Source organism: Ursus americanus, chromosome 36 (assembly GCF_024610735.1).
Source record: "Ursus americanus isolate L20-20 chromosome 36, mUrsAme1.1.p, whole genome shotgun sequence".
Classification (NCBI taxonomy): domain Eukaryota; kingdom Metazoa; phylum Chordata; class Mammalia; order Carnivora; family Ursidae; genus Ursus; species Ursus americanus.
Window position 1 is genome coordinate 24,925,511 of NC_142162.1, and position 143,450 is coordinate 25,068,960.

The 143,450-nt window shown below is 42.6% G+C and overlaps 4 protein-coding genes and 1 long non-coding RNA gene across 8 annotated transcripts in view; 3 read left to right on the forward strand and 2 right to left on the reverse strand.

The window, feature by feature from the left end:
• The first annotated feature begins 1,369 nt into the window (after nt 1-1,369).
• LOC123775658 (uncharacterized) lies at nt 1,370-20,770 on the forward strand. The gene is made up of 3 exons (XR_006775130.2): nt 1,370-1,525; nt 3,235-3,315; nt 13,134-20,770. It is a non-coding gene; the product is annotated as an uncharacterized LOC123775658 (long non-coding RNA).
• Nucleotides 20,771-22,867: 2,097 nt separating this feature from the next.
• On the reverse strand, nt 22,868-38,061 carry OIP5 (Opa interacting protein 5). Of its 4 annotated transcripts, XM_045771091.2 has the most exons (5): nt 37,590-37,935; nt 37,277-37,343; nt 33,367-33,489; nt 30,196-30,277; nt 22,871-25,444 (listed from the first exon to the last, which is right to left on the reverse strand). In XM_045771091.2, the coding sequence occupies exons 1-5, from the start codon at nt 37,909-37,911 to the stop codon at nt 25,349-25,351; spliced, it is 690 nt and encodes a 229-aa protein (XP_045627047.2). In that variant the 5' UTR covers nt 37,912-37,935; the 3' UTR covers nt 22,871-25,348. The 4 variants fall into 4 exon arrangements, with proteins under 4 accessions (XP_087715303.1, XP_045627057.1, XP_045627047.2 ...); XM_087859177.1 differs by lacking the exon at nt 30,196-30,277 and having other exon boundaries at nt 22,868-25,444; nt 37,590-38,061; XM_045771101.2 differs by lacking the exon at nt 33,367-33,489 and having other exon boundaries at nt 22,870-25,444; nt 37,590-38,059.
• A 108-nt stretch (nt 38,062-38,169) lies between these two features.
• Nucleotides 38,170-71,776, forward strand: NUSAP1 (nucleolar and spindle associated protein 1). Its single transcript, XM_045771066.2, has 11 exons — nt 38,170-38,379; nt 44,436-44,504; nt 49,551-49,694; nt 50,433-50,595; nt 54,917-55,018; nt 58,715-58,824; nt 62,991-63,178; nt 65,215-65,372; nt 67,879-67,995; nt 69,068-69,176; nt 70,925-71,776. Exons 1-11 carry the CDS (start codon nt 38,275-38,277, stop codon nt 71,016-71,018), a joined length of 1,359 nt encoding a protein of 452 aa, XP_045627022.1. The 5' UTR covers nt 38,170-38,274; the 3' UTR covers nt 71,019-71,776.
• A 1,265-nt stretch (nt 71,777-73,041) lies between these two features.
• Nucleotides 73,042-87,958, reverse strand: NDUFAF1 (NADH:ubiquinone oxidoreductase complex assembly factor 1). The gene is made up of 5 exons (XM_045771080.2): nt 87,821-87,958; nt 83,973-84,621; nt 80,088-80,273; nt 73,807-73,881; nt 73,042-73,277 (listed from the first exon to the last, which is right to left on the reverse strand). The coding sequence occupies exons 2-5, from the start codon at nt 84,543-84,545 to the stop codon at nt 73,128-73,130; spliced, it is 984 nt and encodes a 327-aa protein (XP_045627036.1). The 5' UTR covers nt 84,546-84,621; nt 87,821-87,958; the 3' UTR covers nt 73,042-73,127.
• Nucleotides 87,959-105,925: 17,967 nt separating this feature from the next.
• Nucleotides 105,926-143,450, forward strand: part of RTF1 (RTF1 homolog, Paf1/RNA polymerase II complex component) — a 52,045-nt gene continuing 14,520 nt past the window's right edge. Inside the window, exons 1-6 of the mRNA XM_045771116.2 lie at nt 105,926-106,138; nt 120,346-120,456; nt 133,109-133,256; nt 134,228-134,432; nt 141,009-141,123; nt 141,830-141,941. Of these exons, the coding sequence (XP_045627072.1) occupies nt 105,941-106,138; nt 120,346-120,456; nt 133,109-133,256; nt 134,228-134,432; nt 141,009-141,123; nt 141,830-141,941 (889 nt within the window). The 5' untranslated portion in view covers nt 105,926-105,940. The remainder of the gene's footprint in view (nt 106,139-120,345; nt 120,457-133,108; nt 133,257-134,227; nt 134,433-141,008; nt 141,124-141,829; nt 141,942-143,450) is intronic.

A 143,450-nucleotide genomic window follows, 5' to 3' on the forward strand; every position in this document is an offset into this window, starting at 1 on the left:
GAATTGCCATCTTACTATTGAGTCTAACAAACCATGAACGTGGAAATTCTCTTTACTTTAGATCTTCATTTCTTTCAGTATGTTTTATATTTTTGGTGTATAAATCTTGGATTTGTTTCATTAATTTTTTTCCTAAGTATTTTATTCTTTTTGATGCTATTATGAATGCAGTTGTTAATTTCATTTTTGTTATTAGTGTAGAGAAATAGTTGATTTTTATATGCTTATCTTGTATCCCGCAACGTCACTACACAAAGAAATTCCAGTACTTTTGTTTTTGCTCTGTGCTCGCTCCTTATGATTTTCAACAGAGAATCACGTCACCTGCAAATAAAGGCAGTTTTGTTTTCTTCCAATCTGGATGCCTTTTGTTTGTTTGCCTTTTTGCACTGGCTACACCCTCCAGTACACTGTTGAATAGAGGTGAAGGGAAACTGTCCTTGCTTGGTTTCTGATCTTGAAGGGAAAGTATGAAGGCTCACCATTAAGTACGACTTTTTTTTTTTTTTTTTTTTTTAAGTAGGCTCCATGCCCAAGGTGGCTCAGTCAGGCGCCCCCATTTTAAGTGAAGGTTATCTCTTAGTTGTCCTTTATCATTAGCTTCTGTAAAAATTAATACTCCTTAGCTTCATCCAAGGACTTTGGAAATTGGATCTCAGGGAGGTGCAGCCTTCGGAATCCATGCTTCTAGGAAGCAGCCCATTTGACAGCCTTAGTGGTGTTTGAGGACCTACATCTCTTACCTGGGAGCCGCCAGGGGCACCGTTTAATACCAACTTCTAATTATCCTACCTGCCTCTCCTGGAGCAATCCCTTTAGAAAGGATCTCAAGAGCCCTACAACTGAGCATAGAAAGCAACAAAACTGTCAGTTGTAACTGACATTTGGCAGAAGGATCCTCAAAGGAAAGAAACTAATTTGTTCTGTACTGACCAGAGCTGCAAACAGCGGTCTGACGTTTGGACCTTTTACGAATGGAAACGAGTCAGACAGAATCAGATACAAACTGGAGCTATTAAATTGTCTGCCTAGGTGTGGTGTTATGTCCGGGGTTAAAAGCTCCCAGTCCGAGAATGAAATTTTTAGCAGTATAGTTGAACCTAATGGCGGCTTAAAATTGTCATGCGGCCTATCCAGACTACCTTTCCACGAAGCGACACAGCTTCTACGCGGAAATAATTTTACATTCCTAACAAGTGAAGTACAATAACATTTTCCCCCGTTACCTCAACCCTGGTACCCAATCTGACCAAAAAAAGGATCGAAAAGAGTGGGGTCGGCGCTATTGACAGACATACATTCCAACCAGCCCACAACGGGAAGAGAGTGCGCTTGCGCAAGTCGTTATCCAGTCAGGACTCAGCGGCAGAAGCGGAGGCGGGGCTTGTGGAAACGGCTGCCGCAGGGTTGGCGGACTTAGGAAGGAGCGAAGATGGCGGAGTGAGACGTGCTGGTGAGAGCCGGCCGTTGGGCCGGGGGCGGAAAGGCCCCCGGTGTGTCCAGTGCTTCTGCTGGTCGGTGCGAGGTAAGCCGAGAAGACGGGTGACGGGGAACTAGCAGGAGGTGGTGCGGCCCGGCCCAGCCCGGCCGGGGGACCGGGGCGCGCGGAGCCTGCCTGCAGCGGGCGCGGGCCTCGGCCTGGCGCGGGTTTCCTTCCGAGCTGCCCAGGGCGGCAGTACAAACCTTCCGGGGTGTGTCGCACCAACACTTCGTCCTTTACCCGCCGCTGTCCTTCTCAGTGCCTTTTTGGCTGCCTTCATGCTTTCGGCTTGTTCCTGGGTGATTGCATCCACGCGGGTGTGTATCTGCCAACCGCTGCGTCGTCCAGCGGTTTATTTTTTAAAGAATACCCTTATTTTATTGATTTATTCATATTCCTCACCTCACGGCTTCGTGTCCACTGTTTTGCCTGAGTCTCCGGTATCAGTCGAGGCCCCTTGTGGCCCTGAGTAATTTGTGTCCCTGGTCCTTTGACCTTGAGATTTGGTTTAACAGGTTCTCCCCCGAGATTTTAATTTGTGTGTATCATTCACGTTCTCTTGCTACCTATCCATTCATTCCCACTCCCACCCCTCAAACTTTTAAAAGCCGAGTAAGCATCTTTGTCCTTGTATGACCTGGTAACTGCTTAATGGCGCATTAATCTCGACTGACTCGAGGTCTCGGGAGAATTCACCGTTGTTTTCCAGAATTAAAGGAGTCAGTGTACATTTTTTATTTATCATCTTAGAGATCATGAGAAAGAGTTTGGGGGAAATATTATTAGAACGTAATTTGTGTAATGTGGTGGGGTTGCCAAGTATAATACTGTCAAGTCATTTGTATTCGGTTCTTGTTTATGGGGTTTCTTTTTATAATTTGGATTTTTGTAACCCCTCATTCGGTCTTTCAGTTAAATTCTTGTAAAGTTTCCTGTTACTAAGTTTCTGAATTGGTGAAGCCTATTTAGAACTGGCATGTTAGTTGGGTCCAATTCGACTGATATGTCATAATAGGAATGAATGTTTCTGGTGTGCTCTTTGCTGGTCCTTGATTTAGCAAAGCTGGAAATACCGGGTAAAGAAATATCTTCCTTATAAAGAGGACCTTTCTCTTGCTTTTGTCAGGAGTATTTTTTTCGATTTCATCTAGAAGAAAGAAGAAGATACACAGGGCAGAGGAAAGGAACAGAACATTCCTTCCTACCTTACAACAGAGGGGTGTGGTCATCTGTATTAAAGCAAAGGTCTTTTGTGAGAAGAGGGAGGATAGCATCGTGAGATTCTTAGTGGGAACAGTGTACCATAAAACCCTGAGAACCACTGATTCAAGAGTTTTGACATCTTCATAAAATTAGTGCCAGTGCAGGTAGAGAGTAACTTCTTTCTGACTATTCCTTTTAAATAGTTTTTGATAATGATTTTTTTTAAAGATTGATTTATTTTAGAGAGGGAGAAAGGCAGAGAGCACGGGTGAGGGGTGGCAGAGGGGGAGAATCTTTCAAGCAGACAGAGAGGAAACACCCCCCCCCCCCCAGTTGGAGCCCTACGTGGGGCTAGATCCCATGAAGCAGGAGATCATGCCTGAGCGGAAACCAAGACTGGGACATTTAAATGACGGAGCCACCCAGATGCCCCATAGTGATTTTTTAAAAAAGGTCTTGGTTCATTTGAATAGTTTTGCACAAAGAAGCATATAGCACAAGTGAGGGCTGTATCCTTACTGTAATGTTGTTTTTATTTTTCCTTCTCACAGGAAGAACATTTTCTTTGCTTTCCAGGTGCTTTTGTATTCATCTTGAGAAGAAAGCAAAAATCTGAACTCAGGATTTGGCAAGTGAGTAATACTGGCTAGTGCTTCCAGATACTGTTTAAGCAGCTTGAAAAATAGCTAGATAGAAGTAGAACAGTAAGCTTCAACATAAAATGAACATCAAAAATGACTAGAATTTTTTTTTTAAGATTTTATTTATTTGAGGGGGCGCCTGGGTGGCGCAGTCGTTGAGCGTCTGCCTTCGGCTCAGGGTGTGATCCCAGCATTCTGGGATCGAGCCCCACATCGGGCTCCCTGCTCAGTGGGAAGCCTGCTTCTCCCTCTCCCACTCCCCCTGCTTGTGTTCCCTCTCTCGCTGCCTTTCTCTCTGTCAAATAAATAAATGAAATCTTAAAAAAAAAAAAAAAAAAAAGAACCAACAGAAATATATTGTCTCACAGCTTTGGAGATCAAACGTCCAAAATCATATTAGCAGGGCCATACTCCTCTTGAAGGTGCTAGGAAAGGATGTGTTTCAGGTCTTTCTTCTAACTTTTGGTAGTTCCTTGGCTTGTGGCAGCATGACTCCAGTCTTTACATGGCATTTTCCCTGTGTGTGTGTCTGTGTCCTAAGTTCTCTTTTATGAGGACACTAGTCATGTTAGATTAGGGGCCCACTCTGCTCCAGTATGACCTCGTTTTAACTAATTATATCTGCAGCGACTCCTTTTTTTTTTTTTTTTTTTTTTTTAAGATTTTTGTTTATTTAACAGAGAGAGAGACAGCCAGCAAGAGAGGGAACACAATCAGGGGGAGTGGGAGAGGAAGAAGTAGGCTCCCAGCGGAGCAGGGAGCCCGATGCGGGTCTTGACCCCAGAACTCTGGGATCACGCCCTGAGCCGAAGGCAGACGCTTAACACCTGAGCCACCCAGGCACCCCTGCAATGACTCTTTGACTCTGTTTTCAAATAAGGTCACATTTTGAGGTACTAGGGATTAGGACTTCAATTTATGAATTTGGGGAGGACACAGTTCAACTCATAACATCTACTTAGTCATATACATTGATTGTATTACATGGAAATCATTCACTGTACAACTGCTTTAAGGATTAAAATATTGTATGCCACTTATAAAGGTACTTAAGAATAGTCATAATCATAGAAACAGAAAGTAGGATGGTGGTTGCCAGGGGCTTCCGGAAAGGGAAATTGGGAGTTATTATTTAATGGGGGCAGAGTTTCAGTTTTGCAAATGAAAAAAGTTCAGGAGATGAAAGGTCGTGATGCCTACACAATATGAATGTACTCAGTACCACTGAACTGAACACTTAAAAAGGGTATAGATGATAAATTTTATATTATGTGTATTTTACCACAATAAAAACAAATTTTAAAAAAAGGTAAATAAAAAATTCCAACTATACAGACTGTCCCTGACTTGATGGTTCACCTTAACGATTTTTTGCCTTTTCAATGGTGTGAAAGTGGTACACATTCAGTAGAAACCATTCTTCGGGTTTTAAATTTTGATCTTTTCCCTGGATAGCAGTATGTGGTGTGATGCTTTTATGGTGCTGGACACTGGGAGCAAGCCACAGCTGTTAAGTCAGCCACATGATCCACGAGGGTAAACAGTCAATACACGTAACAACTGTTTTTCAGTACAGTATTCAATAAATTATATGAGATATTCAATAATTTATTATAAAATAGGCTTGGGTTAGATGATTTTGCTCAACTGTAGGCTAATGTAAGTGTTCTAAACACATTTAAGGTGGGCTAGGCTAAGCGATGAGGGTTAGTAGGTTAGGTGTATTAAATGCATTTTTGACAGGATATTTTCAACTTAGGATGGGTTTAGCAGATCATAAGGAAGATCTATATTACCACATACAAAAGAAAAGGAATAACGGGGGGCGCCTGGGTAGTGCAGTCGTTAAGCGTCTGCCTCTGGCTCAGGGCATGATCCCGGCGTTCCGGGATCGAGTCCCACATTGGGCTCCTCCGCTGGGAGCCTGCTTCTTCCTCTCCCACTCCCCTGCTGTGTTCCCTCTCTCGCTGGCTGTCTCTCTGTCATATAAATAAATAAAATCTTAAAAAAAAAAAAAGAGAAAAGGAATAAAGGAATAAAAACTGCTGGGACAAATTTAGGTGATAGAGTCTTTATCATATGCTTATAGAACAGAGGCTTTGTTGCTTGAATTTATAACCTTAATTAAATCCAGGTAGATGGAGGGCGCCTGGGTGGCTCAGTTGGTTAAGTTTCTACCTCTTGGTTTTAGGGTCCTGAGGTTCAGCCCCACGTTGGGCACTGTGCTGATTGGGATTCTCTCTCTCCATCTCTCCCACTGCTTGTGCGTACCTTGTCTGCACTCTCTCTCTCTCTCTCTCTCTCTCTCTCAAATAAATAAGTCTTTTTAAAAATAAATAAATCCAGGTAGATAGTAATAGAAACTTGACATTGGCATAGCACAATATCGGTAACAATTTAAATATCTACCTGCAGGGAACTGATGTAAATAAATGTAGGTGCTTCTGTACTTAAAGGGTAGCTTTGGGATGCCCAGGTGGCTCAGTCGGTTAAGCGTCTGTCTTTGGCTCCGGTCATGATCTCCGGGGTCCTGGGATTGAGCCCTGAGTTGGGCTCCCTGCTCAGTGGGGAGTCTGCTTCTCCCTCTCCATTTTCCCCTCCCCCTACTTTCTCACTTGCTCTCTCTCAAATCTTTTTTTTTTTTTTTAAGGTAGCTTTAATTCTGATACAGAATGATCACTAATACACATTAAAAGGAAAAGCAAGATGCAGAACATGGTGTATAGTATACTTTTATTTGTAGGGAGAAATTAAATCTACTTACACAGATGTTATGTAGCTATAGAATTACTAAAAGGATATGGAATTGGGTGATGGGCATTAAGGAGGGCAGGTGATGTGATGAGCACTGGGTGTTATATGCAACTGATGAATTATTGAACTCTGCATCTGAACTGTCATGAAAATACATCTGTACATCTGTTAATGATGTACTATATGTTGGCTAATTTAATTTAAATAAAAATAAAAGGATATGGGAGAAACGTTGTATATCCTATTGTACCTTTTCCTGTTACGTGCTTTTGTTACCTATTCAAGTAAATAATTAAAATTTTCAAAGAAAGGAAGCACTCAGTAAATGTTGAATGACGAAGCAGTTAAAAGTTTTGCTCAGGCAGTGATTTTACATTAGTAGAGCCTATCCATATCTGGGGGCAGAAACTGTCCAATAGGCCCAGCACTATTTTAATGAGACACTTAAAAACTTAACTGGAATGATAAGGATATCCATTGTGTTTTGTAAAATGTGTTCTGAATTTACATAGCAAAGTAAGAAAGGAGAATTTTTATTTTTTAAGAAGAGTAATTAACTCCCATGATATATCATTCTTTCTGTCCTTAGAGGAAGCAAAGTGCATTAGTTATTTAATGATGTGTAACAGATTACCCAAAATTTTAGTGGATTAAAACAACAGTAAACAGGTATTATCTCTTACAGTTTATGTGGGTCACGAGTTAACAGAGCTGTTTCACACTGGGGCTTTCTGGCTTAGGTTCTCTTCTAAGGTTGCAGTCAGGATATTGGCTGGGGTGGCAGTTACCTAATTCCACGGTGGCTCCTTCACGTGGCTGGTAAATTCATGCTGGTGGTGGAAAGCCTCTGTTCCTTCCAGTGTCAGCCTCTTCCAAGGCTGCTTGAATGTCCTCATGATAGAGCATCTGGCTTCTCCCAGAATAAGCAGTTCAAGAGAACAGTGCAGAAGTCATAGCCGCATCTATGACCTTGTCTCAGAGTCCCTCATCATTACTTCTTGCTCACTCAGTTGGTCCCTCTCTTGACACCAGCTAGTGTACTGTAAGACAGCTCTGACACTAACCATCCAGAGTTAATGCAGACCCCACAAGTCAGAGGCCCCGTTCCCAACAAGACTGCCCTCACTTTAGTCTTTGTGGGTTTTGTGGTGGTGGTGGTGGTTTTTTGGTTTTTGTTTTTTTAATTATGTAGGCTCCATGCCCAACGTAATGCTTGAACTTACGACCCTGAGATGAAGAATCACATGCCCCGTGGACTGAGCCAGCCAGGTGCCCCAAGACCGCCCTCACTTTAGAAGACAGCCACACTTAGGAGGATTCCCAGGCCACCTGCACTTCTGATCAACTGGCTGCAAATTCAAGGGTTCTCACAACCCTGTCAGAACTGAATTTTGGTTTCATTGGTTTTCTCTGTTCTTGTAATCTTTTATTTATTTCTGCTCTGATACTTATTTTTTCCTTCATTCTTGCTAGCTTTGGGTTTAGTTTATTCTTTCTCTAGTTCCTTAAGGTGTAAAGTTAGGTTGCTGATTTGAGATCTTTCTTTTTTTTTTAATGTAAGCATTTATAGCTCTAAAATTCCCTCTTAGCACTGCTTTACTGCAGCCTGTAAGTTTTGGTTTGTCGTGTTGTTTTCGTTTATCTCGAGGTATTTTCTAATTTCCCTTGTCATTTTCTGTTTGACCCCTTAATTATTTAGGACTCTGTTGTTTAATTTCTACTGGCTCATTTACTGTGAATTCCAAGGATTTAGAGTTTCCCTCCCACGACAAAGGCCAGCCAAAATCTTTATCATACCCTGATTCATTGTTAGAGGAGACTGTAGGAGGGTGTGAATACCAGGAGGCAGCAGTAACTGGGGCGCATCTTGGAAGCTGACTACACCCAGAGTTATTTGAGACAGGTATGGCTAGCCCAAGTACTACATTAAAAATTCTGATTTCCCTTTCTGTCCTCCCAGTTAGTCAGATTTTCTTTCTTTTTTTTTTTTTTAAGATTTTATTTATTCATTTGACAGAGAGAGACAGCCAGCAAGAGAGGGAACCACAAGCAGGGGGAGTGGGAGAGGAAGAAGCAGGCTCCCAGCGGAAGAGCCTGACGTGGGGCTCGATCCCAGAACTGCAGGATCACGCCCTGAGCCGAAGGCAGACACTCAATGACTGAGCCACCCCCGCGCCCCAGTCAGATTTTCTAATACAAAGTTATTTTATTTATATAATCAGTAGCACTAAACGAGTGACCTCAGAGACCTAGAAGTGCCTAGTAAGTCATCAGCTTTATGGGGATATATTTGAAATTTTGTAGGTCAGTGTGTATAGTTTTGGTTTCCTCACTTAACTGTAGAACCTGTTTATTTACAATTGAACTCATGTTGGCTAAATGTATTTAACAGCCCTGCTCTTCACTCATTTATTCAACAAATTTTTATCAAGTGGTTACCTGGGTCACATGCTAGTCTGGGTGCTTGGGATTCGTTTTTGAACAAAACAGTTTCCTTCCTGATGGAGCTTACATGTTATGTTATGTTATTTATTAAATATTTTATTTTTAAGTAATCTCTACACTCAATGTGGTGCTCAGACTCAGCCCTCAGATCAAGAGTCGCATGCTCCACCGACTGAGCCAGCCAGGCGCCCCAGGAGCTTACATTTTAGACAAGACAGTAAATGAGAAACATAATAAATACCTTATTAGATACTGTTACATGCTATGGATAAAAGGAAAAGTAGATCGGGTAAAGGGAAATGGTAGAAGTGTGTCTGTAGATGGTGGGGCGCCTGGTTGGCACAGCGGTTAAGCGTCTGCCTTCGGCTCAGGGCGTGATCCCGGCGTTGTGGGATCGAGCCCCACGTCAGGCTCCTCTGCTGGGAGCCTGCTTCTTCCTCTCCCACTCCCCCTGCTTGTGTTCCCTCTCTCGCTGGCTGTCTCTATCTCTGTCGAATAAATAAATAAAATCTTTAAAAAAAAAAAAGTGTGTCTGTAGATGGGATGCAGGGACAGTATAATCTTAAAGGGGCTCAAAGCAGGCCTCACTGAGAAAATGACATTTAAGTAAAGACTTGAGGTGAGGGGCCTAGTTGTGTGGATACTTGGGGAAGGGTCCTCTCACAAAGGGAACAACCAGTACAAAAGCTATAAGGTTGGAGTATGCCTGACATTCCAGGAAGAGCAAGGAGTCCAGTGTGCTTGGAGCACATGATGGAGGAGGAGATAGAAATAGAGTTGGGGTCAGAAGAGATCTGGTGGAAGATCTTAAGGGGAATTGTACGTCATGGTCAGGAACTATGGCTTTCCTACTAAGCAGCTACTATTCATTCACTTTTCAATAGGTCTACAGTTTGTGATCCAAATTTGTGTTTAGAGTGAATAAAATTGAATGGTGACTGAGTGAAAGGGAAATTGGGTATTTTGGGTTTTTTGTTTGTTTGTTTGCTTTTTGAAGATTTTATTTGAGAGAGAGTGAGAGAGGACGAGTGGGGGAGTGGCAGAGGGAGAGGGAGAAGCAATCTCCCCACTGAGTAGGGAGCCCAATGTGGGACTTGATCCCAGGACCCTGGGATCATGAGCTGAGCCATGGCAGAGACTTACCCGACTGAGTCACCCAGGCCTGAAATTGGGTGTTTTGAAGAGAAAATAAGCTTATGATATTCTAGCATTTTTGCCTCATATAAAGATATAGATTTGGGGTGGTGGGAGGTGAGGTTTATATATGATGAATGTATACATTTTTATTAGTAGGTTCCCTGTTAGGAACAGGTGCTCGTCTTGGTGCTTATTTGGTTTACATAGAATTGTTTTAGCATATTTCCTCCTGGAAGGAACTAGCTTGTATTTTCTTTCCCCCTCAACGTTACTGCTAGTTATCTTGCCATTAGAATTGAACTGCAGGGGATGCCTGAGTGGCTCAGTTGGTTAAGCATCTGCCTTCACCTCAGGTCATGATCCCAGGGTCCTGGGGTCAAGTTCTGCATCTGGCTCCTTGCTCAGCGGGGAGCCTGCTTCTCCCCCTTTCTCTGCTGCTTGCTCTCTCTCTCTCTCAAATAAATAAATAAAATCATAAAAAAATATATTAATAATTGAACTGCAGAACAGTCTAATGGCTGGTGCAAGCTTTGAATTGGCCTGTGTAAGCTTACATAACGAAACAGCTCTGTTGCCCATGGTGTTCTAAAGGGCCTTCTGTGGATCTTCTCTTTTTTTTTACCCTTACTTCTGCTGCTTTTGCAACAAAATGCAAATTCTGTAATTCTCTTCCTCCTGATTTGATTCTGAATTAATTTACATTTGCCTTTATTTTAATTCCAGTATAGTTAACATACAGTGTTGCATTAGTTTCAGATGTACAGTACAGTGATTTAGCAATTCCATACATCACCCAGTGCTCATTACGACACATGTTCTCCTTAATCCCCATCACCTATTTCACCCATCCTGCCACCCACCTCCCCTCTGGTAAGCATCAGTTTGTTCTCTATAGTAAAGAGTCTGTTTCTTGGTTTCTCTCACTCTCTCTCTGTTCTTTGCTCATTTGTTTTGTTTCTTAAATTCCACATATGAGTGAAATCATAGGTATTTTGTCTTTCTCTGATTTATTTCACTTAGCATTATACTTTTTTTTTTTTTAAGATTTTTATTTATTTATTCGACAGAGAGAGACAGCCAGTGAGAGAGGGAACACAAGCAGGGGGAGTGGGAGAGGAAGAAGCAGGCTTCCAGCAGAGGAGCCTGGTGTGGGGCTCGATCCCATAACGCTGGGATCACGCCCTGAGCCGAAGGCAGATGCTTAAGGACTGAGCCACCCAGGCGCCCCTATTTCACTTAGCATTATTCTCTTTAGCTCCATCCATGTTGTTGCAAGTGGCAAGATTTCATTCTTTTTGGCTTATTCAGCTTTTTGGCCTTTTGACTTTCATTCAGCTTATGGCTGAATAATATTTTATTGTGTATGTATATATACCTTATCTTCTTTATTCATCTATCAATGGACACCTAGGCTGCTTCCTAATTTGGCTATTGTATATAATGTTGTTGTAAACATAGGGGTATATGTGTCCCTTTGAATTAGTGTTTTTGCATTTTTGGGGTAGATACCCAGTAGTGCAATTACTGGATTGTAGGGTAGTTTCATTTTTAACTTTTGAGGAACCTCCATACTGTTTTGCACAGTGGCTGCACCAGTTTGCAGTCCTACCAACAGTGCAAGAGGGCTCCTTTTTCTCCACATCCTCGCCAACACTTGTTTCTTATGTTTTTTATTTTGGCCATTCTGACTGGTGTGAGGTGATACCTCATCGTAGTTTCGATTTGCATTTCCCTGATAACAAGTGATGTTGAGCATCTTTTCATGTGTCTTTTGGCCATCTGTATGTGGTCTTTGGAGAAATGTCTGTTCCTGTCTTCTGCCCATTTTTTAATTGGATTTTGGGGGGTTTGGTGTTGAGTTTTATCAGTTCTTTATATTTTGGATACTAACCCTTTATTGGGTATGTCATTTGTAAATATATTCTCCCATTCAGTAGGTTGCCTTTTAGTTTTGTTGATTGTTTCCTTTGCTGTACAGAAGCTTTTTATTTGGATGCAGTCCCAATAATCTATTTTTCTTTTATTTCCCTTGCTGTAAACCTATCTAGAAAAATACTGCAATGGCTGATGTTAGAGACATTACTGCCTGTGTTCTCTTCTAGGATTTTTATGGTTTCAATTCTCACATTTAGGTCTTTAATCCATTTTGAGTTTATTTTTGTTTATAGTGTAAGAAAGTGGTCCAGTTCCATTCTTTTGCATGTAGCTTTCCAGTTTTTCCAACACCACTTATTGAAGAGATTGTCTTTTTCCCATTGAACATTCTTTCCGGCCTTGTTGAAGATTAATTGACTGTATAATTGTGGGTTTATTTCTGGATTTTCTATTCTCTTCTATTGATCTATGTGTCTGTTCTTGTGCCAGTACCATACTCTTCTGATTACTACAGCTTTGTAATTAAAAAAAATTATATATTTGAGAGAGAGAGCACGTGTGTGAACCGGTGAGGGGCAGAGGGAGAGGGAGAGAGAGAATCTCAAGTATACTCTGAGCCCGACACGTTCTGTCTCACGACCCTGAGATCATGACCAGAGCTGAAATCAAGAGTCGGATGCCCTATCCGACTGAGCCACCCAGGAAACCTTGGACATGTGTATCTCTTATTCTAGGATACAAGTTTTTACATAAATCTAACTTTTTTGTATTGTGTTTATGTATTTTTTCTGACTATTGCTGCTTTTCTGATGACAATACTGAATTTGGTGTTATGGTTGAACATTTTCTTTTAGTGTATAATCTAAAATATATTTTCTATGTGTTTTTATTTTTTATTTTTATTTTTTTTAAAGATTTTATTGATTGATATGACAGAGAGAAAGACAGCCAGTGAGAGAGGGAACACAAGCAGGGGGAGTGGGAGAGGAAGAAGCAGGCTCTCAGGGGAGGAGCCAGATGTGGGGCTCGATCCCAGAACGCCGGGATCACGCCCTGAGCCGAAGGCAGATGCTTAACGACTGAGCCACCCAGGTGCCCCTTAAAGATTATATCTATTTGAGAGAGAGAGAGAAGCAGCGGGAGGAGAGGCAGAGGGAGAGGGAGAAGCAGGCTCTCCACTGAGCAGGGAGCCAGACGCGGGACTCAATCTCAGGATCCTGAGATCATGACCTGAGCCAAAGGCAGATGCTTAACTGACTGAGCCACCCAGGCACCCCTCTATGTGTTTTGTTGTTTTTTTTTTTTTTTTTAAGATTTATTTATTTATTTATTTGACAGAGATAGAGACAGCCAGCGAGAGAGGGAACACAAGCAGGGGGAGTGGGAGAGGAAGAAGCAGGCTCATAGCGGAGGAGCCTGATGTGGGGCTCGATCCCATAACGCCGGGATCACGCCCTGAGCCGAAGGCAGACGCTTAACCGCTGTGCCACCCAGGCGCCCCAACCCTCTATGTGTTTTTAAATATCATTCTTAAAAGTGAGCTCATGCAGAAGTACCTGCCTTAACCTCCCCATTTTTAATTTATTTTGTATTTCCAGGTATTCTGTGTTGTCTCCTGGAGTGGGTGGTCCTGCTATCCAGCCCCTTTCCCTACTCTTGAAATGTGGGATCTCTTCTCTACACGTTTTACCTCCATGATTTGGATTGGAAAAGGCTGCGTTTGTGTTCCACTTCTCTGATTCAACATTGAGGAGCTCTTAGGATGCAGTTGGCTTGCTGAGTTCTCCAGGAAGAAAGAAGCAACTGACATGCTTGTTCTGCTTTTTGCTTCATTATAAAGAAATTATTTTGGAAGCTGAGGCTGATGTTTAATTTGAAACAGGTGCTTAGATGTTGGTGTTTATGAATTCTTTACCTTTTCTTCCAAACAAGAAGACTAAATAAATAGCAAGTATGGATGACATCAGGTTGTTTTTTTTTTAGTGTCTTCCAGTTTCAGCCACTGTCATAAGCACAATTGAATCTGCAAGGAGTAAATTCCAAATATGTGTTCTAATATGAAATGAAAGAGATGCTTAAAAACTACAGATATTAAATATCTAAATCCTAACTCATCCTTTGAAGTACATTTGCTGGAAAAGAACAAAGGTTCAATTTTGCAATAAAACATTTGATGTTATAAAGAAGCATAAAGACAAGATAATGCAAGGTTAACAGAGTCCCTGTAAAATACATATGTTTACGTGTGTAAATCTATGTTTTGGATGAGAAGAGGGATTTTTCTCCTAGAGAAGGAAGCTGTTGTTGGCTTCCTTCTCAGAAGTCTTTGGACATTTCATATTTTTAAATGATTTTTCATTTTTCTAAGGAAGGACCACATTGTACATTTGCTTACCCTATGAATGCATGCTTGGGTTTACTGAAAGGTTGGAAAAGGAAACAAAACAGCTTCAAGTCCAGTGATGGAACCCTGTTCACCTCCCTCAGATGAGAAGCTCCTATATTGCAAATTACTTCATTCTTTTTTGTGGACTCTTACGTAGCACTTGAGACTTGATTTTCCATGCTGCTAAGGCAGGAACAAGTGTGGCTTAAGTGGTTTTTCTGTTTAGAAAATATGGTGGATCCTCTAGTCTGACCTGCATTCAACTTTGGGCGTGGAGGAATGGGGGGAGAAAAGAAAAATTTCAAGAGAATTCCTTTCTCCTGAGAAAAAGAAGCAAAAATGCCTTATGCAGCTCCATCTGACTTTATGGCATTTTACATTCTGTAGCTCCAGTTTTCTAAAAACATAAATAACTCTGTTCCTTTGACCCAAGATGGGTACTCAGATGTTACACTCAGGTGTAATGTTAGGCTGTAAAGTCTGGGACTCAGGTAACTTTCCCCAGTTGGAACTGAACTTTTTCATCAGAGAATGGACTTCAGTGGCAGTGTTCCCAAATTTGTGGTTGATTTAGAAGAAATTCGGGGCTGGATAAAACCTCAGACAAGAAAAGTAATTCAATAAAAATACGGATCTTCCTTCTCCTTAAAACTTATACCATGTGATGAACAGACTATGGTGTGAAGCTATTCTTTCTTCCAAATCAACAGAGGACCACTGTATGAATTGTCAGGTCTTTAAGAAGAAGGAAACTATGAGTCTTTGTGAGAAAGAATTTGAAACTTCTTAGATGCACTTAAGAACAAATTGTCTTAGATCATATCTGTGATTTAGGGAATTTGCCTACGGTCACACATGCTGTGATGCTAAAAACGTAGTGTAGATTTACCAAATTTAGAAGTAATAGAAACGGCCAAAAATGGGAATTGTTGAGCACTCTTAATGATTAGTTAAGTTGGTCAACCTATTTGAATTGGCATAAGAAAGCTTTTTAGTAAAATAATTACATAATACAGGTAAAATATAATTTCCTTTGAGGGCACATACTGAGTGGTAAAGCATAGAAGTAACTTTGGGTAAAGGTAACTTAAATGTTTCTCTAAGTAACTTCTCAGCCAACTTCCTGGTACTTTCTTTTACTGTGTTGGAATTGTTAAAGACAGAAAGGAACCTACGTACATGAGTCCCCATCGGTGTGTTGAGAATTTATATCTTTAGTTGTCTGTTATCCTTCTTCCCCATGTCCTTTTTGCAGTGTGTTGGGTAGGACCATTGGCAGGGGATAGGGACTTAATACTGTCAGCACCAGTGAAACCATCTCTGGCCCATTTGTTTGAGTATGTATCAGACTCCTCTTCTCCAGTTGCTTTGTATTTTTTATTTCACAGCTAAAAGGACCACTGTTGAATGCTCTCGTTCAGATTGTTCTTTGCATCTTTAATGGTTGTCACCAGATAGCATCTAACAAAATGGGTCTGTGCCAGGTGTACTAGCCCAGTGTTTACCTAATACACCTACATTTTTCCCCCTGACTGTTTTGTCCCCTTCTTGATGGGAAAAGCTGTAATTTTAGGCAGGACTACACCTCAATCAGTAGCTGTGCCTACTTCTTCCCTTAGCTTATCCATGTCAGCTGGCAGTTTTTCTTTTGAAAAGTTAAACAAAAACGGGATATGTGCAATAGAAATATATATATATGTATATTTTAATACTTGTGGACAAATGTTACAAGTTGTTTAAGAACAACAAAATCACCAATGTCTTCCATTTTGAGATGTGTATAGTTTTGTAAGCATTAGTGCTTGGTAGCATATTGTAGTGTCATGTTAGGAGTTAGTGCATGAGCCTAGTAATAATTTAAACTTCAGGATGATAACCAATAGTGTAAAATGAGTGGAAAATTTTTTCATAAATATCGGAATCATGATATTCTCCCTGGGGAAAGGAGATTAAGGCCAAAAAGACTCATTTATGAATAGGACTGTGGGATCACAGTGTAAAATACTGTGTTTGAGGATATTTAAGCTTTCTCTGAGGTAGCTGGAAACCAGCTGCCTTCGTGTCTTATGAAACCTCAAATCAAAATGAGGCCCCATTTCATGATTCTACTTTTGTTCTCTTAGTTTGAGATGAGATTGTTCTTATGCTGTTTTCACACGGCGTGTCTTATAGGTTTATTATTTAATCCACTCCTTTTGCATCAAGAAATTATTTTTTATTTTGCATGTCTTACTGAGATGCTGTGTTAGTTGAGTGCTTTTCTAATCTGCAGACCATTACCATTTCCTGTCTGCGGCATGCTGATTGTTATCGAAGGACACTGGTCAGAGGTTCAGTGTCCTACATTAATTTGTCACGGGCTTTTCCTATTTCACCATCTGAATTGTGTGTTGATGGGATCCCAGACCTTTTCACAAGAATTGGAATGTAGCTAGATGGAGCCTAAGCAGGTTGCCATGTAATAACTATGTATTTTGCTTGGTTAGAGTGAGCCACCTCAGACAACTTTTACCTTTCTGCTTGTAAAAATAAAAGTTGTTTGTTCTGAAAGCGTAAGGTAGCTTTCCGTGGAAAAGAAATTCCTACCTCTAAAAGCTGCCTTGAGAACTTGGAAAGGGCAGTTTTCTGAGGTGATTTTTAAATCTCAGTATTAGGAGAGTTCAGGATTTATTGACACCGATTCTACAGTTCCCATGATAGGAAATGCAAAAACTAGTGTGGTGTGTCTCAGGACACAAGCCAACTTAAACAAATAGACTCTGCAGCGGCAGATATCCAGGGACCCAGGTTTAGATTCTCATAGTGTACTTCAAGTATTTGTACTCTTGGCTCTAGTAGTTTAGTGCCTGGGAGAATCCATTTCCAAAAAGCATTTAAATATTTTTAAAAATACCTCTGAAAAGGTAATGAATGCAAAATAGCACAGTATATAGGAAAGGATCTTTCCTTTTGCAAAAAAAAATAAATAAAAGCCATAAAACGAATAATAATTTTCAAGAGGTAGAATTTTAGTAGCAATAACAGTTTTGCATGTATAGTAAATTGTATTAGCAAAGTTGTACAATAGAGTAAATATTACTACTTGAGTTGGCGAAGCTCTGTGATCAACAGAGTTGCACAAAAGGAAGATGTTTTAGGCAAAGAACATATAAAAGGTACTTTAAAAACTGAATGTATATGAATATATCATTGTGTGAGAAATAGCAACTTTTGTGTAAGTTAGAGACTCTGTTTGTTTCCTAAAGCAGAGGGTTAGAGCCATTGAATGAAATTTTTCTAGTGGTTAACCTGGAAGCAAATGTACTCCTACTGATGTAGCCCCACTGAGTCCGTCGTGTGGGGATTGTGCTTGCGATATTTTTTTCAGCAACAGGCATTTATGGACTAGCATACTTTGTGCTCTGTCACCTTTTCTTTTCTCCTTTAGTTCTCTGGGTGCATTTTAAAAATGGAAAAGTTTGTTGTGTATGTGTGTTTGGGTTAAAAACAAACCAAGAACTTGGATAGCTGGCTTTTCCTTATGCCTGTGGTTAGTTTAGGGGTGTTAGAATTTAAAGATGTAAAGCAAAGGATCGAAGGGAATAGCCAAAGACAGCATGTTGGTTTTATAAACCTTGTCTGCTATACATGTGCTGAGGACTTTGGTCTTACTTTAAATAAGAGCCCAGCAAACTAGTTTCTTGATCCGAGGAATCTCACACCTCACATCAGGTTATAATAGTGGAATGGAAGGTGATTTCTTAACTCCCTTTTACCTTGTGTTCATTTTGGCCATTTAGCACCTTGAAGGTCCCTGAACAGATTGTGTCTGTGTTCCCGTTTTCCCAAGGAAAAAACTAAAAGTGGAGTGGATTTAAGAAAATAGTGCCTCTTGAATATTAATTCTTATATGGCAACTCCAGAGGATAGGGAGAAGTCTCTTATATTAAATTGATTATAGCTCCTCTTTAAATGTCCTACGCCATCAGTTGGTGTTAGAGACATTGGAATAACCAAGCAATATTCAGTCATCTGCACGATCATGAGGACACCGCTGTGTATTATAGTGACAACAATTTAGTTACTTACTTAAAGACTACCCTTAACAGCCACGTTAATAGTTTTAAATGCTAAAATGTGCTACAAGTTTTTGTAGTCTCTAAGTATGCGGTTATTACTTTTCAATGTTGTTGTGGTCTCATGTTTACTTTTTGTGTACCTGTGATATGCAAAATACGAAGAGACCCTTGGCCTCCAGGAGTTTACATTCTCATGGTGCTGCTGGTGCAAGCAAATTACTTCTAGTTTATTCAGAACATTGCTTGGCTATTAACCATACCCTATTTGGAAGAATCCCTTGGCCGATAGTTTTCAAAAAGAAGTCTGTGCTAAATTTCAGGGCATTGATTTTGAGTTTACATTATATCAGCTCTGCTGTTCATAAACTCCTTTTCCGCAGGGGGCTGTGCAGATAAAATTCATTAATGTGAATCAGAAACTATTCTGCCTAAGAGCATCTTCACCATCGCTCTGCCGCCTATGCTCTTCTGTGCTGTAGCTGTCAGTAAATGGCCAAGAAAACTTAATGCTCCAAAAGACTGTACATCTTTGAATTCTCTTTCTTTTCCCAGAGTTTTTACATCATTCTGTATCCAAAAGGGACAGGATTCGCAGTTAAGCCTTTTGTAACTAAGTAGTGGTCCTGATTTTAGCCTTTTTGTGTGTGACTTTGTACCTCTGTTCTGAAGCAGCGTTGTGATGTGGAGCACCTGCCCTGCCTGCATTTCTAAGCAATCACTTTATTAACCCACATCTTCAGTTGAAACTTTGCATGTATCTTTGTCGTTTCCCCTAATTCCTCTGAATCAGGGGGTCTTTTCTGCATGTTTATTAAAACTGGGTCTGCATGAAAGTGCAAGCAATAGTGGCAGGCCCAGAGCTCTGATTTTAGAGGACTAATATTCTAATGCATGATTGAAAATGTGCAGTGTTACGTGGTGACTAGTAGATATATATACATATGCATTTATTAATGAAGCAATAGAAACTTGAACCAATAGCCTGAATTTACTGTTTGGATTATTAGGTTTCATTTTCTAATTAAAGATTATCTTAACTTCCATTGAAAATGGGAGCTAGAAGATAAACAGGGGCAACCACAAGACATTCAAACTGTCAGGAATAGAGAGCATGACATTGCTCACCCTCTAACCTCTTGCCTGGTTCCCTTAGTCCCCAAGCATGTTTAAAAACCAAACAAAGGCACAGACTAAGCATGTTGAATAAATAAGCTGCTATGGCTATAATAATCAGAAAGGTGCAGAGTTTCAGAAAGGCTACGAAATTACCGGTGTAGAGTATATAAAATAACTAAGTATGGGGTTTATCTGATAAAATTTATGTGGCTGAAGTTTGGATCTCTTAAAACTAGTATCTTGGAAGTGAATGGAAGCAATATGCATACAGTTCAGACGTTCCAGGATTTTCAGATAACCAGCCAACTCTTCTGGATGGTACTGGTACTGATCAGCCATATGGTTCCCTGCAGCAAAGGAGACCGCTGCATTTTGTGGAAACAGTGCTAAAAATACTGACAAATCTGTGGTTTGGGTTCTCTTTTGTTATTGTATTATATAAATGTTTTGTTTTTAAATTCTTATAGCCAGGGCTTTATCCATGATATTTTGCTCAGGCTGCATAATTTGTTGCCTAAAGCCTTCGATGCCAGGTAAACAAGAGCAGGTTTTCCCACTTTTGGAAAAAAGAAAAACCTTGCCATTTATTTCCGTACTTGTTGAAGAAAATAGATCAGTTTATTGTGGTAGCTTAAAATTTTTGAGATGTCCTGACTTTGAAATAACCCTATTAAGTGCAAATGATCGTGACAAATAATATACAAATGGAATTCATAGGTGAGTAGTGTAAACAGAAGAGAATTCAGAGTTAGACTAGATGATTCTCACTAGGCCCCTCCCAGGTTTCCTGTTCTATGATTGAAAAGTAATTTTTCTTAAGTCATCTTAACCTGTTTTCTTTGGAGTGGGATTTCACTCCATATGCCTTTGGGAAGGTTTAAGTGTAAGTGGTAGCTTTCCAGTAGTTCAGAACTGAATTAGACTTAACAGTCATTGCAATGTTTAGTCTCCACTTAAGTACAGGAAGTGAGATATCATTTCCCATTTGCAAATTTTCTCCTTGTCACTTAACTGACTTCCTCTGCCAACCAGTGAAACCAGTAAAGATATAAGGAAGGAGTTTCTCTCAACTCTGTCCCTTTATTCCACAAAAGTGTGTAGTTAAAAAACTAAACCTCACAGATTTCTCTAGGAACTTTTACTCCTAAATCTTTAAAATCAAAATAGATATCGTAAGGTTACAATTTTCAAAAGGTTTTGTCTCCCTTAGTGATAGTAAGCCATGCCATCAATTTTCCTCCCAGGGGTAAAAACTGTATTCTGGCAATACGTTATCGTCAGTCCTTAAATAACAGTAGTAGTCTTGGCACTTACCTGAAAACCACCCATCACTTACAGAGTCATATTAGAGTATCATTCACGGATTTTTATTTACTGTCCTATAAGTACAGTTGTTGCTCTTATGTTTTTACTAGCTGTTCTGTATTTTCTTCATTGCATCATTGGTATATAATGTAAAAAAAGAATTTCATTGAATGTTTATAAAGTATTACAAAAGGCAGCTTTTTAATCTATGCATCCTTGGAATTTCAGAAATTTTATTCTTTGATGTAAAAGGGAACTGCTATACGAGTTGGAAACTCTGCACCTGTGTGTGTGTGTGTGTGTGTGTGTGTGTGTGTGTGTGTGTTCATGTGCATATTTTGGCAATAAAGCAGCATGGGCTGAGAATGCACTGAAACTTCACTGTGTTACTCATTACTTGGAATGGGTAATTTTTTTAAAAACTTTTTTTTTTTATGATTTTATTTATTGTCAGAGAGAGGCAGGGAGAGAGCATAAGCAGGGGCAGCAGCAGGCAGAGAGAGAAGCAGGCTCCCCGCTGAGCAAGGATTCCCGATGCGGGACTCGATACCAGGACCCTGGGATCATGACCTGAGCCAAAGGCAGATGCTTAACTGAGCCACCCAGGTGCCCCAAAATAGGTAATTTCTAATAATGCAGTAGATTACTGAGATGGGAGGAGCCAAGCCAGAGACCTGGGCTGAGGTAGGCTCTAGATGTCAGAAAAGGCCAAAGATCTGGGCGTTGATACCAAGTTGCAGCAGTCTCTGCTGTAGTCCGAGGGAAGTGGCAGCCATGTGAACAGAGGCACTCCATTTAAACTTAACGTCATTCCCACCTTCAGGGCCAACCTTATGCTAGGTAAGAGCAAATCTTTAGTTGGTTTTTTTGTTTTTATTTTTTAAGATTTTATTAGCACAAGCGGGTGGAGAAGCTGAAGGAGAGACTCCTGGTTGAGCAGGGAGCCTGACATGGGGCTCAATCCCAGGACCCTGAGGTGATGACCTGAGCCAAAGGCAGACACTTAACTGAGCCACCCAGGCACCCCAAATGTTTAGTTTCTGATAAGGGAACAGTGAGCTAAGTACAATAGTGTTTATAGCAGGGAATCCTTCCTATATGAAATATATAAAGCATTTTAAATGCTTTTACATTGAATATTTATTAGCTTAACTAAAGAGGCTTAACACTAGAAGAGAGGGACACCTGGGTGGCTCAGTCGGTTAAGTCTTCCTCTGCCTGCTGCTCCCCTTGCTTGTGCTCGCTTGCTCTCCGATAAATAAAATCAAAAGAAAAAAAAAAAGGAAGAGATCTTTCTTGGGGAGCCTGGGTGGCTCAGTGAGTTAACTGACACTTGATTTCAGCTCAGGTCTTGATCCCAGGGTCCTGAGTTGAAGCTTCACGCTGGGCATGGAGCCTATCTTTAAAAAAAAAAAAAAAAAAAAAAAAGATCCTTCTTGATTCAGGGGAAAGTTTTTTTAAGTTTAAAGTAAGAAAGTAGATGTTACAAACTTCCTTAGGATTGGCTATTGTCAAGTGGAGAGGAACAAAAGCTACCTGGTTTTTGTGGTATGATTCCTAATGTAATATTTCCTTCCTGTGATTTATGCCTAATCATTTAGCACACACTGATACACTCCACTCCCAGGTACTGTGCTAGATAGTAGGGTTACAAAAACGGAGATAGTTTCTGCTGTTAACTTAGGAGCTTAAAAGTTTACGACTCAGGAGGAACTTCAGTATGCAGTTTTATCATTCTTGTGATTATGGAATTTTGAAAATACTTGTATTCAACATATATAGAGTGCTAAATGATGTCAAACTGTAGCAAAGCAGACTTAATATCTGTTAATATCAGTCGATCATTGATGTTTGTTAGACTTTCGTAGGAACTCCTAACCACCTAAAGGTATCCTTTAAAAGGGTTGTTTAAAAAGTCAACCATCTGTGAGACTATCAGTGTAACATTTATGGAAGGCATAATATCAAAATTGTACATGGACATGCCCTTTGACTTTCCCACTTTAAGAATCACTCCTACAGAAATACCAGTACAGATCTGCAAAGATAGGTGCAAGGATCCAATATAAGAATGCTTAGATTCTGATATATTCACATCACTGAATCATGTAGGTGTTAAAATAAATGAGGTAGTTTGCATATGGGCTGGTATGGAAAGTTGTGGCATTTATTGTGTGAAAAGCAGGTTGCAGAATGTGGAAGATAAAACTGCCTTTGTTTTGTCTGTACGTGTACATCCACATGCATAAAGGTTATTATATTTATTGAGCACCTAGTATGTGCTAAGCACTGCTGTAATTACATTAGATGTATTCATTAATTCATTTAATCTTCACTATAGCCCTGGATTGTTTGGGTTTTTTTTTTTTTTTACTATTTATTTATTTCTCTCTACACCCAATGTGGGGCTCGAACTCACAACCCTAAAATCAAGAGTCGCATGTTCTTTTTTTTTTTTTTTTTTTTAAGATTTTATTTATTTGACAGAGATAGAGACAGCCAGTGAGAGAGGGAACACAAGCAGGGGGAGTGGGAGAGGAAGAAGCAGCCTCATAGCGGAGGAGCCTGATGTGGGGCTCGATCCCGGAACGCCGGGATCATGCCCTGAGCCAAAGGCAGACGCTTAACCGCTGTGCCACCCAGGCGCCCCAAGAGTCGCATGTTCTGACTGAGCCAGCCAGGCACCCCTAGCTTTTTTTTTTTTTTTTTTTAAACAGAACAAGCCTTTGAATTTTTTTTACTCCAAAAAGCTTCATGTTTTAATTTAGCTTTCTGACCCTGTTCTTGTGCCTTCAACACTTTCACAATGATTTTCTGCTCCTCAATAAGGAAAGCACGCTTGATCCTGTCAAGAACACACGTAGCACACATGGAACCACCGTAGGCCCTGCTGACGCATTCTCTCGTTTTAGACCACCTCAGTAAGAACTGCAGGTCTCAGCATGGACTCCCTGAAGTCAGCCTGGGCACATGCCGCATGTGGATGTTGGGGCGTTCCCCATCTGCTTGGTATCAAGGTAAATGATTCTATTACCAGGGATTTGGGACAGCCTGGTTTTGTTAAGAGGCCGTATTGTAGGACAGCCTTCAATGGTATGTCAAACGCTGGATCGTTCTGAATGCCTATGGATGCTGTCCCCAGGAAAGGAAAACACCAACCCTAGTTGTTAATCCCTATTTTACAAGAAGAGTTGAAATAAATTCTTCATGTTCGTGGCTCGTAACTGTCCAAACCCCAATGTGAATCCAGACAGTTTGGCTGCAGGGCCTGCTCGCTTCCCAGCCTGCTATCCTAGGCCTCTCGGAGATGGAAAGGGAAAGCGTACTTTGCAGCCTCCATTTTGTCTTACCTCTATGCATGAATTGTTTTTCTAGAGTAAGCATGTAATTTGTATTTGGGGGGAAAAACTACTTAAAACCAGCCAGCTTAATTTGATGTTAAGTACAAGTTAAACTTTCCATTTAACTTTCTTCCACATCAGCAGTTCCAGAGGTTAAGGAAATTAGCTACATAAGAACATACCCACAGATAATAAAAACCCCAGGATGATTCAATACAGTATTAAATTTATTAGGTCCATTCTTTAGGAGTAGAAAGTAAGAGCTTTTCTGGTACTGTTTGTTGACAGAGGCTCCACCCTTATTTATGGAATCAAATTTTGCAACTCAAAAGTATAAAGCAAATCAGAATTTTCTTGTTTCACATATTTCTTAAGGGAAATGGCCTTTACTCAGTATAAAGTGCAAAGGATGGAAAGAGTAAGAAAATGGCTGCTAGCGACATTTGAACCAGGTCCACTTTTCTATGCATCACCACTTGGCTACATCATATTTGGCTTGTGCTCTTGCCAGCCCCTCAGCGGTCTGCCCGCTGCCCCTGTAAACCCATTCTCCACAAGGCGACCATAACGAAGTTCTACAAAAGTGAAACCAATCCTGCCATACGCTGCCTCCTCTAAAATTCTTCAAGGGCTTCCATTGTTCTTGGGATAAAAACAAACATGCTTCAGGAGGCCAGTAAGTCCTTGCACCCTCTGGCTTCTGGCCACTGGTGCACCTCCTGCACGTCTTCTTTTAAGGGCCTCTACACAGGTATCCCCCTCCGTTCCCTAATTAACTCCTCTTTCAGACCAAGGCTGAAATGTCACTTCCTCAGAGCGGCCTTCCCTGACCCCCACACCAGGTCTGTTACCTGCTGTATGTGCTGGTAGCTCTCTGTCTCTGTTCTTCAAGACGGAGTAGTAATTCACATGTATTCATGTGGTTATTTGAATGTCCACCTCTAATGAGATTATAAACTCTGTGCAGGTAGCGAGTACCAGTATACTTTTATTAAATGAATATGATAAGGTACTGAGCCTACGTGGTACATAAAGCAAAACATGAAAAAACACCATTTTGGTGAATGCTTGATATTTATCATTCCTCTCATTATTACCCAGTTTAGAAATGAAAAGATAAATTGTATATTATCCAGTTAAGTTACTGAATATTACCTACAGAATACATATGTACCTATACTTTACATAAGAAAAAAATGGTTTCTCAATCTTTACCATAACAACTGCTCCATGTAGAAATAACAGTAGTCAACATTAAATACAATTTTATTTTCATAACAACCATGCATCTTTATATCAGACCATTCACAGGACATTGCTTCCTAATCAACCTAAATTTGCAGGAAAATATGTTTTTAGAAGTAAGTATTTATGAAACTGATAAGCTAAAATAAGTTCTTAAGGCAAATAGCTATAAAACCGGACAGAAGCTTCCTTAGTTTCTCATCTTAGCTTCACAAATCACTTGGAAAATCAGCCTACAGCTAAGCATAATAAACCACTGTTCCCTTCTTGAAGCTGATCGTTCTGGAGAATTGATCAAATAGCACCTGTTGATAGAAGACATCAGTAAGGGCTGAACCTGATAATTCAGCTTTAATTCTGGATCAGTTTTCTGGCTTGGGCTGGTCGGGAGTTACTTCCTTCAGAATCTTCATCAGTGAATGTAAGTGAGTATGTGTTAACATTATCTTCTCTTTCAGCTGGGAAGAAAAATGAATAGGTATCAGGGCATCTATTTTTTTTTTTAAGATTTTATTATTTATTCATTTAACGGAGAAAAAGAGAGCAATCACAAGTAGGCAGAGCCGCAGGCAGAGGGAGAGGGAGAAGCAGGCTCCCCGCTGAGCAGGGAGCCGATGTGGGACTTGATCCCAGTCCTGGGGTCATGACCTGAGCCGAAGGCAGAGGCTTTAACTGACTGAGCCACCCAGGTGCCCTGGTATCAGAGCATCTTAACACTCAATTTGATGATTCTAGAAGCCACTTCAAATTTAAACTAGTGACTGAGAACTGGCAATGTCTCAACACATTACATAAATATGCCTGTTCTATTTCTGAAAGAACTTTATGCAATAAACCCAGAGCACAGTAAGATCCTCAGATACAAAGTTTCATATGAAAAAAGACAGCCTCACTGCTGCTCTGTCTCCCTCCTTCCTACCCCTTTTCACCAGGTTTAAACGCCAAGTATTGGGAAGGAAGACAAGAATAAGGCGGGGTAAGAAAGTCTGTGGAGAGCAGCATCCATTTAGTCTTCCCCTCCTTTTCTAGTGGCAAGAATCTAACTTTTTCCCCCTCTTTGTTCACAGTAACAGATGCCTTTCTTCAATATTCTGCTAATGGCCTTCAAAAGTAGCCCTGGTTGTTGGGTTAAGAACCCATGTTTGTGGTAATTAGGTAATTTTCAATAGTTCTTTTACCTAAGAATAGCTAAAGCAAGAACCAAACTTAATGGCATTATTTAGCATACAACATGTGCTTAGTAGCTAAAGTTACCATTGAATACAGAATTATGGATGACAATCTTCTGTTGAAATCAGGTTAGTAACAACAACAACAAAATCTTATTTCTGATAATTTGTACCATACACTAAATCTTTTTATTATCGTCCAAAATACAAGAATAATCAAAATTCCTCAGGAAATCCTGCTTAAATTAAATAGGTAACTCTAGAGCCTCTTAGTCTTATTGGAGGACCCCTGGATGTGGTGAATCATTTCTCTGTTGCCTTCAAGATTTTGTTTCCTCCTCACTTTTACTATGATGTGCTGGGGTATGGATCTCTTCTGTGTTTATCCTACGTGGGCTTGTTGAGGTTTTGGGTGTGTAAATTAATGTTTTTCATCAAATTTGGGAATTTTTCTACTATTTTTTCTTTGAATATGTTTTCTACTTCACTCTACTCCTTTGGTATGTATTCCTTTTACCAAAGAATATTCGGGTATGCTTGATGGTGCCCAAGAGATGTCTTAGCTCAGTTCACCTTCCTTCATTCTTTTTTCTTCGGATTCCATAATCTCATCCGTCTATCTCCAATTTGCTGACTCTTTCTTTGGGCAGCTCACATCTGCTGCTGAGCCCCTCTAGGGAATTTGTCGTTTTAGTTATTGTACTTTTCAACTCCAGGATTTCCAGCTGGTTCTTTTTTGTAATTTTTAACTCTTTAAGGATAGCCTCTATTTGATGAGATATTGACATCATACCTTCCTTGACTTAAGCAGTCTCCTTTAGTTTTTTGGACCTTATTTATAACAGCTGCTTTGAAGACTTTCTCTGAGAAGTCCAACATCTGGGCCCTTTCATAGGCAGTTTTACATGCCTGCTTTTTATCCCATGTATGGGTCATACTTTCCTCTTTGAGTGTTTTCTAATTTTTGAGTGTTTTCTAATTTTTAAGTGTTTTCTAATTTTTGATGCAAACCGGACATTTGCAAAAAAAAAAAAAAATTTTTTTTTAAACTATTTTGAGTAACCAACATGGGGCTCGAGCCCACAAGCCCAAAATCAAGAGTCACACATCCACCCACTGAGCCAGACAGGCACCCTGCAAACGACATGTTAAATAATATATTATAGCAACTCTGGATACTAAACACCCATTCCTCAGCTTATTGTTGTCTACTTATCGGCTTCAGTGAGCTGACTAGACTATTTCACTGATACCTCTTTTCCCCACCCGTATGAGACTCTGCTGTCAGTCCTCAGAGAACACAGGCGTGAGCATGTGCAGTCAGTCACCTGGAAGGACAGCGGTTCAGTGTTTCCTTGATTTTCGTGTCAAGCAGCTCGCCTTCACTATTGGGCTGACTGCTCTACGGTTTCTGACAATGCCCTGGGACGTAAATTGCTCAAGAGTCTAATCCAATTAAATTCAGGACCCCTCCCCCCATTGGTAGGGGTAGTCTTTGAAAGACTGGTAGCCAGTCTTTTTGTTGTTGTTCTGACCACAGGAGGGGCTCTTCTTAGCTATCTATTCACCGGTTCTGTCTGATAACCTTCTAAACTAATCTATGGCTTAGCTTGTTGCTCTCATGGAACTACCAGCTTCCTCTTAATTGCTTACTCAAAATCTCCACTGTTTTGGGCAGCAGTTCCCTTGTGTGGCAGGGGGAGGGGGGCAGTTTTTACAATCTGCCTCTTACCCTGGCTCCTCCTAACCTGGGGGCCAGCGTCTCCTGGAATGACACCCTCGCTTCATAAGCACAGTGCTGGGTATAGGCGCCCACTTCTCTTCCTGGCTTACCTCTGCCGTTGTGACACCTCTGCCCCACCTGCAAGCTGGGGGAAGGGTGAATGGGCTCCTGGTACTTAGTCTGCTGTGCCAGTGGTAGAACTTGCACGACAAGGGGCCCTTTGTGAATGGAATGGAGCTTCTGATGAGAATTACTGATAGCCCGCCCCTCCTGGGAAGATACCACAGCCCTCAACTGGGAGCTAGGGCAAAAATGATCCGGGGGCTCTTGGCTACAGCTGCCCACCCAGATAGAGCCTCCCTTCTCCGAGGTACAGGCATGAGAGGGAGGGAACCGGCTCAAATGCCACAGGCTTTCACTGTTCTCGGAGGTTTTGTAGGTTTTCTTAAATAAATGTCTCTTCATTTGCCTTATGCCTTGAGGAAAATTTCTTACAGACTTAAAATGTTTGTTTCCTCTGCAATTTTATTCAGTTATGGCAGTTTTGCTGTGGAATTCCTCAGGCTGCCATTCCAGAAGTTATCTCCCATGCCAATGAAAATAGTTACTGAGCCCTCTCATCAACTTGGTTGCTTAGAGCGAAGGTTGACTGTGACTGCTGGATACCCTGCTGCCCATTTATGCAACACACCTCATGCATCTGTTTATATATTGCCTATGGCTGCCTTTGTGCTACAATGGCAGAGTTGAGTACTTGAGGTGAATGGTCACAAAGCTTAAAATATTTGTCATCTGGTCCTTTATAGAAGAAGTTCGCAACACCTGGCTTAGAACATGGTTTCATGAGTTAGCTCATGAATGGTTCATTAGTTAGCTATGCAAAACAACACCCCCAAAAATCATTCTTCCCCTGTCCTAAAAGATACTTAAACTTTGGAAAATAAATGCCATTGGTTACAAAATGTATAATGTGCAAGGAATAAACTATTAACAATACGAAAAACAAAATGAACAATGAATTCTAAGGTTGTTCTGAGACTAGTAAAGTTACAGCCAAATTTCCACTCAGAGAGTAAGCTACCAAAACAAAGTTGCTTTCTTCAACTTCAAAACTATCGACCACTAGGAAAATCCATTTAAATAAGAATTCTTAAAGATTGTTTCACCACTCTTTCCTGAGACATCTAAACATGAAGTGCTTAACGGAAAGGACAGATCTGGAGCACCTGGCTGGCTCATTCAGAGAAGCCTATGACTCTTGATTCGGGATTGTAGGTTCAAGCCCCACGTTGGGTGTAGAGATTAAAAATAAAATCTTTTAAAAAGAGAGTAAAAGAAAGAAAGAAAGGACAGATCTAAGACAGATGATGGTGTCCATTCCCAGCACAGAGGGGAGAGTATAGGACTTGCAGGAGCTAAGCAGCTTTCTTCCTTCTCTTGAACTGGATGTTACAATATTCAGCTTTGTGTCCCAAGTTCAATAAGGAATGCCAAACCAGGTATAAAGGATTACTGGATTATTACACCATTTCATCACCACCAAATTCATTGGAATAAAGTGCCAGGAATTGTCTATACAGGCATACTTCATTTTATTGTGCTTTGCTTCATTGTACTTCAAAGATACCGTGTTTTCTACAAACTGAAGGTTTGTGGCAACCCTGTGTAGCAAAGTCTATTGGCATCACTTTTCCAACAGCATTTGCTCACTTCATGGCTCTGTCACGTTTTGGTAACTCTCAGAATATTTCAAACTTTTCATTATTATTATATTCATTAGGGTGATCTGTAACAACAATTACAACTCCCTGAAAGCTCAAATGATGGTTAGCATTTTTAGCAATAAAGTATTTTTTTTTTAAATGCAGCTGTTTTTTTTTTTTTTTAAAGATTTTATTTATTTATTTGACAGAGATAAAGACAGCCAGAGAGAGAGGGAACACAAGCAGGGGGAGCGGGAGAGGAAGAAGCAGGCTCACAGCGGAAGAGCCTGATGTGGGGCTCGATCCCACAACGCTGGGATCACGCCCTGAGCCGAAGGGAGGCGCTTAACCGCTGTGCCACCCAGGCGCCCCAGCAATAAAGTATTTTTTAATTAAGTTATGTACATTGTTTTTTTAGACATAATGCTCTTGCACACTTAGTAGCCTACATATAGCGTAAACATAACTTTTATGTGCACTGGGAAACCAAAATAATAATCTGACTTGCTTTGTATTATGATATTTGTTTTACTGTGGTGGTCTGGAACTGAATCCACAATATCTCTGAGGTATGCCTGTATTATAGGAAACATACAACCATCATGAAATTTTACCTCTGCAACTTTTTCTGGTAGAGACAAGTTGTGAATATCCATCTCAGATGCACTTACTATGGCTTTTGTTTTTAACAAATAGCTGGATAGAAAATGTAGAGAGAAAATATTAGTATCATACTACAGATAAGATTATCAATGAACCAAACTTGTCCTCTAAAGCAATGTCAGGCAAAGACAGCCTCCTTACAGATTTTCATTTCAACATTCATATTGTATTTTGTAAGAAAAACAAATTCTCAATTAAGAAATCATCAGAGACTCTGTGTCTCAGCTCACCCCTTGCCAGCCAGGAATACGTAAGACAAAATTATCCCATGACAAACTAAATACACAAACCAGGTCGTACGAATAACTAAATAGTATAGCAGTTAGAAGAAAAGTAATCATATGGTGACAAACGCTGTTGGTTGCCTACACAGTAGCCATTCCTAACTTCTTCCTTGTTAACAGAACCCAGACTTTGTTTTGTTTTAGAAGATTTTATTTATTTTTTCATGAGAGACAGAGAAAGAGAGGCAGAGGCAGAGGGAGAAGCAGGCTCCCCAAAGAGCAAGGAGCCCGATCTGGGACTTGATCCCAGCATTCTGGGTCATGACCTAAGCTGAAGGCTTATGCTTAACCAACTGAGCCACCCAGGCACCAAGAACCCAGATTCTGTTTAGGACAAGAGTATGCTCAATCCTAGGAGATGAATCAGAAGTGTTCTAAGCCAAGTGTGGCAATCTTATTCCCTTCTCTCACGTATTTGCTTTCCCACCTTAAGGCAATCACGTAACATAGTTCTGGTCAATAATAAGGACATTTTGCGGGCGCCTGGGTGGCACAGCAGTTAAGCGTCTGCCTTCGGCTCAGGGCGTGATCCTGGCATTATGGGATTGAGCCCCACATCAGGCTCTTCCGCTATGAGCCTGCTTCTTCCTCTCCCACTCCCCCTGCTTGTGTTCCCTCTCTCGCTGGCTGTCTCTATCTCTGTCGAATAAATAAATAAAATCTTAAAAAAATAATAATAATAATAAGGACATTTTTGATGATAAAATGAGACCATTCCCTGTGTTCCCACTTCCCATATCTTTTTCCTTCTGGTTGGGGATGCCACTGTCTATGGATGTAATGCTTATAATCGCAGTAGCATCTAAGAGGAAAAGGCCAAGAGAACCAGAGATGTTGATCCAGAGCCCTGTTGTGGCTAAGCCACTGGAGGACTCCTGGAGTGGCCAATCACTCCACTTCTTACTTGTTAAAGCCACTGTCAGTCTGGTTTTCTTTCACACACAACCAAATTCATTCTGACAGAGATAGATTTATTATCTTCCCAGACTCATGCTACCTATACATGCCTGATTTCTACTTAATCAAAAGGAATACTCTGACCTTTCCCAACTCCTTATTTTAAAGATTAAAAATTACTTAAAATCTACTATACTTTAAAATTTTATATTAAAAAATTTTTGTTACAAAAAGCTTAACTTCCCTAAGCAATATTCAATTACAGCTCAGCTGGAACAACTACTTATAACTGTTTTTAAAGAAAATTTGGGTTACTAATAGCACACATTTATAAACACTTTTTGCCCCTCTTTAAACTTAATTCTAGATAGAAATTATTTGAGACGAGGGGCACCTGGGTGGCTCAGTCAGTTAAGTGTCTGCCTTTGGCTTAGGTCATGATCCCAGGGCCCTGGGATCAAGCCCCACATCGGGCTCTCTGCTCAGCTGAGACTCTGCTTCTCCCTCTCCCTCTGCTGCTGCCCTGCCTACTTGTACTCTCTCTCTAACAAATAATTAAATAAAATCTTTTTAAAAATTATTTAAGAATTAGAAATTGAAAGTAAATTATCAATCCATCTCAAGTATTTATTTCCTGTTGAAAATCTGCAGTGAAGGAAAAAAAATTTGCGGTGAAGAACAAATAGTATACCTAATACATTTTGAACAACCTCATGCATGAAGGACGAGCTTTACTTATGAGTTTAGAAACACCGATCTAAGCACATTAAATGAGAGAAAGGAAACTTTACGTCTAATGACACAAAAATGAGTTTTGGAGTTAAGACACAGATTAAAATCTCAGCTCCTCCACCTCTGAGTTCCAGTTGTCTTCTTTTAAGAACTCAGTGAGGTAAGGATAATGTCTGGCACAAACTAGCTCATCAATGGCTGTTTTTGTTTTTTTTGTTTTTAATGGTCAACAAAAGACTCTGATAGATGTTTCAGTTTGCTATAATAAACAAAAAAGCTTAACAGTAGTATTAGGAAGATAAATATTCAAAGTACTACATAAGAAGGAACAAGAAGTATGGTACTTTATCTGATTCTATGAGGCCACATCATTATTTTTTTAACTTTTCTTCGGGTATCTATCTGCTTCATTCTTTTTTGCAGACAAGATTTTGCTGCATCTACATGCATACATGTAGAAAATAGCTACCTTAAACCTAGAGTTTTCATTTCCCAAGCTCTGCACCCGTACCATCTACAATGACCAGTGTCTCTGGGTCTCAAGGTCCTTATTTCAAATTCCTAGAGTAGAAAGCCTGATTGGCTTAGCTTAGGTCAGGTATTCATTCTTTTTTTTTTTTTTTTTTAAGATTTTATTTATTTATTTAACACAGATAGAGACAGCCAGCGAGAGAGGGAACACAAGCAGGGGGAGTGGGAGAGGAAGAAGCAGGCTCATAGCGGAGGAGCCTAATGTGGGGCTCGATCCCATAATGCCGGGATCACGCCCTGAGCCGAAGGCAGACGCTCAACCGCTGTGCCACCCAGGCGCCCCCAGGTATTCATTCTTGATCCTATCACCCGGGAGTGGTATCACACATGATAAAAACATGGCCACAAGGTCCCACTCTATAGGGAAAGAAAACAGGGACGGGTACAAACCCAGTAAATGTCTATTACACATTATTTTGCAATAAGCTTACCTTCCAGAAGTTTCTGTAACAAAAGAATATCCTCTCATTTATTCCATCATAAGCTTATTAAGACATGGTATGATTATAAGACATCTAAAATAAGCATAGTGTTATGAAAGTATATTTTGATCCCACTGCCCATCTTTTTGTTGAAGAGACAGTGCCTGGCTTTAGCATTTTCTTTGGTACAAACGTTCTGCCTTTTCTGGAAGGTCTTTTAAAATGTATTTGATAAAGAATATCTAAGTCTACTCACCATACCATCTTGTCACTGGAAAGGCAAAAGTGACCTCTCAAGGCAGCCAGAGCAGCATGGGTAGAATACAAATGGAAACCAATGGAAATCCCACAGGAAGTACAGAATAAAAGGTTGTAAGTGCTAGAGTGAAAAAGAGGATATAGGTAAGGAAATCAGAGAAGAAATATAAAATAACCAGTCTCAGGAACCAGTGCTCCTAAAAACTGTGCTGTAATAGGACTGAGACTGAAGAAATGTCATATTCGAGAAAGGTTGACTCAGCTTTTCATATAATTACATCCTAGATTATTATGGATGTACAACTGTCACTTATAGAATAATTCACATTTGAAAAGCAGAAAAAGAGCTAACTAATCAGATTAACACTTAAACATATAAAACTACACATGACTATATAAATTAGCTACCATTAAACCAATCTCTAGCTTAAGAAAAATAATCAAGTTGAATGGGGTTTACTAAACAATTTATTAATAGAACTCAAATCAGGATTTTTCTTTTGCAGATGTAACAAAAAAGTAACTTAAGAAAATACCCAGACAAAATGCCAAAAGAGAAAAAAGAAAAGAAATCTTATTACCCTAGCAAGCCATCTATTTTCTTTTCTTTTATCCTCTGAAAGATTACTGGATGAGGAAACAGGTAATGATTCTAGTTAAACCACTTGGGTAAGTCACTCACCATATCTGCTGGTACATAAGACATACCCAAATACTACAAAGAAATGTTTTTGTTTTAAGATTTTATTTATTTATTTGTGAGAGAGCACAAACAGGGGGAGCAGCAGGCTCCCCACTGAGCAGGAAGCCTGACACGGAATTCAATCCCAGGATTCTAAGATCATGACCTGAGCCAAAGGCAGCCACTTAACCGACTGAGCCACCCAGGCATCCCAAATACTACAGAGAAATGTTTTAAGAAAACATCGGGCATGTACTGAAAACTATTTATTTATTTATTTAAGAACTCTCTACACTCAACATGGGGCTCAAACTCACAACCCTGAGATCAAGAGTTGTATGAGCCAGGCACCCCCTGAAAACAATTTTAAAGTGGTTGGGTAAGGAAAAAAAGTATTTGTATAAACATAATATACTATGCAGTAAAACTGCATCAATAGAGTATAAAAATCATATGACGACCAAGAAGAGGATTCATGTCAATGGATACTAAAAAAGACCAAGCAACACAGTATCCCAATGCATTGGTAAATTAAGTACCACAGCACACATGTACTGTATTTTTGTGAATACAGTAACCAAAAAGCAAGCCATGAAATAAAGTTGCATTAATTTGATTTAATTCCTATGTAGGAATTAATGGTATCAGAGAAAGCACAGTATGTACAGAAAAATGTCTGGGGGATACTGATTTATGGCACAGGGCAAAAATGTGAAAAAAATCCCCAAATTATGCTTATGCGTGCAATATAAAATATTTCATTGACTATTAGTCTGCTAATGGGTCAAGTCCTTCAAAAATGAAGGTTTGCATTACCACACTGGTAAAGAACTATGACCAGCTGAGTACTTGCTAAAGGCAAAAGGGGATACAGATGGGTAGTGGAAGAAGGTGGTTACAAAATACAGCTATGAGTGACCAGTTACAGAAATGAGGACTGTAATTATCATAAGTATTTCCTCCTTACCTTGTTATGAGTAGGTTTTTGTGTCTGAGTGTTTATCTCTGTTCTTCTCTTATTCCCTTATTATATAACATAAAATCATATTTTGTATCATACTATTATGTCAAACTATATCATTCTATTTATGTATTATTAATTTTATATCACAGTATTTAAGTTAATGAGAGATCAAAGAGAAATGTAAATGTTATTTAAGGACTTGACTTCCTTTTTCAGAGAAGGGATTAATGTATTTTCAGTTGTATGCAGGACAGTTGTAACATGTTAGAATTATGACCTTGTTATTGTCTTTCTTTGGAGGTTAAGTATGGTTTTAGGAGATGCATGTGGGTGCCAAGTTAACAAGTAATGGTTAAATTTTATGTTCCACTTGACTAGGCCACATGGTACCCAATTATTAGGTCAAACATTATTCTGAATGTGTTTTTAAGTGTTTTTGAATGAGATTAACATTTGAATCAGTAGACTAAGTAAAGCAGATTGTCCTCCCCATTTGGGTGACCCTCATCTAACAAGATGAAGGTCTGAATAGAACAGAAAGGCTGACCCTGTCAGGAGTAAAGGGAAACTCCTCTTGCCTGACTGCCTTAAGATGAGACATTATATTTTACCCTCTGCCTTTAAACTTGAACTGAAATGTAGGCTCTTCTTCGGTCTAAAGCCTTCTGGCTTTTGGACTGGCACTTACACCTTTGGCTCTCCTGGTTCTCAGGCTTGGGGACTTAGACTAAATCTAATCCACTGGCTCTGCTGTGTCTCCAGCTTGCCAACTACAGCTCTTGGGACTTCTCACCCTCTGTAATCACACGAACCATTTCCTGATAATAAATCTCTTCCTGCCCATGCCTCTCCTAATTCTAAAAGTACACAAATACTTGGGAATTTCCCTCCAGTGTTTTACAAACCATCTAGATCAGTACTGTCCAGTAGAGACATAATGTGAGCCATATAAGTAATTTAAAGTTTTCTATTAGTCTTGTTAAAAACAAATTCAAAAGGAACAGGTGAAATTAGTTTTAATACATTTTATACTACCCAATATATCAAAAAATATCACTGCAACATATAATCAATATTTTTAAACTATTAATTTTTTTGAATCAAGTCTTCAAAATCCAGGGCACCTGGGTGGCTCAGTCAGTTAAGTGTCTGCCTTCAGCTCAGGTCATGATCCCGGGGTCCTGGGATCGAGCCCCACATCCGGCTCCCTGCTCAGCGGAGAGCCTGCTTCTCTGTCTGCCTGCCACTCCCCCTGCTTGTACTAAATATCAAATAAATAAAATCTTTTTAAAAATGTCTTCAAACTCCAGTGTGTATTGTGCACTCACAGTATTTCTCAATTCAGGATGGCCACATTTTAAGTGCTCAACAGCTACATGCGGCTAATAGTTACAGTGTTGGACAGCATGTGTCTAGACGCATTATCCTAATCTAAGAAAGATATTTGGAGAGCTTCTGCTTCTGGTCGCAAATAACCCAATTCCAAGCAAGCCAGCACTCCTTTTCTCCCTGTTCCCTTTGGGTGGAAAGAGGACACTCTGGTAAGGAGCGCTAGTGTATTTCAGTTGGGAAAGAGGAACTGCAAGACTCTGGTTACTGAGTAAAGCAACTCAGAATTCCTATACCTTATACCTTATACCCTAAAACTGTGGTCGGAATGAATTGTTTTGCTATAAAAGCCAATGCTCAAAATTACGGAGCCTTGTAATACTAAATTCACTGAGCACTTCATTGTCACTTGTAGATCACCGCACAGACTGGATGCAAAGTTTACTGGCAATATTCAAGTACTTAACATTCAACTTGTGTTCTTCCCCAGATTCCCTGGATTACAGAAGAAATAGTCCTACCATGGCTTATTACAAACACCAAGTAAAATGGAAATTTTAAAGTCCTCGTTATCTCAAAGGACTGTAGTTCATAGATTCTCACTATACACCAAAAGGAACTTTTCTCCCTTTTCCCATACCAGACATAACTTTCTTAGCCTAAGTTCCCTTGCACAAGCCACTAGAGAGAGATGGCCCTCAGAAAGATCTTAAAACCTATACACAAATACAACCTTTCCATTTCATTAACACATCAAGTTCCCACAAGTCTCAAACAGGTAAAAGAAACATCCTTCAAATACACTGTAAGGACTGAATAAACTTTTCTTCTAGCGCAAAAAAGAACAAATAATTTTCCCCTTGTGCATGTCGGTTCTACACTCGTCTTACTGAGTGAGGGACTAGAAACCAATAGAGAACTCCCAGTACATACCTGCCTTTGAGCGAACCTTCAATGCCAACTAGGAAGGGAGCTTCCAAAACCACGTTATTTGTGACTCCTAAGAAGACAAACACGGGTCAGAAGGAGTACCTGTGAAGCCCTGAAAAGGAAAACCTACCCCTTACAGATAAACTCATTATTGCCACAAAAATCACGAAAAGTTGCCCCCACCCCTGGCAAAGGCGTTAATTTCCTTCCAAATCTTCACCCATCTTTTTCTCCACCCGCTCTGGACCATCCCGTGAGAAAGCAGAACCCACTCTCTGGCCCTCCTCCGCCTTCCTCAGACTCCGCCCCCACTCACTGGAGAAGACGACGGCTCCGAGGGACCGCGCCAGGTCCCAGGCGAGGTGCACGGAGTCAGCGAGCACGGCGTAGCACTGTGCGCAGTGGAACACGGCGCACCTCTCGGGCTGTAGCCACGAAGGCAGCCGCGGGCCGGAGAGCAGCTCCTCCGTCCCCGAGCCTGCGGGGCCAAGTGGCGAGGACCCGTTCACTACCTGCGTGTCCCACTCCATAGAAGTCGTACAAGAGTGTTTGTCTGTTTTCTTCTTTGCGCCATCACAAAAGTCACCCGGCGGAAGCTTTGCATACCGCGAACGATGCCGCCGGGGCCGAGCCGCCATCTTCCTGCAGCCCGCGCCTCCGTCGAACAAGCACCTGGCCCCGCCCAAGCACGGTTCCTTAATCCTCATTGGACTTCGTGAGCCGGGGGCTCCGCCCCACACACGCTGCCTGGACACGCCCTTCGGCGCCAAAGTGTAGTTGAGGGTTGGGGCGGAAAACGTGCGTCTGATGGGTGGAGAATCATCGTTTCTATTGGTCAATGCCAGGAAACCCCGCCTTCAGGGCATTTTTAACCAATAGAAGTGCAGCATTTTCAATTTAAACTCTCTATAAAATTCGGTTTAGCCAACGCTTACAGTGGCGCCAGAGTTTTGAACTGTGCTGCCGAGGGTGGAGTACGCGTCCTCTGCGTGGTCGCCTGGATGCAGCTCGCCATGGCCGTACCCTCCCTTGAGGAGCTGGACTCCCTCAAATACAGCGACCTGCAGAGCTTGGCAAAGAATCTGGGCCTCCGGGCTAACCTGAGGGTACGGAGCTGGTAGCGGGCGGGGCAGGGTGAGCGGCCTCCGGTAGACGTGGTGGGAAGGACCGAACGTGTACCCCGGGGACTGAGCCAGCTCTCCTTCCAACTACGCAAAACGGAAAGGGGGCCATAGTATTCACCTTATTTTGAAAAATCACCTGATTTTTCTGGAGGCTCTCATAGGCCTTGACTTCAAAAGGGTTTGTTTGGTTTGGTGTTCTTGGAAGTACTCTGGAATTAATTTAGGAAATGCAGGCCCAGAAAGCTCAGGGATGCTGTGTCTAATTCAGGTTGTTAGGCAGTCGCGGAAATAATTGCCTTGGCTTCTGGAAAATTCGAAACAGTAACAATTTGGTGAATTGTAAATGAGGCCCAAATCTCTTAATACTTTATTGGAGGACCTGGAAGAAAGGATGACTTTTAGAGGATCATCCCGTGGGTAAATTTTTATAACTCAGCCCTGACCTAGCATGATCGTTCGTTTATGATTACTATTGTGGTAGTGTTCTGTTTCAAAACCGGTAAGGTCTTTGACTCCGATGCTGCAAAACGTTGAGGGGAAAATGTGGAGATTCAGTTTGGGATTGGGGGTTATATATTCTTCAGTGGAGTTTTCCCGCAAAATACTTACGGGCACTCTGTAGGTGTGTTCTGCAGGGCGTGGTATTTACACAGTGAATGCCTAAATCAGGCATTACAAATGTTTTGAAGTGAGTTAAAATTATCAGTGCCCAGGTACCTGTTAGGGCTTAATAGTAAAGGAGTGTCTTTGGAGATACTTCTGAGCTGTAGTTTTTAAGGGCATCCCCAATACTACTTTATAAACAAAGCCTTAATTCCTTATCTTAAATTCCTTAAGCTTTTTGCAGTCTGGCTGGACTCTTCTCCAGGACAGTATAGCATCCAGCCTGTGCTGGTCCCTGGACACCTGGCACGTTAGTCCATCTCTCTGCCTTTGCTAATTTTGACCCTTTGGCCTCAGATTCCCTCTCTCTCCCTCTTCTTTATTTGCATTAATAATTTCCAACTGCTCTTCAGTGTCCAACAGAAGTATCACTTCATCTCCTTCTCTTCGGTCTCTTGGCCACAGTTCCACCACCCCAGTAATCCCAGGAACCCTATGTGCTTTTAAAAGCAGTTTAATTTCAGGTTCTCTCTTTGAGCGCTTACAGGCTTTCACCTTGCACTCCGGTTTTTTTGTGTATTACGTTATCCTCTCCACTAAAAGTAAACTTCCTTGAACAAGAACCTCATCCATGCTCCTTGGAAGGTCTTCACAACACTAAGTGCAGTACATTTTATGTGGGAGATGCTGAATCATTATTTTCAATCACTTGTTGGCAGTGCTAGAATAATGCTCCAGTCGGTGGCAGGAGAGTTGCAGTGGAGGCCTCCTTAGTTCAGAGCTCTGGATAACGTTAAGGCCCTACAACCATTTGGGCCTCTGAAGAGCTATTGCAAGTGAGATCTTTTTCTAAAAGCCCCACCTGTAGTTCTCTTGAGGCACCTGATCTGGGTTAGCCGATTTATTCCGTTTTCGTTGAGTGGAATAGTAAAGTATTTCTGGTCGATACTGACCCCATTACCTCTCTAGCACCCAGTATCTGGCACACAGTAGGTGTCAATAAATACTTATTGAGAGGTACTATTTTCCAGACAAAGTTGACCATATAAGGCTTTATTAGAAGCAACTACAGAAAGACACTTTTGAGACAATTGAAGAAAATTAAACTTGGACTAGTTATTAAATTAAGGTATTGTTACTTTTGTCGGGTATAATACTGGTGTTGTGATTATGCACCCCGCCCCCTTTCTCTGTACCTAACCAGCTGACCCTTGCCTGGAGAAAATCACCTAACCTTGTTGACTGAACTTATATTTATGACCATAAATTGTAAAATGAGCGTTTGATTCTCAAATGCTTCCTTGGTAGTCGTTAACTTTCCCATTTTTGAGGACAATTATTTCCTATCTTCTCACCTCAAATAGGCTCCCTTCCTTCACTTGATGACTTTTCCTCACAGGTCATGGAAAAATAGATTCAGTCGGCTGAACATTACCTCCTCTTTCCACCATCAAACCCTCGGGCCATCCCACCTCTGTCCCGTGGTACTCTGCCTTTGCCTAAGGGCAGCCTTGCCGTTTGTGCTGGGGATCCTTGTGCCCCCCTCCAGGGCTACACACCTGCAATGAGCTCCTCCTACATCAGTTTCTCCCACTCAGCTGGCTTATTTCCATAGTGGATGCAGTCAAGTCTTAACATCCTCCATCTTAAAAAAACAAAACAAACAAAAAACACCTCTCCTGACCACTTGTCCTTCATTCTGCTCAATTTCTCTGTTCTTTTCCACTGAAATTGCTCTTACCAAGGCCACTAGGCTCTGCATCTTCCAGAGCTTGTAGTACATCTGTGTCCAGCCCTGCTGTTCAGCAGGATCGAATACTCCTTTTTGCTCGAACCACTTGCACCACTTTTCACTCCTGAAATCTGACCTCTCTTTACCATCGCCAGCACTGCGGACCTGGCCACAGCCTGTCTGCTGGTCTCCCGCCTCTACTCTTGCCTCACGGTAGTGATTCTCTTGTAATCAAGGCAATATTTGAAACTTTTTCTGCTCAGTGCCCTCCATTGACTTGCCTCACACCTAAAATAATATCCAGACTCTTGCAAATGTAAAGTGAGAAACTTGGTTTGGTCCTGATTTGGAGGGAAATGTGTTTAAAAAGAAAACAGCTGAAAATCGAGGCAATTGAGGAAATTTGATTGTGGGCTACATATCAGAGGATATTAGGAAATTAGTATTTTTCCTAGGTATGATAATGCATTAGAGGTTATGTAGGAGAATAGCCCCTTATTTTTAGGAGATGGGGCTGATGTATTTAGTGGGAAAGTATCGTGTTGGCTAGAACTTATTTTTAAGTAGGGTGGCAAGAAACACATTACTATAGAGCAAATATGAGACTGTATTAATGATTGCTGAATCTAGGTGGGGAAGATAAGAGTGTTTATTATATTTCAACTTTTCTATGGACTCGACTTTTGTTTTTTAAGATTTTTTTTTTTTTTTTTTAATTTGGGGCGCCTGGGTGGCTCAGTCAGGTAAGCGTCTGCCTTCTCCTAGAGTCCTGGGATCAAGCCCTGAGTTGGGCTCCCTGCTCAGTGGGGAGTCTGCTTCTCCCTCTCCCTCTGCTGCTGCTCATGTGCGCTCTCTCTCTCAAATAAAATCTTTAAAAAAAATTTTTTTTTAATTATTAATTTGAGAGAGCGACAGAGCATGAATAGGGGAGAGGGGCAGAGGAGGAGGGAGAAGCAGGCTCCCCGCTGAGCAGGGAGCCCGATGCAGGTCTCAATCCCAGGACCTTGGGATCATGACCTGAGCCACCTAGGCACCCCTGGACTTGACATATTTTTAATAAAAAGTTATAAGCAGGGGCGCCAGGGTGGCTCAGTCAGTTAAGCATGTGACTCTCGGTTTTGGCACAGGTCATGGTCTCAGGGTCATGAGCTCGAGCCCCATGTCAAGCTCCAAGCTCAGCAGAGAGTCTGCTTAAGTTTTTCCCTCCCTCTCCCTCTTGCCACCACCGCCCCGGTCCCACCCCCACCCCAGGCTCTGTTCCTCTTTCTCTAAGATAAATAAATAAATCTTTAAAAAATCAAAAGTTATGAGGAAGAAATCCACACCTTGCTGTGGCCTATACCCTTCTACTTGACCCAGCCTCTGGCTCCCTCTCTGACCTCCCGGCCCCCGTTCACCCCATGTTCACCATGCTCCACGACACTGGTTCCGTTCTGTCCTTCCCATTCACTAACCCACCTGAGGGCTTGGTGTACCCTCTACTTGGAATGCTCTCCCCCACATTTTCACCTGCTACCTCTTCTCACATCTCCACTTCAACGTCCCCACACTGAGAGGCCTTTCCTGACCCTCCTAACTCAGGTAGCACCCTACCCCGGTCCCCAGTTTAATTTTCTCGTAGCCCCTGATGTCGTATCATTTATTTTGAGCTTCATTAATAGACCGTTGCCCTAGAGGAACCCCTGGAGGTTCCTACAGACTGGAGACCTTGTTTCTTTGGTTCATCACTGTCTCTGCAGTGCCTGGAACGGTGTGCAGCATGGTAAATGCTAGTTGGGCGATGAGGGAATACCTGCTGGTGCTAACAGTTGTACCCCCTGTTTGGCTCTCTCGAGCGTCACCCCATAGCCTTCAACCTGCTAGACGCCCTGACTTGGCTCTGCCACAGGTACCTCGTGTCATCATTGTCACATGTTTGATGAGGTTTTTGTGGTATTTTAAGTCTGGAAACCTGTACAATATAGAGCCTATGATTAACGTTACAGTATGTGCTTAAAAATGTGCTAAGGTCTTAGGTGAAGTGTTCCTAAAACCAAAAGAAAAACAAAAAAAGACAAAACCCAAAGGGGGCTGTAGGAAACTATTGGTGACAGAGAGGTTTATGACCGTGATGATGGTTTCACAGGTATATCTTTATCTCCAAACACATGAAATTGTGTATATTACATATCTATACCTTGTGTGTCAATCATACCTCTGTGAAGTGGTTGGGGAAAAAATGATTGGAGAACCAAGAATGCCTGAGTTCTGTCCTGCCAATCACCCCCTTCACAGAGAAGACCCCAAGAGAGATTCAAGGAACAATAGCAGTAGAAAATACGCGCCACTTTATTACTAGCTGTATGGTGCCTGAGAACTCAATGCGGGGCATACTGGTAAACCGGCCGGGGGATGTGCTTCACACGCTGAGCACAGCCTCTCCTGTCCCCCAAAGCCCAAACCAAATCCAGATCTCCGCCGTTCTCTCCTGGACACACGGCCAGGGATAAATGGTATGAGATGTGGGGGCTGGGCCCACATTTAGAAGGAAATCTCTGGGTCTCAGCTGTCTGGCTGAGTGGAAGGGGAGGAAAAGACAACCCAAACAATATGCTTGACCTTTTAAAAGCACAAGAAAATAGATTATATTATATATCTATATATAGATTATATATAATATTTTTTATTATATTTTCCTTTCAGGAAGGGAAGGTTTCTCGGGGTGGGAAGAGAAACTAGGAGCCCCTTTCTCCCAGGGACCTGTAACCCTTCTCCTTCCGAAGCCTGCCTGTGTTTGGCATTCCCTATCCGAGAGACCCCTACCATGTCCCATCAGCTGCCCACGCCAGAAACCTGGGCGTAATAACGCTCCTCTGTTTCTCAAGCCCTGAGTTCATACTGATTTTACTTCCTAAAAAGGTTCTGAATCTCCACCCTACCTTGGTCCTGCTCTGGCTCAGGCCTCAGTCCTTCCTGGTTTCCCGTAAGAGCCCCCAGCTGCTTTGCTGGCTTCCGTCTTTCCGCGATCAAACGCGTCCTGCACATTGTCCTGCTAGATCATTCTGAGTAATGCGGAATTGGTCACCCTGCTGCACTGCTGCGGACTCTTCAGACGCTGCCCTTCGCTCTAAGGGTAGAGCTCCTGCTCTTAACAGGCTTACAAGGCCTGGCAGGATTGGCCCCTGCCCACTTTCCCAGTGTCTTCCCTCCCCTTCCCTGACCAGCTCCATGCTCCAGCCACACTGAACTTGAGTTCCCCAAACTCCACCCTCATTCCTGCCTTCCCATGCAATTTCTTTACCCCTTCTCTGTGGCCACCACTGTCCGGTTCATCCTTCAGACCTCAGCAGCTACAGACCTCATGTCCTCATCTTGGACCTGCTGTGGCCAGTTGCCTGCTCGAGTCTATTCCGGCAGTCCAGACCTTGGCGGCCGAGCCTACCTGTGTTCCTGCACAACAGCCTGGGTGTCCTCATGCTGGCACTTCGCCCAGTGTGTCTGTTGTCATTGCCTCTTTCCCTGTCTGACTTCCCCACTCTCCTGTGAAATCTGGGTGGGGCCAATTCTGTCTTGGTCATCCTTCTGTTCCAGAGCCTGCCCAGAGGATATTTGAGGAGTATAAGAACAGGAGAATAATTATCCTCAAAAATGGGAAAGTTAATAACCTATCTTTTTGCTTACTTGATTTTTGGCCCTACTGATAAAGTCTTTAACTCTCCTGCAGGCAGACAAGTTGTTAAAAGCATTGAAAGCCCACCTTAAACACGAAGCAAAAAAAGAAAATGAGAATCAGGTAAGTAATATATATATATATATTTTTTTTTTTTTACCACCTATTAAATACGAAAACAATTATATTTAATGAATGAGTGGTAAACACAACTAGTGATGACTTAAGACTTCCTTTTTATCCCTAAAGAGATCATTATTGATAATAATAAATCCTTTGATAATAACTATTTGCTATAAAGAAACTACCTAGTAGTGAGTAACCTACTCACTGATGATGTTCTCATAAAAATGCCACGTTAATGAATTACTAGTTGCCAAACATTACAAGAGTTAGCTTGGTATGAGCAAGGAAGGAACAAGATTTGAAGCCCCCCAAAATCCAGGTTAAGTAGCAGTTCTGTCATTTCTTTTTATGTGATCTTGGAAAACTCAAATGCCTTAATTCTTAGTTTCCTATTCTTTAAAATGGAAACATCTGCTCTGCCGAATTGAATGTCATGAAAATCAGATGAAATAGGGCCTGTAAGAGTGGCTCGTGGTGAACTGGACACCAGAGTGGTAGGGGAGGGGGTGTCATGGCTGCCTCAGACCGAAGGTTTTGACAGGGCCTGACAGTCAGTGGATGCTGTGTTAGGGCCAGGATTCTAAACTTGACATAGAGGAAAATCCAGAAAGGCCTTAAGGCCTTAGGCTTTGAAGAGCATCTGTTATCTATCTGGAAATGAAGGTAAATATAAATATGAATGGAAAATCTAGCTGCCAGCCCCTCATCTTTATCATCTCTGTATTCCAGGTTATAAACACTTAAAACTATTAATTCTCAAAATTCTTTTGGGGAGCCTGGGTGGCTCAGTCAAACATCCAACTCTTGATCTCAGCTCAGGTCTTGATTTCAGGGTCCTGTTTTCAAGCCCCTCATTGGGCTTCATGCTGGTTATGGAGCTTACTTAAAAAATAAACATAAATAAAAATTTAAAATGTAAGGTAAAATTTTTGATTCTAGGTTTAATTAACTTAAAATAGACAAAAAAAAGGATTAATTTTGACTTCTAGCTTTAAGATTTTACATCAACTAAATCTCAATCTCTATATATAATTCTTTTAATGGTTAAGGATATGTGATTAGTGCCACTTGAAATCAAGATTTTAGTTTGGATGGTAGTTAATAGAGTAAAAATCATCTATCATATTTCAGATTCAACATCTCCGGGGCCGTTCCATTTTGGGAAAACTTCACAAAAGCACGGTGATAGTCCAAATTCATTCAGATAAAGAATTCCTAAGTGTCGAATCTGTAAATAGTGAACTTAGGGCGCCTGGGTGGCTCAGCCGGTTAAGTGTCTGCCTTTGGCACAGATCATGATCCCAGGGTCCTGGAATCAAGCCCCCACGTCGGGCTCCCCCCTCAGTGGGGAGTCTGCTTATCTCTCTCCTTCTGGCCCCCCTCCCCGGCTTGTGCTCTCGCTCATGCTCTCTTTCAAATAAAATTAAAAAAAAAAAAAGTAAACTTAAAGATTTATTTATTTTTACGGAGAAGGTGTGCATAACCACGTGTGGGGGGAGGGGCAGAGAGAGAGAGAGAGAGAGGGAGAGAGAATCCTCAAGGAGACTCCCCGATAAGCAGGTTGCCCATGGCAGCGCTCAATCCCAGGACCCCGAGATCATGACCTGAGCTGAAATCAAGAGCTGGCTGCTCAGACGACTGAGCCACCCAGGCGCCCTCAATAGTGAGCATAGATTGCTGGGAAGACCTGATACAAAGAGTCGATTTATCTAAGGTTATAGGAGGAGTGAACACAGTCCAAGTGCGTAGCAAAGAGATCATTGATGTTACCAAGAATTGACAGATATGCAAACTTCCTGACCCCCAAATTATCCCATAGGGAATGCACAGGTGTTGGTCACATCTGAGTGAGGGGACATCACACCTTACGGAAGCCTTAACCTTGTGCTGTAGGTCGGCCTTAACTGTAATAAGAGTTGAGCAGCTTGGTATGTGGGCTAGTGTGGCTGTGTGCCAAGGACTCCCTTGTCTGAACCGGGGGTGCCTCGGCAGTCTTGGAGTTAGACAGACCTCTTACAGGTACATCACTGTGCATTCGGGAATGAACACCTCCTCCCTGATCACTGTCCGCCTCCCAGACTAACCTGTGTGGAAGGTGCATGGGATTAACACAAGGGATCCGCAGTGGTGCTAACAGCCATCTGAACAGGACAGTTGCCGACCGCTCCTGCACGCTGCTGCCACGGAGTCCCTGCAGGAGGGCTAAATAAGCGCTTTCAAAGTGTCTCTGTAGTCCCGCGATATGCAGCCTAAGGGTGTTACTTGTTTAGTGGACATGGTTTCTTTTCCTTCCGCATGACTCTCCGGGGACTTGGGAAGTGGGATCCGGATAGCATCTTTCTACTCACGCATCTTCACCTTTGAATTTGCGTTTACCTGTCCCACCTGTCGTTTGCTGACCTTCTTTGGGGAGCGTTCACAGGTGTGTCTGGATGTCCTTCTCCACCCTGTCCCCTTGCTCCTCTCAGCTCCTGTATCTCCTTGCCACTCTTCATCCTGGACCTTCCAGCACTTGGAACTGCATCACTTCTGTAATATTTTACCTCTGTCTAAAACCTGCCGTTCTCTAGACCTCCTTAGTCTTTGACTTCCAACACGTTTACTTGATATCGTGGTTCTCATTGCAGGGTGCATGGGAGAATCATTTGAGGAGCTTTTTACACATGGTGGTATATAGGCCTCACCAAACCCCAGGCCCACTAAATCAGTTCTCAGGGGGTGGGGGCCAGGCAGCACCGTGAAATGGAATGAAAATCAGGATACAAAGCACTCGAGCTACCACTCCCACACGCAGAGCCCCGGGAGGCAGGACCGGGTAAAATATTGGAAGGCTTCTCTGTAAGGAAATTCAGTGGCATTGCGCTAAGGCCTCTGGCTTCTAGCGTTCAAGGATTCCCTTGCATAACAGCCTCCTCCCCACCTAAGGACCACAGAAGATCAGATCCTGCCAGATCAGCCCCTGCCACACACCCAAGCCCCTGATGAGATCTTTCTTATTTTTTAAAACCAAGTAGCCAGCCAACAGACACCAGACAGTTGAGGGGAAGCCTGCAGTGTGAGAGAGCGGAAGATAAATAACAAGGTGACCCCTAAAGGAGACCCAGATGACCCAGAAGACAGACAAAAGCTTTAAGAAAAAAAAAAACCGCCTTACAGAAACTTAATGATTTATCAGCTAGAATCAAGCCCCACAGACACAGCACAGACGATTCAATGAAGGTTACATAACAAGCTGTAAATGTTACCGTAGAGAATAGATGGCAGACATGGAGCGAGAAAAGGAGGACAAGAGGTGAAGGGAAGTATAAGGGTTCTGTGCTTGGATTTTACAGCAGGTGTTGTGTAGGTGTGGGACAGGATGTGAAGGTTTGAGAATCCTTAAAGCAGCTAATAGAGCGAAGAGGTACAGCGCCCTCAGGAAGAAGGTGGGAGAGGAGAGTGGGCCCAGCGAGCTCCGCCGCAGCCCGTGACGGGCGCTCGGAACAGCCACTGCCAATACAAAGGGGGAGCCCGCAGCGAGCTGCGCGGGACGTGGGTGTCAGCCGCGGAGGTGAAGCACCTGCTTTCCGGTAGACTCTCTCTAGGACTTGGTTTTAGCCACAGGTGTGTAATATCAGTTTATTTCAGCTTGGATCCTCATTAGAATTTAGGTATAAAAACAAAAGCCCCACGAAGCAAATCAAGCCTCTCCTTTCTGGTGTGGATGTAGGTAAGAACGTGCTGCAGACAGGCCTTCCTCATAGTCACGATCGGTTCTCACTGATTTTTTTTTTTTTTCCTAGTGTTTCCATACTTTTGTTTTTACATTTAAATCTTCGACCCATCCAGATTGCATTTTGGTGTGGGGGGGAAAAAATTAAGCTTCATTTCCCTTCCCCCACCAAAAAGATAAAAAGCGTGGTTAGTTTTCTCCGCATCACGTGTTGAATCATGAGTCTGGTCTTCCCCCATGAAAACGAAGGGCAACTCTTATCAAACAATGAGTTCTTACACAAAAGCAAGTCTCTTTGGGATATTCTGATACTTGTACCTTGCTGTTCGGATAACGGAGCTCTTTACTTTTAGATTATGGTAGTAGAGGTGTCATTCTTACCTTACTCCCTTTTGTTTGCCTTGGACAAGTTACTTTAGACTTGCTAAGCCTCAGTTTTCCCCTCTGTGAACTGGGGATAGTGTTAGTGCCTATCTCATAGGCTTTGAGGAATAAGTGAGGTAACCCATGTAAATAGTTAGCCCAATGAAGTTGTGATATTAGCTGTAATTATTAGAGCGTACTGCCTGGTACTTTGCTTTATGTACATTCAAAAAATTAAGGCTAACTTACTTATTCACATTAAGAAAACTTTGCTTTCCTAGCCTAGTTTTTAAGCAGGGGTTGTTAAATGTGATTGTTTCTTTTCTTTTCTTTTTTTTTTTTCCTTAAGATTTTATTTATTTGTCAGAGAGAGCGAGAGAGCACAAGCAGGGGGAGCGGCAGGCAGAGCAAGGAGCCTGATGTGGGACTCGATCTCGGGACCCTGGGATCATGACCTGAGCCGAAGGCAGATGCTTAACTGACTGAGCCACCCAGGCATCCCTGATTATTTCTTATTGTGTGCTCCAAAATTCTTGTCCTGGCCTATACCTGAGTACAAGAGAGTTATAAAATTACCTTTTGAAAATATGTTTGTTTTGTTTTTTTAAGATTTTTTTTATTCATTCGACAGAGATAGAGACAGCCAGCGAGAGAGGGAACACAAACAGGGGGAGTGGGAGAGGAAGAAGCAGGCTCATAGCAGAGGAGCCTGATGTGGGGCTCGATCCCATAACGCCGGGATCACGCCCTGAGCCGAAGGCAGATGCTTAACTGACTGAGCCACCCAGGCATCCCTGATTATTTCTTTTTGTGTGCTCCAAAATTCTTGTCCTGGCCTATACCTGAGTACAAGAGAGTTATAAAATTACCTTTTGAAAATATGTTTTTTATTCAGTTTAAATTCTGATTTTTCCTGAACATTATAACTCTAAAAATAGGACATGGCAGACGAATGTCTTTCTTTTCAGGATGGCAGTCAAACTTCTGCATCGTCTTGTGATGAGGCTGAGATTCAGAGCAGCGGCCAGGAACAAGCAGTGAGGGAGGCGGTTGGCCAAGGCACCAAAACCAGGAGAAGGTGCCGGACAGTCTACAGGAATCCTGACTCACAGGTGAGTGGAAGTGTGCAAGTTTTGACCACCACGTGTGCCAAAACTGGTATATTCTTAGGAGACTTTCTCTTTGAACTTCCTTATGACAGCAAAGGGTTGTAAACTCTGTGTGCTCATAAGCTCCACGAAAGCACAGCCCCGAGCCTAGACTGGTCACCGCACCCTGGGTGCTGGCACGTGGGAAGCACTCACTGAGGATTAAGCACAAATTAAATATTGGCTGAGTAAATATAAAAGTTGATTAAGTGCTGACTTAAGTGAGGGCCAGTAGGAAGGATAGACACACCAACATTAGTAAGATTTTTGTTTTCCTTTTCAACTGGCCGCGAAGTAGTGATCACTCTTCAGTTGGTCGTTCAGCAGAACAGTCACGTGATCAGCCAGGCGCTTCCCTCAGTTACGTCAAGAGGACTCTGATTTTATTCCTTTTTTATTCTCTCATTCAAGTGTAACTTTACAAGACACAGTCCTAATTTTTATTTTCTAGCTCCATATAGTCCCTTGGCCTTTAGACGGTCCATTTAGACTGTTAATTTCTCATCCCTAGGAGAGCTAATCTTGCTATTTAAGCTTTTCAGCGGCCCCCAGTATGTCCTGTTCCCAAATCTGCCACTCAGAAATCTCATTCTCCTACCTTTTCTTCCTTTAGCCCCTTTTCAATTCGCCATGCCTATCTTTGGAAGACAGTGGTGACTTTTTACCATTTAAATCCTTTATTCCCTTTGAACGTTGGTACAGGATCGCTCAGAGATAAAAGTAAGTGAAATTCTGGATTCTGAAATCCAGAACCAAGAGAAGCAGGAAAACCAGGATCTCAGAACAGTTGCAGAAGTTCCTTCACCACCAGATGAGAGCCAAGGAGAGGAGAATGCCACTTCCTCAGGAAAAAGAAGAATAAATGGTATGTCAAATAAGTAAAAACAAAACGGAAGCCTGACATTCCTAGGGGCACCGCTGTGGTTCACGTCCTAGGACTGGCAGAACGAAGTACCACTAGACGGTTTTTCCTCCGGTCCTATCCCGGCTACTAGAGGATAAGACTCCCACATACCTCTTGGGGGAACACAGTTCAGCCAGAACACCATGCCGTAGGACGCCTGGGTGTTCTACAATGAGAGTGGAAGTTAACACCAAATACAGTGGACCATCGAGTCCTCCTCAGTACCGTTGTGGGAACCAGGGTGAGAGTGATAGCTGGAAAGTTGAGGGGCGCTGATCTCCACGTGGTTTACAAAACGTGGGCTCTCCCCCTCCCTGGCTGCTCCAGACACCGGTGTACAGAGCCGCGTGCCTGCGCCACTGCGAGCACTGAAAGGGAGCCGCAGAGTCTCCCTTCCTGGTGGGCCGGCCGCTTTTATTATGGTAAATGTATCCTTAGTCTGGAACCTTCTAAAAATCTCTTCCCTAAACTTCGTCAACTAAAAGTTGGTTTCGGTGAGACCAGAAAACTTCAGTTCCCCAGACCTAACGGGACTGGGTGCTTTATGATTTCATTCCCCGGGAAGCCTGCCAGGGCTGCCGTGTCTCATGGTCGCTTCCCCACAGCCCCTCTGTCTGCACACCCGAGGCAGGGCCTGACCGGCGGAGAGAGGAGGCGACCCGCTCCCGTGGCCGCCATGCAGTTACGTGCAGAATTGCTAATGCTGAGCCTGCCCTCCTTCCCCAGAATTTGCAATGTCTTAGCAAATGGAGGTTACTGAAGGTAGAATTGCAGGTTCTCACTGAGCCTGCGGGCCTGCAATTTCGGATCAGCACCCCGGGATTAAGCTGCATATGCCTCATAAACCCGTTATAAAGTCATGATTTAGAGCAAGATATAAGGAACTGTGACCGAGTCAGACGTGGGGCTGGAATTGCCAGTGTCTGCTGTTGTACCCATCGTTTTGTCAGGGAGACTTAGCGGCGGGACCCAGTTTCAAGGGCATGGAGAAACCAGGGTGGACGCATGAAGTTCGCTTAATGAAACACAGGCTACTGGAAGAACAGAAATAGGATCGTGTAGTTTCTGGTGAGAGGGTTTTTTAACTTTTTTTTTTTTTTTTTTTAAGATTTTGTTTATTTATTTGACAGAGAGAGAGACAGCCAGCGAGAGAGGGAACACAGGCAGGGGGAGCAGGAGAGGAAGAAGCAGGCTCCCAGCGGAGCAGGGAGCCTGATGCGGGGCTCGATCCCAGGACCCTGGGATTACGCCCTGGGCTGAAGGCAGACACTTAAGGACTGAGCCACCCAGGCGCCCCTTTTTTTTAACTTTTTATTTTGACATAATGTCAGACTTAAGGTTGCAAGAACAGTGCCAAGTGTTGCTATGTCCTTAATTTCCGAAATGTTAACATTTTGCCACATTTGCTTTGGTCCTTCTCTGTTTATGTTCATGTGCACATATGCATCCGTGTAGGTGTCGTCTGCATGTTGTTCCCTGAGGTAAGTTGTAGAAATGTGCTCCTTGGGGCGCCTGGGTGGCGCAGTCATTGAGCGTCTGCCTTCGGCTCAGGGCATGATCCCGGAGTTCTGGGATCGAGCCCCACATCAGCTCCTCCGCTGGGAGCCTGCTTCTTCCTCTCCTGCTCCCCCTGCTTGTGTTCCCTCTCGCTGGCTGTCTCTATCTCTGTCAAATAAATAAATAAAATCTTAAAAAAAAAAAAAAAAAAAAAAAAAAGAAATGTGCTCCTTGCCCCCTAAATACTTCAGTATGTGTTTCTTAAAACACAGGCTTTAAGGGCACCTGCCTGGCTGCCTGAGTTGGTAGAGGATGCAACTCCTGATCTAAGGGTCGTGAGTTCAAGCCCCACGTTGGGCCTAGAGCTTAAAATAAAACAAAACAACACAGGACTTCCTCTCACGAATGTACAAAAAGCTCATTGGTAGGGATTCATGTTCCACATTGCAACTAACCTTTAAGAAACAACCATTGTCAAGTGGTGCTTAGCATAGTATCAGAAAAGAATATCCACAGTTCCTTGAAAAGGCTTAATACTACAGTACTCTCCCCCTTTCAGCCACCTGTTTGTGGCAAGATTTGTTTTCATATATACTTCAAACAAAACAATATATCATAATGTACTGTATGCAGAAGCCGGTAAGAGAATCCAGCTGCTTTTGACTAAGTCAGACATTAAGTAAACTGAAAACATACCATCTTCTCACTATTTTTGTTTGTTTTAGAAATTTTAGCAATTTTTCATAAATGTTTTTGTTAACGTAACAAGTACATTGTTTTTTAGTGTATCGAATATTTTTAATGTTTTAATTATATCTACTGCCACATACTGCTAGAATGTAAACAAAAATGGGGGGTCCTCCGTAATTTCTAAGAGTATAACACGATCGTCAGACAGAAGTGTGAGACTTGCTAGTCTGTTCTATAGATGACCTTATTTAGGTCTCATGAGCTATTGTATTTTTTATTTTATTTATTTATTTATCAGAGAGTGAGAGGAGTGCGCGCACAAGCAGAGGGAACAGCAGGCAGAGGGAGAAGCAGCTCCTGGCTGAGCAGGGAGCCTGAAGTGGGGCTTGATCCCAGGACCCTGGGATCATGACCTGAGCCAAAGGCAGACCCTTTACTGACGGCACCACCCAGGCATCCCTTCATGAGTTATTCTAGTCATGTCCATTAAAGCAAAGGAAAATCTCGGCTCTTGGATTTCATTATGTCTCTTTAGTATCCTTTAATATGAAACATTCTTCAGTCTTCCTTTTTCTTTGAGGATTTTTTTTATGTTTACATTTTTTAATACAGGCCAATTTGGGGGTCCTCAGCCATGATTTGTCTAATACGTGGTAAGGGTTGGATTTAGATGGTGCACTTGTGGCAGGAATCCCACAGAGTAATCCTCAGTCCGGGCTTCCAGAAGGCACAGGTGGTGGCTTGTTACCAGGTGATCACCTTTGCTCCTTTGTGAGGCTGCTTTTTTTCCCATTTGTAATAAGCATCTGGTGAGGAGTGCTTCTGACTCCATAAACACCCTGTGTTGCATGGAACTTTACCTTTCTGGTTGTAGAGCCAAATTCCAAGCAGAAGCTCCTACCCAGTCATTCTTTGATGTTTTATGGATGCATTGGGAAACCTTCAGTATGAGGGATGTGTTTATAAGTAGTATTTCTTGAAAACCCACTTGGATACTTTTTTTTTTTTTAAGATTTTTATTTATTTGACAGAGAGAGAACACACAAGGGGAGTGGCTGGCAGAGGGAGAGAGAGAAGCAGGCTACCCATCAAGCAGGGAGCCCGATGTGGGGCTTGATCCCAGTACGCTGGGATCGTGACCTGAGCCGAAGGCAGACGCTTAACTGACTGAGCCACTGAGGCGTCCCCACTTGGATACTTTTAAGTAGATTGCCTCAAGTTGAAAAAGATAACAGAATGTGGTTGTAAGTGAGGGAAAATAGTCAATACAGACGCCATGATTACAGCTGGATTTAAAGAATAAAAACAAGTGTGGAAGCGGAGGACCTGAGGAAATAACCCGAGAATGCTCACGGTGTGATTTTTTTTTTTTAATTTTAATAATTAAAGTAATCTCTCCGCCTAATTTGGGGATCAAATTTACAATCCTGAGATCAAGAGTCACGTGCTCTACCAACTGAACCAGTCAGCCACCCTTGGATTGTGTGATTTGTATCATTCTAGTTAAAATAACCTGCTCATAGCAGAAGTTTTGAAAAAGCATTCTTAAATTTCTTCTAGTTATTTATTTATTTGAGAGAGAGCAAGAGCCCGCGGGGAAGCAGAAGGAGAAGCAGGCTCCCCATTGAGTGGGGAGCCCAACTAGGGCTCGATCCCGGGACCTTGGGATCATGACCTGAACTGAAGGCAGACGCTTAACCAACTGAGCCACCCAGGCGCCCCTTAAATTTCTGATATATTTACATAACTTCTATACAGGAAGCATAAAACTTCTTCCTGCTTGAAGCATATGAGCTAAAATTGTAGTGATGCTATAACTCATTCTCCGTGCTCATCTCTCCCCCCCTCCCCCCACCTTGGCAGACCCCATCACATGAAAATGCCCCCATGTTAACTTCTAGACCTTTTTTTTTTTCTTTCAAGTTTCATTTAGTTTCGTAATCTCTCCACCCAATGTGGGACTTGAACTCACAACCCTGAGATCAAGACTCGTACACTCTGACTGAGCCAGCCAGGCACCCCCAACTTCTAGACGTTTCTTAATAGCAAGAACTTGTTTTGAAATCTTTCATTAATTCGGTATCTTTGGATTCAGGTGATGAAGATTCAAAGGTACCTTCAGAAAGAAAGAAGCCTCTCTACACAGATGGGTTTTCCAAACCTGGAAAAAGCAAAAGAACTACAAGCACTACTCCAAGTAAGTCTTACACACAAAGAAACAAAGTAAGAGTCGGCACGTGCAGGCTAATGCCGAACAGGCCGTGCGCGAGACCGAACAGGCAGTGCGCGAGACCGGCTGAGAGCTTGCGTGCTGGAACCGGGCCTGGCATCCTCACTCATTTCCCAGCTCGGAGACCGGGGGCCTCTTAGCCTCAGTAAACCCACTTCCTCGGTTTACAGTAGGACTGAGTACACTGCCTGTTTCATCAGGTCACTACGGACAGAGCTGAGGTTGCCCCTCCATTTCCAGATCACTGCCATAAGGCGATAAAGTGACTAAAGCAGTAAAGTGAATCAAGTGCGTTTGTTTTCTCGGCATGGAAAAGTTATGTTTAGGCTGTGCCGTAGTCTGTTAGGTGTGTCGTAGTGTTATGTCTCAAAAAACAACGCACCTATCTTAATTAAAAAATAATTTATTGCTAAAAAATGCTAGCCATCGTCTGAACTTTCAGCAAAGTGGTCATCTTTTTGGTGGTCGAGGGTCTTGCCTCCGTGTTGATGGCTCTGAATGATGGGGGATGGTGGTTGCTGAAGGTTGGGGTGGCTGTCGCAGTTTCTAAACAGAAGACCACAGTGAAGTTTGCCCTAACCGTTGACTTCCTTTCACAAAGGATTTCTCTAGCGTGCGGTGCCATTTGATAGCATTTTGCCCCCACTAGAACTTCTTTCAAAACTGGCCTCCATCCTCTCAAACCCTATCAACTAAGTTTATGGAATATTCTAAATCATTTGTAGTCGTTTCAACGTCTTCACAGCATCTTCGCCGGGAGCGGATTCCATCTCAAGAAGCCACTTTCTTTGCCCGTCCGTAAGAAGCAACTGCTCATCCATTACAGTCTTATCCTGAGATCACAGCAAGTCAGTCACGTCTTCAGGCTCCACTTGTCATTCTAGTTCTCGTGCTCTTCCCACCACATCTGCAGTTACTCCCTCCACTGAAGTCTTGAACCCCTCGCAGTCATCCTTGAGGGGTGGAATCCGCTTCTTCCAAACTTCTGTTCGTGCTGATATTTTGGTTTCTTGTCATGAATCATAAATGTTCTTAATGGCATGTAGAGTGGTGGTCTTTTCCAGAAGGTCCATCAGAGGAATTATCTATGGCAGCTATAGCTTACAAAATGTCTTAAATAGGACTTGAAAGTCTAAGTGACTCCTTGATTCATGGGCTGCAGAATGGATGCTGTGTTGGCATGACAACAACGTTCATCTTTCTGTGCGTCTCCCACAGAGCTCTTGGGTGACCAGGTGCATTGTCAGTGAGCAGTCATATTTTGAAAGGAATCTATTTTTTCTGAACAGTAGATCTCAACAGTGGCCTTAAAATATCCAGTAGATTCTGTTGTAAACATGTGCTGTCCAAGCTTTGTTGCTTGATTTATGGAGCACAGGCAGAGTAAGTGTGGTACGATTCTTAAGGGCCTAGGATTCTCAGATGGTTAAGGAGCATCGGCTTCAACTTCAGGTCACCAGCTGCGTTAACCCCTAACGAGAGTCAGCCTGTCCTTTGAAGCCAGGCATTGACTTCTCTGTAGCTATGAAAGTCCCAGATGGCATCTTGAAGCAGAAGGCTGTCTCATCCACACTGAAAGTCTGTTGTTTGGTACAGGAGCCACCTTCAGTAATGATCTCAGCTAGGTCTTCGGGGGGACTTGCCGCAGCTTCTCCATCAGCGCTTGCTGCTCCACTTCGTACTTCTAGGTCCTGGAATAAACGTGAACCTCATGAACCAACCTCCGCTAGGTTCCAGCTTTTCTTCTGCAGTTTCCCCAATGGCTTCAGCCTTCATAGAATTGAAGAGTGTCAGGGCCTTGTTCTGGATTAGGAGTTGGCCTAAGGGGACGCTGTGGCTGGTCTGATCTTCTACCCAGACCACTCAGACTTCCTCCATATCAGCAAAGGCTATTTTGCTTTCTTGTCATTCGTGTATTCCCTGGAGTAGCGCTTGTAATCTCCTTCATAAACTTTTCCTTTGCGTTTATAACTTAGCGAACGTGCCCCAGTTTTCAGCCTGTCTTGGCTTTGCCATGGCTTTCTCGCCAAGCGTAATCATTTCTAGCTTTAGATTCGAAGTGAGAGCTGTGCAGCTCTATTTCACCTGAAGACTTAGCGGCCACTGTAGGAGCAGTCAGAGCACAAAACATTTATCAAGTCTGCCACCTTATTTGGGCACAATTACGGCAGTAAAGTCAAAGATCGCCCATCATAGATCACCAAAGCAAATATATAACAATAATGAAAAAGTTTGAAATATTGCAGTAATTACCAAAATGTGATACAGAGACCCGAAGCGAGCCAGTGCCGCTAGAAAGATGGCTCTCTTGACAGGGCTGCAAGAAACCTTTGATGTATAAAAAGAAACAAAAAACCCCAGTATCTCAAAGTGCAGTGAAACAAGGTATGCTTGTATATAGATTGAGACTTTTTCTACCTCTGATTACCCAACATAGCGAGCACATGGCAGGTACTCAGTAAATCTGAGAACAAAAGTCTATAAAGTCCTTGGTACAATGTTCACCTTGTAGTTTTTCCTTAATTTTTTTTTAAGTACTCTCTACCCCCCACGTGAGGCTTGAACTCACGATCCTAAGATCGCCAACCAGGCGCCCCCTAATTTTTTTTTCATTAATAAGTTTAAGGGAGTCCATATCTAAACACATAACTGTTCTCTGTTGTCTGGTACATAGAATGTTGAGTGTTGTATATTTATAGTACTTAGAATGCTGCTCAGCATATATTAGAAATGCCTATACTTAATAGTTAATTAGAATTTCTTTAATTTAAAAAAAAATTTTTAAGTTCCTTTTTTTTTTTAAAGTGATCTCTACACCCAACATGGGCTTGAACCCACAACCCCAAGAGCAAGAGTCATGCACTCCTCCGACTGATGAGCTAGCCCCCCCAAGAATATTCTTAATCAGAAGAGCACAGAGCAGGGGTCAGCAAACTACTGCCAACCCCGGTCTGTCTTAAAAGACTTAAGCTGGGGCGCCTGGGTGGCACAGCGGTTAAGCGTATGCCTTCGGCTCAGGGCGTGATCCCGGCGATCTGGGATCGAGCCCCACATCAGGCTCTTCTGCTATGAGCCTGCTTCTTCCTCTCCCACTCCCCCTGCTTGTGTTCCCTCTCTCGCTGGCTGTCTCTATCTCTGTCAAATAAATAAAATCTTAAAAAAAAAAAAAAAAAACACTTAAGCTAAGAATCGTTTTTACACTTAAAGGATTGTATGAAAAAAAAAAATCAAAGCGTATGTGGCCACAAAGACTAAATAAAATACTGTCTGACCCTTAACAGAAAAGGTTTGCCCATCCTTTGTATAAAGCTCTCTAAGCATTATAAAATGTCAAATTTATGACTAAGTAAGGGCCATTTGATTAATTGGTGAGGGGAGATGACAAATCTGTTATTCTTTTCTTGTTCTATGGACTAAACCAAGTTGTCATTTAGTGAAATGGACAGTGGAGAGACGGTAAATGTTTGATAGTTGATAAGATGAATATTATACTTTGTTCCCGAGTTTCCAAAAACTGAAAGATTTGAAATTAAAGTTTTAGCAAAGATGATGTTGAGTGTCAGGGATGCAGAGAAGAGAATGAGTGCTAGCAGAAAGACAAAGGGAAGGTGAATAAATGGATTTGTCTTGTTATTAATTGTCATATTTTGGGGAACATTCCAGACTTTAAGAAGCTTCATGAGGCTCGTTTTAAGGAAATGGAGTCCATTGATCAATATATTGAGAGAAAAAAGAAACTTTTTGAAGAACACAATTCATTTAATGAACTGAAGGTATGCTGATAAAATTATGTGTTTTGGGGGGGGTTGTTTTTTTAAAGATTTGTTTATTTGAGAGAGAGAGAGAGAGAGAGCAGGCACAAGCAGGAGGGGCAGAGGGAGAGGGAAAGAGAATCCCAAGCAGACTCTGTGCTGAGCCCAGAGCCCAGCTGGAGGCCTGATCTCAGGACCCTGAGATCACAACTTAAGCCGAAACCAAGGGTCAGATGCTCAATTAACTGGGCCACCCAGGTGCCCCTAAAATTATGTTCTTAACGGGACTGAACTATTTGATTTTATGTTCTTATTTTTTTTTAAGATTTTATTTATTTGAGAGAGAATGAGAGGACACAAGTAGGGGGAGCAGCAGGGAGCTAGATGCGGGGCTCAATCCCAGGACTCTGGGATCATGACCTGAGCCGAAGGCAGATACTTAAGGACTGGGCCACCCAGGCGCCCCGAACTATTTGATTTTAATGTCAGTCTCTTAGCTAATACAGCGGGCCTTTTATTACTCTACCAGTGGAATGGTTTGAGTTTAATGTATCTTTGTTATCTGAAATTGCTTCCCCCACCGTAAGAATTTTCATGAACCCTCAGAATAAAACCGGGAGTCCTCACTATAAGGAGCTAATTCCGAAGTGCCAGTCAGTTGTCCTGTTTTCAGCATTCCCACAGTGTGCTGATCGCTCTTGCTGAGGCTGCGCTGATTTACGGTGAAGCCATTTTCTTTGCCTGTCTCTCACCTAAAGGAAAAAGGAACGATTGTAGTGGCTAACTTACGGGCTTCCTGCTAACAGAGCTCCCGGGGGCCCTTCAGTCCAGGTCCTGCTGGACTCTAGGTCCCGTCGAGTAAGAAAAGGTGATGAAGTCAACCCCGAGGGTGAATTAGAGCCGTGAGTTGACGACATCCTGTTACTACCTTACACGGTCTCTGGTGTTCAAGACGTGCCACATAGAGGACTGGGGACATTTACTTGAGAATTTAATAATACAAACAACCTGCCTGTTTCTCAAAAAGAATTGGAGGCAGTCTTTGGAATTACAGCACAAGATAGTATAAAGTTGCTTTGAAAGAGGCAGAAATGAGCACTGTTAGCAGGGACAGTATGTGCTGTGTCAGTCAGTTGAGTTCCGCGTTTTCGAATACAAATGCCAACACAGAAACGCACTAGGTGACAAGTTCCAAATATTTTATTTATTTATTTATTTATTTATTTTTTTTTTTTTTTTTAAAGATTTTATTTATTTATTCGACAGAGATAGAGACAGCCAGCGAGAGAGGGAACACAAGCAGGGGGAGTGGGAGAGGAAGAAGCAGGCTCATAGCGGAGGAGCCTGACGTGGGGCTCGATCCCAGAACGCCGGGATCACGCCCTGAGCCGAAGGCAGACGCTCAACCGCTGTGCCACCCAGGCGCCCCCAAATATTTTTTTTTTAAAACATACATCATAAGCTTCTTAGAAGCTGAATCTAGAGTAGTAACATTCATTTGAACTCTTCATAAAACCACAGCTAACCTAGTTGAAGACACTGTTTATCAGCCAGCTAAGAGCGACAAAGCCAAGCCATGGCCTTTGCAGGCCTGCGTTGCTGGACTCTGATCCAGCAGCACGGGTGGAGAACCAGAGAAGAGGCACTCCGTATGCCCGTAACAATGCTTGCCTACGTATTAGCAAGGGCCAGGTAGCACCACGCTGACAGTCGCATACCTGAGCCCACGCTGATGATGTACAGGAAGTAGACCTCGAGTTTCTTTTCTTTTCTTTCTTTCGTTTTTTTTTTTTTTTTTTTGCATGAGAATGAGCGAGCTGCAAATGTGCCTGCAAGCAGGGCCACTCATTTTTTCCTTACCACGAAGCTGAGTCTACTTAAATACTCGACTGAAAGTCAAGTTTTCTGTACCACATACTGTGGGTGAGTTAATTTTCCAGGCAAAAATTAGGGCAGAACAAGTGCCTCAACCCTCAACTTGAGGGTAGCCCTGAAGATGTGTTAAATAAATGAGTAGGTTATCTTATTTTCCACTGATAACCCCACCTGAATGGGGTTAGTTCTAAAATCCTACCCCCACTCCCCACTGTTTAAGGAACAGATCTCTCAGATGGGTTATTGGGGATGATCTATTTGGAAATTGGAAAATAAGAAACCATTACAGTGACTTCACCATAGCTGATAGGAAGTTTTTCTTGACAGTTGACATGTTTTAGGATTGGTCATTGGACACTGTTGGATAATAATAAATAAGCAGAGATCCTAGACATCCTGGCAACGACCGGTGTCTCCTTGACTTTCCTGATTAGAGCAGGGAGACCTGTTTGATTTGGTTGTCAGATGGCCCTCTACAAGCAACAGAAATCTGGTGCCCCAAGATGCCTGTTTATCTTCCCCACAGTGGGAGTGATGAGTTTTAGTCTTTTATTAATATGAAAAAAATCCCAATTGGCATTTCTTTGATCATTATATGTATGTTCTAATTGGCTGGGTTCTTTTTTGTAAATTTGTTTTTTCTTAATTTTTACCCATCTATTAGCCATTTGTATTAATGCTATATATTCTATATTATAAATACTTTCCTTCAGTTTATTTTTTAGCTACATTAATGGTGTTTTTTATCTTGTGAAAGATTTTTTTCTTAAATTTATCCAACTTTTCCTTCTAAGGGTCTGTGCTGTCGTTGTTGACTTTGGTCACACCCTGCCTGTTCCAAGATCATAAAAATAAGCTCTTACATTTATTTGTATTGCTTTTATTATTTTTCCCTATATTTAATCCTTAACCCACTTTTTTTTTTTCGTATATGGTAAGATTGACCTCTTTGTTAGGATTAAACAGGATTTTTATTGCTAAAAGAGAGGGATTGGTTACATACATCGCTAACAAAAGGAGTTAATACTACTAGAATAAATGGCTTAATATTCTACCTGAAAAAAGTCAGACGGGCAAGGGCTAGTAGCCTCATTTCTGCATTACAAGTAGTTGAAAACAAAGATGCAGAGTTGATGGTCCTGACACCAAGTGAACTGTGAGGAGACACAGCATGAAAGTGGGAATTTGGGGGGAAAGACAGAAGGCAGCAGAAAAGATGTGAGGGATACAACAGTGTGCTTCATACATCTAACCTGGGCTCCTGCCTAACGGTACAGATGTGCGTTTGCTAAATATTTCAGTACGTTTTAACTTCGTGTCACATCAGCGTCTCTTCTGCTTGTATGTTGAGAAGTGGACCTACTTCTGAGTGCTTGTGTTTCCGAGGATACAATCAGAATTTTTCTGACTTTTGTCTTCACCTTGTCGATTGCAGTCGCGCCACCCCTGTTGTCCGTTCACAAAGCTGAATTTCTCTTGCTTGCAAGAGCTTCAGCCAGTGATAGGAGGTTCTCGTTATTCTTTGCGCCCTGACAATGTCTAAAAAATAACCTAAGTGGACCTTCCCTGGCCATTTCAAAGGGAGGGTTTCCTGCCCTCTCTTGTTTGTTTTTTAATAACTTTAAGAACCCATTGAGGGGGTTTGTGGGGGCAGGGTTGGAATTATTTGTAGATTCCATGTGCTAAGTGTATAATAGGTGGTTCTGTGAGTTGTATTTAATAAATGGCTTATCATGTTCTCAAAGATACTGTATGTCCGAGAGAAGCTATTTATTCTCCCTTTCTGGCTCCAGGACACTTTTGAGCCACATTCTTTAGTCAGAAAATACCTGGGTTCAGGGGCACCTGGGTGGCTCAGTCGGTTGGGCCTCTGCCTTCGGCTCAGGTCATGATCCCAGGGTCCTGGGATCAAGTCCCGAGTCAGGCTCCTTGCTCTGCGGGAAGCCTGCTTCTCCCTCTGCCTGTTGCTCCCCCTGCTTGTGCTCTCTCTGTCTCTCTTTCTGTGTCAAATAAATTAAAAAAAAAAAAAAGAAAGAAAGAAAAAGAAAAGGCCTGGATCTGTGGCAGCTGAGAAAGGCTCTCTGTAACGCATGACTCAGCACAACCAGAAGTTACTCCTAACTCGGTCACCACAGCGGTACAGGTGCAAGGAACTGCCCGGCCCCCTGGTAGGTAGGAAGAGGATGAGGCGGTGAGAAGGAAAGCTAACAGGTGGGGTTAAAAAGTAGGTACGGAACAAGGGGATGAATGGGGGTGCTCTGGAGACAGTGCTAAGAAGCCCAAATTGAACATGGTGCGGTGTCTTTCTGCAGAAGCAGCCCGTCACCAAGGGAGTGGCGGTGACTCCAGTTCCTCTCCGAGGAAGGCTCCCTGCGGCTTGTACGCCCACCAGCCAGCGCCGCTCGCAGGGCCGGCCCCTGGGCGCCGCGGGCCGGAGCACCTTGCGTGGCAAGGGCTCCGCCAAGCGTTCCGTTCTCTCGGCGACTAAAATGAACGTCAGGTAAGAAGAGCTCCAAAATGTAATCGAGAACAAGGTCTCAAAGCTTTACTGCTTCCTGTACGTTTCAGGTGGGCGACATCGAATGTTTTAATGTTGATGAGAAAGAAGGCAAAAGAGGATCAGAATGGAGAGAAAATAAGTGGATGGCTTTTATAAGCTCTAACCTTTTGTCTTTAAATTTGTGGTGGATTTTCTTATCAAACCTCTCTAAGCTCACATTTGGCTCATAAGTAAAGATAGAAGGTATATATGGATATTCATTTTACTAGTTTTATGTATGCCTGTAAAGACGTGAAGAGAAGATTTTCCGTTGACTTAAATGTAAAGTTGAAGCTAAATTCCTACAGAAAATATCTAGATGCAGAGAACTTAATTGACTCGTCCTGAAGTTTAACTTTTGAAACCCACGGGGTACTGCAGTGTCATAGTTATCGTATGTCCCACTGACCCCTCTATTATCTTTGTACCTTTCCTGACAGCAGGGTAGCCCGCAATTATAACTATCCCAGAGATGAAGATCTTCAGGCCCCCTTTCTTTAATATAGAAATTTTAATCTCCCCCCTCTTTTTTTTTTTAAGATTTTATTTGAGAAGGAGAAGGAATGAGAGTGCATGAGCAGGGAAGGGGCAGAGGGAGGAGAAGCACGATCCCTGCTGAGCACGGAGCCTGATGTGGGGCTCAGTCCCAGAACCCCAGGATCATGACCTGAGCCGAAGGAGACAACCCACTGAGCCACCCAGGCGCTCCTTAAGATTTTATTTCTAAGTAATCTCCACAACCAGTGTGGAGCTCGAACCTACAACCCTGGGATCAAGAGTCACATGCTTACCGACTGAGCCAGCCAGGCGCCCTATTCCCTCCTTTCTAAAGGGTGTTTGCAGCATCTAATAGCGCTGGTGCCTGGTAACACTTCCCCGACACATGTAATTACTTGATGTCATTTCTAGAGCTTACAAATGCCCTTAGGTTTGGAATTCTGTTTACTGAGTTAGCACGGAGTCTGAGGACCTCTACGCGGCAGTTCTGACTGTATTTAATAGTACCGAGAACACCGTGGTCGGGCGAGCCCTCGCTCTACTGCAGTGTTCAGAGCAGCCCGGGCTTCACAGCGCCTCTCCCAACGTGCAGGTGTCGTAACTGGGTCACATGGTATTTCATACTAATGTCGGGTGCTGATACCGGATTACTACTACTTTTAGTTTAAGTCCAGAAGTTCTCCTCTGTTAACCCCACCACCACCAGGTATATATATATATCTGTCCTTCCTGATTCTCACTGAATCTAAGACACCACCAACTGCAGACTCACCACTATTTTATGAACCACTAAGAAAAATCACTGCCAACGATGATGTTACTAATTACGAAACACATCCCAATTTCAGACGTTAAGATGCATAAAAAATATGCATCATAGTCAGTGGAATAAATTTATGGCAGTTTGCTAGGAGAATGAGCTTATGTACCATTTAAATGAATGACCATCTACGAGGAAGACGTAAGATCTGTTCCCGTCACTTATCTGGTAGAGCGGTTTCCTGTTCCCTGATCGGCCGGCACCAGGAGGAGAAAGAGGGGAGTAATTCGAGCGCCACAGGCATTTCCTTGGAGCCCTACCTTGTCCTGTCATTGTCCAAGGCAAGGAAAGCAGAGAATACAAAACCGTATTTTACAAATTAAGCATCGTAAAATGTTTATTCTGCAAAAGAGGTTAATTCATGGGACACCTGGGTGGCTCAGTTGGTTAAGTGTCTGCCTTTGGCTCAGATCATGATCCCAGGGTCCCGGGATCCAGCCCCACATCAGCTCCTTGCTCAATGGGAAGCCTGCTTCTCCCTCTGCCTGCAGCTCCCCCTGCTTGTGCTCGCTCTCTCCTTCTGACAAAATCTTAAAAAAAAAAAAAAAGGTTCATTCACTTAACAAGTATATATCGAGCCCTTTCACTGCTTGGTGGTGGGCAGGTGGTTTTGCTCGTACGCTTGGTGTGTTACTCTTCACACAAGCACTCATGTTTGGTACTCCTCTGTCCTGTGTAGGTTTTCAGCTGCTACCAAAGATAATGAGCATAAGCGTTCACTGACCAAGACTCCAGCCAGAAAGTCTCCTCATGCGACCATATCTGGGAGTACCCCTAAAGGCCAGGCTGTGCTCGGGACATACAAGTTAAAGTCCACAACCGGGAATTCTGCTTCTGGTAAAAGAAAAAACTCTGGTTCATCTTTAATCTGTGTAACTTCATGAAATTATTTTTTTTTTAATGATTTTTTATTATATTATGTTAGTCACCATACAGTACATCCCCGGTTTCCGATGTAAAGTTCGATGATTCATTAGTTGCGGATAACACCCAGTGCACCATGCAGTATGTGCCCTCCTTACTACCCATCACCGGTCTATCCCATTCCCCCACCCCCCTCCCCTCTGAAGTCCTCAGTTTGCTTCTCATAGTCCATAGTCTCTCATGCTTCATTCCCCCTTCTGATTACCCCCCTTTCTTTATCCCTTTCTTCCCCTACCGATCATCCTAGTTCTTATGTTCCATAGATGAGAGAAATCATATGATAGTTGTCTTTCTCTGCTTGACTTACTTCACTTAGCAACTTCATGAAATTATTAAGCATATTTGTTTACTTAAAGCCTCTCCACAACTATAAAATCCAAAGCAAAAATTTCACTATAGCATATTTTTCATTTTATATTAGTGAGGAAAATGCCCGAGACATGAACAAAAAACTGGTATCTGCCTGAGGACTCCATCTTGTCTCTGAGGAGTCCTAAGATGGTGACCCTCCCTGAAGAGCATTCGGCCCCTTCTTGGACTCAGGGATTAAAAGGAGAATCACAGTGTTCCTTACAGCCTCTGGCTGGTCCTCCAGGACTGTGAAACTAACAGGATCCCAGAGTTCTGGACCAGTAGATTTTGTAAACCGGAATACGCCGTATGGATCATCTGCTGCACACGGCCTACTTCGTCATCACCTACAAGGACTAGGTGGTTTTCCAAAGAATACTGCAGTAGCAGTACAGAGTTAAAAAAAAAAAAATTACAACCAGCAGATCGAGGCCTGGATTAGAACCGAGTATGTCAAAATTCTCCTGAGCGTCCTGTTGAACCCGTCAGGCAAGAGCCTTGGTCCCATAGAAAGGCTCGCCAACTCCCGAGACTAGAGCAGTCCAGCAGGGGCCTCAGACCAGAGTCCGGGCTCGGTAATCAGCGTGCAGAGTCTGTGAGCGTGTCTTCATACCTTAAAGATAGGAGTGAGGCGGACAGCTACATTTTAAGCGGGTCCAGAGGTAGTGGGAACAGTAAGTTTATGTGATGCTTCCTTTAAATGAGCGCTCATTCCCGCCCTAACCCTTCATCTCAACACCAGCAGCAAGCACCCGTTCCACGTAACATTCCCGGTCTTCCGACAGTATGGGAAGAAAGGCGCCTGGGCAGAGGGCAGTGCTACCAAGGAAGGGGACGTGCCTAAGATGGGACTGTGTTATTTTACAGAGAGCTGAGGTCACTGAGTAGCAGCCACTTACCTCATAATGACAAAGGACTCAAAAATGCTCAGAGAACATGAGACAGAAACAATGTTTTCCAAATTGTGAGCTTTCTCATGGTAATTCAGGGGTGTGCCCAGTTGGGATGGGATCGTTTTTTCCTCCAGTTATCAGATACGAATCTTATGTAATGGAAATCAAATTATATGATTTTTTCCCAATGATTTGCTTCACTCAGTTTGTGTCAAGAATCATCCATACTGATAAATGAGCTATAAAATGTGCACTTTCGCTGGTATGGATATACTTCGATTTATGCGCTTTCCCGCTCGTTGACCACTGGGCGTGTCCAGCTTTTGTTATCAGCGCTATGACCATTCTTACCCATGTCTCCTGTGTACGTGCGGAGCCTCTCTAGACCTCGGGCGGACTGGTGTGTGGCGGGGCTGCAGTTACGGTACGGGTTGAACTGTACCTATTGCAACTATGCTCGCGCTGTGGCCAGCCCCTGTCCCCTCCCTGCCAGCACCTGATAGCGACACAGTGGGATCACTTAAGCCCAGGGCTTTTGTGCTCTTCTCATTTAACTGAGTGGTCCCAGATCTTGGTGGCTATTCATATATACACGCAAGTGCTGCCATTCAACAAAAGCCTAAGTGCAGCCTGTGACGGGAAAGCACTGTGAAATGTGCCCGATACACGGTGCCCAACTAGGGCAAAAATTTGGCTGAGTCCTACCATTCTGGTATATTAACTTTAGGGTACAAAAATTCACATTTTTAAATAACTGCTTTTATTAAATAACCAGAGCCATAAATCTTTTCACCTATATGTGATGATTAGGTTCCTTGCAGGCTTTATATCTGTGGATGAAAATGTTACTACCAACATATTTTTAAAGGGTGAATAATACCAGGGACATGGCCTGAAAATTTACCCAATTATTTAAACAGGATTTTCAACTCCCAGCTGATTCTAGGAAATATCCTAATATTGAGACTATTTGGGAAGGTGCTCACAAGGGAAGCAAGTCTCAGTGGTTAGCTTGCCTTAGTTACTCTTCCCTCCCTGTTCCTTTTTAACCCTACGTGTTTGAGACTGCCCATAGAGGCGATGTTTTTGAGACTGAGACATGGTACTTCAACAAGAAACTGTATAGGCCTTTTTTTCCTAATGAAGCCCTGGGGTTTCGTTCCTTGGTTTTGCAGTTGTTACTCCGTTCAAGCCGACAACTCAGGCAGCACAGACTCCAGTCTCCAACAAGAAGCCAGTGTTTGATCTCAAAGCAAGTCTGTCTCGTCCCCTCAACTATGAGCCACACAAAGGTACGTGCAGATGGTCTGAGATACAAGATGTGCCGAAGCCTGAGAATTAAATAGTTCTACATCTGAGGATGTGAAAATTCTAGTGCCTCAGTGGAAAGCCGTACTTGACCACCTAGAATTTCATCCCCCTGGGTCCACATGACCCGTGATTTAAAAGACTGCCCACTAAGCAAATACTAAATAATTCACTTACATTTTTGTTAATCAAAGATGTAACTTCTAATTGGTGTTAAAGAAATAATAAAACTTCAGGCAAAAATCAAGAAACTTGGAAATTGGCTTGTTTTCTTCACACCTTTCAAAGGATCCCAGGCTGGAATCCACCAGTCCAACAACCTGGGACATTTATTGGCTATATAAATGCCCATATAAATTGGGCATATATTAAAGTATCTGTATATCCATTCAAAATACAAATACTAAAAACAGCAACACCAATACTTTTTGTGGTCTTTCAGTAATTCTAGAATTACTTTTTTTTTAAAGATTTTGTCAGAGACCGCGCACAAGCAGGGGGAGAGGCAGGCAGAGGGAGAAGCAGGCTCCCCGCTGAGCAAGGAACCCAATGTAGGACTCAATTCCAGGACCCTCAGGATCATGACCTGAACCTAAGGCAGAGGCTTCACCAACTGAGCCACCCAGGCGTCCCTAGAATTGCTCTAAAACAGTAAGACTTCCCAGGGCACCTGGGTGGCTCAGCTGGTTCAACGTCCGACTCTTGATTTCAGTTCAGGACATGATCTCAGGGTCATGAGATTGAGCCCGTCATCGGGCCCTACGCTCAGTACAGAGTCCGCTCGAGATTCTTTGTCCCTCTCCCTTTTCCCCTCCAGGCCATGTGTGCACAAGTGCTCACTTCCTCTTAGTAAATCTTACAAACAAAAAAAACTTAATTTTAGGGGAAAAAATTGAATGTATTTGTGAAATATGGAAATTAATAAAATTAAACTGGCAAATGGATATAAAAATAAAGTATAAATATTGATAGCAAGCAAATAGCCTCAAGTGAGAAGAATAAAATTGGGAATATAAACAGAAGAATCTTCTTAAATCTTTGTCTCTCCCAAACTAGGCAAACTGAAACCATGGGGTCAGTCTAAAGAAAACAGTTCTGTGAAGGAGCATGTAAACAGAGTTAGCTTCTGTAAGAGAACTTACAAACAACCTCCTCTCCAGACTAGGTGAGTACCTAATTATCCGGTTCTATAGTTCTTTTAATTTGAAAGACTATATATAAAAGCAAACCCTCTGAGGTGCACAGAGTTTCAGTAATAGCGAGGTTTAAGAAAACGGTAGTCGTGGAATCACATATAAAACTTCCTGAAGACACATGTGCCTAGGCCCCACCACAGTGGTTTTAATTCAGTAACTGGGAGATGGGGCCCAAACAACTGCACTATTTCCAAAGCTCGATAGGTGATGAGGAGACCTGCTCTGACACGGCCTACCAGTCCAAACAGTGCACCTGGATATCCCTCCAGACACCAATCCAAATGCCCAGGTGTAAATTCTTCAGTCCTACGGAAACCAGGCTTACTAGGCTTCGAGGTCCTACCCAGAAGAAATCCCCGGGTGATCCTTAGAGGCTTCCTTCTGTGTGAAAACCAAAGCCAGAGCTTGCTGTGGGCTATAGCTGGTCCTGGTTGAGTTGATTCCCTGCATGGAACTATCCTGACACAGAATTACCCATCATTTGACTTGCCCATATCCAGCTGCCACCAAGACATTTACTAACTACATTTGCTATTAAGATTGTTAACATAGGGAGGGCGCCTGGGTGGCTCAGTCGGTTAGGCGTCTGCCTTCGGCTCAGGTCATGATCCCAGTGTTCTGGCCCCACATCAGGCTCCCTACTCAGTGGGAAGCCTGCTTCCCCCTCTCCCACTCCCCCTGCTTGTGTTCCCTCTCTCGCTGGCTGTCTCTCTGTCAAATAAATAAATAAAATCTTTAAGAAAATAAAATTGTTAACATAGGGGAGCTTGACTGGCTCAGTTGGAAGAGCGTGCAACTCTTGATCTTGGAATTGTGAGTTTGAGCCCCACATTGGGTGTAGAGATTACTTTTTTTTTTAAGATTTTATTTGATACAGCGAGAGTCAGAAAAAAAGCACAAGCAGGGGGAGCAGCAGGCAGAGGGAGAAACAGACTCCCCACTAAGCAGGGAGCCCCACGTATGGCTCAATCCCAGGACTCCAGGATCACCACTTGAGCCGAAGGCAGACACTTAACCAACTGAGCCACTCAGGTGCTCCTACTTAATGATTTTTTTTTTAACGTATTCCTAGCCTTCCCCCTACCCCTCCTGCCAATCCCCAATCCCTTCCAGAAAAATACAGTGGCTTAGGTCAGCAGACCCTGGTTCTAGTTCCAGCGCTTCCACCAGACTATAAGATTTTGAGCCTGACCTCTGACTTCCAAAGGTAGAGATTTCTCATTTAAAACAAAGGTACCGAGGTGCCTTTTGTTAGAGTTCCATGCTTAATTTTAGAATGCTGCATTAACAAAAAGGAAAATACCAGGGGCACCTGGGTGGCACAGCGGTTAAGCGTCTGCCTTCGGCTCAGGGCGTGATCCCGGCGTTATGGGATCGAGCCCTACGTCAGGCTCCTCCGCTATGAGCCTGCTTCTTCCTCTCCCACTCCCCCTGCTTGTGTTCCCTCTCTCGCTGGCTGTCTCTCTCTCTGTCGAATAAATAAAATCTTAAAAAAAAAAAAGGAAAATACCAGTTTCTAGCCCTTTAACACAAGTGACTTAGAGATGTGGCTTCCACAGACAGCCCACTAGCTAGAGCAGTGTCTGGTAAGAGCGTGTATTATACAAGTATACTGGATTTCAGTTTAACCTTGAACATTAGTCTGACAACAGGTGCTTTAAAGTGGACTCTTCTGGATCTTCACTAGACCCTAATGTGTACCTATCTCTCTCTTTAGGGAGGAACAACGGAAACAACATGAGCAAAGACGAAAGGAGAAGAAAGCAAAGGTTTTGGGAGCTCGAAGAGGCCTCATTATGGCTAAAGATTAATTTTTTAACATCCTGTAAATAGTCCTTTATTCTGAACCCTTTCTTTAATGTAAATATTTTTCTACTGTCTTCCCCACTTTAGTCAAAACTTTTTTCTGTTCTTTGTTCACTATCTGTGTGGTGTTGGTGGTTTTCCTCACATGCTACATCCCTGAAAAGATACTAACCTTAACGCTAATTCTTTGAAATGGTTTTCTGTACAGTTTTCTGGGACTCATCCTATAGATTCTCGACCTAGATTTTTAACGTCAGGTTCCCTCTGCTGACAGAACTGGAATCCTCTTCTAGACAGAAGCATTTACCTGATGGGAGGTAGTTCTACCACAAGCTTTAGAACTTGGACCACTAACAAGCTGAGAAAGCCACCTCTGCCTCCTGTAGAGAATCGAGTAGTCTTAATGAAACGGAACCAAACGGGTTGGTAACAGCATAAATAGTCTCCCTGTCTGGTGTTCTGTTACCCATGCACGTTTGTTCAGACCACTTGATGTAACTGCCATCTGTCACTCAGTATATTCTTAAAAACTCTATAGCTCATTCTAGCCTTACGTAAAAATATACAGAGCCATACCGAAACCGAGGACGGCTGCTTCGAGGATCAGTATGCTTCGTCAGAGTGACATACTACTTTATGGAAAAGACGAGAGTTGCTTAGCCTCACAGCCATTTCTGTTGCACCTAGGTGGGGCTTCTGAGCTTTGTACTGACGATGTTTCCTCATGGTGGTAGAGTCTTTGTAAATAAATGGAACAAGTTTACTTGTACTCTCCGTGCATCCTGTCCTGACCACCTCTTCTCACCCGAAGAAGAAATGACCATGTCCTCCTCTTGTATTTTTCACAGCATGTGTCCAACTCTGTTACACTTACTGTTATATGTATGAGTCCACAGAACATTGGCATACTCCTGGGTGCTGAATAAACTCAGCTTGTATTATGAAGCAGCAGAGATCAGATCAATTAAATCGCTGTCAAATACACTGCAGCGAGGAAGGTACAATGGTATAATCACTTGGGAAAACAGGTTGGTAGTATCTTAAATGTATGTCTGCCATATTACCCAGCAACGGCACGGAACACACTGAAGTTCAAGAAGCATATTACTGTCTACTCCTAGGTATGTACCCAAGACAAAGAGAAGCACATGTCCACACAAGAGCTTGTAGGCAGATATTTACAGGAGTATTATTCCTCGTAGCCAAAAAGCAGAGAAACTAGAGCTGTCCAGTAGATTAAAAATGATGATGCGCTAAAAAGGAATAGGGTTCTAATAAAATGTGACAACATGGATGAATCTCACAGATCTTATGCTAAGTGAAAAGCCACCAGACGTAAAAGACCACATATTACAGGATCTTTGTAGGACATACCCAGATAAGCTAAACCTATGGAGAAAGTAGATCAATAGGTAACCTGGGGCTGGGAGGGAATTAAGAGTGCCTGCAAGACCGGGGATTTCAGAGGAGAGGGGGTAACAGCGTGGTGGGTATTGAGGAGGCCATGTGTTGTGATAAGCACTGGGTGTTTGTTATACGTAAATAATGAATCACTGAACACTACATCAAAAACTAATGATTATACAGTGGCTAACTGAACATAATTTAAAAAAAAAAAGTGCAAAGGGGCATTAAGGTTACTTCTAAGGCAGAAAGAAATTTTCTAAAATTAGCTTGTGGTAAATATTGACAAGTCTGAATATACTAAAAATCCCCGAACTGTATAGCAATCTCCTTTCCTCAAATGATGGATTAGAAAACACGAGAAACCTACAAGGAACAGAGTAGGAGAACGACATCAACAGTCACCTTGAGGACTTCGTGCTTTGGCAACGCCTACGCGTGTAGGAATTGTTCCTAACAGCAATCATTTTAACCCAAAACAGTTAAGTTCTTTACATAATACCTCTGCATCAGGACTTGTATAAAGTTACAGCTTAGAACCTAGTTTCATGCTGTGTCTCCCTCTGAGTGGCCCCTCTTGGCAACAGCATTTAGGTTTGTCTCGGAATACGTACCAGCCGTCGGTTGGAAGCCATTAAAGAAATACTTTATTTTGTCTCTGTCATCATGGATACTACTACTCCTCGTTTGGTAGTACAAAATTACCATCTCTATTTAAAAAGTCTGGGGTTAAGCTCTGGAGAATTTTCATAGGCGAATTCTTCTGTGTGGGCTGGATCAGTAAACACTCCAATAAAATCTATTTCCAGGAAGAACGGACCATCTACTTTATCAGCCAGGGTGAATCCAACAGAAGAGATCTACATTTAAAACAGAAGCGGATCAAAATCCCATACACTGACTGTTCCCGGGGTTTTCAAGTCCCATGAGGCGACTGATATAACCGGGTCTTTACGCTATCAGCCCTCAGCAGCATACCCTAGTTCTCCGATGCTGTAGCAAATCGTAAGAGGAAGTACAGGCTGACCAGCTTTCTACTTTCTACTTCCTCTTCCCTCTCTTTAAAGTAGTGCCACTTAAGACTGGTGAGGACAGCGTGGGTGTCTGATGAGGTTCCTCGAAGCCCTCCTGAACTGGAATACCGTTCTCCTATCTTGGAGCTAAGATACAAAGTAGGCAGGCTGAAAAGATGACCACACTGAAAGCCCACCCAGGTGGGGGTCTGGCTCCCAGGTCTGAATCAACCTCTGGGTGGACTAACAGGGGTGGCCTTGATAAGAATTTTCATCTTTCATTTGCCGATCTTCAAAAATGGACTGAAATCATCCTTCCAGGAGTTCTGTTTCACTAAAGGTAACAGTTCTGAGTGAAAGTACAGGAAAATGTTACCTTGTCGAGCAAAAGCGGGTACTGGGCATCCCGGATTCTTCCTTGATTAGAGAAGAAAAATTTGGAGAAAGGAATCTGAAAAGAGAAACCATTACTTCAGAGCTAAAATATAAGCAAATGAGGCCTACGTATGGAATTGCAATGATAATAACAGTTTAATTCTAACATTAATTCTAACATTATAATTCTAATATATGCAGTTATGACAAGTGGCTAGTCATTTGGATCATAGAATTTTTTTAATGAATAAGTACTAGAATAAAACAAAACCTTTCTAAGCAAGAAATGCCAAAGGAAAAATGATAGAGCACAATTTAACTTTCTGACAGCAAAGACAAAGGATAAATTAGGAAAAAAATATTTGTAACATTTATGGACAAAAACTAGTATCCACAAAGCTTTCAAAGGTAACTAAGATTTAACAACCAATGGAAACATGGGGAAGGGAAGGGGAGAAACGGGCACACTTGTATACTGCTGGTCGGTGTGCAGACCGGTACGACTCCGAGTGGCCTGCAACTGGGAGGCAAGAGTCTACGATGGCCTGAAGATTTCCACCTTCTGTGCCTACACACCTTCTTCCAGGTATTCACCCTACCCTCTGTTGCTGAGAAGGGACTGTGCACAAGGAAGGTCCCAAAGCACCTGACCTTAATATAGGGAAGATTATCCTCTGTAGGCCCCACTTCATCACTTGAGCCCACTGGAGGACTGGCAAAAGAAGTTAAGAACATTTCCTTGGGTCGGGGGAGGGGGGAGGGGGGAGGGAGGATTCTCCATTGCTGGCTCTGAGGACAGAAGAGAAATGGCAAGGATTGCAAGCAGCTTCTAGGAGCTGAGAGCGGCACTTAGCTGACAACCAGTACAGAAACCAGGATGTTAGTCCTACAATCATAGGAATTGAATCTGGCCAATAACTACAATGAACTTGAAAGGAGGTTCTTCCTCAGAGTCTCCAGAAAGGAATACAGCCAGGTGACACCCTGGTTTCGCCTTCTAAGGCTCTGTGCGCTGAACCCAGCTATACCGACCCCAACTCATGACCTACTGAACTGTGAGCTAATAAACACGGGCCGTTTGAAGCTGCTAAGTTTATGGTAATGTTTATGCAGAAAACTAATGGCAATATTTAGCAAATTTTGAAATGCCATAACTTTGACCTACCAATCTCACTTTCAGGAATATATATATATTTTTTTTAAGATTTTATTTATTTGACAGCAAGCACGCACAAGCAGGGGGAGCGGCAGGTAGAGGGAGAAGCAGACGCCCCACAGAGCAGAGAGCCCGACATGGGGCTCAATCGCAGGACCCCAGGATCATGACCTGAGCCAAAGGCAGACGCCCAACCTACTGAGACACCCAGGTGCCCCATTTTTAGGAATCTATGTTATAAACTCTGATAAATACATGATGATGTAGCTTTTTCTAGCAACAAAAAAAAAAAAAAAAAAGGAAAAGGAACAATAGGGGAATGGTTAAATTATGGTGCATCCATGCACCTGATACTACGCAGCTATTTTTCTTAATGCAGATCTACACAGGACGCAATGGGAAGACCTCTACAATATGTTACTGATGAAGAGGACCTAGACAGAATCCACAGTATAAACACAAATTTTAAAAACACCTCAAAAAAAAAAAAAACCACCTAATAAACTTATAGCAATTGGGAACAACCCAGTAGCTATTAATAGAGAATCAACTATAGGATTTCCATATAACCGAAAATAGCAAATAAAATAACAAAAAAATGGAGAATAACTCTATATAGTGATATGGAAGCTCTGTAGGATTTAAATTTTACTTTATTTTTTAGAGGGGTGGGAAGCAGAGGGACAGAAAGAATCCTATGCAAGCTCCGTGCCCAGCACAGAGCCTGATGCTGGACTCAATCTCACGATCCTGAGATCACCACCTGGGCTGAAATCAAGAGTCAGGTGCTTAACCAAGTGAGCCACCTAGGAGCCCCTAGGATTGAAATTTTAAAAATAAGCACAGAAGATGCCCAAAGTATGCTATTTTTGAGTAAAAAAAAAAAAAAAAACCTGGAGAAAATAAGAGTATGTACCCACATTTGCTTGTATGTGTATGATGAAACTGCCACGCGACACAAGAAACTACTGAAAGTGGCCACCTATAGAGAGTGGGCAGAAAAAGGGTGGACAGGGACACGAGTGGGAGTGAGACTTCTCACTGTACATCATTTTAGATTTTGATTTTAGAACCAAGAAATAAAAATGTTTAAAAAAATGTGTTCAGATTACTTATCACCAAAAGCACTTGTTGACATAAAAACAAACTCAGTTCAAAACTCGGATTCCAACCCGCCACTACACAAGATCACACTGCTCACACAGCAGATTAACATGCAGTCCTATCCGGGGCGCCTGGGTGGCCCCGTCAGTTGAGCGCTGGACCCTCAGTTTCCGCCGAGGTCATGATCTCAGGGTGATACGCCGCATGCAAGCCTGGGTCGGGCTCCCGGCTCAGCATGAGTCTGTTTGAGCTTCTCTCTCCCTCTACCCCTCCCGCTCATGCTCACTCGCTCTAAAATAAATCAATCTAAATAAATAAATCCTAAATCAATAATAAATACATACACATACATACAGTCACATCCTATTTCACCCGCTCCCTTCATTCCTGTCAAACAAACCTGGATGGGACATGACCCCCCATCAGTTCGCATTTTGCACCCTAGTTTGGCACTTCATCTACCTCAGTAGTCAAAACATTTTGGAAATGGAATCAAGGCTACCTGCTTGTCGTGTGGCATGTGTCACATACCACACCATCCCCTCAAACTAATCTCTTCTATCTTTTTGACACGTAATTCTCTAAGACCACTGTCTACACCAAGGGAACTGGTTGTTTTTTTTTAACTGGATAAAAAAGCTACAAAGGAATCTTGTATAAAAGAAAAAGGATGTACAGTTGCTCTTTCTCTACAAGTGACAGTAAACTATATAATTTTCCCACCATTTTTCTGTTTTCTCTCTATAATCAGAGTAAATATTTGAGCATCTCACTTCTATTTACTACAGGAGAATTATTCATGAACAAGTGAACAGCAATTAGTAACATTTAATTAAAAACATCTTGGGCGCCTGGGTGGCTCAGTCAGTTAAGTGTCTGCCTTCAACTCAGGTCATGATCTCAGAGTCCTGGGATCGAGCCTGGCTTTGGGCTCCCTGCTTGGTCAGGAGTCTGCTTCTCCTTCTCCCTCTGCCCCTACCCCTGCTCATGCAGGTGCACTCTCTCTCAAATTAATAAATCTTAAAAAAAAATAAATACCTCTTGTGACCACACTTAATGGTGGTAAGCACTGAGTAATGTATATAAATGCTGAATCACTATGTTGTACACCTGACACTAATATAACATTGTACCTCAATAATACTTCAATTAAAGAAAAATCTCGGGACACCTGGGTGGCTCAGTTGGTTAAACGTCTGACTTAGGCTTGGGTCGTGATCCCAGAATCCTGGGATCAAGCCTTGCATCAGGCTCCCTGCTCAGTGGGGAGCCCCTCCTCCTCCTCCCTCTGCCATTCCTCCTCCCCCAACCTGTGCTCTCTGGCTCTATCTCTCTATCAAATAAATAAAATCTTAAAAAATCTCTTCCCCGGGGCGCCTGGGTGGCACAGCGGTTAAGCGTCTGCTTTCGGCTCAGGGCGTGATCCCGGCGTTATGGGATCGAGCCCCACATCAGGCTCCTCCGCTATGAGCCTGCTTCTTCCTCTCCCACTCCCCCTGCTTGTGTTCCCTCTCTCGCTGGCTGTCTCTATCTCTGTCAAATAAATAAATAAAATCTTTAAAAAAAAAAAAAATCTCTTCCCCAAAACTTTCCCTCAATGATTTAAAGAGAGCTGTTGCCAACCACTATTCTTTCCAGATAAAGATTAGGACTATATGTATTTTCAGCGAAGAAAGTAATTGTTAACAATTAAATGGTAATACTACAGAATAATTTGGCAATGTGCAAAGGCCTTAAAAATATATGTATCATTTATTCTAGAAATGTTATTTCTAAAAATATATCCTAGAAAATAAGGATATTTACTTTAGAGTTTGGTAAAACAGTGAAAAATTCCAAAAACAATCAAAATGTACAGTAACAGAGGATGAACTAGTAAATTCTGGTATACTTATATAGTATAATACACAGAATTAAAAATGATGTAAAAATATTTCAGTAGGAAGTTATACATAAAATTCACTGAACAACATATGCTATAAAACAGCACTAATACGATACCATTTTTGTTAATAAATTTTTTTAAAAAGTATAAGCAAAAATCTAACACATGAGAAGTGCTCTGCCTCTGGGTAGTGGTACTACATTTTTTTCCTTTTTGCTGTTTTCCAAATTTTCTATACGAAATCCTTGTTTTTAGAATGCAGTATATATATATATTATTTGTATACAAGTGTTACATATAATAATTTTTATGTATCTTTATTAGTGCACAAATATGTATCGAGTGCCTATTATATGCTAGGCACTGTTCCAGGTGCAGGGAAGCAACCATGAACGATACAGACGAGGTCCTTGCTCTCAGAATTTATGTTCCAGGGCAGCAGGGTAGAAAGTGACAATAAACAAAGACACAAGTGAATGAACAAAGTAATTTTACCTAGTCATTAGCTGTATGAAAAAATTAAACAGAGGGGCACCTCGGTGGTTCAGTCGATTAGGTGTCGGACTCTTGACTTCAGCCCCGGTCATGATCTCAGGGTCAGTCATGATCTCAGGGTCGTAGATCAAGACCTATGTCAGGCTCTGCGCTCAGCAGGGAGTCGGCTAGAGAGATTCTCTCTCTCTCTCCCCCCTTCCCTCTGCCCCTTCCCACTCCTCTCTCAAATAAATAAAAATGAACACAAAAACAGGGTAGTGTTTACTCAAAGTGATTGGGTTAGAGGGTGCAACCCTACAGGGGTCAGGCGTCTGAGGTGAATTTTGAGCTGGGAGGTAAACAACAGGAAAGAGGAAGCAGGTGAAGACATGGGGAAGGAGCACACCAGCAAATACAACACAAAGAACAAAGGCTCTGAGATGGAGGTGAGCTTGTTGGGTCTGACACACAGAAAAGGGGCCAGAATGGAGGAGGGAGGGAGCTGAGAGACTGAGGATAAAGTCAGGGGCTGGATACTGTAGGCCCAGTAGGCCATGTTAAGGAGTATGGGCTTTATTCTAATTGTAAGGGGAAGCCACTGGAGGGTTTTAAGCATGTGAGTGACGTAATCTGCACTACGCTTAGGTCACTCTGGCTGCTGTGTGGAGAGTGGATTTTAGGGGCAAGAGAACAAAGGAAATCAATAAAGAAGCTGCTGTAGTAATCCAAAGGCCTGGACTGGAGTGACTGTGGCAGAGATGGCCAGAAATGGTCAGACTCTGGGTGTATTTTAGAAGTATAGGTGACAGCATTTGCTAACAGGATGTATGTGGAATGAGGGAGAAAGGAATCCAGAATGACCCTTAGGTTTAAGTATAAGCAAAATGGGGACTTTCTTTTGAGTTTATGGATTAAAAACCTTTCAGTAGACAGAAGAAAAGAGTGGGCAGTTGAAATTCATTCCCTGAATTTCTACTTATTTTTCTCCAGGTTAACACTTTTTAACTTCTCAAAGCTTCTTCTCACGAAGTATTATATTACCACAAAATAAATAAAAATTTCATGATCATGAAATATGAAGTACTTATTGCGCTTAAGGGAGCCTTTCTACTAAGCTAGGAGTACTAGCTTAGTACAGTTGCCTGGAAGAGGGGATATGGCAGAAACTTAAACGTCTACTTGGGCCCAGAGCAGAGAGGTACCCATGACTTAGCATGGACCTGGCCACATCTTTATCAAAAATATTTACTGGCTAGGAAACAAACATTTATATTAATGAAAGAAAAAAATCAAAAAAAATTTTTTTTTTAAAGATTTTATTTATTTATTTGACAGAGATAGAGACAGCCAGCGAGAGAGGGAACACAAGCAGGGGGAGTGGGACAGGAAGAAACAGGCTCACAGCAGAAGAGCCTGACGTGGGGCTCGATCCCACAACGCCGGGATCACGCCCTGAGCCGAAGGCAGACGCTCAACCGCTGTGCCACCCAGGCGCCCCAAAAAAATCAATTCTATCAATCTCACTCATAGGTCATCTTCCTTCTTTCCCTTTCCACACCTTCCAAGAGGGATTAATAAGGAAAACAAGCGAACCAAACATACTACAGTGTAACCATGATCTCGAGACTTCATTTTCATACACAATAAAGACTTGTGCTGTTACCTTGACCTCCTGCCAGTAGGGCCCCCCACGGGTGAACATGAAGTAACTGTACATCTGATTCTTCCTCTGGATTAAATCTGTGTCCCCTCGGATATTCACCATCCAAGGCCGACCGTCACCACGCACACGGAGATACAGAGTGTTGAACTGGGACCAGTCGTAACTCCTCTTTCTCTCAAAAGGGCCCTACAGTACAGAAAGGAAAATTAATTTCATCTCATTTTCCACTATTAGCAAAATGTTAGTCATCTTTTGCAGCATCTAAAGGATCCACTAGGCACTTTCCTGCCTCTTTTGGCTTTCTACCACCGTAAGGAAGCGGATAAATCTGATGATTCTTATTTTAGTGCAAAATACTGACACGGTTTTATATTTCTAAGGTAATGTTCAAGACATGATTGGCCCAGGACAGTGATGACGTGTAGTAGGCACTCACTTGTATCAGTGAATGGAAATGAATTACTCTATGTACCTTTTTTCCCGGGTCCTATGGAGCAATGGATTCTGAGTGGGTGTGACAGCTGACTTCCTATAAATCAGAAAACTATGAACGAGCTCAAGTTTAAAAACTGCTGTTTTATCACAATAGCTTCCATCCACTGAAAGCTTACCCTTAGCACTGCGCAGGCGTAATTTCATCCTCCCAACCCTGTGAGCTAGGTACTATCGCTGGCGCCCCATCTTACAGATGAAGAAACTGAGCACTCAGCTAGGAAGTGGTAGATCCAGTGCCATTTAACTCCAAACTCTGTATTCTTAACCATCTATACGGTCTCTCTCAGGGAAAGTGGAATTTAGTGTTAATGAACAAAGGAGTTTATTTATACCAATCTCAAAGGTAACCTGATTTTAAGAACAGCAGTGCTCACATATGAACTATTATTTACTAACTATATAACTCTTAAAAAAAGATTTTATTTTTCTATTTTAAAGAGAGAGAGTGGGACACCTGGGTGGCTCAGTCGGTTAAGCAGGTCATGATCCCAGGCTCCTGGGATCGAGTCCCAAGTTGGGGTCCTTGCTCATCGGGGATCCCGCTTCTCCCTCTCCCTCTGCCTGCCACTCCCCCTGCTTGTGCGCACGCTCTGACAAATAAATAAAATCTTGAAAAAAAAAAATAGTGTGCGCACACCAAGCAGGAGAGTGGGGGCTGTGGAAGGGGAGCAGTGGGGGAGGGAGAAGGACAAGCAGAGCCCCACACGGGACTCAATCTCAGATCATGATCTGAGCTGAAACCAAGAGTCCATCACTCTACCAAATGAGCCACCCAGGTGCTCCAACTAGCTGTATAACCTTCAACAAGTCACTAAATCTCCCAAAGCCTCAGTTTCCTCATCTGTAAAATGAGGATGACTACACCTTAGAGGAGAGTTGTGAGGAATTAAAGGGGTGTGTGTGTGTGTGTGTGTGTGTATATAAATGTATATAAAGTAGCACAAGGACCGGCAGGGCACTTAATAAATTTTATCACCTATTTTTTTTTTTTTTTTTTTTTTTTGACAGAGATAGAGACAGCCAGCGAGAGAGGGAACACAAGCAGGGGGAGTGGGAGAGGAAGAAGCAGGCTCATAGCGGAAGAGCCTGATGTGGGGCTCGATCCCATAACGCCGGGATCACGCCCTGAGCCGAAGGCAGACGCTTAACCGCTGTGCCACCCAGGCGCCCCTATCACCTATTTTTAATACCCCACAATGTGCATCTAGCTGTAGAATTATTTTCTACTGTGGAATGGCCAAATCCATTCTGTGGGTTTCAGGCACTGAAAAAAAAAAAAATAATAATCTTTGTAAGCATATGTCTTTCAAAGAACACATACCTTTCTTTATAATCATTAACTGGAGAGAGGGAGCCTAAGATTATTCCTAACATTTGCCTTTCTCCTTAGAGTACAATATTCAAGCAAATATCCAGGGGCTGCGGCCAAGGCCAGGCATGGGAGCCTGTCCAGGAAGCCCGGGAACAACACCTGGTCAGCAAATTTGCAAAAAGCCACAGGTTGATGGTGAGACAAAGGAGTCAACCTAAGTAACTGTGGAAAACAGTGCTCTGATTGGAAACTGTAAGGCTGAAGACGAAAGAAACTATATGTCAATACTGTATTCTGGTTGGTAAGGGCGTTTCTCACAGGGTTAAGATTTAGAAGTTCTGAAACTGCTTTGTATGTATGCTGGGGTTGAATTAGTAGCTAAATTGACGGTGATAGGAGACAGATTTCTCAATATTATAGAGGGAAATTACAGATAAGCAAGAGGGAGACGCCCAGAATGAACTACATGGTACTGGATTAGAGTCAGAGCATAGTATGAACTCATGTTTAGTTTACTACAGATATAGAAATAATTACAGACGTGCTTCCTCAGGGTTGGTACACATCCCTGTATTTCCTGCTGTGTCCACTGAGAGGTCTTGGAAGTAATGTCAACCCAGTAGCAACAAGCATACCCAGGACCCAGATCTCCTAAAAAAGGAAACAGGGCTCCTTTGAGAAATGGCTAATTCCAGGGTTGGGACAGAGAAAATATAGGATATGCTTAGAGTATCCTGTACTGCAAGAAACTGCTAAAAAACAAAAAAATGGAGGCATGTCAAAGGGACAAAACTCAACTTGAAAGAGCTGCCAATGGCCAAAGTTAGAACAATTTGAGCAATAACAGTACTAGATTATAACCGGAAGTGTGAGTCCATACAAAATGACTGCCTGACTAAATAAATAAATGTGGGAGAACAAATCCTCCTCTCTGAAGAATTCCAAATAATTTATGTAAATACCATCCCTTTCAGGAGAAACCACCTAATCCCATGCCCTACCCCATGCCTTGAATGTAGGATGTACTTATTGACTTTCTTCCAAAGAACAGAGTATGGAAAGAAGAAGAAAAAAAGTAACTTAACAGTGGAGTACCCTGGCAAACACCATCTTGGCCAGGTGATCACGGTGAACACATCAGTGTTGAGTCACGTTGCTAGCATGTGCCCTTGATATGAGTGATGAGAAGGGTATTTCAACTCTGTGGTATTCTTCCTAAAAATCCAGAAACCCAGTCTTACCAGGAGAAAAAAAAAAAAAAAAAAATCAGAAAATCCCAAATTGAGGGTCATTCCACAAAATACTTGACCGGGATTTCTCAAATCCTCATGAAAAATAAGGAAAGACTAGAAAACTACCACAGACCAGAGGAGACTAAGGAGCCTAAGGAGATATGACAACTGGATGTAATGTGGTGTCCCAGATGGGATCTTGGAACAAAAAAAGGACAAGTGGAAAAACGTGAAATCCAAATAGTGTCTGGAATTAGTTAATAGTAATGTACCAACGCTGGTTTCTTAGTTGTAATCAACGTACTACAGCAATGTAAGATGGCAACAGTTGAAGAAGATAGGTGAGGGGCATATGGAACTTTCTGTACTACACTTGATCTTAGCCAAAAGGCCAAGAAGGGAATGGAACTTTCTGCACTACCTGTACAATTCTTCTGTAAAACTAAAACTATTCTAAAATAAAAAGTTAAAAAAAAAAAAAGCCACAGGCTGACCCTATGTCTACTCTAAGGAACCCCTGGCCATCACAGGGTCTGTGGTCTATTAGAGAAGATGCAATCTCCCCAAACCAGCATTCAAGTGTCTGACTTCTCAGGGCTCCTCAAACATAAGAATGGCTCCACCCTGGCCCAAAGTGATGCCCAGAAACAAGTACCCCCCTCCTCAGGAACCACCTCCCCCTTATGCTTCTGCTTTATACCTGTGCCCAGGAGTTACTTAACCCCATATACAGATGACCTGCCAGGTGTGTTCATTTATAGAAACAAAAGCCATATGCTACAGTTCGTGCTAAAATGAAATTCACCCAAGTTCACTAGAAAACGGAGGCTCTGGGGCTTCACTTACCCTTGGAATCCTGGATATCATTGCACAGTACCCACTGCGGCCACTTTCCCCATCCTTAGGCGCCTCAGAACTCAGAGTTCCATACAGCAGTGCACTCTGATTATTCTTACCCATTTTCAGGAACACTTCACTTCTGCCTCCAATAGTCTTATCAGAAGTCACTACCCACTTATCCAAATCTTCTTTTCCACGGAACTGCCAGACAACCTTGGCTTGTTCCAACAAGACCTCATGCAGAGGGCGGCCTTCAGGGCCTATCCAATGATTCACAATATCATCCTTCAAACGCCTAAAATGGTCCTTTATTTCATCTTTAATTGCTTTATCAAAACTAACTTCAGGCTTCTCCTCAGGAGAGGTTATATCCAAAACAACTTCTTTCTGGTGATGTCCTTGCAAATCCCCTTCAGAATTCCTCTGACAGGAGGTTTTGCCAGGAGCAACCTCGGGTTTCTGAAGACTACTAGAACAATAATATGCAAAGCGAGTACCCAAAAATGGACATGAGGCACTTGGCTTGGGGTAATGTCTGAAAATGTAAGCGCCATTCAGAAATCTGTGAACCCAAGCCATGGTAAGATAAAGTCCAAATGTAAATTTCTCCCTGGTCTATGAGGGAAAGAAGCTTCAGCAAATAGCCCAATTCCACCTAGAACAGAAAAGACATTGAACAGTTACCAGGGTAGCAATGAATGCATCACAATTTCAAATGCAACACAAATCATGTATTTTGATTTGAACTTATTTTCTAATCCTGTAAACATTTACCCAGGGCCTTACTATGGGAAGAATATTGTTTGCACTGTATGTAAAGCATCCCACTGCCTTGTGAAAAAATGCCAAAAGGTAAAGAAACATAGGCCCCCTTCATGCAGTTAATTACTGATCCCAAAATAATTCAATTACACGCTTCAAAACGTTGTGTCAATCTTTTTTTTTTTTTTTTTTTTTGGTCACAGCAAGCACACAAGCAGGGGGAGCGGCAGGCAGAGGGAGAAGCAGGCTCCCCACTGAGCAAGAAGCCCTATGTGGGACTCGATCCCAGGACCATGGGATCATGACCTGAGCCAAAGGCAGACGCTTAACCAACTGAGCCACCCAGGTACCCCAGGTCGTGTCAATCTTAAAGCAAATTTTTATGCTAGATTTTTTTTTTTTTAAAGATTTTATTTATTTATTTGACAGAGAGAGAGACAGCCAGCGAGAGAGGGAACACAAGCAGGGGGGAGTGGGAGAGGAAGAAGCAGGCTCCCAGCAGAGGAGCCTGATGTGGGGCTCGATCCTGTAACGCCAGAATCACGCCCTGAGCCGAAGGCAGACGCTTAACCACTGTGCCACCCAGGCGCCCCTTATGCTAGATTTTTAAAGAAATCATTGATTCCTAAAATAGAATATCCAACTAATTCACTCTGGACCTAGGCTAACTGACAACATTTTAGCACTTCATCTACAAAAAGAGGGACTACAGTGTGCACTGTATGTGGAGTAAGAAACATGCCCACTTATTAGGTTGTAAGTATTGTGAATATTGGCAATTTAGGACTGCTAAACCTAATCAACTTCTTTATCCTCAGGTAAAGCTGTTGATCTTTTGAAGTCTCCACTTCCTCAGGGGTAAGGCTGTGTTAACATGTCCTCTACCTACCTTAAGGGATTCTTCTGAAGATCAGATGGAATAACGGGTATGAGTGTTCTCTGATTCAGCAAGTCTGATAAAATTCCCAAGATTCTTCATGTCTAACAAGCTCCTAATCTAAGGTCCACACTTTGAGTAGCAAGGCTTGAGCTATCAGTCACTATCTGAGCTCCTCAAATCTAGAACCTAAACAATAACACTAATACCATCACATTTAAATGCCATTCTTAATAGTCTCAAACCACCTGACATATATTATCTCACTGAATGCACTGACACTAGGAAACAGACACCAACAGGTGAAGTGATCTGCCTAAGCTCACAACGCTAGTCAGTATGGACGCTCGAACCAGAACCCTAGGCTTAAGTCCCTCAATTACATGCTACTGCCTCTGCATGTAAAACGTCGGCAACAGGGGCTCCTGCGTGGCTCAGTCGGCTAAGCGTCTGCCTGCAGCTCAGGTCATGATCTCAGGGTTCCTGCTCAGCGGGGAGCCTGCTTCTCCCTCTCCCTCTCCCCCTGCCCCCCACCCGTATGTGTGCACACAAACACACGCATGCGAGCTCTCTAATAAAAATAAAATCTAATAAAATCTTTAAAAACAACAAAACATCAGCAATATAAGTTCCATAACTCTGGTAAAATAACAACTTTGGCTAAATAGTCGTCTCTCCTACTTACTCCAGCTACCCCGAAAAGGAATAAAATGAGCAACGTCAAGTTCTCTTTCTTTCTGCTGTCTTGGTCCAAAGACCAGGAGAGAGGAAAAACAAAAATTCATCTCCCCAACCTCACCTCAGTCACATCCCCACTCTCTACTCCAATAACCACAAACACTTGCAGTCCAACAATTGCCAATCAGGAGTCCCTCTCTGGGCTGATTCAGGCCTTGGCAGTGCTGCTCCCAGGCCAGGAGTGCCCTCCGTGGATTCTGCCTAGCTAACTTAACCTTTGGAACGCATTAGATATCCTTTACCTTCTGTATTTCTAACAAGCTCCCAGGTGATGCCCTTGTCGTTAGCCCATTGGACACTCTTTTAAGCAGCAAAGTCCTAACTCACCTCCCTGACTCTGACCTTTCCCAAACCATCCTTTCTTGGCAACAAAAGGGATCTAAATACGACTGCACTCCCCTTACAATAAATCAGCAATCCCCACCCCCAGAAATTCAAACTCCTGAAACAGTACACAGGGCCCAACTCCCTAACCTAACTTCTACTCACATCCGTGGCCAATAACCTCATCTCTATTAAGACCAACTGTAGGGGCACCTGGGTGGCTCAGTCAGTTAAGCAGCTGCCTTTGGTTCAGGTCATGATCCCGGGGTCCTGGGATCCAGCCCTGCATAGGGTTCCATGCTCAGTGGGGAGTCTGCTTCTCCCTCCGCCCTCTGCTTCTACCGCAAATAAATAAAATCTTAAAAAAAAAAAAAAAATAGAAAGGAACCAGGAAAATTAAAAACAGTTGATCTGAGGTCCTGGAATCATAGGTAATACTTCAATTTCCCTCGCCGATTGTGCTTAAATAATTTTACCTCTACATATGAAGGAACTGGGGAAACTAATGATAATCCCATAATATGGAATTTGTACAATCGAAAATGATTCTCGTGAACCCCACCCATAGGCTACACTACTAAGTGGCAAGTAAGGAGGAATCAAAACTGCATATATACTAATATAACAAACATAAAAGTGTACCAACAAAAAAAGATTTGAAGGAGGAAAAAAAGGCTTAAAGTCGTGTGCAGAATGATGGAATTATGAATAATATTCACATTTTCCAAGCACTCAGTAGGGCAGTTACTTCTCTAATATAACTTTAATTATAAATTTTTGTTTCGTATTTTTGCCAATAAAGTAAAACCCGTCCACTGGATGACCCCGGGCTGAAGTTGGTCAATTTTGACCGCAGCGTGACCCACGGAGCTAAGAGAGAGCTGTCTTCGTCAAGACTATATATCCAGGACTGACCACGCGCCCGAAACCGTTTCAAGTGTAGTCCATCGACTCCTCACAACAAGCCTGAGAGGTACTGTTATTATTCCGATTACAGAGACGAGGAAAAGAAGGTTCCAAGAATAAACTACTGGAGGTCACACAGCTGCTAAGAAGGAAAACGAAACTCTAGAGCCCCAGTGTTTAACTGCCGATCTGATTCGAGGGAGCGCTCCAGACCATGTCGCAGCGAGGGGGCCCCCTCAACCCTCACCTGCTTGGGCTGCGTCGCCCCCACTGTCCGCCGGCGCCCGCGGGCCTCTCCGCCGGCGCCCGAGAGTGGCTTCCACTCGGGTCCCCGCTTTTCCTGACCGGGTACTCCGCTTTCCTCGTGTGGGTCCATCCGCTTTTCCGGTCCGGCGCCCAACCAGGCCTTAGGGCACTAGAGTTCCGGCCGAGGTACAGGCGGGAGAAGAATAATAAGGCTCCCGGAGTCCCGCGAATTGAGGCTTTTGGTCGACAACTAGCCTCCCAGAGGGCTCGGCTTCCATCCCTCCTGATCGTTTCTGCGCTGTGTGAGAAAGTCGGGAAGAATTTAGAGATTTTTCTCCTTCCCTTTCTGCAACCCTCCTTCAGGCTGCAAACTCCACCTCGCATCTTTCAAATAGGACACAAATATTGCGAACGTCCTTTCGCCCCCGGGCGCCAGGGTCCCCCGATGCCGCCACTCCCCGCAACCACCAAAGAGCTGTCCATGGCCTCAGAGGACCCGATCCCCTGGAATCGTCCCCGCGGAATCTTAGGAGACCCACCAAGCCCCTGGACCGCAAACTGTCCTTCCGGGCCTCCCCTAGAGCCCCCCAGACGGGCCGCCCACCCCGCAGCACTTCTATTGTATCTTGGGCACACCTCAGCTTGAGCACTTTCAACATTGTATCTCAAGTATTCTTTCACTTCTCGCTTCCTCTGCCGCACTGTGAGCTTCTTGAGTCCAGAACTGTGTTGTTCCTCCTGTCCCCAGCAATTAGCATTGTACTAGCAGGAATTAAGCTGTCAGCAAGTATCTGAATGAATTTGTAACCCCTGGGAGTTAACTCCGTTCTTCTCCAAGGTTAAGACCTCGCCAAACACAATTGGCTTTTCCAAGTTTCCTCCACCACCTCTTCTTGAAATTCTGCTTTTGACTTTTCTAGACTCTACACTTGCCTAGTTCTCTTACCTTCTGGAACCTTCCTCCAGCTGCCTCCTCCACTGACTCTCTTCCCACAACCTTAAATGCGGGTTGTCTCCACAGCCCAGACTGTGCCTTCCTCTTTACTAGTTTTGGGTATGAGTTATGTACAATTTGATCTCCGGTAAGTCCCAGCATACGTCTCCAACCTCTTGACAGCCGTTCCAGCTGAGGGATACAGCATGGGCATCTCAAATTCAGTGTCTGAATCTAAATGTATCATATTTATCCTTACTCCTCTTATGTTCCCTGTTTCGGGAAATGCCCACATCCTTCTACGCTGGAAATCCTTGCCTTAAAACCTCTTCTAAAACCTCTTCTCACCGACCCTAAATCCTACAGAGTTCTCTTTGCTATCTTTGAGCTTTCACTCCTTCCCTCCAAGCCCAGATACGCCCCATAGCTATTGCCCTTATACAAACTGACATTCAATCTACTGATTACCCTACACTGAACACAAGAGTTTGTATTTTTTCCACTTTAAAATGTGGCACCCAGAGCTGAACTCCAAATTCCTTTGGCCTCCTGACGTTCCACTGCATAAATTCTAAGCCCTCCATAATCTCCTGCTGCATCTATGCTACTCATACTTCTCCTCAATTTCTCATCCCAGCCGGTATCTGCCTAAACCACACTCATTCCTCCTCATAATCAGTTAACATTGTGTCTGCTCAGCATTTCTCCCTCTTCTGCTCCCAAACGGTTGGTCTCAAGGGTTTATGACCCCCTCCTCCTCCCACTTTAGTTGATTGGCCCCGTGGTCAGGTGGATCGGGTTATTCCCAGGTTTTTCTGAAATAAAATTGGAAAATAGTCCTTTTAACCCCGATGGCTCCTGTGGAGCTCGTGAGCTGACTGGTAACACCATGAAGAAAAATGGTTTGCAGCAAGAGAAAATAACATCAAGGTACAGAGAGAAACAGTAATGGGAAGATAAAAGAAGACCCATTCAGCATTTATATTGCCAGTTCCAGTCCTCCTGAGGCCCGGCTGCACCAGTTACCTTCCCACGGCTTGGCCATTTCGTCTTCCCCTGATTTCTAAGCACCAATAAATTCTTTTTACCTAAATTAATCTGGGTTGGGTTTCTTTTTTTTTTTTTAAGATTTTATTTATTTGACAGAGAGAGAGACAGCCAGCGAGAGAGGGAACACAAGCAGGGGGAGTGGGAGAGGAAGAAGCAGGCTCATAGCGGAAGAGCCTGATGTGGGGCTCGATCCCGTAACGCCGGGATCACGCCCTGAGCCGAAGGCAGACGCTTAACCGCTGTGCCACCCAGGCGCCCCTGGGTTGGGTTTCTACCACTTGCAATCAATAGGTCTTAATTGATACATTGACTCCACCTATTCTGAACACACCTTAAATCCCAACTTTTCCTTAAAAAACTTTCCCTAATGGGTTCATCTCATAATGATTGCTCTCCTTCTGACACCCTATAATATTTATGCTTTATATTGTGACACTGGCACTTAATTATGTTCAAGCGAAAACTAGATTATAAACATGACTAACCTGCTCATTCATTGCTTTATGTGTACAAGCCTTTTCTCTTGAACAGGAGGGTAAAAACCTTGAAAGTAGTGATTTTGTCAGATACTTTAAAATATATATTTTCTACAGTAATCTGCACAATTTTAGACACAGAGTGGGTACTGCCTCAAGAGGCCAAACAAAAGACAAATTTCATGAAAACCTTCAGGAAGGGCTGTGGTGACACAGGTCAGCAAAGAATATTTCAATATTATTCGACAACAGTTGCATCTCTCAGTGGAGTCCAATCAAGTTTAAGGATGATGAGGGTATGATCCAGGCAAAGGAACTGAAGTATTTCAGAAAGGAATATTACCTCATGGGAGTTTGGGATCATGGTGATGTCACTACAGACCCACGCTTCGCTCTCTGCTTTGCTAATCCAGGAACTTAATTCTGTCTGTTTATACAGAGGATTACTTCATGCCAAGCAACTTCACAGGAGGAGAAATAACAAGATAGAATGTCCATTTATTCATCTACAACAAAGAATGGGCCCAATTTGAGAGCTGAGGCCATCTACAGGAGGAGAAACCAGACTACTAGGTGAGAAGGGTCACATAATTAGAAAGAACTGAGAGTGTTTACGCAGATTTTCCATGAAACAAAATAAATTTTCTATTCTTCTTTTGGGGTTATTCCTACCTGCAGCATGAAGACCAAGCATTTTCTGGTGCCCCTTAATAAACTTTTTTTTTTTAAGATTTTATTTATTTGACAGAGATAGAGACAGCCAGCGAGAGAGGGAACACAGCAGGGGGAGTGGGAGAGGAAGAAGCAGGCTCATAGCAGAGGAGCCTGATGTGGGGCTCGATCCCACAACGCCGGGATCACGCCCTGAGCCGAAGGCAGATGCTTAACCGCTGTGCCACCCAGGTGCCCCCCCTTAATAAATTTCTGAACACAGACATGTTCTTTTTCTTTTCTTCTTTTTAAAGTATTTATTTACTTGAGAGAGAGAGAGAGTGAGAGAGCACGAGCAGGGGGGAGGGGGAGGGGGAGGGGAGAAGCAGACTCCCCAGGCGGAGCTCGATCCCAGGACCCTGGGATCTGGACCTGAGCCGAAGGCAGACACTTAACTGACTGAGCCACCCAGGCACCCCAGGCATGTTCTTTTCCGATGGCTTTTGTCTTAGTTGACTCCCATGTAGGTAACCCCAATCCATCCCCCACGAATATGTGAGCAGGACAGTCGTGTCACACTGAGGCGATTTTACTCTCTTTTACAGTCACGGTCACAAGTCAGGAGGCTCTATCACAGTCCCTTCCTGACTTGGATTTGAGAAAGGCCCGCTCCAGCTAGCATGCCATCATAAATCTCCTCAACCTGGACTGCTCCTAGCTAAACCTCACTTGTCAGGGTGCCAGAATCGGACACACTTAATAGCTTCAGTTCTGATTGGCATTTCCAGGCTTGATCCTCGTATTCAGGCGTTGAGCCATGAAGGGAAAACTGCTCATTGTTTCCTGACCATTTTATTGCAATAGAATATTTAGCTGGACAGATGAATAAAGTTTACATTTCCCCACCTATTTTGCAGCTACCAATGGGAGTGGAACTGTCTTGGGATAGCTGCAAGGAGCTTTCCTTAAAAGACAGCTGCCATGTGTCTTCTCCCTCCTTCCCTTTTGCTTTCATATTAATGCGTAGAACTTGGAAATGACAGAACTCCATCTTGGACCATGAGGATGAGGGCAGCCCCCACAGAAGGAGTAAAAAGCAGGAAGGAGCCTGAGAGCCCAAGGACTTTGTGGATGAGAGCCAACAGCCCTGGGTTGCCTACATCTGAACTTTAACATGAAAAATAAACTTTTTCCCTATTTAAGCCACTGCTAATTCAGGTTTATCACTCATAGGTGACTCTAATCCTAAATAATATATTCCAGTTTGGGCAGTAAGTGTGCAGCTTAGCCGACTTTGGGTCAAGTTTCTCTTTTAATAAAAATGGCACATCCAGGTAGATCAATGAGAAATGCAGGCAAATAGGCAGAGATTTCCTAAATCCATAGAACTTTCTATGATGACGGAAATATTCTTTTTTATAAAGATTTTTGTTATTTATTTGAGAGAGAGTGAGTGAGAGAGAGAGAGAGCACAAGCAGGGGGAGGGGAGGAGGGAGAGGGAGAAAGAGACTCCCGGCTGAGCAAGGAGCCTGACATGGGGACATGGGGCTCGACCTGGGACTCCGGATCATGACCTGAGCCGAAGGCAGATGCTTAACTGAGCCACCCAGGTGCCCCTAAAGATTTTATTTTTAAGTAATCTCTACACCCAACGTGGGGCTCAAAATCACAGCCCTGAGATCAAGAGTCGCATGCTCTACCGACTGAGCCAGCCAGGCACCCCGGAAATGTTCTGTATCAGTGCTGTCTGATATGGTAGCCACTAGCCACATGTAGCTATGAACACTTGAAATGTGACTAGTATAAATGAGGCATTGAATTTTTAATTTTTAAGATTTTAAATAATGTAGGGGCACCTGTGTGGCTCAGTCGGTTAAGCGTCTGCCTTCAGCTCAGGTCATGAACCCATGAGTCCCAGTCCTGGGACTAAGCCCTGCATCGGGCTCCCTGCTCAGCAGGGAGCCTGCTTCTCCCTCTGCCTGCTGCTCCCCTGGCTTGTGATCTCTCTCTCTCTCTGCCAAATAAAATCTTTAAAACATTTTAATGAATTTAATTTTAAATAGCCACATGTGACTAGTGGCTACCATATTGGACAGAGAAGTCCTAGATACTGGAGACAGAACTATGAATTACTCTGGAATCAGTCAGCATGTGAAAGCCAGAAATTAATAAACATGATATGGGAAGGAGGATTAAGTATAAATTTTGCCATAGATTAAACCTTCCAAGGATCATAATATTTAAAAGGCTAACAGTGGTTATACATTAATGTTGATCATAGTCTCTGTGAGAACAGCTTAAGCAGCTTGCATAGAATCTTGATTTTAAAGGAGTAAGGAGCAAATAGGAAAATTAAAAGAAATGCAAATTTAGATGGAAAATCAAATCTTTTATTAGAAGAGATATGATGATAATATCTCTCTCATTACATTTATGGAGCATGTACATTGTACCAGGTGATTTCTAAGTGTTGTACATGTGTTAACATGTTTAATATTCAAAACAAGCCCATGAAGCAGTTACCATTACCATTGTACAGATGTAGAAACTAAGGCCTAGAAAAGCTCCAGAAATAGAACTGACTGAAACTGGAAGGGGAGAAGTAACAAGTCATAAAATTATAAAATTATATTATCCAAATAGAGATTAGTGATGAGGTTTCACCAAAGTCTGTATGCTTTTTTTATTGTGATAAAATCTACATAACATAAAATTGACCATTTTGACCATTTTTTAAGTATGTAGTTTGATGGCACTAAGTCCATTCACATTGTTGGGTAATCATCACCACCATCCATCTCTAGAACTTTCTCATCTTCCTAAACTGAAACTCAGTACCCATTAAACATTTACTCTCCATTCCTCACTCTCCCTCATCCTTGGCAATCACCATTCTGTCTATATTAATTTGACTACTCTAGGTACTTCATGCAAGTAGAATCATACAATATTTATTCTTTTGTGTCTGACTTATTTTACTTGGTATAATATATTCAAGGTTCAAACATACTGTAACATGTATCAGAATTCCGTTCCTTTTCTGGGGTGCCTGGGTGGCTCAGTCGGTTAAGCGTCTGCCCTGGGCTCAGGTCATGATCTCAGGGTCCTGGGATCAAGCCCCACATTGGGCTCCCCACTCAATGGGGAGTCTGCTTCTCCCTCTCCCTCCACCCCTCCCCTGCTCATGCATTCACTCTCTCTCAAATAAATAAATAAATAAAATCTTTAAAATAATATTTAAAAAGAATAATAATATTTAAAAAGAATTCCCTGTCTTTTCAAGGCTGAGTAATATTCCATTGTATGTATTTATCACATTTTGTTTCATCTATTCATTATTTTTTAGCATTTATTTATTTTAAAGAGGGGGGAGGGGCAAAGGAAGAAGGAGAGACACTCTCAAGCAGACTCCATACTGAGCCGGGAGCCTGACATGGGGCTTGATCTCATGACCCTGAGAGCACTACCTGAGCCAAAACCAAGAGTTGGACACTTAACCTACACCACCTGGGTGCCCCTATCTATTCATTATTGATGGCAATTTGGCTTGTTTCCACCTTTTGCCCGTCGTGAACAATGCTACTGTGAATATGAGTGTACAAATATCTGTTCAAGTCTCTGCTTTCACTTCTTTTGGGTATTAAACCGATACGGTAATTCTACGTTTAATATTTGAGGAATCAGGGGCGCCTGGCTGGCTCAGTTGGTAGAGCACATAAGTCTTGATCTCAGGATTATGAGTTTAAGCCACACACTGGGTGTGGACACTACTTTAAAAAAAATTGAGGAATCACCCTGCTGTCTTCTATAGTGACTGCACCATCTTATATTCCCACCAGCAATGCACAAGCGTTTCATTTTTCTCTACCTCTTCAATACACTTGTTATTTTCTGTTTGTTTTTTTTAAAAAGCCAGCCTAAAGTGTGTGAAGTGGTATCTCATAGTGATTCTGATTTGCATTTCCCTCCTCATTAACTGTTTGTTTAAGTATAGGAAACCCCATGTGTATTCATTAGGATTGGGGAAGGGGAGGCTGAAGGGAGGGAAATTGATCAAATCAAGAAGGAAGGACAGGAGAGCGGCAGGCAAAAGAGAGGGTGGAGGCGTTACAGGAGGGAAATAAAGACAAAGGGTTGAGGGAAATTATTAAATTTAGGTTAACCCAGCCAGGTCTGTGCCATTGTCTTTCTTAGCCTCCCAGGAGCTCCTACGGAGTGGGCTTTACCAGAGCTTAACTGTAGCTTTGTTCATAACAAAACTGAAACCCACCCAAATTAGAAATGGAGACAAGAGAGGACAGTTTATCTATTTGTAGACACAGGGCAGCCAAACACCCAGAAATGATAATATGACAAAAGAAACAAAGTGAAGCAGATCAAGAACTGGCCACTACAAAGAGAGGCTCCCTTACTCAAAGTGAAATGAGCCATAAAAGCATCATTTGGAAACCTGGGACCACAGAACATTGAAGCTGTGCATCAGGACGTGAGTGAGTAAAGCCCTGCAGTCACCTATGTTGCGGAGAGAAAAGAGGCAGAGGTGTTGTCCAGCCCTGGCCAACCTTAGTAAGTAGCAGGACCTTAATGGAGTTTCCAATTAAGTGAGGGGCACGTGGGTGGCTCAGTTGGTTAAGCGTCTGCCTTCAGCTCAGGTCATAATCCCGGGGTCCTTGATCAAGTCCCGTATCCGGCTCCTTGCTCAGTAGGGAGCCTGCTTCTTCCTCTCCCTCTGCCTGCTGCTCCCCCTGCTTGTGCTCTCTCTGTCAAATAAATAAATCAAATCTTTTTTTAAAAAATAGTAACATTAAGTGAGATAATATATGTAAAGTGTTTAGCATAATCTTTGGGATTTTTTTTTTAATCCCAAACTAGATATTTCGAAAAAAGCTAGATATTATTGTCGAACTCTGCGACAGCGCTCCCAAGTAGACAGTCTAGTAGAGGGCAGGGCACCAAACAAGTAACAGCAGCACAGTGCGAGAGGAATTATAGTCGAGGCAGGTACCACGTACAGGGGTGGCGCAGAGAAGGGCGTCATGAACACTTGTGGGCCAGACACTGAACTTAACGTTTAGGGGTCATTTTCCCTTTTAATCCTCACAATGATCCTGAGAAGCAGGTACTCATATCATACCTATTTCACAGGTGAGTAAACTGAGTCTTAGAGATGTCAAGTCACTTGCTAGCCGCAGGCCTGTCACAGCTGGTGAAGTGGTGCAGCTGGGATTCGAACCACATCTGCCGGCTCTCTCCGGGGTACATGCTCATTACCCACACTCCTCTGTATCGTACCTGCTTATTTGCTCACCTTGGGGAGCAGCTCCTAGAGGAAGGACATGATCTGAGTACCGAAGGATTGGTGTTTAACACGCAGATGAGAGGAGGAAAATCAGTCTAGGGAAGGAAGCACACAGGCCCAAAGGAATGGAGTTACACAACAGACATTATATCTAGAGAAATGTAAGAGTTCTGCTTGACAGAATGGTGACAATTTCTACTAACCAAATTCACACTGGATCCAGATATTTATGATATCATGTCTCTTATGGCTTACCACAATCTCATAAGGCAGAGGTCTGAGGAGAGTGAAGCTCAGAGAGGTTAGGTGAGCTGACTACGTTCACAGAAGCAGGGAGGTGGCAGAACTGGCCTCAATGCAGGTCTGCTTACTCTGTGCACTTCTGATGATTGCAGGGTGTGGGAGGACAGAGGGGGAAGGAAGCGGTCGAGCAGTTTCTCAAAGAGTTTTTTACTGGGACCCACAGTAAGAAATGAAATGTGTTATGACCAAGTCATATAATTATTAATATATTGTTATATATTAATAGAAGGTAGAATTTTCTAGTGTTCATCAACATCCAGGCACATTGGAGGATAACACTGCTCTGCCTCCTTACGATTAGGTAATCATACGACTAGTTCTAGCCGATGGATCAGGAGCAGAAGTGACATTTATCAATTTCAGGCCCGAGCCTTTCATTTCAGATTCAAGACCATCCAGCGTTCTCATCCCCTGCTGCAGTTTTTGTGACAGCGGACCTTGAGATGCATGCCCACCACTGAAACACCGCGCGTCACTAATCCAACAAGCAGAGCACGGTGGCCCTAGAGCATCTCTGACATCCACAGTAGACTTTGCCCGAGTGAAAATAAGCTTTGCCATGCTTCTCCGTAAAGTTCAATAACCGCTCTATTAGATCGTGAACAGGGACGGTGTGTTGTTCACCCTTGTTTCCTTGGCTCAGGGCCTGGCACACAGCAGGTGCTCCGTTGAATGTGTGACACCTGAACGTGTAAGTCAGGGAATCCCGTGTTGCTAAATAAGCCACAAGTTTGGCTTTTGATAAAGTAAGAATTTAAATTACAGAATTCATTTGTATTTGTGTTTCTGAGTGTGTTACAATCATTTTTGATATAGGTCTCAAGTAATGAATAATCATACTTTAAAAAGTCAGCAAATAATTAACTTATAAAAATAATTTTAAAGATACAAAGTTATTGGGGCACCTGGGTGGCTTAGCTGGTTAAGCCTCCGACTCTTGGTTTCGGCTGGCTCAGGTCATGATCTCAGGGTCGCGAGATGGAGCCCTGCATTGGGCTCTGCGCTCAGCGTGGAGTATGCTTAAGATTCTCTCTCTCTGGGGCACCTGGGTGGCACAGTCGTTAAGCATCTGCCTTCGGCTCAGGGCGTGATCCTGGTGCTCTGGGATCGAGCCCCACATCAGGCTCCTCCGCTGGGAGCCTGCTTCTTCCTCTCCCACTCCCCCTGCTTGTGTTCCCTCTTTCGCTGGCTGTCTCTCTCTGTCAAATAAATAAATAAATAAAATCTTAAAAAAAAAAAAAAAAAGATTCTCTCTGTCGGCCTCTGCTCCTCCCCCTGCTTGTGCACGCTCTCTCGCTCTCTCTCAAAATAAATAACACCTTTAAAAAAAAAAGATATAAGATTATCCTTATGGAAGCATCCCGTTCACTCCCTGGCATTCTGACACACTTTCTTGAGGGGTGTGTGTGTGTGTGCTTTGAGTAAGGAGGTACGTACATATCAAAGATAGACAGCATCTGTTATGCGTGCTGAGGTAGGAACAAAAGGTTATGAATCACGCAGCTATACCGAGAGAGGCCAGAGATAGGGCTGACTTCGTAACGTCTGAAAATCAGTTCTCACTTAGCAGAGGGAACGCTTAAATGCAAGGAAGCTCAGGTCTCACTGGACACGCACAACTGAATCACACGTGCAGGCTGATGGTGGTAGACATTACCTTGTAGTCTCACATAGCATTTTCTCAGACCCCCATGAACCCCTAGGCCTGGCTGTCAAGCCAGTCTAACACTGCAGGGAGAGGTTACATTCTAGGAGAATACATGTTGCACGATCCTGTTTTTGGATGTGTTCACCTACGTGTTGCAAAAGGTCTGGAACAACATATACCAAATTGGTCCTAGGAGTTATTCTTGGGGAATGAGATTGAGAGAGAAGGAGTATGAGGGTGAGAGCTTCTTTTTTGGAAGGAAATACACTTCCGTATTTGGATTTGTTATTTACAATGGGCATGTGTTAATTTTGTACTTCAAAACATAAATGTAAAAGGGCCTGCGAGTGACTGAAACATGCCTCACATTCTTCCCCCGACTCTCCAAATTATACTTTACTCAAGGGAACAGAACCTAGAAACATGTGTGGCACTTGCTGGCATCCAAAACACACTTGTTGAATGAATAAAGAAAGTCTAGAGGAGACACTGAAAGAAACCTTGGCCTTAAGCTCTGCCCCCAGCGCATCAGGAATTGACCTTCTTCCTTTCCTTTTGATTTCCTCTTTTCCTCTTTTTTCCCTCCTCCTCTTTTTCCTCTTCTCCATATTCTTCCTCTTCAAACAAACAAACAAAACCCCACACAGCAACAACAAGAGCACAGAGCAGGAACGGAGTTTTACCATGCCATCCTCTTGTGGTAACACAGAAACACACAAGTACATGAGAGTAGTGGGTAGGAAAATATGATTTCATACGCACAATGGGACGTTAGGGGATGATTTGAGGTTGAAAAGTAGAGTCATCCCGTCCAAGGCAGAGAAGTAAGAGGAAGGGGAGAAAAAGGAAGGAGCTGGGCAAGAAAAGCATAGTATTATGCCTGGAGGAACACTGAGCTCAGAGTCTCCCCAGGCTGCCACTCTCATCTCTCCTCAAAGTCGGCTTGCTCAGTTCGTCACTGAAAAGTGACCAGATGCTGGGGAGCCAGTTCCTACTAACCAAAGACAGAATGGTTTATAAGATTGACTAACAATCTACCATGAGAGGGGCGCCTGGGTGGCACAGCGGTTAAGCGTCTGCCTTCGGCTAAGGGCTTATGGGATCGAGCCCCACATCAGGCTCCTCCGCTATGAGCCTGCTTCTTCCTCTCCCACTCCCCCTGCTTGTGTTCCGTCTCTGGCTGGCTGTGTCTATCTCTGTCAAATAAATAAATAAAATCTTAAAAAAAAAAACAAAACCAAACAAACAAAAAAAACAATCTACCATGAGAAGTATGTTTGCCAAGAATACTTGTGTCAGCCAAGCAATACAACCTCTTCCCACGAGGGAAAGCCTTCTGGGACTAGGGGGCTGCTTGGAGAACAGGGCCTTCAATGCAGATGGATTTGGAGGCTGTGAAGAGACATTTTTTCCAAACTGTGGAAGTCTGGAATGTCACTTGTGGGCTTCCAGGAGACTGTGACCAGGGTGATGGACAGGATGTGGTAGCTGCTCAGAGCCCCTCTCTGCTGCAGCTCTGGAAATGCATTAGAAAACTCTCCCTTAGGGCACATGGGTGGCTCAGTCAGTTAAGTGTCTGACCCTTGATTTCAGCTCTGGTCATGATCTCAGGGTCATGAGATCTAGCCCCCATCGGGCCTGTGTCGGGCTCCACACTCATCTAGGAGTCTGCTTCTCTCCTTCACCCTCTCCCTCTGCCCCTTCCCCTGTTCACGGGCGCACGTGTGCATGCACGCATGCTCTTTCTCCCTCTCGATCAGACGTGTTTCATTACTTACTGTGTGGCCTTGGGAACCTCTCTATGCCTCAGTGTCCAGAAGGACACAGAGATGTGACATCCAGTAAGGAGGACTTGCTGGCCCAGCTGATGGCCTTTAGCTTTCAGATACTTCAGTGTCCAGCTAAGCTACAGAAAGACACTATGCTCAAGGTCACAGCCTTCCCATGTGGCCTACATCTAATGAATGAATGAGGCAGGGCGATAAAGGTCTGGCCATTTCAGCCCAATGTGGGACAACTGACCATCTATTTTGGCTTTGGATTACCCATGTGATTAGTTGACACTGTTATCAGATACACACTGCAGCTCAACTTCTCCTGCTTTCTCCTTCTTCTGTGGTTGTCAATTTCCAGGCACACTCCCTAGAAATATCCTGTACACTAAACTCCATCTCAGAGTCTGCTTCTTGGAGAACCCAACCTACAATGATTGGTGCTAGGAGTGATCCAAGAAAGCCGGCAATAAAAGGAGGTTTAGAAGCAGGGTCACTTAACGCACAGCTGGAAATGAAGATCTGGTGGTCCAACTGCTAAATATTTTATCATTGGTGAATAGGGATATTATGCTGGAAGAAGAGAACATACTAGCTGGTGGGATGTATCAGATAAAATATGGGGACCATAGTAACTGTAAGAATAGCGAAATTGGGTCACTGTGACTGAAAGCCAAGTGTGAGAGCCAGAGGGCCCCCTTAATGGCATATGAAGAGGGCTTCATCCCCTGGAGTGGAAGGGCAGGGAAAGCTGAGGCCCAGGATAATCATCAGAATAGTCTAAGATCCAATGATGTTAAACTCCCAAGCATAGCAAGGCGGCCAAAGACCCTGGTTGGGAAATAATGGGAACATGACATGTAGGACGGAGATATCTGATTGGCGCCCCTAAAGATCTTGAATTCCCAGATTCTCCTAAACCGTCTGAATGTGCAGAAATTGCCCGTCATCCAGTGCTTCCCTCTCATTTGAAGCCAATGCAGAAGACGAGACCCTGTAAGACGGCATGTACCCTTCTCCAAGATTGCTGTTACCTCCCTCCCAGATACTAGGCTGATAACCAGGGTTAAAGCACTACATAACGCAGTGAGGGACTTATGGGGCCTCATAAGGGGGACTCATTAAGGGACTATCCCCCAAAGGAGCTGCAAGAACTAGCCACATAAAATGGCAGGAGACGGGAGAGTAACAAGGGACTGGATTCTGCAGATGCTTCATCAAGAGGACCAGATCATAAAACTGGGTTAGGGAGAATTTTTATTGATTTGGAAGCATTCTCCTGAGATACAGCATTTACCATTCTGCCAAGAATGCAGGAAATGGTGCAAATTTGCTACCAGAATGGCTCTTAGAAGCATGAAAAACTACAACCCACACAAAGGGGAAAAAAGTCAGAACTGCCAAGACAGATAGTGTAAGAACAGATTTAAAATCTCAGGGAAGCACAACGAAGTAGGTGTACTGTGGGAAGGCTGGAAGTCCCACCGAATGATTATGTTCCATGGGAAGACCAAGAGGACACTTGACTTACTAAGGCCATAGGGAATGAGATGGTAAAGAGGTGTACCAGCATCACTGAAATTTCCCTACATGCTAAAAATGCAGGCCAGAACTGACAGTAGGAGAGACTGGTATAAAACTAGGCTCACAACAGTAATGGGGTGATTGAACTTGAAACAAGAGGCCAGGTGGCAGCACTTAACTACCAGAAGCCAGGTAGATACAATTATTCTAATAGCAGAAAGGGCAGTGACAGCCAGGGAGGCCTGAATCTGAGAGACTTATGGAATGGTTAACAGAATACAGCCTCTCCAAGGGCTAGCAGGGCTAATCCTCAATTTTCAATCAGAAGAAAGCAAGGTTGGAAGATCAAGGGGCTGAGGGCAGTTGCCCCAATAAAAAGTGACATCCTTCTCCCACCTTTGGATCTGAGCCAGTTTTCAGACCCTGAACTCATTCATTAAGAAAAGCTCGGGTGTTGTGTGCAACTGATGAATCACTGAATTCTACCTCTGAAACTAATAATACAGTACATGTTAATTAAATTGAATTAAAAAAACAAATAAACAAACAAACAGATAAATAAGTGGTTCAGTAACCAAAAGAAGGACCCTGCAACACCGTGACAAACATAGGGGTGCCTGGATGACTCAGTCGGTTAAGTGTCCAGCTCTCTTTTTTTTTTTAAGATTTATTCATTTATTTATTTGAGAGACAGAGAGCAGGAGTGAAAGGCAGAGAGAGAAGCAGACTCCCCGCTAAGCGGGGAGCCCGACGCGGGTCTCGATCCCAGAACCCTGAGACCATGATCTGAGCCCAAGGCAGGCGCCCAACCAACTGAACCACCCAGGTATCCTAAGTGTCCAGCATTTGATCTCAGCTCAGGTCTTGATCTCAGGGTCATGAGTTCACGCCCTGCATTGGGCTCCACACTGGGCGCTGAGCCTACTTAAAAAAAAAAAAAAATCCCTCTAATTTTAAAAACAAAACAAAACAAAAACACTGTGGCAAACATACACAGTAATGGTTTCCCCAGTCCTTCTCTCAACGTTCAGATACATACATGTATTTCCACTTTTTCTTTTTTTTTAAGATTTATTTTTAAGTAATCTTAGCTCCACTCACCGTAGGGCTGGAACCCACTACCCTGGGATCAAGAGTCGCATGCTCCATCAACTGAGCCAGACAGGTGCCCGAGTAGGAATATTTTTATAGTAAGAAAAAAACATCCTATTTCCCCAAAATTGCTAAAAAATCATTATGAGGGACGCCTGGGTGGCTCGTCAGTTAAGCGCCTGCCTTCAGCTCAGGTCATGATCCCAGGGCCGTAGGATCAAGCCCTGCATCGGGCTCCTTGCTCAGCAGGGAACCTGCTTCTCCCTTTGCCTGCCACTCCCCCTGCTTGTACTCTGCGCGCTCTCTCTGACAAATTAATACCTAAAATCTTTTTAAAAATTATCATACTCAGTGTAAAAAGCTCAAACAGCACCAAGGTGTACAAATTAAAAAATAAAAATCTCCTATCTCCAACCCTCTTCCTACAACCCCTCCCTAAACAATTATAGCTGGCATTTATTGAGTGCTTACTCTTTGCCAGGAAGTACTCTAAGCACTTTTTAAACATATGTTAACTAATCTAAACCTTATTACAACCCAAAGTGGCAGATATAATCATTATCCTCATTTTACTAAGGGAAAACTTGCACAGGTCAGGTTCTCTGGGAAACCAACTCAAGAGGAAATTTAGAGTATGTATATTTATTCAATGTAGATACTTTCCGGGTGCCTGGGTGGCTCAGCCGGTTAAGCGTCTGCCTTTGGCTCAAGTCATGATCCCAGGATCCTGGGATCAAGTCCCGCATCGGGCTCCCTGCTCAGCAGGTAGTTTGCTTCTCCCTCTGCCCCTCCCACCACCCTTCTTGTGTGCACTCGTGCGTGTGCTCTCTCTCTCTCAAATAAATAAAATTTTAAAGAAAAAGACACTGTTTACTCTCAATATAGACTAACTCCAGTACATGAATCATTAGAAGACTCTCCTTAAGGAAAGAGCAAAATCAATAGATTTCACTCAAGTAAGAACATAACTTTTTTTTTTTGTTTTATTTATTTAAGTAACCTCTACACCCAACATGGGGCTGGAACTCATAACCCCAAGATCAAGAGTTGCATGCTTTCCCAACTGAGCCCGCCAGGTGCCCTAGAACCTATCTTTCTTAATTGCAGTCAAGCGTCACTGACAATATTATGGTCTCTTAACATGGAGCTTGAACTCACAATCCTGAGAACAAGAGTCAGATGCTTAACCAACTGAGCCCCTGAGGTGCCCCTATTATGGTCTTCTTTATACTTTTTTTAGAGAAAGAGCACATGTGCAAGAGCAGGCAAGGGTGGGGGGATGGTGGGCAGAGGGAGAGAGAGAATCTTAAGGGCTCCACATTCAGCACAGAGTCCAACACAGGGCTCTCACAACCCTGATATTATGACCTGAGTCGACATTTAACCAACTGAGCCACCCAGGCGCCCTTGATCTTCTATTAACACATTCAGAGAGGATCCTCACAGAAAGGCACCAAACTTCAGGGTGGCTAGACACAGGGAGATTAGCCAGGTCATTTTGAGTCATTCTGGCCATAGGCTCAGTTCCAAGGATATGTTGGAAGAGAGAGGTCTGGGGGTTATATCTTAGGAAAAATCTTCTGGAGTAAAAAGGTAATTGGGGCTTAGTTTTCTCTATATCCTGAATGCATTTTCAAGCTAACTGGTAGCAAATTGGACATCTAGGTATGTGTTTAGTTCCAGGGATTCCTCTAAGTCTGATATTTTTTTTTACTACTATTTTAAGGCATGCACATTTGTGATATTGTAACTTACTGGAGAAAATAAAATTTAGACAGTAAAGGGGAAAAGAAAAAGGGAGTCAGCAAAAACTCATCAGCTTGCCTGTGCCCAGTAATGCCCAGGGGAGACTGGGGTCTAACTCCCAAGTTCACTACCAGAACAAAGAATTAATGACTCCCCAAAAGTTTTGAGAACATTTTCAAATGATTGCTAATGTTCCCTACCCTATATTCCAAATCCCACAAATCACTTCTGAAATTGCCCTTTATTTTTTAAAGTAATTTCTATGCCCAACATGGGGCTCAAACTCATGACCCCCAAATCAAGAGTCATATGTTCTATGGACTGAGCTAGCCTGGTGCCCCTGAGGTTGCCCTTTTTCTTTTCTTTTCTTTTCTTTTTTTTTAATTTTGCTTATTTATTTGACAGAGAGAGAGGCAGCAAGAGAGGGAACACAAGCAGGGGTAGAGGGAGAGGGAGAAGCAGGCTTCCTGCTGAGCAGGGAGCCCAATGTGGGGCTCGATCCCAGGACCCTGGGATCATGACCTGAGCCAAAGGCAGAGGCTTAACGACTAAGCCACCCAGGTGCCCCATGAGGTTGCCCTTTTAATTAACTGATATCAACAGGCAAAAAACTGAACTTATTTTCTTCATACATCAGTCTCCCAAACCTCCTTTCCACTTGTGTTTCTTATCCTGATGAATGGACCACTCACCACCAGCTTTCTAAGCCTGGATCTAAGCATCATTTGTGCTTGGGACCTCGCCTTATGCGCTCTCCCAACTAATATTCATGTCCTGGGAATTCTACCTTCCAAATCATCCAGAATCCATCCACTTCTCTCCATTTGCACTGCCTCTTCTTTGGTTTGGGATACCATCATCTCTTACCAAAATAACACCAACAGCCTAAGTGGTCTCCTCGCCCTCAGGCTCCCACCCTTCCAATTCATTCGCCACACTGCACCCAGAGTAATTAAAATACAAATCTAGTAACGTCGTTCTTCAGTTTAAAATCTTTCAATACTGATGTTCAAACTTCTGAATATAGCTTATTAGGCACTGAAGGATGTGGCCGCTGAGTCCTTCCACACACACCAACAGTCTCTGTTCCATAATGAACTTTCAGTTCCCTGAACCCAATTTTTTCAATTATCTTTGCCCACGCGGGTCTCTGCTGGGAACACCCTTCCTTCTACTCTTCTTTTGGGTAACTCGGATGCATCCTCCAGGTTCCATCCAGCTCAGGGGTCACTTGCACCCCAGGTAGGCAGGTTTTATCCCGGACGCGTGCCCTCTCCGTGGTCCAGCCGACTTGTGTCTTTCAGGCAGGCAAGCCCCGGAAGGCGCCCTCGACACTCCATCAGCGTGGGCCAGTTGAAAGGCTTGTCAGAGCGGACCCAGATGCTTGCAGCACCAGTTCACTACAGGTACGTAGCATACCAAGCTTCGGCCCCGCAGAGAAGACACACCCAAAGCTTCTAGGGGCCCGCGCAGGGTACAGGACCGCTGTCCACTGTCGGGAGCCCAACCCTGCACCGGGGCCCGCCTCCCACGCTGCGTCGGGGGTGGGGCAGGGCGGGGCACCGGGCGCCGGCGAACTGCGTGCGACGAGCGGGGGGCGGGGCCAGGGGCGGAGCGGAGCGCGCATGCGCGGTCGCCTTTGTGTGGGTCGAGCGGCGGCGGCGGCGGCGGCAGTGGCGGTCCCACTGGCAGGCGGGCAAGAGGGGAGTCCGGGCGGCGTCCGGCGTGCGAGCCGGGGGACCACCATGGTAAAGAAGCGGAAAGGCCGCGTCGTGATCGACTCGGACACGGAGGACAGCGGCAGCGATGAGAACCTGGATCAGGTGAGGGCAGGCCGCGGAGGCGCGGGCCGGCGGAGCGGGAGGGCTGAGTCCGGGCCACGGGAGCCTGGAGCCGGCCGGGCCCGGGGCCTCCGGCCCGAGCTCCCGGCCCGCCCCGTGCCCTGACCTCCGCTGCCACCTTTTTCTTGTCCTCCCCGCAGCGCCCGGGGCCCTCGGAGTCCGGCGGGGCCTGGATACGGAGCCCCGAGGACTTGGCGCCTTGGGCGGGGAGGCGGGGCAGGGACCAGGCTAGTGGGCCTCGGGCTCGGGGGACCAGCGGGGTCCGTGATCTGCCGGGGTCAGATCCGAGCGGCGGGCTGCAGGCCCGGCGATCCGGGCCCAGAGAGATAGGAAGTATCGCCCGCCAACCCGGGAGGCTGGGAGATTTTGGAGGAGGTGCAAGGGTGAGTGTGGGGTGGTGGGGGCGGGGGGCGAGATGGTGCGGGCCCTGGGAGATGAAGTTTTTCAGACTAGAGGTGTGGACCTAGAGGAGAGACACACTTAAACGTTCCGGGGAACCTTTGCCGTGCTTGATGAGGAAGACTTAGCTGTGGGCACAAATCTGTTTAGCAACTAGGGTCGTTTGTGGTTGAGAAGGGTCCTCGTTGAGATGTCAGACCAAAGAAAACTCTTGGGAGAAAGGAGGGCAGAAGTGAAGAAATATATAGGACGACTTGGAAGGACTATGACTTGGAAGGACTATGAGGCCTCTTGACTTTTCATGCAGCATCCCAGAATTCTTTCTTACTGAAGATTGTGCAGGAACCATTGAAAGTAACTTTTGGTCTCACTCTCTTGGGTTTGAACTTGTTTTTATGCTCTAGAAAATATTGTAGGGATGAAGCTGTCCTTTACAACAGTGCTTCAGTGATACAAGAAGATTCAAAGAGTTTCCCTCCCTTGTTTTGTGAACAAATGATACAAAGAATATGCCAGAGGTAGTAGCTTTATAAGTTGAGAGAGTACTGAATTCAGAATCTGAAATTTTGAGTTCTAGGCCGGCTGTGCTGTTTTTTTCTAGCTATGTATCTTTTGTCTGTAACTGTAAAATTTAGATACATTAGCTTTGAGTATCTAATTGGGCTATTATAAGAATCAAGTGTTTGTAAGAATTCATATTGGTACAAGCACTTGCAAACTAAGGCTTTTGTATAAATGATTTCTTGGGGTCCCTTGGTATTAGGCCACAGGTCTCAGGACTAAAGTATTAAGGCGTGAAAGGGCTGGACTTTAAGGAGGAGGGACTGGAAATGTGTTGAAGAAAGAGGACCGTTTCGAAAATGGTGGTATTGAGGTGGAAAAGTAGTGGGGCTTCATCAAAGGGAGAAAATCTTGTTTGGGGACAGGAATTGAAAGGTAAGTTGAAATGTTTTCACTGAAAGGCTTTTGAAACTTACAAAAATAAAAAAATATATTCTTGGCTGGAAAATTTTAGACTGGCACTTAGGAGGATTAGAACTTTTTTTTTTAATGTATCTAGAAATGTGGGTATTTCTAATAAAAACATCAGCTACCATTTACATAGTGTTTGGGGTGAACTAGTCACCTCAATTAAATGCTTTATTTACATTGTCAAGTTTTCAAATTGTGGTGAATTTAGTATCATTTTCTCCATTTTACATATGAGGGAGATGGAGATTGAAGAAGTAACTTACCTAGATTCACACAACTTTTTAGTGGTAGAGTTGGAATTTGAACTCCAAATCTGCATGATGGTAAGCACACAGTCTTCACTATATCAACGCAATCTGTTAGTCTTTTAATTTTTCATAGTGCAAAATGAGAATGATGTTTCATGGTCATTTTCCACGTTGCTGGAATTCATGTTTGTAAAGTACATTGAACAGTTAGGAGGAAATTATTATATCAAACAAAAAGATTATTTGGGAGCTTCCTTGGTAAAGCACTCTAAGACATCTGTTTTGATGATGAATGAACTAAACTGCACATTACTCTGTCTGTAGTGATTTTCCACAGAATTCTAACAAATGATTTCAGACCTTCCTTTTGTGGTAGAGAGGTTTTACCTGATCTACAAAGAGCTCTTCCAAAGTGGACACTGGAAGGGATTGCAACTTTATTTTTTTTTTTAAGATTTTATATATTTCTGAGAGAGAGAGCACGAGCAGGGGGAGAAGCAGGCTCCCCCACCCAGTGAGGAGCCTGATGTGGGACTCAATCCCAGGACCCCAGGATCACAACCCAAGCCAAAGGCAGAAGCCCAGCCAACCCAGGCGTCCCAGGATTGCAACTTTAAACCCAGCTCTATCTATTTATAAAAAGAAATTAGCATAAAATTTGTAAGTGATACCTAATACAGTTTAACAGCAATTTCAACTTTTTCCTCTTCAACCATTCTCATTGGCATTCTTTTATCAGATGGGAACCAGATCAAAATTCCCTTTCTCTGCACATCCTAACAGAGGCACCTGTGCCTTCCATCTCTCTTTGTTCAGTGCTCCACCAGGCTCTTAGGGGAATCAAAAACAAACATCTCTGCCCTCTAGAAGTTTTCACCAGACACCTTTAGCAGAAATTCAAAGTCAGGCTGGTTTGGGGGGTCTTTGGAATCCTCAGAACAAAATTAATGCATCTGGGCCTTTCTAACCAAGATGCCTTGGGCTGCTCCATCTAGTTCTGGGTCTTCATTGGGGATATAACATCATATTTGCTGTCTAGTGTAAGGTCCTTGTGGAAGAGACAAAATCATAACAAACCTCTGAGTGGTGTAAGACTGAAGCGGTTGGAAAGGAGGTCCTTTGTTCCCAGGTTTTCCAGATGGGCATAGAAGTCATTATGTTAGAAATATTGTTTCCAACTTTGTCCTTGCTGAAGGTGAGGCAGGTGAGCCCACTGTGCTGATTCTTCCTGGTGGTGGGAGGTCAGGACCACCTGTGTCAGAAGCTGCTTGGGTTGCTTATTGAAAATGTACTTTGCAGGGGTTCCCATCCCAGACCTACTGAATCAGACCCTCAGGGGATAGAGCCCTGGACTCTGCAGTTTTACCAGGTACAGCCCAGGTACTCATGTATGTTAATGATTGAGACCACTGTCTGTGTGCGAGTTAATATTTTTGGTAAGACACTCTAGGAGAGAAACAGCCTCCTGTCCCGGCTGTAGTGTGTGCACAGTTGAAGAAACTTGACAGAGATGTTTGAGGTAGTGAAGCTGTTGGCTGTTTGAATTGTTGGGATGCTTTATATTGAGGCCTATTTCCTTTTTTCCTTTGTTCATGATGGGAAGGAGAGGTGTGTAGGGACTGTATTGGAGTACTTTAAAATTGTTTTAACTTTGACGGGTTTTAAAAACTCAGACCTTTGAAAATTTGAAGTATTTCTTTATTTTAGAGAGAGAGAGCGAGTGAGCACGCAGGAGCGGGAGGGCCAGAGGGAGAGAGAATCTCAAGCAGACTCTGCACTCAGCACGGAGCTGGTTGTGGGGCTCGATCTCAGGATCCTGAGATCACGACCTGAGCCGAAACCAAGAGTTAGATGCTTAACTGACGGTGCCCCCTGGGCACCCCATCTTGAACATTTTAAAATGGCAAATCCTGAAGATACTTGTTTTTGGCACCTTTTGGAAAAGAGTTTTTGGCAAACCTAGGCTGTTGTTTGTTTGTTTTTACCCCATCGTGTACTTCCATGGAAATAATGTATGTCACTTGTTATGGAATAACATTTATGCGCTGGGTCTTATCAAATGAAAAGCATCCAAGATAATAAAGGAATAAGAGTTCTCTATTCAGATCAATGCACCTCAGTATTTATAAAACCTTTACTCTGCCTTTCTCAAGAAGAAAATTGAACTACTTGCATACTGGAATGCTTTATTTCATAATTTCCTCTCATTTAAAATGGTGATGTTGTCATGTCCTCTTTTTCTCTGCTTATGATACTTGAAGTAGCAATAATTAAATTTGTCTTTGAAAGAACAGGCCCCTAAGTATTTTCTAGGAGTTATTTTTAGATATTATATGTTAAAAATACCAGCGTTATAAAGTATCCTTCCATAAACCTTCCCCATAAAAGTTGGAAATTTTATTTTTTTAAAGATTTTATTTATTTGAGAGTGAGAGAGAGAGCAAGCACAAGCTGGGGGAAGGGCAGAGGAAGAGAGAGGAGCAGACTTCCAGCTGAGCAGGGAGCCTGATGCGGGGCTCCATCCCAGGACTGATCCCAGCTCATGACCTGAGCTGAAGGCAGACGCTTTTGATTGAGCCACCCAGGCACCCGAAGTTGGGAAATTTAAAAGTTGTGCCTCTTTTGTAGTCTTTTTCTATTAGAGCAGAATTTCATAGACATCTAGGATGAAAAACTTGCGAGAAGTGTCAGTGTTAACTTGTGAAGTTTTTAATTTGTGTCATAATGTAGCATCCAGCCTGATGTAACTCATTTGGTAATTTCACTCACCTTTTCTGTGCAGGGAAGATTGAGTCCCGTGGGAGCTTTAGCAGGGAGGCTTTTAGGAAAAATTCAGGACTCATCTTTCAACACCAGATCTTTTGCTATACTTACTGCTCCCTTCCTAGACTGTAAGTTTCCCAAGGGCAGAGATTGTTTATCTTTCAGCAAATGTGTTAAACAGTGTTAGGCACTGAGGCTATTGGGTGAACAAAATGGAAGCAGTTTCCACTTTAAAGATTAGAGGAGACAGAAAGGAGAGGGTGACTATGGGGCAGGCATTGCTCAGAGAGTCATTTCCTCACAGTTTCACTAGCAGCTATGAGGGAAGAGCAAGGATACTGTGAGAGTGTGACAAGTGACCCTAGACTACCCTCGAGGGAGTAACACTTAAAGACTTGGAATATGTGTTAAGGAAAGGATTAGGAGACTGAAGAGTACAGAGACATATTGAGTGTTCATGGTTGAGGGACGAGCATGCTCAAAAGCGTTGAGGCAGGAAGGACCTAGCACCCTAATGAAACTGAAAGAAATACACAGTGACTGGAATATAACAAGTTGGAGAGAGAAGGTACAAAGGAAGCTGCGGTAGTCCTTTTGAAGGTGGAAAAGTCAGTTTAGTGAATCACAACCAGCATTAGAAATGAAAATGAAATTGAATCAAATAGAAAACATCAGGGATGCCTGGCTGGCTCAGTCGGTAGAGCATGTGACTCTTGATCTCGGGGTTGTAAGTTTGAGCCCCATGTTTGGGTGTAGCGATTACTTTAAAAAAATCTTAAAAAGGAAAGAAAGAAAACATCATGCGTCAGACTTAGTAAAAAGGAGTGTTGTTTTCTGTAACCTGTATTTTGCGTTATACATGTACGTGTGTACTGGCTCATGAGGTAGAATTGATCGTACTGTGGGCTGGGGTTAAAAGAAGTTTTAAAGTTATTGGTAGGGCCATGTTGGCAATGTTAAGGACTTTGGACTTAATTCTGAGGGTAATGAGAAACCACTGAAGGATTTTAAGCTTGAAGAGGTGTTCAGATTTGTCTTTTAAAAAGTTTGGTTCGGGGGGCGCCTGGGTGGCACAGTCTGTTAAGCGTCTGCCTTCGGTTCAGGTCATGATCCCAGGGTCCTGAGATCAAGCCCTGAGTCGGGCTTCCTGTGCATCCAGGAGCCTACTTCTGTCTCTCCCTCTGCTGTTCCCCCTGCTTGTGCTGTCTCTTGAGTGCACACTCTCTCTCTCAAAAAAAAAAAAAAAAAAAAAAGTTTGCTTAGGCTGTTAGTGGAGAGTAATCTAGAGAAGGGACACCAGTTAGGTGGCAGAGGAGTCCAGGTGAGAGATGGTGGAAAGCACAAATCCCACTAGAACGGAAGCTCCAGGAAGGCAAGGCTATTTGTTCACTACAGTGTCCCTGCACCTAGAACAGTGCCTGGTATGCAGCGGGTATCCTGTTAATGTTTGCTGAATGAATGCCTGACTTGGACTGGTATGGTACTCACAGAGACAACAGAAGTAGATTTGATTGGTCAGAATATTCAGGATAAAATGGGAGGACTTGATTGATTGGATATTGGGGGTGAGGAAGAGGAAGGCCTGGCATGAGATGGGGAACCCCAGGGGAAGATCAGGTTTAAAGGTGAAGAGTTTAAAGTTGTGAGAGATCTGAGTGGAGACGTCAAGTAGGTAGTTGGAAATAATGCCTGTCTGGGGTGCCTGGTGGCTCATTTGGTTGAGCGTCTGACTCTTGGCTTCCGCACAGGTCATGGTCTCTGGGTCCTGAGATCCAGCCCTGCGTTGGGCTCTGCATTCAGCACGGAGTCAGCTTGTCCCTCTCCCTCTGCTCCTCCCCCTGCTCACTCACGCTGCCGCGCACACGCTCTCTCTCTCTGGAATAAATAAAATCTCTAAAAAAAAAAGAAAAGAAAAAAGAAAAAAAGAATGCCTAACATGGAGTACGCTCGTTTGAAGCAATCTTTGTTGAATATGCAAATGGTACTTGGCATATTCATGGTGGCAAGTTCTCTGAGTTTTCTGGTTACAGCAGGATTACTCAGAGATAAGAGACAGTGTCAGTTTGGGAGTTCTTTTTTTTTTTTTTTTTTTTTTAATTTTATTTACTTATCTGAGAGACAGAGCATGAGGGGGGAGGGGTCAGAGGGAGAAGCAGACTCCCCGCTGAGCTGGGAGTCCGATGCAGGACTCGATCCTGTGACTCCAGGATCATGACCTGAGCCCAAGGCAGTCACTTAACCAACTGAGCCACCCAGGCGCCCCAATTTGGGAGTTCTTACTCCAACTCCTCTACTGTAAGATACCCCTTTTTTAAGGGGTAGAAGAAATGTGCATTAGTTAGGAAGTATATTAGAAAAGGGAACCAAGTAAAAACAAGTAACAATAGAACTTTTTTAAAAATTTTATTTACCTTTTGTTTTGAATGGGTTGAAAAATGATTCTGTTAATTTTATAACATTGTGGGCATTTATACAACTCAGTATTTTATCTACAATTATAATTACTTGGCCGGAAATTTGAAGGGAAAGTTGCCACATTTAGTGCCAATTATGTGAAATATAAAGGATTGTTATACTGCTACTTTGGAATTAACTCAGAAGGGTTTTTGTATATACGTTAATTGTTTGGATTTATTTTCTTTCAATAAAAATAGTAGGGGGCACCTGGGTGGCTCAGTCGGTTAAGCATCCAACTTTTTTTTTTTTTTTAAGATTTTATTTATTTATTGCCAGGAGAGAGAGCACGTGAGAGTACAAGCAGGGGGAGCAGCAGGCAAAGGGAGAGGAAGAAGCAGGCTCCCCGCTGAGGAAGGAGCCCAATGCGGGACTTGATCCCAGGAATCCGGGATCATGACCTGAGCTGAAGACAGCCACTTAACCAACTGAGCCACCCAGGAGTCCCTAAGCGTCCGACTCTTGATTTCAGCTCAGGTTATGATCTCAGGGTTCTGGGACCAAGCCCCGTGTCAGGCTCCACACTCAGCAGAGAGTCTGCTTTTCTCTCTTTTGCTGTCTCTAAAATAAATAAATCTTTTAAAAAAATTAAAAAATAAAAATAGTAGATGCTTGTTGAAACAGTTCCAACAAAACAAATACCTCCCTGTCCCCAAAACATACATACACACAATGGCTCCATTCCTTACTCCTGAAAGGAAACCATGTGTCCACCATTGGAATCCCGTTCCTCTACCTGTAGTTTTGATATGAAAGAAGGAATAAGAATTAACATCTCAAATTTGTTTCTTTTCATTTCTAGAGAGGGAGTGGGGAGGGAGAGGGAGAGAAGAGAGAGAGAGAGGTGGGGAAGGGCAGAGGGAGAGGAAGAATCTTTTTTTTTTTTAAGATTTTTTTTTAAATTTATTTATTCGACAGGATAGAGACAGCCAGCTAGAGAGGGAACACAAGCAGGGGGAGTGGGAGAGGAAGAAGCAGGCTCCTAGCGGAGGAGCCTGATGTGGGGCTCGATCCCACAACGCCGGGATCACGCCCTGAGCCGAAGGCAGATGCTTAACCGCTGTGCCACCCAGGCGCCCCAGGGAGAGGGATAATCTTAAGCAGACTCCACGCCCAGTGCGGAGCCCCACGCAGGCTTGCCTCACAACCCTGAGATCATGACCTGAGCCCAAATCAAGAGTCAGGCACTTAACCAACGGAGCCATCCAGGTGCCCCAACATCTCAAATTTAAACTTATGTGAATTACTACTCTTTCCTCATTATCTCTCTAGTTCTCCCTCTTCTCTTTGTTCCTGTGACTACTTCCCATGTCCAGGTCACCATCCACTCTGATGGCATTGCTATGGATTCCTTCTGACTCCTTCCTGCACTTCTCGGCCCCTCTGGTCTGTTCCTCTGTCAGAGTGCTCTTTAAGAAACCCTCTGGGATGGGGCGCCTGGGTGGCACAGCGGTTAAGCGTCTGCCTTCGGCTCAGGGCGTGATCCTGGCGTTATGTGATCGAGCCCCACATCAGGCTCCTCTGCTATGAGCCTGCTGCTTCCTCTCCCACTCCCCCTGCTTGTGTTCCCTCTCTCGCTGGCTGTCTTTATCTCTGTTGAATAAATAAATAAAATCTTTAAAAAAAAAAAAAAAGAAAAAAAAAAAAGAAACCCTCTGGGGATGGTTACTCCACTTAAAACCGTTTGATGGCTTCCCATGGCCTTCAAATAAGATGTTTACTCCGCATCCTGCTTTATAAACCCTGGAATGATCTGGTTTCTTCTTACCTCTAACCAACCTTACTCTGTTCTGCCCCTTGCCTGCTAAGCTCCAGTCGCATTGGTTCTTCTTCAGTTCTTAGACCATGCCAAACTTTGGCCATCTTCAGGGCCTTAGCTGTTCCATCTGGAGATCTCTGTCCAGAAAACTGCACCTCTCTTTCCTCCTTCAAGGGTTCTAGTCTCAGCCTAAATGCCGTTGCCTCAGAGAAACCTCCACAGATCAATGTATCACAGACACATTCCCCATTCACATTCACTTGATTCAATTCCTTTTTAGCACTTATCATGAGATATAATGAGTTGTTTCTGTTTATTGTCTGTCTCCCTTACTCACGTGTTTTGTTTTGTTTTTTTAAGATTTTATTTATTTGAGAGAGAGCGTGAGAGAGAGCACGAAAGGGTCAGAGGGAGAAACAGATTCGCCACTGAGTGGGAAGCCCGATGTGGGACTCCATCCCGGGACTCTGGGATCATGACCTGAGCCGGAGGCAGACGCTTATCCGACTGAGCCACCCAGGCACCTTACTCAGTTTTAAATTCCATAAGGTCAAAGACTGTGTATCCTTTTTTCATGACTGTCTACCCAGGGCTTGGTGGTACATGATACCTATCATGTAGGTAGTAGGGTGACCATCTGTCCCAGTTTGCCTGGAACTGAAGAGTTTCCTAGAATTTAGGACTTCCAGTGCTAAAACCAGGACAGTTCCAAGCAAACCAAGATGTTTGGTTACACTAGCTGGTAGTAATTATTTACAGTAGTTATATTTGTGGAATGAATAAGGGAAAAAGAGCTCAGCATGCTAATTAGCCATAAAAACCTCTGGGGCCTATCCATATAGGCTTTTAGTCTCATTTCTGGGGTGCAGAATGTGTATCCCACTTTCATGTGATCAGGGGAGGTTTGGTCAAAGAGATGAGATTTAATTTTCTTTAAGTGAGAGGGAGCTAAGTTGCTTTATTACCAACTGATCCTGACATGACATCCCAAAATGTACACTGTGAATGATTGGGGGGGGATTAAATCTCAAGGTTTATGAGTCTTCATGTATTGATGGGGATTAGAATTCTTTTTTTTTTTTTTTTAAGATTTTATTTATTTATTTGACAGAGAGAGACACAGCCAACGAGAGAGGGAACACAAGCAGGGGGAGTGGGAGAGGAAGAAGCAGGCTCCCAGCGGAGGAGCCGGATGTGGGGCTCATCCCAGAACGCCGGGATCACGCCCTGAGCCGAAGGCAGACGCCTAACGACTGAGCCACCCAGACGCCCCTGATGGGATTAGAACTCTAATCTTACCAGAATAATGCTACTTTAACAAACATTACCTTACTGCAGTTAGACTTGCTTTATTTTAGGGTCTCAGTTTTGGCAGTCTAGTTTAATGTTAAATATGGCTTTTAAGCAATATTGATGAAACTGCTCTAGAAGCCAGATGTGGCGTCCTACACAGCCATTCCTGTAGTATGATGGGCATTAGCCTTAACTTAACCAGATCTTTAGTTCAGCTTTAATTTGATATACCATGCTGTCACCCCCGACTGCCATTCCCTTAGACGAATACTGAGGTAAGTAGGGAAGGTTCACACTGGATGAGGTGAAATATAGGGACAGTGGTGAGAGAGAACTGTGGGACACACAGAATCGTCTCAGCCAGCCTGGTACAGTTGAATCCAGCTGGCAGGAGACAGCTGCAAATGGACCGGCACCCTGTGCGTGAATCAGTTTTAGATTGGCTTTTTCAAGTTCCAGGTGTTGAATCAGTCACCCCTACAGGTAGTAAATCTGATGGTTTCTTCACGTATGCATGTTGGAAAGACCTTTTTGTTGTTTGTTCGTCTGTTCAGCTGTACTTAACGAGCCCTCAGTAGACCAGGGGACTTAACTATAAAGAGTAACCTTGCCATGCATCCCCCTAGTAACTTCCTGTACACATCTTAACTTGTGGAAAGGGTATATTTCACACTATTGAGAAGGTCTTTGCTGTCACCATACTATTGTTAATTTGTATTTATTGTCATAGGAGAAGAGGAACTATCAGATGCAATTGTTTGTTGATGAAGGAGAGCCATTTGCTAGGTTTTTCATACAGAGTGGAACTTTAATAGGAAGGCAGTATTAACATTTTAACACTTTTGTTACAGTGACTTTTAATGAATGTCTATTACTTATAATAGTTAATGTTTCAGGGTAGGATTTGATTGACAGTTATCTAAATCCCTGTTATACTGAGTTGGTATTAAAACAGATTTCTAGTGCATTTGTGAACCTCAGAAGGTCAGGATGATTACTTACCAGAAATCTTCGTAAATTTTATAAATTTGCATTAAGGTAATGTGGAGGAAAAGATAATAGTAAAGTCCATATGTCAGTTACCATATAACCCAGCAATCCCACTTCTAGGTATTTACCCAAGTGAAATAATAACTTACATTTAGGGGTGCCTGGGTGGCTCAGTCAGTTAAGCATCTGACTTGATTTTGGCTCAGGTCATGATCCCAGGGTCCTGGGATCAAGCCCCACAGTGGGCTCCACGCTTAGCAGGAATGAGGATTTTTCTCTCCTTCTGCCTCTGGCCACCCCCCGCCCCTCGAGCTGTCTCGCCCACACACATTCTCTCACTAATCTTTTTTTTTTTTTTTTAAGGTTTTGGGTATTTGGGGGTTTTTTTGTTTGTTTTTGTTTTTGTTTTGAGAGCAAGATAAGCAGTGGGGAGGGGCAGAGAGAGAGAGAAAGGGTGACGGAGACTCCCCCCTGAGCAGGAAGCTTGATGCAGGCTCAATCCCAGGACCCAGAGATCATAACCTGAGCTGAAATCAAGAGTCAGACGCTTAACCAGTGTGTCCCCCAGGCGCCCCTAAAATAAATCTTAAAAAAAAAAGTCTTGCATGTACACAAAAACCTGTATATGAACGTGTAATTGCCTCCAAATGGCAACGACCCAAATGTTTTCACTTGGTAACGTGTGGCACATCCACACAATGGAAGACTACTTAATAATAAAAGGAACAAACTACTAGTATGTGCTGCAGCATGGATGAGTCTCAAAAGCATTATGCTAAGAAGCCAGACTCAAAAGCCTGCATACTCTACGATTCTATTTATGTGATTTTCTACAATTGGCAGATCTGTCTACAGAGACAGAAAACACATCTGTGGTCGTCAGAGGATGGAGGGAGGGATATAAAGAGCACTAACTTCCTGAAAAGGCTAAAGATCGTAAGAACACTCTACTTTCTTTTTATACCAAAACAGTAACTCCTCTTGACCAAATGCAAATTACAGCAGTATTTGTGGGGATGATAGAACTGTCCTATGTCTTGATTGTGGGAATGGTTAAACTGTATGTATTTGTCAAATTCTTAGAATTTATACATAAGGAAGGATAAAATATACTATATGTAAATTACACCTCGGGCTTTTTTTTTTTTCTTTTTTCAATTTTTATTTATTTTTTAAAGATTTCATTTATCAGAGAGAAAGAGAAAGAACGTGCGTGCATGCCCAGGAGTGGAGGGAGGGGCAAATGGAGAGGGACAAGCAGACTCTCCACTGAGTGCAGAGCCTATTGGGGGGCTCAATCCCAGGACCCAAGATCATAACCTGGCTGAAGCCAGATGCTTAACCAACTGAGACACCCAGGTGCCCCTGTTTTTGCTTTTGGGTTTTTTTAAAGATTTTATTTTTAAGTAATCTTTATACCGAATGGGGAGCTCGAACCCACAACCCCAAGATCAAGGGGCGTGCTCCACCGACTAAGCCAGCCAGGTGCCCCCTCAAGTTTTTAAAGACAGTAAACACATACGCTTATTGCTGTAATTTGCATTTGGTCAATAGGAGTTACTATTTTGGAATGAAAAAGTAATGTTCTTTTGATCTTCAGCCTTTTCAGGAAGTTGGTGTGGTACCTCTCTTCAATGAAATGAGAAGAGTAACATTTCATGACTACTTATGAGGAAGAGAGCAGGTCAGCTGTTAATCTGAGAAGGTCATTTTCTCATTCTGGCCAGGGGAGTATACTCCTAAAATAGAAAGAGACTGGAAGAAGAAAACAGATACTCTGTAGCAGTCTATTATTTTAAAATCCGTCTTGGCACTTGACCTATAATTGTATAGCACCATCATCATCAAGAAATAATACTACTAATATTTATTAGTTGTATTTTTCTCTTTTTTGGCAGAAGGGAAAAATGTTTTAGACTGGTAAATCATGACTGACTTGGGGTTCTATCTGCCCTCGTTTGAATTCTGGCTCTATCATGTACTAGCTGTGTTACCCTGAGTAATGGTAACCTCTCCTGCTGCTTAGTTTCTTTATCTTCAAATGGGGAGGATGACAATACTTACCTTAAGGTTGTCATGAAGAGTAAGTGTTAGATACTTAGAGAGGTACCTGGCGCCTAGTAAGTACAGTATAATTTTGGACTGGTACTGATACTACAGAGGGCAAGAACCAGACAAGTGTCCTTTTGTTCCATGTTTGAGTGACTGGACTGAGTTGGTGAGAAGTAACAGAGAGGAGCCATGTGAAAGCAAATTCTGGTTCTAGCCATGACACTTAGTGGCACATCCCTCCCCCTGTAATCTGTCATAAATCACCAGCACAAGGCAGAGGTGGTGAATGGGAACATTTGGGTTGTCAAATTAGGATACTGATGCAGAAGTCCGAACACTTACTGCTTATTGTGAGGCTCTGGATTAAACACCAAAAATATACACTTCTCCCCCCCCCCCACTCCGAGTTCAAGCAGTCAAAATAAAAAATGATCTTAGAAGGGCACCTGGGTGGCTCAGTTGGTTAAGTGTCCAATTCTTTTTTTTTTTTTTAAGATTTTATTTATAGAGAGAGAGAGAGACAGCCAGAGAGAGAGGGAACACAAGCAGGGGGAGTGGGAGAGGAAGCAGGCTCCAAGCGGAGGAGCCTGATGCGGGGCTCGATCCCAGAACGCCGGGATCACACTCTGAGCCAAAGGCAGACTTAACGACTGAGCCACCCAGGCGCCCCTAAGTGTCCAATTCTTGATCTGTAATTTGCAGGTCTTTATCTGAGGGTCAGGAGTTCAAGCCCTGCTTTGGGCTCCTTGTTGGGTGTGGAGCCCACTTTAAAAAAAAAAAAAAGAAATATCTTAGAAACTTGTAGTTTGTCAGCTTGTTCAAAACAATCCCACAAATGCCAGTTTTCCCGTGATTTACAATGAGAGGACGCTTGGAGTATTAGTTAGCTATACCAGTAAGAACAGTGAGCAAATTACGTTTGAAAATATGGCTCTCGTATCAGTTCCTAAGAATCAGTACTTCTGTAGCTTATCGAGGAAATGGTGACAATTTGGGAGTAACCTCCAGTCCAGTTTTCTAGTCATTTTTCCATTCAGACATACATTTTTCACTGAGAAGAGAGGGACAGATTTTGAAAACATTTCTTTAGTGCTTAGGAGTCCCGGCAGTCAGTCTATTCGTGTGATAAAAGTTGCCAAGATGACAACTTTCGATTGAAAGCACAAAGAGGTAGAAGAGACCTAGGGAAGGTGGGCCTTTTGCTGTCTTGAATGTTTTTTCTCTGAACAAAACTCATGTGTCTACTTCTGCCCTGTTAGGAGCTCTTGTCCCTGGCGAAGCGGAAGCGGAGTGACTCTGAGGAGAAGGAGCCACCTGTGAGTCAGCCTGCAGCCTCCTCAGACTCGGAGACGTCCAACAGTGATGACGAGGTGGGTGTGGAGGGCGTTTGAGGGCCCTGAGTTGGTGACTCTTGACAGCCTCTTTTCCTTAAACTGAGACCTTACTGCCCAAGATCTACCAGAACTTCTTAGGGAAAGAAAATTGTGTAAGGAAAGCTCTCGAATTGTCATGTGCTGTCAGTTACCTAGTGTGCCCCTCTGCAGGGCACTTGCAGCCATCATTTATTTGCTTGTTTCCAGCCCTATTGCAAAAGAAGAGGCACAACCTGTTAGTCTTCATCTCTTTATTTTGTCTTTTTTTTTCTTTTTTTGGTCATTGTTTTCATTCCACTTTCATGTTGGAAAAGAAATTCTGGGGGTGCCTGGGTGGCTGAGTCAGTTAAGCATTGGACGCTTGATTTCAGCTCAGGTCATGGTCTCAGGGCTGTGAGATTGAGCCCTACAGCTCTGAGCATGGAGCCTGCTTGGGATTCTGTCTCTCCCTCTGCCCCTCCCCCCACTTGCATGCACCCTCTGTCTCTCTCTGGGGGGAAAAAAGGAAATTCTGTCAAGAATGCCATATGTTGAGGCACCTGGGTGGCGCAGTTGGTTGAGTGTCCCACTCTTGGTTTCCACTCAGATCACGATCTCAGGGTTGTGAGATCGAGCCCCCTGTTGGGCTCTGTGCTTAGCAAGGGGTCTCCATGAAGATTCTCTCCCTCTGCCCTTCCCCCCACGCATGTGCAAGTCACTCTCTCAAATAAATAAATCTTAAAAAAAAAAAAAGAGAGAGATTGAGAATGCCATATGTTGGGGTGCCTGGCTGACTCAGTCGGTGGAGCATGCAGCTCGTGATCTTTGGGTCCTGAGTTGAAGCCCCACATTGCGTGTGGCTTAAAAAATAAATAAATAAAATATTTTTTAAAAACCAGAATGCCATATGTTAGTGGGAAGTACTTTAGCAAGACAAGAAGCTTTCTTTGGATAGATTGAATCAACAGCCTCAGAGTGGTGGTGGTAATTTTTAGGGAGGAAAATTCGGCTGTTCGTTGTTTAAACCAGGGTGACTTTCCAAACTGCCCACCCAAGGCCTTAAAAGATCTAGAACCTTAATGGAAGAGAGGGATGAAGGGAAAGGTCTTTGAAGCCCTCCTACGTGTTCCTCATTTGATTTAAAATTTTTTCTTTTAGTAATTTCCTGGTAGACGCCAGATACCTCTTTTCTGTTGAATCTCATACCCTGCAGCCTTGGGGAGATATAGATATAGATATATAATCCAATATTTATATATAGATAATCCAATATCTATCTATCTATCTATCTATCTATATAGAAATATATAGGGAGTCCAACTTGGGGCTTGAACTCACAACCCTGAGATCAAGACCCAAGCTCAGATCGAGTGGGACACTTAAGCAACTGAACCACCCAGGTTCCCCTAGGAAAATATTTTTAACAGTGTACTTATTTTATTTTAAAGTTCCGCTAAAGTAAAAAATGTTTTTATTATAATGACATTTAATTAACGTCTAGAATAATATTTACCAGTGCCGTGCATATGCAAATTAGGAATGGTTGTATTCTGATTGACTGTAGTGAAGTTCTCTTAATCTTAAATAATTTAATCTAAAATTGCTTCCCACAGCAAGAGGTAGTGAATATGTGGGTTTTTTCTTTTGTTTATTTTTAATATACTATATTAACTAACTAGAGGAACTATAATTCCTCTCAAATTGATAAAATAATCTGTTAGAAAAGTTGTAGGCTCTATGAAGTAATTTTTTGCTTTTTTGTTTTTGTTTTTCTTTAAAAAAATGCATAGACAATACAGGAAAATCTTGAAATAATTCCCTTTCCCACTATTCCTACATGAACTATTTTTATTTTTCATGTTTCAGAAGTCAGCTTCTATGGATTTGCCCCTAATATCTGTGAAGTTTGAATCTCTGTTGAGCCTGGGATACCTCATAACATGTCTCTCGTCTTCACAATTCCTTAAGATACAAGCAGTGACTCTCCTTTGAAGTATTGGGTTCGCCTTATTCCTGTCATTAGATCAGAGTCCTAGGTATGCAGTTACTGTAGGGATTCTCTTTATCCTTTTTAGCTGCTTCTATCAGAAGGGCAGAGGGTGTGTCAACCTCACAGCATTAGAGGAGTCCAAAACTTGTACTAGAGTAGATCCAGCCTTTCTAAAAGCTTTTACAGCTTACAGTTCCCTTTGTCACTCACAGCTACTTAACCAAGTCTAAATGTCCTCACCTTAGAATGCTAGCCAACTGTTCATGCGCTTGTTAGAGACCAAGCCGAGACACAAGCTGCACCCTGCTCAGTGCGGAGCGAGACTTTGAGTAACTTTCCCCCACAAGGTTCTTTGCTCATGCTGCTGCCTCCGGGTCCCAGGCTCTACTCCATTCTCCTTCCCCCGACCCCCACTCGGAATAGCAGCCTCTGTAACACGGTCGTTCTGAAACGTGCCCTTTGGTTTGCATTATCATATCAGTCTTTGGCCCAGGCTACTAGCTTAGCACAGATCACCTCAAAGTTAGGGTGAATCTTGGACAGTTAAGCAAACTGTCCAAAAAGATTAAAATAGTTTTTTTAAAAAAATCCTCGAGGGGCGCCTGGGTGGCACAGCGGTTGAGCGTCTGCCTTTGGCTCAGGGCGTGATCCCGGCGTTATGGGATCGAGCCCCACATCAGGCTCCTCCGCTATGAGCCTGCTTCTTCCTCTCCCACTCCCCCTGCTATGTTCCCTCTCTCGCTGGCTGTCTCTAACACTGTCGAATAAATAAATAAAATCTTAAAAAAAAAAAAAATCCTCAGGACATCTGGGTGGCTCAGTCGGTTAAGCATCTGCCTTGAGCTCAGGTCATGATCCCAGGGTCCTGGCATCAAGTCCCGCATCAGGCTCCTTGCTCAGCACAGAATCTGCTTCTCCCTCTGCCTGCTGCTCCCCTGCTTGTGCTCGCTCTCTCTCTCTCTCTCTGACAAATAAATAAATTTTTTAAAATCTTAAAAAAAATCCTGCCAACTACTGGAGAACTCAGTGGTATTACTGTGAACTCAGATTTATGGCTGCCTTAAAGATACTCTAAGGTAGGTAGGGGACTTGCAAGATTCTTAGAATGTGAAGTTTGAGACAGAGGCTCTTGCTTTTTTCCCCCCTCTCTCGTGATGTTGATACACCTCTGTAGGTAAAAACCACATACTGAAGTAATTTACTACGTCTTCTGATTCCTCCTATGATGCCTATATCCGTATGACTTACAACATAGCCTTTTTGAAATTTGGTTGTTCAAGTTGCAGTTCTCAGTTAGGTGGAGTCTGTGATCTAATTTCTTTTTCTTAAATCTTTTTTTTTTTTTTAAGATTTTATTTATTTATTTGACAGAGAGAGACAGCCAGCGAGAGAGGGAACCCAAGCAGGGGGAGTGGGAGAGGAAGAAGCAGGCTCCTAGCAGAGAAGCCTGATGTGGGACTCGATCCCATAATGCTGGGATCACGCCCTGAGCCGAAGGCAGACGCTTAACCGCTGTGCCACCCAGGTGCCCCCCCCCTTTTTTTTAAGATTTTATTTATTTATTCGACAGGATAGAGACAGCCAGCGAGAGAGGGAACACAAGCAGGGGGAGTGGGAGAGGAAGAAGCAGGCTCATAGCGGAGGAGCCTGATGTGGGGCTCGATTCCATAATGCCGGGATTACGCCCTGAGCCAAAGGCAGACGCTTAATGACTGCACCACCCAGGTGCCCCTGTGATCTAATTTCTGTGCCAGAAGCTACTCTGGACTTTTTTTTAAAAATACACCTCCCGGCTCTTCTCCCCTTCCACTCTTTTATTGTCGATTGTTATTAGTAAGCCATGAATACTGGTAGAAGTATATTGGTCCCTTCAGATTTGCTAGGACGGAAAACTGGTCAAGAACAACAGAGTTAGAAGGCTAATGGGTGGTTTGTTAAAAGGAAAGACATGCCCTGAGTTTAGAGCCAGAAGGTATCTAGCTAATTGATCAGGAGCAGTAGAAGAGGGAGATAGAGAGAACTGGGCACATTGGACATAAAGCATAAGATTCAAGTAGGGAAAGAATAGTAGATATTTCATGTGTAGCATCTTTGCAGGGAGGAAAACCTAAATTTAATGAAAGAAAATATACTTGTGTATTATTTTTGGTGAAGAGATTATTCTCGATGATATCTTGGGACACATGTGAAAATAAGATTCAGGACTCTTTCTGTAAGGGTTACATTGACCAAGCCTGGGAAATTGGAAAGCACACCTCAGTGGTAGGTCATAAGACTATGATGGGGCATTTTGGTGTTGTCACTTCCTGTGCCTGAAAGCATTTGATAGGAAGAACACCACCAAGGGTGCAAACAGGAGTGGCAGGGAGAAAAAATAATAGGAGGAGAAAGCTAGCAACCGCTCATTCACACGATGGGTTTAAAAAAAAATGGCCCAAACAAAAATGTCCATTTGTTAGGAAGAACAGAGTCCTAAATCAGGTAGTTCAGAATCCTTTTTTTTTTTTTAAAGATTTTATTTATTTATTTGACACAGAGAGAGACAGCCAGCGAGAGAGGGAACCCAAGCAGGGGGAGTGGGAGAGGGAGAAGCAGGCTCCCAGCAGGGGAGCCTGATGTGGGGCTCCATCCCAGAACGCTGGGATCACGCCCTGAGCCGAAGGCAGACTCTTAATGACTGAGCCACCCGGGCACCCCCCCCCCTTTTTTTTTTTAAGATTTTATTTATTTGAGAGCGAGCGAGCTGGGCAGGTGAGGGGGGGTGTAGTAAAGGGGAGGGAAAGAGAGAATCTCAAGCAGACTCCTCACCAAGTGCAGAGCCCTACACCGGGCTTGATCTCATGACTCCAAGATCATGACCTGAGCCGAAATCAAGAGTTGGGTGCCTAAGCCACTGTGCCATCCAGGCACCCCCAGAATCCTTTTTAAAAACATGGTGGATCGTGCGCCTGGGGGCTCAGTTGGTGGAGCATACGACTCTTGACCTTGGAGTTGTGAATTCAAGCCCTACATTGGGTTTAGAGATTACTTAAAGTTAAAAACCTTGGGGTACCTGAGTGGCTCAGTTGGTTGAGTGTTTGCCTTTGGCTCAGGTCATGATCTCAGGGTGCTGGGATCAAGCCCCCTGTCAGCTCCCTGCTCAGCAGGGAGTCTGCTTCTCCATCTCCCCCGACTCATGCTCTCTCTCCAATAAATAAAATCTTCTTTAAAAAATTAATTAAAAATAAAAATATTTTTTAAAAAACCCACAAAAAACATGGTAGATCTTTCAGAAACCGCTACAGCTAGATAAGAAGGAAGCCCCAATTTCCGTAATTGTTACTAGTAAAAATCACATTGAAAAACCAAAACCCTTTTTTAATTGTTAAAAATCGAATAAAACTACATTAGACAAAGTAAGGAAACAGCTGAATTATCTTCTAATACCCTCCGCCTAAGCAAGAGTTATTTTTTAAAGCTTCATGTATAGTCTTGTTTTCAACATTTTTGAGAAATAAAAGCATGTGGCCCAGCCCTGTAGTTCAGTACTTGTCACACCTGTTTTTTCTTCCCCAGAGCTGTCAGTCTTCCTGGTGGCAATTATGCCCCCACTTGCCTCTTTGAAAACTTTGCTCTCCTCTTGCTTTCCCCCCATTTCATTTTGCTCTACTTTCTTTCTGAAGCTTCTTCCTTCTCTTTTTTTCTTAACTGATCTTTCAGATACTCTCACTTGGATCTAGTTGTGCTCCTATTCCCACTCTATTGTCTCTTGCTGGTTCCAGTATTTTTATTAATAGAACATTTTGAAAATGATACAACTTTTACTTAAAAATTCATTTAGTAACAGCTTCTCCGGGAAGCCGACCTAGATATCCAAGAGCATTGTGTGATTGCTTTACCATACAGATAATACCTAATTAGCACAAGCTCTCGAGAAAGGCCTTCCCTGCCAAGCTAGTGTTTCCCTGTGTGTATGTTGGTTTAGTGGAGTTTTTGTACACACCGTGCTTCTGGAACAAGATGTTACACATAGATGAATTACCCCAGTACTGAAACTAAATCTTTGAAAATCTAGAAAATCACTGTACTTGGAAAATTTTTGGTAGGCATTATTATATATAGTTGTTTTTCTTGCTGATTTAGTCATGATTATGAATGGCAGTTCTTGTATTGTGAAATAAGAACTTCCAGAATATGGAGCTGTGTGCAGTGCATTTTACACCTTTGCTTTTTCCTCTGTGAATGTAAGTAAGATGTGGCCATCATTTTCCTCTTTGGGTAGTCTCTTTACTCCCAACTTCCTGCATCTGATCTCTGGGGTCAGGAACCCAGGTGACCTACTACAGTTTAGGTCAGAATACTCTGGTTTAGTACTTGATTTTAACAACAGCGATGTGGATTGCTTACCAAACCCCCCCCCTTTTTTTTTAACATCTTGGTTCTTGGCTATGTAGATAACCGTACAGTACCACCTCATTTATCTAGAGACCATAAAATCTCATCATAAGAATTTAGAAAAAATGAAGTGGTTTTCATGAACCACTTGCTCAAACTTGTTTACGTTCTGACACTTCCACCAAGCAGTGGAATGGAGGCACTGATTATCTTTTACATTTTTTTTTGTATGACTGCTGTTTCACTTTTGTTTTTGTCTCCATAATCAGGCTGTAAGTTTTTGTGACTAAATGTAGGGATTCTGTGTGTTTTCCAGTTGAATGTGTGTGATTGTCTGATTAATTACCTAGTAGAAGGAAAAAGAAAGAAAAAGCTGAACAAGCTGAGCTACCTCTTATATTCTTTACTATCCCTCATATTTTTCATATCCTTCATACTCTTTAATATTCTTTTAAATTGCATATACTCTTCAACTCTGCTGACCCTTTTCTACCTTCAGGGAAAAAACATCGTAATCAGGAACCTGTCCTCCCCACACACCTTTTTGCTGGCCACTGTCAAGGTCTAGAATAATGACTACAAAATCCTTTGGATAGTTGCTTTGGCTTAGTATACCACTCACTTCATGAAGAATCCTACAACTCTAAAAATCCAAGGGGTCATAGAGATCATCTGGACTCCCCTATTTCAGATATGATACTAAAACCGGCTAACAGAGGTTCTGATTTCCTTTTCGCATCATAAACTAGTGTCCTGCCTTTATACAGAACTTCTTGGTTTCTGATGTGCTCTGTGTACTTCTCTTATTCTGTCTCCTTTGAGTCTCAAACTACCCTGATAGGTGCTCAAGGTGATATTATTATTCCTACTTTACAGGTAAGCAAACACTATCAGGCGAAGGGCTTGGGCTGTATTCCAGTCCTTTTAACCCTAATCCCAGTGTGGTTTATCACTAGCCCAGCTGTTCTTGAACACTACTTACCTGGATGTATTTCATTTTACTTGTAAATTCATTTCAGAATAACTGCCCTGCTGTGGTTTCTACTCTGGATCCTGAGACCTAGAATATGATCTTCCTTGCCCATTAGAGATAACCTCTCTGAAATCTTGAAGTTTCTTTGCTTTTCTGCCTCAGGATGTTCAAAATCCTGCATCTCAAAGCTACCCAAGTCCAAAATTACCACTTGCCACCCCATTTTCCTTCCGGTCTGTCAACTGGGCACCAGTAAGGTCAGCTGCTTCCCAGAGTAGGACCTGCTTCTACCACCCCCACACACTCAAGCTGGCACAGGGTTGTGTAGTACTCACCCTCCTTGTATCGTTAGATAACGCTGCCCATTATAGTATCTGTTACATCAGCGGGAGTCAAAGTGCTAATCTCTTTTAATTTGGTAGTTAGGAACACATCTTTCCAGTCTCTGTTTGAGGTGTTCTTGACTGCTTGTCTACCTGATGCTTCCCCGATGGTTTGTGGGGCCTGCCTCCACATAGAATGCCGGGAGAGCAGGAAGTCATGTGTACGACAGTCCTGACTGGCAGCGCATCCTTGCCCTTTCCCAGATTGTTTTTGAGTGGCTCACTGGGGGAGGCTCTGGCCTCTGTACTCAGATGCCCATCAGCAGGCACTTACCTTCTCATGCTTGCCTTCCGTGTGGCACTTTCAAGGTCACAACAGAACCTGCCTTTCAGTAGAGTCACAGTTCCCAAAACAAATTTTAAAATGCCAGGTCAGGGGCACCTGAGTGGTTAGGTGTCCGATTCTTGGTTTCAGCTCAGGTCATGATCCTCATGGGTGGTGAGATCAAGCCCCGCCTTGGGCTCCATAGTCAGCAGGGAGTCTGCTTGAAGATCCTTTCCTCTGCACCTCCCCCAACTCATGAGTGTATGTGCTCACATGTGCAGGAGCACTCTCTCTCTGGGGCGCCTGGGTGGCTCGGTCGTTAAGCGTCTGCCTTCCACTCAGGGCGTGATCCTGGCGTTGTGGGATCGAGCCCCGCATCGGGCTCCCTGCTCCGCTGGGAGCCTGCTTCTTCCTCTCCCACTCCCCCTCTTCTGTTCCCTCTCTCGCTGTCTCTCTCTCTCTCTCTCTCTCTGTCAAATAAATAAATAAATAAAATCTTAAAAAAAAAAAAAGGAACACTCTCTCTCTAAAATAAATAAATCTTAAATAAAAATTAAAATAAAATAAAATGCCAGGTCATTTCCTGTACTCTCTGCTGGATGGGGAAAGCCTAAGAGCATTCCTTTAATCCTGTCCTTTATCCTTTAGACTCCATTTACTACCACACTCTGGCAATGAAAGAAGGAGTCATTTACCTTCTGTCTTAGAGTCAACACAGTAAGTCTTTTGCAGGGACAGGGGAGCAACCTCTGGGTTGTATAACTGGATTAAGATATTTATTGATGTTACCTGCCATAAGCTTTGACCCTGTCCTTTAAGGTTTATCACAGACCGTGATCTTGGGAGAAGAGATGCTGGGCAAATATTTCAAATAGGTGCTTAGACCAAAAACATTCAGGAACCTGTAGTTTATGGGAGTAAAAGTAAAATATGACAAATGTGATCTGAAACTACTGTAACACTATATGTTAACTATACTGGAATCAAAATAGAATAAAATAAAATAAATGTGATTTATTCTCCAGGAAAAAAAAATCTTTGGAAGATTATTGGAACTCATTTGAGTGTCTTTCTCTGTATTAAATAATAGTACATAAATAATAATTAACTGGCCCCTGAATTTTAAGTGATTGTCTTTGGGTGGTGAAATACAAGTAATTTTTTTTTAGATTTACTTATTTTAGAGAGAGGGAGAGAGCCTGAGCAGGAGGCGCAAAGGGAGAGAGAATCTCAAGTAGACCCCGCTGAGCTTGGAGCCTGTCATGGGGCTTGATCTCACGACCCTGAGATCACCACCTGAGCGGAAGCCAAGAGTCTGACACTTAACCAGCTGTGCCACCCAGGCACCCCCAAAGTGATTCTTTTTTTTTTTAACTTTAAAAATACTTTCGTATCTTTTCAAAGATTCACATAACGAGCATATATTGTTTTTAAAATTAGATTTTAAAGGTTTATCAAAAATAAGATACTTTTTTAGAAAATAAATTTATAAACAGCTTAATCCAGCTGCTCAGTACTGAAAGGCATATTCATAAGAATTTGTATTTTTTTATTTTTTTTTTAAAGATTTACTTATCCATTTTTATTTTAGAGAGAAAGAGAGCATGAGCCAGGGGAGGGGCAGAGACTCTCCGGCCGACTCCCTGCTTGCTGAGCAGGGAGCCTGTTGGAGCCCACTCAGGGCTTGATCTCAATCCTGAGATGAGGACCCGAAACGAAATTGAGTCAGTCACTTAACCGACTGAGCCACCCAGGTGCTCCAAGAATTTGTATTTTAAAGTGAAGTCGTGTACATTATTGTAATTCCCATAACAGCCTGTCACATATACGTGACGCTGCTTGTTTGCCACTGGCACGACAGACCCTATTGAGTCAGCATCATGGGAGATGAGGTCTTTTTATTGTCTCATTTCTTTTGAAGCTGTTGGAAGGAAAAAAAACGAGGTTCCTTTCCCACTCAGATTTAGCCAGGAAAACTCTTTTGAAGTCGAAACGTTGTATTTTCTTCTTCTTTCTTATCTTTCCTCCTTCTCCCCCAAGGGATAAACAGCATAGACTGCAAATGAGTGACAGTTGCTAGGCTCAGGCAGTGGCCGACTGGAGCAGTAGCGGGGGGAAGGGGAAGGAAGCCAGGTAGCTTCCTGGCACCTCCTGAATTCGACTCACCTATGTGACTTGTTTTAACATTCATCTCTTTTCTCTCGTAGACACTTTTTCCCCCTTTCTAGGGAGTTCAGAATTGACTGTTGCACACGAGAAACCCAAATCTGTAAGCAAAAATAGACCTCGCTACTCTTAACACACATGTGACACTGGGAGCTCAACCTTTCCCCTCTCGGCCTCCTCATATTCCCATTGGTAGAAGTACAGAGGGCCAAGACACCGTGTTTGGAAGAGGTTTCATAACCAACCAATAAATCCTGACCACTTACTATGTGTGTAATTGTGCTACTTCTTGTAACCAAAGCCAGTACAAAAGGTGTTTTTTAGGTTATTTCCTGTAGAAATATGTGCATTGTCAGCATGGGAGGTTGATACATTTTAGCTCAATTGACTAAGAAATTGAACCCTTTGGCCTCTTTTGGATTCTTTCAAACTGACCTAAAAAATTATCTTCCTTGAGTGATGAAAATTTGAAACGGTTGAAAAGTAGGCTTTAGAGGAGAAGCAATGGGATGTCTTCCTAAATAATAATCTAGGTGTTGAAATGTTAAAAGTCTGAGAGGTAAATTCACTTAAAAAGAAAAGTTGCTGTTTACTCATTTAATGTATCATTCTGGAACATGTGACTTTTCCCCCCCCTACTTTTCCCTTCTTCTTAGCTCTTACCTACAAAAATAAGTGGCAATTAAAATAACTAAGAGTAGGGGCGCCTGGGTGGCTCCGTCGGTTAAGCGTCCAACTCTTGGTTTCAGCTCAGGTCATGATCCCAGGGTCCTGGGGTTGAGCCCCCACATCGAGCTCCCTGCTCTGCAGGGAGTCTGCTTGTCTCCCTCTCTCTGCTCCTCCCCCTGCTTTCGTGTGCAAGTGTGCACACTCTTCTCTCTTGCTCTCTTGTTTCTCTCTCTCTCTCAAATCTTAAAAAAAAAAAAAAAAAAAAGAGTACATTAAAATGTGAAAGGGATTTTAATTCTTTGATTTTTCAATATTTTAATGTGGCAGACTGTGGGCTTTTAAGAACAGCTCATAAGAAACTGCGCCAGAACTACCCTTCCACCACCCCCAAAACAACCCTCCAAAATAAATTTACTTCTGATCTTAACTATTGTGAAGTAGGAAATTAATTTATGATCACATTATAGGAGAAGCAAAGACTTTGTACTTTTGTTAAATAGACGTAGACATTTTCTGTTAATACTAGATCTATAATTCAATGTGATGCTGGAAAGATGAAGATTATTTTTTGTAGTACCTAAAATAAAGCTCCCAAGTAAAGTTTTTTCAACTAAAATCATCCTCCTAAAATTGGCAAGTTAAACGATCAGTTGAGGTATGGTTTAATATAACCAAGTAGTTTTTAACAGCTTTTTTTTTTTTTTTTAAGATTTATTTATTTATTTGAGGGGAATGAGGGGCAGAGGGTGAGGGAGAAAGAGCTTTGTTTGGTTGGTTGTTTTTTTTTTTTTTTTTCAATTTTTTATTTAAATTCCAGTTAGTTAACATACAGCGTAGTATTAGTTTCAGGAGTAGAATTTAGTGATTCATCACTTCCATACAATACCCAGGGCTCATCACAATAAGTGCCCTCCTTAATGCCTGTTACCCATCTAAGGGAGAAAGAGTCTTAACCAGACACTGTGCTGGGTGTGGAGCCCGACACAGGACTCGATCTCACAACCCTGAGTCAGATGCTTAACCCACTGAACTACCCAGGCACCCCAATATAACAAATCGTTTTTGTGAATTTTTAAAATAACCATATAGTCTTTGATTTTTGTAATTAAAGTGCTTGATTGGAGACAATTTTATTGGCCTCGATTGTGTATTGCCTGCCTGTTATTTGTTAACCCAAATTGCAAGCTCCTTATGTCTGTAGGATCTCCTGTTTATGGTCCAATTTAAACATTATGTGTAGTGTTATATATGCAGGTTAAAAAAAAAAAAGATGCACACATGTACATGTATTTAATAATGTGGTTTACTGTCTGCCTTCTTGCAGTTGGTACCATCCATGCCAGCGATTGGCGGTCATCCTTTCTCCCTGTGCTTTCTGCAGTTTTCTTCTACTAACAAGCTTTATTCCCTGCCTTCCTGGGACCCACTCCAGCACTAAACCATCTTCTGCGTATTGAAACCCAGACATACTAACCCCTAGCAATGACTGCCCTCTGTGTCACAAGAAAGTTTAGAAGCTGTGGTCTATACCAGCTGAGTGAGTTAGCTCAGTTGACTTGCCATAAGGTTCATAGCTTTGTTTTTCTGTTGTGATTAAAAGTACATTATTTAAATTTTATGTTTGTTATATCCATTATCTACCATCTCTAGGAAATTACAAACTGGAACTTACGAAGTTTTAACCAAGGTTTGAAAAACTCCATCTTTGTTCGTATACAGTATATTTGTTTTGGGTTGAAAGCAGTAGAGACTCCTGTAACCATTTTGATGGCTATCACTCGACTCTTGCTCTTCCAGCTTTTCCCAATAAAGGCCCTGTTTCAGTTTTCCTTTTTCTTTTCTCCTTGTAGTGGACATTTGGGAGCAATAAAAATAAGAAGAAGGGAAAGGCCAGAAAAATAGAGAAGAAAGGAACCATGAAGAAACAGGCCAACAAAACTGCTTCTTCAGGCAGTTCGGATAAAGACAGTTCTGCTGAGAGCTCAGCCCCTGAGGAAGGTGAGCAGGTGGCCCAGACCTGGGGGTGAACTTGTCAGGTTGAAGCTTCAGAGTCAGAAATGGGTCAGGGTGGTGGGGGCAGGTCTGCGTTTCAATATGGCCTCCACCTTTATTTCAGCGGTCCATAACCTTCTCAGTGGTCATGGATCCTTTGAGAATCTGAATGAAGCAAGAAAAACACACAGTTCCAAAGGGTTAGTGAGGCCCCTAAAGCCTATCCAGCAAACCCGTGAGGAGTCCCTGCATTAGAATCTCAGCTCAGTCCTGGTTACACACGCATGGTCTGGCTGTGAGGAGGAAAATCCTTGAACCACATACAAAACTCAGTGAAAAAAATGTTCTTATTTTGAAACCAGTTCCAGAATTTTTGCTAACACTAGGATGAACGTGAACTCGTTCCAGAACTAGAATGATAAACCTTACATTTCTTTTAAGAAATAACATTTATGTGCAAACAGGCCTGTATGGAATTGGCCACACCTCGTTTTAACACATTATCTGTGAATGTTCGCTCAAATTGAGTCAAGCAGAGTTCTTATTAAATTGCAAGTTTAACTTAATACTCATTTGTAATGTATACTGTCTTTTTCCATCACCCTTTATCCTATCAAGATCGAGTTTCATTGAGAATTCAGTCAGTGTCATGACTCTTTAAAACATTGAATATTTTAAATGCTAACTAATAAATATAGAAGAAATTATTGAAAATCACCATTTTTCAACTGTCGTGATAATAATTGATTTATTTAAGAATTAGGGACCTTAACGCCTGGGTGGCTCAGTCGGTTGAGCGTACGACTCTCGATCTCAGCTCAGGTCTTGATCTCAGGGTTGTGAATTTAGGCCCTGCATTGGGCATAGAGCTGACTTCAATAAAAGGGGGCTGGCAATAGTTATCAGGACTGTGGGGTCATCACTGTGGCCTCAGTCTTCTGGAGCAGAGGCTAATCTGGTGTTTGGCCTTGCTGTAGGTGAGGTGTCAGATTCTGACAGCAACAGCTCCTCCTCCAGTTCCGATTCAGACTCTTCCTCAGAAGATGAGGAGTTCCATGATGGCTATGGAGAAGACCTCATGGGTGATGAGGAAGACCGGGCCCGTCTGGAGCAGATGACAGAGAAGGAGAGAGAGCAAGAACTGTTCAACCGCATAGAGAAGAGGGAGGTGTTGAAAAAAAGGTAAGGTTGTAATTCCTTCATGATAGAATTCATATCTGGAGCCCTGTCTTCCCAGAATTCAAGACTTAGAACTTCTCATAATTTCTGAGTTAAGTACCTGACTATCCTTCCAGCATAATTTTTGTATTTTTTTTTAAAACTCAGGTGTTAATAAATTGCCTTTTGATAGTCAAAAGCTGCTTCAGTGTTTTCTTCTCTTTTTTTTTTGGTTAAGATTTTATTTATTTGACAGAGAGAGACTGAACAAGCAGGGGGAGCAGCAGAGGGAGAGAGAGAAGCAGGCTCCCCACTGAGCAAGGATCCTGATGCAGGACTTGATCCCAGGACCATGGGATCCTGACCTGAGCCAAAGACAGATGTTTAACTGACTGAGCCACCCAGGCGCCCTGTTTCAATATTTTTTTAATTACTTTTGCTATATTTAAATGGCCAAAGTTCTTCCTTATCTCGTAACGTAATTTTACAGTAGAAATAAATGTGTTTGTTGTCTCTAGAACTAAAATAATCCTCAGAACTAGGAGCCTTTTCTACCTACCTAATAGTGTGAAAGAAAAATAGAATTTTCTCTGACCACAGTTAGTTCCATTTCATCTAGGAACCTGTTTGTCCCTTTTGGAGACCATATTAAGTATAGTAAGTTATCCTGGGTGAGAATGTTTGGCTTTCAGTCAGCAGCAAGTAATAGACATTTGTTCTGAGTGTAATGCTTTCAAGGTTACTATGTTGGAACAAACAGGACTGAAGAAACTGCTGGAGTTGCCAGATGGTTAAGGATGGCTTAAAATTTGTATTTCTGAACTGTGGCGAGCTTAACAAGATTCTTATATAAGGCCAATAGGGCCCTGTGATAAAATCACAGAGTAAGGGTGCCTTGGTGGCTCAGTCAGTGAAGCGTCTGCCTTCAGCTCAGGTCATGATCCCAGGGTCCTGGGATTGAGTTCCGCATCAGGCTCGTTGCTCAGTGGGGAAGCTTGCTTCTCCCTCTGCCTGCTCCTCCCCCAGCTTGTGCCTCTCTTTTTCTCTCTCTCTGACAAATAAATAAAATTTAAAATCACAGAGTAGCTGGGGAGTAATGGGTGGCTCATCTCAAACTTGGTTTTTATATATTTCACATATTAGTGAGACAGTTGGCTGAGTCAGTGAGTTTTTCAGTGACTAGAGAAATGTTTATAGGGATGATAATTAAGTTCAGAGCCATTCACAGAAAACGGAGATTTGTTTTGTAGTTCATTTGTTTCGTTATAAGGCAGTGCAATATAGTGACTCAGAAACTTTCTCCTTTTCACGTAATAGAAGTCCATAGTGTCACCCGTGTGGCTCAGTCAATTAAGCGTTGACTTTGAGCTCAACTCAGGTCTTGATCTCAGAGTGGTGAGTTCAAGCCCCGTGTTGGGCTCCACACTGGGCGTGGAGCCTACTTAATAAAATCAAAAACTTTTTAAAATGCAAGTATATTGATGTCGTTCAATCTTAGTAACAGTCTTTTTATGGAAACACCAGTAGCATCCCATTTTATAGGCGGCAGCACCAGTCGTGAGGCGTCATCTTTAGTTGTTCGGTTTTTCACTTAAGGACTGCCTCTTGAAAAAACATTATTTTTTAAGTTGGGCGCAGGTAGTATAAAAGGTAGCTCGTCTGTGGAAACAGCACTGACATTTGTCGCGGCTCAGGTCAGACTCACTGGCCAGGTGATCAGAATGAGTCCCTTACCTTCGTCCTGCCTCGGCTTCCTCCTTGGCATTATTGTAAGCCTTGAGTGAGATGGTACGCATAAGCACATTGTGTGAATAATAAGCTATTCGCTTTTTTAAATAACTTCATTGAGATACATTTGCGTACCATAATCCACCCGTTTAAAGTGTACAGTTCAGTGGCTTTTATATATTCGCAAAGCTGTTTATCACAGTAATTTCAGAACATTTTTATCAGCCCGGAAAGAAAGCCTGTATCACTACTAGACATTTCTCTGTTTCCTCCCAAGCCTCCCAGCCCCCGGCAACCACTAATCTACTTCCTGTCTCTATAGATTTGCCTATTTCTGGACATTGTATGTAAAAGGAATCATACAATGTGTATGTAGTCTTTTGTGACTGGCCTCTTTCACTTAGCACATTTTTGCAGTTCATCCAGATAGCGCATCCGTACTTCATCCTTTTTTATGACTAAATGATCTTTCTTTGTATGTATATACCGCATTTTGTCTGTCTGTTCATCTGTTGATTGACATTTGGGTTGTTTCCACCTTTTGCTACTATGAGTAGTGCTACTATGAGCACTCATGTACACATACTTGTTTGAGTACTTATTTTCAGTTCCTTTGGATATAGAGGAATTGCTGAGTCATATGGTAATTTTATGTTTTAACTTTTTGAGAAACCATCAAATTGTTCTCCACAGCAGCTGCACCATTTGGCATATCTACCAGTAGTGTATGGGGTCCAGCGTCTCCATATCCTTGCCCACACTTGTTATTTTCCCCTCTTCTTGACAGTAGCTACCCTGGTGGATGTAAAGTAGTATTTCATTGTGGTCTTTATTTTCATCTTCCTGTTGACTAGTGATATTAAGCATCTTATGATATCTTTGTTGGCCAATTGTACATCTTTGAAGAAATGTCTGTTCAAATCCTTTGCCCATTTTTAAACTGGGTTGTCTTTTTGCTGCTGTGTGGTAAGAGTTCTTTGTATAGTCTGCTTATGAAACCCTTATCAGATACATGACTTCCAAATATTTTCTCTTGTTAGTATTTTAGGTTGTGTTTTTTATTCTCTTGCTAGTATTGTTTGTTTTTTATTCTCTTGCTAGTATTGTTTGATGCACAAAAATATTTAATTTTGATGAAGTATAATTTATTTTTTCCTTTCTTAAGTTTTTAATGTCATATCTGAGAATATGCCAAATCCAAGATCATGAAGATTGACTTCTGTGTTTTCTTGTTAAGAGTCTTAGAGTTTTAGATCATTGATCCATTTTGAGATAATTTTTTTATGTGTTGTGAGGTAGGGATTCAGCTTTATTCTTTGGCATTTCAATATCTAGTTGTCTCAGTACCTCTTGAAGAGACTGTTCTTTCTGCAGTCTTGGCATACTTGTCAAAAATCGATTATCTGTGTGTGTGTGTGTGTATAAATATGTGTGTGTATATATATACATGTATATGTATATATATGAAACAAAGCAGTGTGTGTGTATATATATATATACACATATATATGTATATATATGAAACAAAGCAATTCAATTATACATATATATATGTATATATATATAGGTTTATTTGTTAACTCTCAATTCTATTCCATTTATGTATATGTCTGTCTTAACACTGTTTTGGCTATATGGGACCCTTTACATTTCATGTGAATTGTAGTATTAGCTTCTCAGTTTCTGCAAAAGCAAAAAAAAACAGTTGGGATTTTTATAGAAATTTTGTTGAATCTGTAGATCAAATTTGGGAGCATTGCCACCTTAACAATATTAAATCTTTCAATCCATGAACCTGTTATCTTTCTACTTATTTAGGTATTATTTAATTTCTTTAAACACTTCTCTACAGTTTTGGGTGAAAAGGCTAGCACTTGTTAAATTTATTCCTAAATATTTTATTCTTTTGAGTGCTATTATAAATTGAATTGCTTTCTTTGTTTCATTTTCAGATTGCTCATTCTGAGTATATAGAAATACAATTAATTGCTGTATATTGATCCTGCCCCCTCCAACCTTGCTGAGCTCATTTATTAGTTTTAATAGTTTTTAGTAGCTTCTTTAAGATTTTCTATACATAACATCATGTGAGCTACAAAAAAGATAAATTTTACTTCTTCCTTTCCAGTATGGATTCCTTCTATTTCTTTTTCTTGTCCTCCAGTACGATGTTGAGTAGAAATGGTGAGAGTATCCCTGTCTTGTTCGTTATCTGTGGAGGAAAGCATTCAGTGTTTCATCATTGGCTGTGGTTTTTTCATAGATATCTTTTATCCATTTGAAGAAGTTCCTTCTAAGTTTGTTGAGAGTTTTTGTCAAGACAGTTTGTTGGATTTTGTGAAATGCTTGTTCTGGGTCTTTTGAGATAGTCATGAGATTTTTGTATTTTATTAATAATGGGTATATTACATTGATTTTCTTATGTTGAACCAACCTTGCATGTCTGGGATAAATCCTCCTTAGTGATGGTATATCATCCTTTTTATAAGTTGCTGGATTTAATTTGCTACTATTTTGTTGAGTTTTATGTCAGTATTCATAAGAGATATTTACCTACTTTTCTTATAATGTCATTGTCTGGTTTTGGTATCAGGATAATACCGGCCTCATAGAATAATTTGAGAAGTGTTTCCTCTTCTCTTTTTTCAAAGAGTTTGTGAAGAATTGGTATTCTTTTTTAAATGTTTAGGAGAATTCTCCAGGGAAGCCATGTGGGCATAAGCTTTTCTTTGTGGGAAGTTTTTAAATAACTATTTCAGTCTCTTATTATAGGTCTGTCCAGATATTCCTATTTTTTCTTGAGTCAGTTTTGGTGGTTTTTGGCTTTCTAGAGAGTTTTTTCCCATTCCATCCAAATTACCTACTTTGTTGCCATATAGTTGTTCATATTGTTCCCTTATGATATCTTTTATGTTTCTGTAAGGTCGATAGTGATGTCTCTTCTTTTGTACCTGATTTTAGTAATTTGAATCTTTTGTCATTTTTTCTTGGCCTATTTAGACAAAGTTTTGTCAGTTTTTTGGATCTTTTCTAAGAAGCAACTTCTGGTTCCATCGATTGTTTTCCTGTTCTGTGTTTTCATTAATTCCTGCTCTGATCTTTATTAATTATTTTTTTCTGCTTGCTTTACATTTAGTTTGCTCTTCTTTTTCCACTCTGTTAAGGTAGAGGTTAAGTTACTGATTCAAAATATTCTTTTTTTTTTTTTTTTTTTTTTAAAGTAAGCTCTGTGCCCAACATGGGGCTTGAACTTAAAACCCCGAGATCAAAAGTCACGTGCTGTACCAACTCAGCCAGCCAGCCAGGCAGCTACCCCTATCTTCCTTTTAAATACAGGCATTTTTGGGGCGCCTGGGTGGTTCAGTTGTTAAGCATCTGCCTTCGGCTCAGGGCGTGATCCCGGCGTTCTGGGATCGAGCCCCACATCAGGCTCCTCCGCTGGGAGCCTTCTTCTTCCTCTCCCACTCCCCCTGCTTGTGTTCCCTCTCTTGCTGGCTGTCTCTCTCTCTGTCAAATAAATAATAAATAAAATCTTTTAAAAAAATAAAATAAAATAAATACAAGCATTTATAGCTGTACATTTCCGTCTAGGCACTGCTTTAGCTGCGTCCTCTAAGTTTTGTTATGTTGTATATTCATTTTCAGTCCTCAAATTATTTTCTAATTTCCCTTGTGATTTCTTCTTTGATCCATTGGTTACTTAGGAGTATGTTGTTATGTGTTTTTAAAAGAAGTAAATTCATTAACAGTGCTCCTTTATATCACATTACAAAAGTACACTAACAACCTTAATTATGTGTGTAAAGGACATAACAAAAGAGATTTGTACTGTGTTTTAAAAATTACGTAAAAAATTGATGGGATTATTTTAAAGTGTTATGAAAAGTTTAATGTTTATTATATTCCTTTATTCCTTCCATAATGTTCCTTAAATTCATGCCCCCCAAAATAATTTTGTTTCATAAGAGCCTGATTTTTATTATAGGGAAGGAGCCTAGATTGCATTTGTTGAGGAGAATAGTTTATTTATTCACAGCATATTTATTCATTATGTTTGCTGGTGTGGAGGTGAGGGGGGGGCATTTTTCCTAATGAAGAAAGATGGAGAGTGATGGGTTTTTTTAAATTTTGTTTTTAAGATTTTATTTTTAAATAAGCTCTACAACTCATCGTGGGGCTCGAACTTACAACCTGGAGATCAAGAATCACATGCTCCACCAACTGAGCCAGCCAGGCGCCCCAAGAGTGGTGGTTTTAAGATACAGTCTTTGTCTTGACCACCTTAAAAACGTGACAGTGCGGGCACCTGGGTGGCTCAGTCAGTTGAGCTTCTGACTCTTGGTTTTGACTTAGGTCATGATCTCAGGGTTGGGAGATCGAGCCCATGTCGGGCTCCAAGCTGAGCGCAGAGTCCACTTGGGATTCTCCGTCTCTCTGTCCCTCTCCTCCACTCTCTCTCTCTCTGTCTCTCTGAAATAAATAAATCTTAAAAAAAAAAAAAAAAAGTGACAGTGGCTCTCTGTGGTTTCATTCTGTTTCTAATGGAACATCATTGCTATTGATCCAGAAGTCAGCTGTTTTCTGCTGTTATGTGAAGGCTGAAGAACAGCTGTGTGCTACCAACAGAGTACAATAGTAGCCTGAATATTTTCTCTCATTATAAGTCTATTCCAACTTAATGCTTTCAAGTACTTCTGGTATACTTATGTTCAATATGTTTAATGTACCTATAAGGTACATTGGAGTTTCTTGCAAGAAACCAAGATGTTTAGCTCCTTCCCCCTCCTTACTTCCTTTATCCTATTTATTAGAAATCAGTTTTTGTAAATACTTCATTTCCATCTAAAAACCAAACAAATATCTTTTAACCAGATTTGAAATCAGGAAAAAACTAAAAACAGCCAAAAAGAAAGAAAAGAAAGAAAAAAAGAAAAAGCAAGAAGAGGAGCAGGAAAAGAAAAAGCTGACACAGATTCAAGAATCTCAGGTAGGAAATTCAGTGGTCCTTGTTATCCAAAAAATAAACCTCAGTCTTGAGTGTGCGTGTGTGTGTGCGCGCGCGCGTGTGTTTATGTAAAAGATGGTTTTATTTTTAAAAAATGGTTTTATATGAATCACCCTAGTTCAGTTTGTGCAAAGACATGCTGTCTTTATCTTGTAGGTTCGCTAATCTCTGGACATATCATTTCAGCATTAGCTGTGCTGTTTAATTCCTTAGGAATTCTTCACCCAAGTCTGCTTTATAAAAAAACAACTCACTGGTATGTGAGCATTCCTTGAGGGAAAGTTGATAAACATCCTGTCCCAGGTAGCCGGATTAGTTCTGAGGTTTACTCAGGTGTGTGTCATCCTGGACATGGTTATAAATGTAGCTGCAAAAATTAGTCATCTCTACATTCATCACATAAAGCTTGTTAAAAATATCCACAAGTATGAGCCATCTAGGGTGGCCTTCCAGAAAGTGTTTATTCCTCTAAATCTTAGGCTTTCTGTTTATTAGGCAAGACCGGGCCGACTTTATGCTCTACCCTCTTTGCCCACTAGAGGATGCTCTCCTCCCCTAAACAAGTTTCAGTTTCTGCAGCCTATGTAGATTCCCATTGGAAAGCTGAATGATTCGTTGTTAGGTATAGAGAATGTTTTCTTTGCCTTTTAATAAAAAAGAGCCATCCTGCATATTTTTCCCTTCCCAGGTAACATCCCACAACAAGGAACGGCGTTCCAAACGGGATGAGAAACTAGATAAGAAATCTCAAGCCATGGAGGAGCTAAAAGCAGAGCGGGAAAAACGGAAGAACAGAACAGGTCCGTGGGGAAAATGTAATGGCTCCTTTTCTCTGGGATCCTGTAATTGGACGTTCTGGTGCCCGATTATATTCCCCCCCTTTTTATCAGTTCTTTTTTTTTAAGCTCTTAATTATGGGTAATTCCAGACACATACGGAGAATAGTTTAATGAACCTCCATGAACCCATCATCCAGCCTCAACAATCAACTCATAACCAGTCTTGTTAAATCTGTATTTCCCTCTTTCATTGGGTTATTTTGAAGTAAATCACAGCATCATTGTATTTCAACCATAAATATTTCCGTATGTGTCTTTAAAAGATAAGCACTCTGTTGTTTTAAACGTAACTACAGTATCATTATCACATCTAAAAAACAGTAACAGTGACTTTCTTAATATTATCAAATATCTAGTCAGTGTTCAAATTTCTCTAGTTGTTGTGTAATTAAAATATACTAATTTGGTTGTTCGAATCAGGATCTTAAAAAAAGTCCACACATTGTGATTTGTTAATATGTCCCTGAAATCACTTAATCTGCATAGGTTTTCCTGTTCATCTCTTTTTCCCCCTTGCAGCTTATTTTGAAGAAACTAGGTCATTCGTCCTATAGTTTCTCAGATGCTGGGTACACCCCATTGGAGGCGTTGAATGTGTTGCTCTAGTTTCTTGAATTTCCCGTAATTTGTAGTAAGAGCCAGGGAATTGGACAGATTCAGATTTGTTCTGTTTCGGTTTTTGTGTGGAGGGGAAGGCTAAGTTTTAGGTGGTGGTGTATAGTTCCATCGGGACACACGTAATACCTGTGTCTCACATTCTGTGATGTTGCCAGCTCTGTCACTTAGCTTTTACCACAATACTGTGGTATTGCTCCAAACTCATAAATATGCATTTGCTCTTGCTCATGGATCTGCAGTTCAGCAGAGGGTTGCCTCATACACAAGTGAGCTGGGATTGTCTCCAGGCTGCAGGTTGGGACCAGGTCTGTTGCACGTATCTCCCTCCCTCCCTCCCTCCCTCCCTCCCTCCCTCCCTCAGACCAGTACACCTAGGGCACATTCTTCTCATGGCGATGGTAGAAATGAATTAGGGGCAAGCGGAAGCGCTAGATGAATCTTGAGGCCTAGACTTGACATTGGCAGGTGCAGTGCCAGGTCTGCGCATATTCCATTGGCCAAAGCAAGTCACGTGTCAAGCCCATCATTGATGGGTGGGAGGACTACTGAGTCACATGGCAAAGGGTTTGGGTGCAGAGAAGGGTGAAGAATTGGGTAATAGTAACAGGTTCTATCCCAGCAGCCACTGATAATTATTACGTAGGTCGTTTAATTCATTATGAGTTGCAAAATGGTGATATTCTAATTGGTCATTCTTTCTTCATTTATTATCCGGTCTACTTTTATAAAGAGAAATTTCTCATCAGCTATGTAGTTACCATTAGGTACATTTTGTATATAAAAAGGCAGAATAAATGCTGCATTTTTTACCTTTTATTACTAGTTTTCAAAAGAATGAGATAGTACCTTAGC

Bases quoted from the DNA above. Each gene is read 5' to 3' on its own strand.
- OIP5 (XM_045771091.2), bottom strand. From the start codon at position 37,911: ATGGCGGCTCGGCCCCGGCGGCATCGTTCGCGGTATGCAAAGCTTCCG. The intron at 33,490-37,276 runs GTATGTACTGGG...TTTTCACTCTAG, and splicing joins GAAGGTTCGCTCAAAGGCAG to CACTTACAACCTTTTATTCT. The intron at 30,278-33,366 runs GTGAGTAGACTT...TTTTCTATCCAG, and splicing joins TCCAGTGACAAGATGGTATG to CTATTTGTTAAAAACAAAAG.
- NDUFAF1 (XM_045771080.2), bottom strand. From the start codon at position 84,545: ATGGCTTGGGTTCACAGATTTCTGAATGGCGCTTACATTTTCAGACAT. The intron at 73,882-80,087 runs GTAACAGCACAA...TTCTCTTTTCAG, and splicing joins CCTACTGGCAGGAGGTCAAG to ATTCCTTTCTCCAAATTTTT. The intron at 73,278-73,806 runs GTAACATTTTCC...TTTTAAATGTAG, and splicing joins ACCCGCTTTTGCTCGACAAG to ATCTCTTCTGTTGGATTCAC.
- NUSAP1 (XM_045771066.2), top strand. From the start codon at position 38,275: ATGCAGCTCGCCATGGCCGTACCCTCCCTTGAGGAGCTGGACTCCCTC. The intron at 38,380-44,435 runs GTACGGAGCTGG...ACTCTCCTGCAG, and splicing joins GCCTCCGGGCTAACCTGAGG to GCAGACAAGTTGTTAAAAGC. The intron at 63,179-65,214 runs GTAAGAAGAGCT...TGTCCTGTGTAG, and splicing joins GCGACTAAAATGAACGTCAG to GTTTTCAGCTGCTACCAAAG.